This window comes from Bombina bombina, chromosome 6 (assembly GCF_027579735.1).
Source record: "Bombina bombina isolate aBomBom1 chromosome 6, aBomBom1.pri, whole genome shotgun sequence".
NCBI classification, from domain to species: Eukaryota; Metazoa; Chordata; class Amphibia; order Anura; family Bombinatoridae; genus Bombina; species Bombina bombina.
Genome location: NC_069504.1, coordinates 587,432,267 through 587,576,445, shown reverse-complemented (window position 1 = coordinate 587,576,445; position 144,179 = coordinate 587,432,267). Strand labels below are relative to the sequence as shown.

Genomic DNA, 144,179 nt, shown 5'->3' with positions numbered 1-144,179 from the left:
ACCTTCATAGGTACTTAGGAGCTGGCTATAGGTTTCTATAAGGCTTGGATATATTCCAAACTAGAAATAGTTTCCAAACTGATACCGCTCCTGAGGATTAAGGATCAGGCTTTTGTTCCTTGTTGTGAGAAAAGGAACGAAAATGATTATTTACCCTGGAAAGAAAGGGAAAGCAAAGTTGACTTAGAAGACATGTCAGCATTCCAAGTTTAATCCATAAAGCTTTTCTAGCTAAAATAGCTAGAGACATATACCTGACATCAACTCTTAATGATATCAAAAGATGGTATCACCAATAAAATTATTAGCATGATATAGAATAATAATAATGCTATAAAATTATGATCTGTTACTTGTTGCGCTAAAGCGTCTAACCAAAAAGTTGAAGCTGCAGCAACATCCGCTAAAAATATAGCAGGTCTAAGAAGATTACCTGAACATAAGTAAGCTTTTCTTAGAAAGGATTCAATTTTCCTATCTAAAGGATCCTTAAATGAAGTACTATCTGCCGTAGGAATAGTAGCACATTAGCAGGAGTAGAGACAGCCCCATAACCTTAGGGATTTTTGTCCCAAAAAACTCTAATCTGTCAGATGGCACAGGATATAATTTGCTTAAACGTCTAGAAGGAGTAAATAAATTACCCAAATTATTCCATTCCCTGGAAATTACTTCAGAAATAGCATCAGGGAGATAAAATACTTCTGGAATAACTACAGGAGATTTAAAAACCTTATTTAAACGTTTACATTTAGTATCAAGAGGACCAGAATCCTCTATTTCTAATGCAAATAACAATTCTTTAAGTAAAGAACGAATAAATTCCATCTTAAACAAATACAAAGATTTATCAGCATCAACCTCTGAGACAGAAACCTCTGAACCAGAAGAACCATTATCAGTATCAGAATGATGATGTTCATTTAAAAATTCATCTGAAAAAAAGAGAAGTTTTAAAAGACTTTTATGTATACTAGAAGGAGAAATAACAGACATAGCCTTCTTAATGGATTTTAAAAAATAAAATCTCTTATGTTATCAGGAACACTCTGAAAATTAGATGTTGACGGAACAGCAACAGGTAATGTAACAGTACTAAAGGAAATTTTATCTGCATTAATAAGTTTGACATGACATGCAATACAAACAACAGCTGGAGAAACAGATACCAAAAGTTTATAGCAGATACACTTAGCTTGGTAGCTCCAGCACTGGGTAGTGATTTTCCTGAAGTATCTTCTGACTCAGTTGTAACGTGAGACATCTTGCAATATGTAAAAGAAAAAAAAAACAACATATAAAGCAAAATTGATCAAATTCCTTAAATGACAGTTTCAGGAATGGGAAAAAAATGCCAGTGAACAAGCTTCTAGCAACCAGAAGCAATAAATAATGAGACTTAAATAATGTGGAGACAAAAATGACGCCCATATTTTTTAGCGCCAAAAAAGACGCCCACATTATTTGGCGCCTAAATGCTTTTGGCGCAAAAAATGACGCCACATCCGGAACGCCGACATTTTTGACGCAAAAAAAACGTCAAAAAATGACGCAACTTCCGGCGACACGTATGATGCCGGAAACAGAAAAAAAATTTTGCGCCAAAAAAGTCCGCGCCAAGAATGACGCAATAAAATGAAGCATTTTCTGCCCCCGCGAGCCTAACAGCCCACAGGGAAAAAGTCAAAAAAAATTTAAGGTAAGAAAAAATGATTGAAACAAATGCATTTATCCCAAATATGAAACTGACTGTCTGAAAAATAAGGAATGTTGAACATTCTGAGTCAAGGCAAATAAATGTTTGAATACATATATTTAGAACTTTATAAATAAAGTGCCCAACCATAGCTTAGAGTGTCACAGAAAATAAGATTTACTTACCCCAGGACACTCATCTACATGTTTGTAGAAAGCCAAACCAGTACTGAAACGAGAATCAGCAGAGGTAATGGTATATATAAGAGTATATCGTCGATCTGAAAAGGGAGGTAAGAGATGAATCTCTACGACCGATAACAGAGAACCTATGAAATAGACCCCGTAGAAGGAGATCACTGCATTCAAATAGGCAATACTCTCCTCACATCCCTCTGACATTCACTGCACGCTGAGAGGAAAACCGGGCTCCAACTTGCTGCGGAGCGCATATCAACGTAGAATCTAGCACAAACTTACTTCACCACCTCCATCGGAGGCAAAGTTTGTAAAACTGAATTGTGGGTGTGGTGAGGGGTGTATTTATAGGCATTTTAAGGTTTGGGAAACTTTGCCCCTCCTGGTAGGAATGTATATCCCATACGTCACTAGCTCATGGACTCTTGCTAATTACATGAAAGAAAGAATTACACCTAATCTAATAGCCCCATCAAAATAAAAAAGCCCCCCTAAAAAAGCCATAATGCTGCTTTTTAACTCATAACCCCAAACTCATAATCTAGCTGACAGATTGATTTATTGGTAGAGCAAAGTTTCATAATAGTGATTAGACAAAGCTTCCGATTTCTTTGACAGGTCCACATAGATAGAATTTATAATTACTCAATGAGCTTTTTTGCAAGAATTTCTTATAGATTGTTAGGCTATTGCGGAGTAGCATTAGATAATCTCTCACTCTCTCACTCTCACTCTCTCAGTCTCTCTCTCGTGTTTTCGTGCATTCAGAGTGACACTGTAAAGAAATGTACAAATATGTGGGCTATATTTATATTGAAAAGAAATGTGACTTTTAAACGCATCTGTTAAAATATTATAAGTAGTATCATGTTTAGTATGAAAATACTCAGGTTAAATAGTATTGAATAATCCCATACATATTGAACATATCATTTATTAATGCTGGAAATTATAGGTATATTTCATGAACATATTAAAGAATATCTGTATTTTCTGTAGCACTTTGATAATGAAAATGCATTTCTAGTTGTCTGCTGACCTCTGGTGGTTAATGTGAGAATTACAGCCAAATAGGTTGTAGTATCAAATAACCATATGCCTTCCCAGTAAGCCAATGAGATGTTCAGCTCCGAAGGGCCTATCAAAAGACAAGAGCATATCCAAAAGGTTCACCAATGATTAGAATAAGAAAAATGTGGGATTTATCACGTGATATATTCTCTTGCACTGGAATAGAAAAGGGTCTTTTGCTGGAATTTTTACTGAAATTTTTACTGACTGATAACTGCTGTCTTTCAAACACAATCTTTATAAAGCAAAACTGGACCTAATTTCTTTTTCCATAAGTGCAAAAACCTCTTATTTATGACGGTGAACTGGATTAATCTGAAAAATCTGAAACTTTCAAATTGGTTTATTTGATGATGTATACGGTTGCTCTATATTTTTAATGTTTTAAATTAAGATATTCTAAAACTATAGTTATTTCGTAGTGTGATTTAAAAGGAGATTTATTCTTATATTTAATATTAATTAGACCAAGGGTAGTAAGTATATTGGTATTAAATATTAATGTTTAGAAATAATTTTTTGTATTTTAATATCATAAGTAAATTAGTTATTGCTATATATATATTTTAGAATTGGTCTTATTGTGGCTGAATAAGAGGTTATTCCAGGCCAGACAGCCTCTGATGAAGCAGGAGGAGTCCCGCAAAATGCCTAAGGTCACGCCCACACACACGTACTGTGACGCTAAACCTCTTCCGGTCTGTGAGAAACCGTTGCCGGCAATACAGGTTTGCCATTCTGGATGAGGGACCTGCTCTGGGATAATAGATCTCACCCATATATCTCTCTACGTGTCATCGGACAGTTACTTCTGCAGACAGGAAGGTCTGGGGATATAAGGAGTGCTCCAGTACAGAGTAGGAGTCACTTGTACCAATGCTCAATACATACCTCACATTGTTTGAGTTCGCACTTGTGAGTTTGTTTTTTCGTGTATACAATAAAGTTATCTGTTTTATTTGGATATACTGCATTTTTTCTTTTTTCCAGACATATTGCTTATAACTTGGCTGTTGCATTAATAATATATACAATACCTGGTGTTTAAATTTAAGTTATATAAAACCATTTGTGGGCTAAATAGCTTAATTATACTTCCCTGAAAATTATTTCAGATTTATTGAGACTTAGTAAGATTTGTGTGAAGTATCTTGTTATATTGTTTAACTAAGCACTGTTAAATTAGCGGTCCATATTCTGGCGCTTTTATTGGGATATTTGAATGTGATTCATTGTGAGTAAGGTTAATCTTAGATATATATGTTTATGATTTGTTGTATAGAATATTGTAACGGAATAAGTGTGCATAATTGATTCATAATCTAGTTTGTACATAAATATAATTCAAGGTATCTATAAAGCTAACTAATCTAGAATTAAGGAATAAATATTGATTTTAATAAATATATTGTTACATATATACATTTTATTGGTTGGCAACTGCTAAGATAAATTCTCCAAAATTTTACTGGAGATTACTGCTGATATAATAATAAATGATATTGTAAACCTAGTATATACCAACATATTATCTGGAGGAACAGCTAATGATTATTATCTTTATCACATTGATATAATATATTTGTAGTAAATAGAAATTATTATCTAAAAAAAATAAAAAAAATCTTCTTTGTAATATTTCAAAATTATTACTTTTTTTTTGTTGGTCAAAATTGTATTCTCGTTTAAATTTAACCAAATACTAAGCCAAAATAATAATGTCTGTTACTAGAAGTGAATCCATTGAATCTGTACTCAGTGTTGAAATATGTTCCCCAAAATTACCCCTCACTAAGGGCGACGTCCTTAAAATGGACATTATAGGCCACATTAAAAATAGGTGTAACATTGCAGGTGATTTAAATGATTATATTGATTAAAAGAATTTATGAGAAATGAACTGCAGAGTATCAGGGAAGAATTTAAACAAAGGACCCCTATTGGGTCAGAGGTAAACTTCCCTCATAGACAGTCACCTCATGTTTTAAATTCAGGGGACTACTACACTTCAGAGGGAGAGGGGAGTGATAATAGTGAGTCAGGGGGCGGAGCCAGCTACCCAGATAGCCCATATATTTCTAATGTACGTAAGGGGTCTCCCCATAGTAAAAGTAGGGCAGATAGGGGGCGCTCCAGCCCCAAAAATAAGGTCCCTAGGAAGGCCAAAGATACATCTAATAAGGTATATGAAACCCCTAAAATAATTACTTTCCTAAGTGGTGCAGTGCCTAAATTTTCCAACAAGGGAACCAATTCTATAATTGACCACTTAGAGGCCTATGAAAATGCTTTATCCATAATGAATGTTACTAGTGAGCAGTCAAAAATTGAATTTCTGCCCTGGGTATTTGAGGGTAAACATCACAAGTTCTTTGCTTCACTAACGGATATGAATATTCATTCCTGGAGTGAAAAAAACTAGGGTGTCACCTAGCCCCCTCAATTTAGAGTCTAAAAAGAAAACTTATGCGGAAGTGGCCCGAGAAAACAGGCCTTCCCCACAAAGTTTTAACTCTGCCCCTTCCCCAACAAGGCCTGAGGTGCAGAGAGAATATACTCAAAATGGGGGGCATACCCAGATAAATAGTTATCCCTAAAGAGATGAACACCCACAAGGTAATCGATACCCCCGTAAAAATAAATACCAAAAGTGGCAAAAATACTCTCAGGGTAACCAGACACCCCAAGTAAATAGTGCTCCCCAAGATATTAATGCTGAACAAGTTGAACCCCAAAGACAACCACGTGAGAAAAGAAACAATAGCTATGATTCTGTGGGATCCCAAGGATCCTGTAATCAGTACCCTGGGATATCAAAAAATCGGTCCATGGGTAAAAAGAGCTTGTACAATCAAGTGGGCCAACTTAGTACGCAGTTAAATCAATTATGTACACTATTTACTAATATGAGTCAAGCTTTGACAGATCAGCACCCTAATAATCCTTTTTTAGAGGTACATCCAGTGGCCAGCAGTGGGTCACAGGGACAGTCATAAATACTGCGGTATTACCTGAGAGAGGGGAGAGATATACCAAATGAAATAATAAATGTCAATAATAGTACTTATCATGTTCTCTCCCTACAGCCCAGAAACAGACAATTTAGCTGTGATGACGAGCAAACTCTGCCTGGAAGCTCTAACAAACCTCTTCTTTTGCACTTGTCCCCTAACCTTATTCCCACAGATGCAGTACACAGGAACCCTGTCAGCCCTATTATAGAGAAAGTGATCGGTAAGAGTGAAAATTCTTCTGCATCAGGTAAAGTGGTTGATACAGGTAACTCGTGGCGAAGCCCACAGATGTGTAAACATGCAAATTTTATGTATGAAATGGTAGAAACTGCAGGTAGATATTATGTATTAGCTGAGCTCCAGTATTCAGTTACTAACCCTATAATGGGATTAATTGATACTGGATCTCAGGCAACTATTTTATCCCACAGGTACTGCACACAACTAAATGAGCTAATGCCCCACAAGCCTAAACTCAGGGAATTTGATGGTTCACTAATAGGTGTTGGGGGAGACTCTCTCAAAGTCCGGGGTACTGCATGGCTAAAGCTAAAGCTGGGGAACAGGGTATTAAGACCCTGTCATTATAGTGGATCTGCTAACTGATCGTTTAATAATTGGTAGTGATCTCCTGAAGCGATTAAGCACCATAATTGATTGCATGTAATGTAATTTGGTCACAAGCAAAAAGACCTATTAATTATGAGCATTCCGGCATATCTCGTACCAGACATAACTGTCACGTGGTGGAAGAGAAGCCAGATGCTGTGGAGATTCATTTCAGGAATAACTCTGTACCTGAAATCACTATCCTACAAATAGATGATCCAACTCCCCCAAGCAGCTCTGATGGTAATACTGTTAAAATTTCGCCTTGGAAGATTAACCATATCTCTCCACAAGGGGGACATCACTCTCAATTCCTCGCAGAAATTGAGAAAGTTAAAGATGATCTATTTATCCCTATGCAAGTGCATGACCTTGGAAAAACCAAGTATGCCAAATTGAACATAAAACAGGAACAGCTATATAAGCGAAGGCTTATTGGCGCAAATAGCTGAACCTAAAGTGATTAAATACCTTTCTCCCCAAGACCACTGGGTCTATGATCTAGATGACAAATCTGAAAGCTATAATGTCACAGCTAAATGTTTATCTCTATAAGTAATAAATCAGCAAAGCACCTGTTTTTAGTTTTAAATAATCCCCATAATCAAATATACATTGGCAACTATCTCTTACATAGATATGCCATACAAATAGATTTGATTAACCTTTGCCTCTGGAGCAGGTTAAAATCAAACCAGCAAATTACATATGCTGTGAATATGCAGGTGTCTAACGATGTTGTAATCCCTGAGGGGGCTTATAAATTCCTCTTATCCTTACAGGTAAAAAGAGGTCAGAAATTAAAAACTTCTGAAACATTAATATGCATATCACATAGAATGAAAAATCTGGGTATAACAATGACCCATACTCCTATGGTAAATATTGGAACTATTCCAATACATGTTATTGTACATAACATGACCCCACAGGATATCACCTTGTTCAAGGGAACTACCATAGGATATGCTATAGAATCCAGTTACTACACTTTTGGATTCCAGAATAATATAATTGGACTAATACCTGAAGGATACTTAACTGAAGAACAGTTAATAAAACAATCTTTTGCATCTATGCCAGAGGGAGTGCTTACAATTCAGTCTATTTATCCCTTCAGCTCAGAGGAAGGCATCTGTAAAATTGAAGAAGCCTCCCTGGTATTCTATCAGCCAATCAAAGAGCAATAATACCCCAATACCCAGAATTATGGGGGCAATGTAAATAATAATCAAGGGGAACTTCTAGGTTGGAAGAAGCCTATGAGATAGGACAGCTGGAAATCTTTCCAGGATTTCAGCAAATAGTCGAAGAGCAAATCTCCTTAGCTAATGGCTGTTCCAGTGAAGATGAACGCCAACAGCTATGAGAACTCCTGATGGAGTAGGATATTTTTGCTGGGGATTCTTATGACTGTGGGACTACTTATCTCCACATTGCAAAAATCCAAACAGATCCCAATGCACCACCTGTCTTTGTTAAACAATACAGACTTCCTTTAGCCTAATATGATTCTCTTGCAGAAATCATAAGGAACCTGGAAGAAAGGGGCATCATCAGACAGGCACACAGCTCTTATAACAACCCTATTCTAGGTGTTCTTAAGCCCAATAGACAATGGCGTTTGTGTGCTGACTTAAGACAGCTAAACAAACGAGTGTACATGTCTGGCTGGCCTGTGCCATATATTGACCGGTACCTAGCGCAGATGCAGGGATAAAAAATATTCACTGCCATTGATTGTGCACAGGGATATTGGACCATAAAGGTACATGAGGAGGACCAGTATAAACTTGCATTCTCCTTCCAAAAGGTCCAGTATGCATTGCAAAGGCTTCCGTTTGGATACATAATTTCAGGACATGAATTTGCTGTATTCATGCATAAGGCTATGCCTGATGCACTGGAAAGGTGGACATTATCCTATGTTTATGATGTTTTGATAAAAAACACAGACTTTGAAAAACACATCACAGAACTTAAACACGTCCTCAGCCAACTTAAAAGGGCAGGTCCGCAATCGTGTAAACTTCTTGGGACATGAAGTTACTTCTGAAGGGCTAAATCCTCAGAAGAAAAAGGTGGAAGCTATAATAAATTCTAAGAACCCAACTAACTTAAAGGAATTGAGATCATTCCTGGGTATGACAAATAATTCTCGCAAATGTATTGATAATTATGCAGAATTAACTAAACCACTGCTACTTCTTCTAAAGAAGGATGTGAAATGGCACTGGAGTGAGGCTCAAGAAACAGCCATCAGAGAGCTGAAGAGAAAACTCACTCAAGCACCTTGCTTAACGTACCCTGAAGGGGGTAAACCTTTCTTCTAAGAGACAGGTTACACAGATATAAGCATGAGTGTTGTTTTATACCAAAAGCATGATAATTTAAGCAAAGTCATTGCTTATACGAGGAAAACTTTATCCCCAGTAGAAATAAAATTTAGTGATTGCGAAAAAGCCCTCTTATCTACTGTATGAGCTCTACAAAATTTCCGCAGCTATATACAGGGCGAGAAAATTTATTGTAGAAACGGCCCACCAGCCTTTGCTATATCTGCAAAGTGAGAGAATAAGAGATGGGAACCTGTCCAATAGCCGCATAACTGCTTGGACTCTTTAATTACAAGGCTGGCCGTTAGAAATTCGCTATAAGCAAAACAAAAAGAATCCAGTCGCACAGGGGCTTGCCGAGCTCCTTGGCTGTACTGCTAAGGATCATGGAGAAGAGTTATTAGAAGATGATTTCCTGGAGGAACAATTGCTTTCCTCATATAAAATATATAGTGAGGACCAGTGTCAATTATTACCTTGGGTATATATTGATGGTTGTTCCTACCATGCCACTATTGATAATGAGCACAGATTAGTCGCCGGCATTGGTATAACTTGGGCAAATAGATTCCCAAATTTTTCTGTAGGTTTCAACATCACCAAGATTCAGTCAAGTTGCAGAACTAACTGCTTTTCTAAAAACCATTGAGATGGTTATTGAACAAAGTATTTATGAATTTGTGATCATTAATGACAAATTATGTGCGTCACAGTTTTGTTGAATACCTGCCAACTTGGGAAAGAAATGGCATGCAGAAAACTAACAACAAACCGGTCAAACATGGCAAGTTGTTCTGCAAAATTGATAAATTAGTGGTATCCATTGGTTTAACCCCTTAACGACTAAGGACCTACGAGGTACGTCCTGCAAAAACTGTCAGTTAGTGACAATGGACGCACCTGGTACGTCCTTGGTCTAAGTGAGTGCTGGAAGCTATCACAATCGCTTCCAGCAGCTCTCAGGGTATTGCAGTGATGCCTTGATATGGAGGCATCCTGCAATACGCTTTTTTCAAGCATCTGATGCAGAGAGAGGCACTCTGTGGCCCTCTCTGCACCGGTAGCGATGGTGACGATCATTGGTGGGTGGGAGCTAAGCAGAGAGGTGGGTGGGTGGCCCATCGCTATCCATTATCCGGTTCCTGTTTGTGCAATGTGCACCCCGGGTGCCGGGAGTGTGCAGGGGGGCCTGTGGGGGTGCGCGTGTGCGCAGCAACTACTGACACCAATAAATGTTCCTGAAGTGGATGGAGGGAGAGGGAGGGAGGGGAGTAAAAAATAAAGTTAAAAGGATCTGGGAGTGGGAGGGGCGTATTGAGGGGCGGCAGCTACACTACAGAAAAATGTATATTTTATAAAAAAAAAACTTTTTTGGGGGGGCAAACTGGGTACTGGCACAAAGCTGCCAGTACCCAAGATGGCAGCAAATAGGTAGCGGGGGAGGTTTAGTGAACTGTTTAGGGGGTATCAGGGAGGTTGGGGGCTAAGGGGGGTCCATCACAGCTGAATAGATATTTTTTTTAAAAAAAGCCTTTAATTTTAGTACTGGCAACTCCCTAATGAACCCCTTCACTGCTGGGCATAATACATGTGGTGCGCAGTGGTATTTAGTGGCCTTCTAATTACCAAAAAGCAATGCCAAAGCCATATACGTCTGCTATTTCTGAACAAAGGGGATCCCAGAGAAGCATTTACAACCATTTGTGCCATAATTGCACAAGCTGTTTGTAAATAATTTCAGTGAGAAACCTAAAGTTTGTGAAAAAAATTGGGAAAAAGTGAACAATTTATTTTATTTGATCGCATTTAACGGTGAAATGGTGGGTGGCATGAAATATACCAAAATGGGCCTAGATCAGTACTTTGGGTTAAATAAAAAGAGAGAAGCGCTCAACCTGGGAACGAACAATAACATAATAGCTATTACTTTGGGTTGTCTATTAAAATAAAATATATACATGTCAAGGGATATTCAGGGATTCCAGACAGATGTCAGTGTTCCAACTATCGCAAATTTTGAAAAAAAAGTGGTTTGGAAATAGCAAAGTGCTACTTGTATTTATTGCCCTATAACTTGCAAAAAAGCAAAGAACATGTAAACATTGGGTATTTCTAAACTCAGGACAACATTTAGAAACTATTTATCATTGGTGTTTTTTGGTGGTTGTAGATGTGTAAGAGATTTTGGGGGTCAAAGTTAGAAAAAGTGTGTTTTTTTCCATTTTTTTATTATATTTTATACTTTTTTTAATAGTAGATTATAAGATATGATGAAAATAATGGTATCTTTAGAAAATCCATTTAATGGCGAGAAAAATGGTATATAATATGTGTGGGTACAGTAAATGAGTAAGAGGAAAATTACAGCTAAACATAAACACTGCAGAAATGTAAATATAGCCTTGGTCCCAAACGGTCAGAAAATGGAAAAGTGCTGTGGTCCTTAAGGGGTTAATCATACACTGGAAGAAGACCAAGAGGCCTATTTATTATTGTGCGAGCGGACATGATCCGATATTGCGGATCATGTCTGCTGCACATCGATAAATGTCGACAGCATACGTTGTCAGCATTTATCATTACACCAGCAGTTCTAGTGAACTGCTGGTGCAACTCAGCCCCCTGCAGATTTGTGGCCGCTAGCAGGGGGTGTCAATAAACCCATTCGTATTGGATTGGGTGTATTTTAGGCGATGTTTGTCCGCCGCCTCAGCTCGCCAAAAACATGGGGCTTCAAGCTCCATAAGGAGCTTGATAAATATGCCCCCAAGGGTCATTCCAGGATTCTAGGTCCTGATAAGGAAAGCAATGATCTTACAGATTCATTAGTCAAACAAGGAGCCATAACTGGAGAACTCCTTAATATCGACCACTTAATTGGTGCAATTCAGTTAGAAGCCATTACCAGATACCAGGCTAAACAACAAAATGAGCCTAACCTGGTACAATGATATTGAAAAAAAGAGAAATGTTTTGGATTAGAAAGCTAGATACCTTGCATCCAAAAGGGCTAAACAAAGATTTTGATTGGTCACTGTTCCTTTAAAATATACCTTAGAAAATTATTCATGAAATTTCATTGTTTGTTTAGGTGTGTTTTAACTATATATACTGAAAAATGTACATGAGATAACCTTTTTTAAAATATATAGAGAAATTGACTTTTGTATGTTCATTGAATTATAATGTTTTTATTTTGTACATATGTATATTGATAAATATCCACAAGATGGCAGTGTTCTATAGCCTGATAATTATTTAAACAGGTATAAAAGGCAGACCTATGCATTCATTCATTGCTGTATTATGGACCCTGTATAAATAAAGGTTTTTTATTCATTATTTGGAGGCTGGAATTTTTTTTTAATTTGACCCTCGTACAATGGAGTCAGGATTCTCCTAGTGAGGACCTGATCATTAGTAAAAAAGAAGACCTCATTATAGGTATCTTCTATAAACACATAGAAGATTCTGAAAACAACCCCACCTCAAAAGAGGACAGTATTGGTAAGGAAGATCTTAGAATCTTAATAAAGTCTGAATCACAATTTAAGTTACAGGATGGTTTGTTAATTAGAACCTCCAAAACTGGCATCCAACAATGGGTGGTACCTACAAAGTTCAGAGGTCTCATGCTTCAACATGCCCATGATGCTCCCACATCTGGCCATCGTGGTTCCAAATTGACGTATTAAATATTGCATGATTACGCCTTTTGGTCGCAAATGTTGAAGGATGTTCAAATCTACTGTCAAGGTTGTTTAATCTGTCCACAGTTCCAACCCACTGCGCTAACGCATAGAGCGCCATTGCAGAAAAGGGGGATGGTAATGCCATGGTCAGATATACAAATTGATTTTATTGGTTCAGTAACTAGGTCATCAAGAGGTAACAGATACATGTTGACAGTAACATGCCTGTTCACTAAATGGGTAGAGTGCATCAGTGCACCTAACAAAAGTGCTGAAACATGCTCAGCGTTGCTCATCAACCACGTGTTTCAGCGGCGTCACTAGGTGTCACCACCCCCAAAGGAATTTAAAATATAATATATATAGCGTATATATAAATATATATATTTACGTAAATATGTATACATATAGGGCTTTTATATATATATATATATATATATATATATATTTACATACACACACAAATTTATATATATATATATATATATATATATATATATATATATATATATATATATATATATATATACAGGTATGTTTACACATACATATATTTTCACTGACACAAACACACACTCACACAAACACACACATATGCACATACTCACACAAACACAAACATGTACATATGCACATATACATTAGCACACACACACACACACATACATATGCACATACTCACACAGACACACATATAAATATGCACGCTCACACCCACATACATATGCACATACAAACACATACATATGCACATACTCACACAATCACAAACACACACATATGCACCCACTCCGACACACATGCGCACTCCCACATACATATACGCATACTAACACAAACACATACTCACAAAAACACATACATATGCACATTCTCACACAAACACACATACACACTCACACAAACACACATACATATAAACACTCACACATACAAATGCACACACATATACACATACATATGCACACACTCACACAAACACACAAACACATAATACACACACTCACACAAACACATATATATGCATATACTCACACAAACACACACATACATATGCACACACTCACACTATGTCTTTTAAAATTTTACTTTATTATAACAAATTAACACATTATTTAATTAATTCAGAGATGCTGCCAAGCTTTGTATTTTCATCCTCGTAGCACAGGGAATATAAAATAAAATGTGAGCCATTTTTGCCATTAAACTTCTGGACCACTGTAGAGTATTACTTCCCTGTATATACTACACTGTAGAGTATAACTTCGCTGTACAAACTACACTGTAGAGTGCAAGCTGTGCCGGTCAGGACAATACCTTTAACAGCGTAGGCTGTGTAAATATACTGCTGGGTGATCGCTGCTTCTAATTCTAGGCATCAGGCCAACAGTCTGCTCTGCCCTGGCCCTGACACACTATGTTTAACCCCAGCACAGGCGCTAATAATCAAGACGGCCATCCAATGCTGCATGCGGCGCATTACACTTAATCTTCCCTATTAAAGGCACACACTGTGCACATGTGGGAGCGGAGGACACTGCAGCACGGTCACAAATCACACTGCTAAACACAGGCCGTCTCTTGTATGCTTGTGCGCACATGTATCTTCCTCACATAACCCTGTCCCACCATTGTTACCTTATAGAGGTGAGGTCACGAAAGGTGTTGCTAGAGCTCCATCAACTCAGTTACCCGCTGCTAAAATATACCATGCACAGTAAAGCCCTCCACCAGCAGGTAAAGCAATACCCTTCCCTAGTGTAGCGTCCAACAGCGTCACACTACAGCGGCCTCTCAAACTCACCTAAAGCTGAGAGCGTCTACTACAGCTCTGTGTTCAGCGACAGAATTGACTCCGTCCACTGTCTTTTAGCCAACCGGCTGTTGAATTCACTCTGTTACGTCAAGTAATAAAAAGAACACAATACTCACTTTAGTCTAATGTTAATGTGGTGGTGACTGTGGTGTCAACCCTTGGAGGATGTCACCCGGGTGCGGTCCGCACCCCCCTAGTGACGCCACTGTCTTCTAGCGGATTGGGCTTGCGAAGATGATCTAAAAATACATAAAGTAGAGCACCTCATGTTGCAGTTATCCCAGTGATAGATGAAATATATTAATGTGGACTGCTGCTAAATGCTTACTCACAAAAGGATGTGCACTATGAATGAGTGCAAAAAATGCAGGCTGGGCTTTGCCGTCTCCAGCTGACTGATATGAACACTGTCTTTCTTCAGTGTGAGGGAATGTTGAATTCTGGGTGAAGTGACCTTATATACAATATACAAAAGACAGAAGGCTTCCCATAGTGGTGACTCAAATGTTATATATAGAAATGAGTACTCACATTTGAGTTTGCACAGTGGGTTCATGCAAAAAAAAGCAGGCTGGATATAATAGACACCAGCTGTCTAATATGATCGGTCTCCCTGGAAAGGTATTCCAAACGATAAGGAGAAATAAAATATGTGCTGCGCTCCCACAAAGTGTAAAAGTAGTACAAACTAAAGGACTACTTAAAGGGATAGTATACTATAAAATAGTTTTCCCTTAATGTGTTTCCAATTACATTTTTTACCAGCTGCAGAGTATAAAATGTATGAGATTTGCTTTTTTAAGGCTTATTTGTGGATATGAATTAGCTGATTTTGTGTTTTGAAGCCACAACCTAATAAAATGGGTTGAGCTTGTAGGTATAATCAGATCGTATTACTTTATCACATTGTGTACCTGCTTCTTTATATTATATCTGTCCATAAACCAATCACCAATACTTAGAGAAAACAAATAAAAAATTGCATTTTATTACCTTATCTCTTCTATAACCCACTGGGAGTGTAATTTATTCTACTGGATGTGTTAACACAGCTTAGCCTTGAGGCCAAAAACTTTCAGGATGGGTGGGGATACCACAGGCTAAATAAATTAATTCAAATGCCAATGTAAGGGTAATGGAAATACTTGTAAATAATTTAATACACTCCAGCAGATAAAGTAGATCATTGGGAACAAATTAAAGGGGAGAAATGTTTTGAGTAAACTGTCCCTTTAAAATCACAAATTTAATAATTTAAAAGCAAATAAAAAGCATGCCATGCATTTCTCAGCTGGCTAGCTGTTTCTTCAGGCATGTAAAATTTGATATGGGGGGCGCTTTTTATACACATCATCAGATTGGTAACCATGGAGATGGATGCTAACAATTGACATATTCGTCATAGATACAATTGATAATATACGTTTTCATGGAAAATCAAACAAGTGAATGTCTATATATACATATAGCTAACAAAGTGATAGTGTAAGTAATGCTGTAAAATTCACAGATGACACTTGTATAAGAAACTGACAGTAATGATTGTTTATATAGACAAGCTCCGTTTTTTTAGGGACCATCATTGGTTTACAGTGGTCACGTGATCACTCAAAAAAGCAAATGTATTGGTTGGCCTTTCTTATAGCATATCTAAGGATGTTTTATGAATAGTGTAGCCCTGTCTTCTCAGGGTGGTCCACTCGGTAGCCAATAAGGTTTAAATAATAGCATTAGCTGACTAAGAAAGTGTTTGTAAACAATAATGTGACAGTTTGATAGGCATATGAATGTAGTTAATTTAGCGAAAGCCAATCAGTACCTTGAAATAACAGAACCCTAGTGTGTAAGTAACTACCAAAAACTTAAAAATTAATACTTATAAAGATTGGAAAAATATGAAACCTAGATTTCAATGTTTTAGTCAGTAAAAGGGTATGTGTACGTGTACATTATAACATACACATACACAAATAAGTATTACAAAAGTGATAAAACTAATAAGAAAATAAAATTATAATATTATAAGTGAAATGAGATAAAGTCCTGGAGTCAGCTCTTCTTCTAGAGGATTGGGCTTTTGAAGATGATCTACAAAAGACATAAAGTAGAGCACCTCATGGTGCAGTTATCCCAGTGATAGATGAAATAATGCCCCGGAGCAGTGCCTACGTGAGGAGGGGCTAATGACCTCACGCTAGGCATTACGGGCGTGGTCACGTGAGCCGTCGCTCACTTGTTTTGTAGCCGAGCAGGAGCGAAGACCTGTGAAGAGAAGCCGGAGAATCTCTACTTACCATGTCGGAGTTGCAGAAGATTCTCTCGATGGTCCAGGAGCTGTTGTCGTCGAAGGGTGAAGACTGGGTCCGGAGGCGGTTGGCGATTGAAGAGGAAGCAGGAACCGGAGGAGTCGTCACGGCGGTCGGTGTACCATCCAGGCCGACAAGGAGATCCCGTCCGCCAGAAAGGCTAAGTCCATCATCCGGAAGACGTCAGGAGTCCGGGAGTCGTAGAGGAAAAGCGGCGAGAGCTTCAGCGGGTCAGCGGTCGTCATCGGTGAGAAGGAGAGGAGCTGCAGGACATCGGTCAGGACCGGGAGACATCAGCAGAACGGACGCAACACGGTTTCCCCAGGGAGAAGCTGCACCAGGTAATTCTTCTTCTTTTTCAGGAGCTGTTTTCGTCCGATGGGATGAAGAGGTGTCGGAAGAAGCGGAGATGGCGGCAGGTGAGGAGGAACCTTGCGAGACGGAGGACGTAAGTATTTTGGCGCCAAAACAGGGGATAACGGCTCCAGGCCCAAGGTGCGCGGCATATCAGGAAAAATGTACGGCTTTTAAGCCTGGGGGTATTATCAATGAAAATAATGCTGGACAACATGGGGGCTCTGTTGTAATACAGCATCAGGACATTAGTACGGCACTTAGGCCTTTAGGCAGAGGAGGACCAGGTAACGTTGGTCATTTTGAAACATGTGCAGCAGTTAGGCCTGAGGTAATTACAGGCTGTGATAAAGAAGCTAGTCAAGGTGTTAGGGATAAAACATCACAGTTGATTTATGAGGAAGCGTTAAGCGTCAGGGGCCAGGATTTGTTTACGGCTAATGAGCCTTTTTTAATGCAGCAGCAATTTGGTGAAGAACATTTTAGTCAGGTAGGCAGGCATGGTAAAACGGCTAGTGAGCCTAGAGCAGCGAATACAGACTCTTCAAACAAGAATAGCTCAAGGAATACTGCATTGAATAAGCCAGTTACTGTCGGAGCTTCTGCTTCAACAGGTAGAAAGGCTTTAGAAAAAAGAAAGCATTGTTTTACAGGTCCAGGAGAGAAAAACGCTGAGAGGGATGTTAGGCCTGAGAGTTTTAGAAATTGGGAATGTGCCATTTTAGATGATAATGCTAGAGAGATGTTTTTTAAGGAGCATAATGTTAGCAATAGAACTAGTAGGATCTTAAATAGTGAGGCTAATTCTAGGCAGGGTAACGTTTCTTTTTCTTCAGATCCTATTCATCCTGAGTTTATAACACCTGGCCGGAGCAGTGATACGTTTCCTTCTAAGATACAGGAGGAAGCAGACTCTTTATGGATTGACGAACAGTACAGTGATTTCGGAGAGGAGGAAGAACAATCAACTTTACCAGGACCAGCAGCGTCTGAGCAGGTAAACAGTTTAGACATTGTATCTCAGTTAATTAGAGCGTTAGTTCCAGGTAATGTTATTTCTGAGGGTAATAGGGCTAGTAATTTAGAGAAGGTTAACACTAGGGTCTGTAATGATAGTGATAGGGATTTCCTTAGGGGGGGCTCTGTTGATAGGGGTGTTAGTGTTTTTGATAGAAGGTTAGCTAACAGGGAATACGCATCCTCTCAGCCTCAGGTAGTCCACAGTGAAAGAAAGAGACAGGAGAAAAGTTCCAGGAGTTCAGTTTCACGGCGGCGGGAGAGATCCCGTTCGCCTATTACGTTCAGACAAAGCAAAGAATTAGGCGATTCGTCACTTTGGGGTTCATTGGATAAACAATCAAGGGAAAGAGGGAGACCCAGAAGGTCTAGGACTCCGGTTAGAAGGAGAGAAAATGAAAGAGATAAGCAGAGAAAAGGTAGTGAATCAACACGTCAGGAAGCAAGGAGGGAGACGGTCATTACAAGGGAGAATCCTGTAATGTCCAATACTGCAGGTGAGAGTTCAAGTGTTAATGTGAATGATTCGAATGCGTCTGATGTAAGGTGCGATATGATGTTAAAAGGTTTGAAAGATTTAATTGCTAGGATGGAGAGTAGTGGTCCGGTGAGTGCCGAGGGCACTTCAGGTCCGGTCGGTGTTTGGGTTCAGCAAATTGCGCCCTCAGGAGGTGGTCCTCCTGAGCAGGCTCCTTCGGTAATTTTAAGTAGTGCAAGTATGGTTGGGCTCCCTAAGGTATCTGATCAGGCTTTGAGACGACCTTGCTTATGTTCGGTCGGGCCTTTGGGCATTCATTTATCTTTAGAGATAAAAGAGAAGATTTGGCGGAGAGAGTTTATTGAAATTTTCTCATTGCTTCCGGTGGATCAAGTTTTTGACATCAAAGATGATGTAAGGAGCGAGTCTTCTAAAAAAGAAGAAGACGAGCGTAAAAAGAAATTTAGGAAGCTTCCTAAAACTTTATCTAATTGGTCGACTGCCTTTTGTATTTTGGCAAGCGTAGCTGGTGAAAAGAACCCCGAGCTCTGCTCTTCCCTCTTTTGTTACCTTAATGAAATAGCCAGTGCTTGTCGCACGTATGGCGGTCTTGCGTGGTGGAAATACGACGAACAGTTTCGTCAACGTCTTGCAGTTCGTCCTGAAATGAGATGGGACGATAGGGATATGGGGATATGGTTGGAGCTTATGACTCCTTTAAGGTCTCAGTCCTTTCGTGCTACGGGAGGAGGAAGTAATGCTTCCTCAGCATCATCATCAGCAGTGGCCCTCAGAAAAGGGCTTTGCTTCCAATTCAATGAAGGAACATGTAAATTTGGAACAGCTTGTAAATACAAGCACGAGTGCTCCTTTTGTGGAGGAGTCCACTCTAGCGCAAAATGCTTTAAGAAAGGTAAATCCCTCTCAAAAGGAGAAAGTACTATTCAAAGCCAAGACGCCAGTGAAAGTCGAAAGGATGGCGCCGTGGTTAGAATTGTACGGTAAGAAGAAAGCTAAAAGATCAGATGCGGACACTCTATTGAGGGGGTTTTCAGCTGGGTTTTATATCCCCTTTTTTGAGGGGATTGAATCAGTTTTTGCAGGTAACTTAAAATCAGCATCGGATTTTCCGGAAGTAGTGATGACTAAGATTCAGAAAGAAATTTCGCTGGGTAGGATGGCGGGTCCCTTTAGGGCCCCTCCTTTTAAGAATTTGCGTGTCTCTCCCTTAGGAGTGGTTCCCAAAAAAATGCCGAATCAATTCAGATTGATTCATCATTTGTCATTCCCGAAAGGTTTTTCTGTGAATGATGGGATTGATCCAGAATTATCTGCAGTCAGATATGCATCCTTTGATAAGGCTTTAGATTTGATTCGGGAGGCGGGTCCAAATGCCTTGTTGGCGAAAGTGGACATTGAATCAGCATTTAGGCTGTTACCAGTCCACCCATCTTGTCATCATCTGTTAGGCTGCTTTGTGGACGGTTCCTATTTTGTGGATCTATGCTTACCAATGGGCTGTTCTATTTCCTGTTCTTATTTTGAGAAGTTTAGTTGTTTTCTAGAATGGGTTGTAAAACAGATTTCTGGTTTGTCATCCGTTTCTCATTATCTGGATGATTTTTTGTTTGTGGGTCCGGAAGGTACCCAATCATGTCAATTCCTGATGGATTCTTTTATGCTGATAGCTAGGGATTTTGGGATCCCGGTTGCTGACGAAAAAACTGAGGGTCCTTCTCATGTGATTAATTTCCTCGGAATTTGTATTGACACTGTTTCTATGGAATGCAGACTTCCTAAGGACAAGATTAGTGATCTTGTGTCTTCCATTAACCTAGCTCTTGCGAGAAAGAAGCTTTCGTTGAGAGAGATTCAGTCCCTAGTGGGTAAACTGAATTTTGCATGTAAGATCATTCCCGTTGGTAGGATCTTTTGCAGAAGGTTATCTTTAGCCACGGTGGGAGTTAAAATTCCCCATTTCCGAATTCGATTATCTTATCAGGTAAAAGAAGATTTGAGAGTTTGGAAAGCCTTTTTAAAGGAATTTAATGGCAAATCTTTAATTCAGACGATGGAAATTTTAGATAGTGAACTTCATCTATTCACTGACGCTTCAGGGGCTCTTGGTTTAGGAGCCATATTTGGAAACAAATGGTGTGCTGGCGCGTGGCCTGAATATTGGACTGAGGTAGGTCTAACAAAAAATCTGGTTTTTCTGGAATTATTTCCATTAGTGGTAGCCTTAAAAATTTGGGGTGTCGAATTCGAGAATAGAAAGGTGGTATTTCATTCTGATAACATGGGGGTTGTTTTTGCAATCAATCGTCTGTCATCTAGTTCTAAACCAGTGATTGGATTGCTGAGGATGTTCGTTTTTGAATGTATGAAGCATAATGTCTTTTTTAGAGCTATTCATGTTCCTGGAAAGGAGAATGTTGGGGCTGATGCTCTTTCTCGTTTTCAGTGGCGGAGATTCCGGGAGGCTGTGCCAGAGGCGGAAGAAATCGGTTTTCCTTGCCCGGAAGAGATGTGGCGTTTGAACTTCCTAGATTGCTAAAATATGTGAGGGGAGCCTTAGCTCCTAGTACCTGGAAAGCCTACCTTCCTGTCTGGGTTCAGTGGTTGAACAAATTATCTGTTTTTGAAGGGGACAAAGAGGAATTCCTTTTATTAGACTGGATTGAAGAATGGAGAATGAAGGGTTCATCTAAATCGGTGGTGCAAAGGAATATGGCGGCTTTGTCTTTTTTGTTTAACCTGTTGGGCTGGGTCGATCTGTCCAAAAAATTTTCTGTGAGAATGGCTATTAGGAGTTTAATTAGGGGTAAAGTATCAGTGGATAATAGAAGACCTTTGGTCTTCGCTATTGTTGTCGAATTGATTAAAGTGTTGCCCTTTGTTTGTTTTTCCCAATTTGAAGTTTTGTTATTTAGGGTGGCCTTTTTGCTGGCATTCTTTGGTGCTTTTAGGATTTCAGAGTTGGTATCCGCTAACAGGTGGAACTGCGGGGGCTTGCGCTATAGGGATGTAGTTTTGAACCCGCATGAAGTTTTAATTTGGCTAAAGAAGTCTAAAACGGATCAAGTAGGTAAGGGTTGTTGGGTTTGTTTGAATGAGATTGGGGGTTTGTGCTGCCCAGTTACGGCAGTTAGGGAATTTTTTAAGGTTAGAAAAGTTATTGATGGCATTCCTTTATTGGTGCACGAGGACGGCACATTTTTATCTCGTTTTCAATTTGAATCAGTATTGAAAAAAGCGTTAGAAAGGATTGGTTTGAACAGTAGTGAATTTGGTTGTCATTCATTTCGAATTGGGGCAGCGACGGAAGCTAGTATTTCTGGTTTGAATGTTAATTCAGTTAAAAAGATTGGGAGATGGAAGTCTGAATGTTTCAAGTTATATGTGAGACCGGAGCTTGTTGATAAGTTATAGCTATAGTTTTTTATTCCAGCAGGTCCCATTCATTGTTGGATCGTGGGGCATTCTTACATATACTGGGCAAGAAAAGAGGCTGCATTAAGAGATTCAGGGCTGCAGCTTAACTGTTCATCTGAAAAAGTATTGATTAAGTGGTTTGGGATTAGGGGTATGAAATGGGACCAGTTACTATTTAAAGTGATTAGTTGGGCTAGATTGTTTCACCCACCTGAGATTTTAATTATTCATGTTGGGGGTAATGATTTGGGGTTTATGGCACAAAAAGACTTTATTGATATGATCAAAAGAGATATTGGTAGGTTAAAAGAATTGTTACCTGAGATAATGATTATTTGGTCCGACATTGAGTGCAGATTAGCGTGGAGATCTGCTTGGGATGTGAAAAGATTGGACTCTTCCCGAAAAAAGATTAATAGAACTATCACAAGCTTTGTGGCAAAATTGGGTGGCTTCGGTTTAAGGCATGTGGAGTTTGAAGGTGAGTCTGGAAGCTGCTTCTTCTTAAAAGATGGTGTTCACCTTAACAAAATTGGCCTGCATCTCTTTAATTTTAACTTGAGCGAAGGGGTAAAGAAGGCCTTAGCCCTGTGGGTTGGTGCTCGAAGGTCTTTTCGAGCAGTGGCGGGGTGCTAGCCGCTAAGTTATATTTAATTATTATGGGTACCTCCTCAGGTATGGGGAGAGGTTAAGTATGTGGGCGTGCCTGGCCGAGCGCCAGTGGAAGGCACGTGATTTTATGGTACAAGCACCTTTTAAATGTTATTGTGGTTTAATAAAGTTTATCTATTATTTAAATAATAAACGCGGGCTGCGGCCTTTTTCCCCCAAAGTTTTGTCTTGTGTTTTCATTTATGTTAATATTGCCTAGATGTGTGGTCAATATATAAATGTGGACTGCTGCCAAATGCTTACTCACAAAAGGATGTGCACTATGAATGAGTGCAAAAAATGCAGACTGGGCTTTGCCGTCTCCAGCTGACTGATATGGACAATGTCTCTCTTCAGTGTGAGGGAATGTTGAATTCTGGGTGTGGTGACCTTTTAATATACAAAAGATACAAGGCTTCCCTTAGTGATGACTAATCTGTCTAATCTTATCGGTTTCCCTGAAAAGGTGTTCCAAACTATGACAAGGAGAAATAAAAGATGTTGCACGCTCCCAGAAATTGTAAAAGTAGTACAAGCTAAAGGACTACTTAAAATCACAAATTTTATATTATAAAAGCAAAAAAAAAAAAGCTGGCTAGCTGTTTCTTCAGGCATGTAAAAGTTGATATGTGGGGCGCTTTTAATACACATCATCAGATTGGTAACCATTGAGATGGATGCTAACAATTAACATTTGTCATAGATACAGTTGATAATATACATTTTCATGGAAAATCAAACAAGTGAATGTCTATATATACATATAGCTAACAAAGTGATAGTGTAAAAGTCCCAGATGACACTTGTATACAAAACTGACAGTAACGATCTGTTTATATAGGGAAGTTCCATTTTTTAGGGACCATCATTGGTTTACAGTAGGTCACGTGATCGCTCAGAAAAAACAAATATATTGGTTGGCCATTCGTATAGGATATCTATATTATGAATAGTGTAGCCCTGTCTTCCCAGGGCGGGCCATTCGGTAGCCAATAAGGTTTATATAATAGCATAATCAGGTTTAGGGGCACCGCACACTTTTTTGGCCGTAAGGCAATGTAATTACCGCAGCTTTCAAAAAGTGCTTTTTCAATAGGACTTCCGTTACGCCGGTATTACGAGTCTGCCTGGGAGGCCAAAAAGTGAGCGGTACAGCCTAAAACTTCAAGATCCATACCGTAAACTGAAAGTCAGTAGTTATCAGTTTTACGCTACAAAGCTGTAACATAAAACTCATAACTAAAGTGCTAAAAAGTACACTAACACCCATAAACTACCTATTAACCCCTAAACTGAGGCCCTCCCGCATTGCAAATACTATACTAAATTTATTAACCCCTAAACCTAAGTCTAACCCTAACACCCCCTAACTTAAATATAATTAAAATAAATCTAAATAAAACCTACTATCATTACCTAAATAATTCCTATTTAGAAACTAAATACTTACCTGTAAAATAAACCCTAAGCTAGCTACAATATAACTAATAGTTACATTGTAGCTAGCTTAGGGTTTATTTTTATTTTACAGGCAAGTTTGTATTATTTTAACTATGTCAAATAGTTACTAAATAGTTATTAACTATTTACTAACTACCTAGCTAAAATAAATACAAATTTACCTGTAAAATAAAACCTAACCTGCCTTACACTAACACATAACCTTATACTACAATTAAATCAATTACATAAATTAAATACAATTACCTAAATTACAAAAAAAAAACACACTAAATTATACAAAATAAAAAAAGAAATTATCATTAGTTTATTAGCTTATTGCTCACTTCAAGGGGATTATGTACGTAAGTGCCTATAAGTGTGTGCACAAACTGCTATTCTAATACTAATTCCTTATGTGTCTATAGCTAAATTATCTATTAAAGGTAAAAACTCCAAGAGGGTGAATCTCTAATTGTGTGTGAGCTTATTGCTCACTTCGAGGGGATTATGTACATAAGTGCTTATAAGTGTGTGCACAAACTGCTGAATGTGTGTGCACAAACTGCTATTATAATACAAAATCCATATGTATCTATACATAAATTATCTATTGGAAGTGGCAAAATTCCATGGAGGTAGATCTCTTATCATGAGTGAACTTATTTAAAACTAATTATATACGTCTGTAAGTGTGTGCACAAACTACTATATATGTGTGCACAAACTGCAATTAACAATTCTAGTTATAATTCTGTATGTGTCTTTACCTGAATTATCTATTAGCGGTGAGAACTTTAGGGAGGTAGATCTCTAATCGTGTGTGAGCTTATTGCTCACTTGATGGTAATAATGTATGTAAGTGCCTATAGATGTGTGCACAAACTGCTATATGTGTGTGCAATAACTGCTATTCACAATTCTAGTTCCATGTGTGTCTTTTGAAGTGGATCTCTGATTGTGTGTGAGCTTATTGCTTATGAAATGTAAAAAATTGTATATGATGATATACGTTATCATATGTATTTATATGCACATGGCAATCAAAAAGCAACTGAATCAATAACTTCATTTAACCCTGTGGGAAAGAGAGACTGAAACCGAAAGATCCAATAGGTTTCTCTCTGACGTAGCCTGGTGTACCTATTATATTGTTGGCCAAGGGGCATTACTTCGAAAGGGTGTAATGGAAAAGCTACAGGTACCCTTATAGTGTTCTAATGCGTTATGTCTGGATATACTGTGTTTAAGGGAGCCTTTTTATATGTTACGAAGATGTTAACTCCATCTGGTTCTGATCTTCCTAAAGGTGCGCCCCAAATACTGTACACCACATACACATGTTAAGACATAAACCACAAATGTAGCATCACAAGTGATGTTTTGTTTGATAGTGAACGTCTCCCCAGTTGTAAATAAAGTAATTTCTGTCTTCCCATGTGTAATATGTGTACACATCAGACATCTCACCTTTCTGCATCTAAATGTACCTGGCTTATGATTATTGGTGAGGTGACTAGGAATTGTTTTTGAGGAAGACATTCTATTAGGTGACCACTTGTGTCTTTTGGAAATCACTACCTTACTGGGTGCCAACTTTTGTTTCAGTGTAGGTTCTCTCCTATATTGCATTTTCAGATTTTTAGACAATTAATTTTTCAAATACTAATCTTTAAGCAGAATCGACCAATGTCTATGTATGACTTGCCTTATTTCCCTATAATAGGAATTGAATTGTGTAGTGAATAATGGGGTTAATGTAACACTGGTATTCATCTGTGAATCATCCCAATGTCCTTGACTTGTAGTATGCTGACCCTATTCAAATTTTTGGCTCTCTCATAGCCGTCCATAATCAAACTTGTGGGGTATTCCTTGTCCTTGAAACAATCTATTAAAATATTAGATTGGGAGGGTGGAGCTAACTGCCTAGCTGAACAGTCGCAGCAAGTGAGAGCTCCTGAGAAAACAGCTTAATCTAAGTAATATTTGTACACTAAGAGACTCAAAACTAAAGCTATCAAACTCAGCATTGGGTTTCTAAACTACTAGGAGTAATAACCCAAGACAGAATCTCTACAAGAAGAATTTATTGGGGGCACAGTATACAGCAACTCTGATCCGTTGTGAAATTGGCTAAGTCTCTTACCTTCTGTCAACCACACCTGCTTAGAGTTAGCTCCAGAGGGTTGGGGCTCCACTCCTGAGCAGTAGCTAACAAAGAGAGAAGAGGTGGTTCCAGATACAGGGAGCGGAACTCTGGTGTCACCCCCTGTCATTATCTTTACTGACACCAGGGATTACCTGCGAGCAGACCAGAGACTGCTGTGATCATCAAAGACGACTGGCCTACTTGAGCTCCGCCGGAGCTAAGTGCTGAGGTAGGTCTGGCTCAGAGGTTGTCTCATCGTGTGGAGTGACTGTGTTGCAGAGAAGAGGCCAGACGGAGCTACAAACGAAAGGGCGTGAAACCTCGCCATCTTGCCGTCTTCCCCATAAGCTCCATCAGTCGGCCTAAATTGAACTGAAAGGCCCCAGCCCATCGCAGTGCAAATTTGTCTCCCCTCGGCAGGCTTCAGAGAAACGGATCGGATCAGAAACCCACCTGTTTTACTGGAGTTGTGATCCATCCGAGGTGACTACATCATTTGGAGCAGGTCCCGGTTGTGGCTTGTGACTCCGGTCGCGGGCCCGAGATTTGGGAGTGCAGCAATTGCCAGGTGAACACAGGAAGAAGCGATATACTGGTGATTGGGGTAAGATCACTACACACCCAGGTTCCATAGCAAGATCCATTGACATTTAATCTACACATCCGAAAGAGGGCTTGCTAGGCCTAGGGGGGAGGGCAGGAGTAAACGGCTGTGCTCACTGACCCATTTACGATAACCACTCTAGTTGTTCTGGTCTTAGAAATCAAAGGTTACTTTAAGTCTTACTTACACCTATTAACTGCCGATTCCCTGCACTACAACAAGCGGACACAATTAACAGAAAGCAGCACCTGGGTGTGACAGCAATAAGCCTACTAGACCTCAGCAGTTCATATGCTGCACATTGAGAGGGGCATTACTCCCACTTTTTCATACCAAGATCCTATTACTCTGAAGCTTTGAACTTTTTGAGATCCCCCCCCTGCTCATTTCTGGGTCACTGTACTCAATAAGTAAGAGCCTCTCTCCTGCCATTTCCCTCTGGGGTGTTCCCAGTGGGTCATATCCACTCTCCCCGTTCCCACATCGTCATTAGATGACACCTTCCCCTGGGAGAGAGGCCTTAAATACCAGTCTCTAGATGTTCTCCTGCTGACTATGATATGCTACACGATGGCCTAGGGATGAGGAAGGGGGCCAGTGGGAGGTGAGAATTTGAAAGATACATATTTACATTACTAATCTCCATACAAAGAGCTAAGAACATAGGGCATCCTAAGTTAAAGTAGTCCAATCCCCACTATGTCACAATCTCATAAGTAAAAGCCTAAGCAGGTAAATCAACCCAGAAGAGCCGTTGTTAAACATTTTAAAACTACCCCTAGGGGAGAAAGGAGCTCCTCTCCTGAACATACCCACTCCTTAGACATCCTGGACACTGAAACCATGTCTAAAACGCATCCCACCCAGACCCCGCCCCTTGATAATATGGCGACCACCATAGTGGACACTCTTTCAAAACGTATGAACACTCTACAAGACACCTTCACTAAGGCCATTAAGGGGTCTGCGGCAGAACTGCATAGAGATATGGCGGTGATTGGAGAAAGGACGGATGCCTTGGAATGAAAACATGAGGACCTAGCAGTGAATCATGAAAACCTATTGTCATAATCTCAAAGTCTTGCTATCCAAGTCTCAGACCTGGAACTCAAACTCTCAGATTTGGAGGACAGATCCAGAAGAAATAATCTGAGATTTTGAGGAGTGTCAGAAGATATCCTAACTGGTGATCTGGAAAACTTCATCAAAGAATTTTGTGTCCTATTCCTAGCTGATCTCGACACCCCAAGCTTCCTCATAGATAGGGTCCATCGCACCCCTAGACCCCGCAACATCTTGGCAGATAAACCCAGAGATGTGTTAGCCAGAATACACTTTTTCACCCATAAAGAGAGGATTCTAAGAGAACTGGCAAACAACATCATTACCGGAGAAGTTCCAAGCTATTCAGGTCTTCCCAGATCTATCACAATTCACACTCCAGAGACGTAGATCTTTTACTCCTTTCACACAAGTGCTAAGACAACACAATGTCAAGTATAGATGGGGTTACCCAACAAAGCTAATTTTCAACAGAAACGGTGCTCTTTACACGGTCTCTACCATCAATGAGGGGATGGATCTCCTTAAAAAGTGGGACCTCCAGAGACTGTCATCTAAGCCCAAAGAGTTACATTCCTCGTCCTCACCACTTCAAGCTACAGCACAAGAATGGGCCCCTCTTCCTCAGAGGCCTTCCCTGAGGAGAAACTCTGGGGACACTCCAATCCCACCTCAGGACCATATCCTTGATGAAACTACCTGATTGGACTAGTCAAGGTCCAAGACTGGACTAACTAGACACCACATCAACAAAAGGAGTTAATGTGAAGTTATCACACTGGGTTCTAGGACCATGGTGTGCGATCTGTTCAATGTTATGTATTCTCTTCTCTTTGTTTACTATGACTTAGGCCATCTAACCGTCTTAGTTCTCTCTTTCAGGTTATCAGCTCAGTTCCTTTTGTTTAAGAATGTGTTTAGTCTCCCACTGTCCCTAATACAATAGTCACCCAACTTGTATTGGGTATAGTAATTACTCGAGTAGAAGAGACAAGGCCCTTTCTAGCACACCATAAGAATGTACACCTTGAATAATGATCAGTAAACTTGATTTTGCTTTCCTTTGGGCTCTATTGTACCTCACCAGATTAATTATGAGCCTATATATTTCTCAGACACCTATCAGTAGTCATTTAGCTTACATCAGTCACAGTATCTACCCTAGAAATAGTAATAGGGCCCGTACTAGCTTCTTATAAAAATCCACACCATGAATAAAGATATGTGAACTGGACAGCGCCCTACGTTAAGCTATACTTGATATTCATAGGTGTATGAAAAGCCTACGTAGACCCCTGATACCTTTACAGCTTTTTAGTTTAATTAGCCTATTTTATTTAGAAGAGAAAGTTCAATGAGGTTTGCATACTATGTTGATGTAATTGTTCACTCCTAGTCGCAATGTTGATGTGCTATTATGCATAATGTCCTTTGTTCTTGTTTTACCAATATCTATCTTGGTTATTAGTTAATACTTAGACAGTACTTCCCTTCACAACCAGATGTTGTAAGTTGATAAAGTCAATACTTAAATAAGTGAAGGGAATATACTCATTTTAGTTATCTAAGTAAAGAGTCTCCTGACTCTATAGTCATTCTCACCAAACACAACCCGCAGCCTCCTCTAACCCTCCAGACAGTAGAGTATCTGTTATTTGGACGTAAGATCTAGTTCAGATCCTCTTCCCCCCCCCCCCCCCCACTAAGTAATTTCTCATCCTGATGAGATCAAGGAATTAGCATACCCATTGGGTTTATTAGTATTTTCCTTGTTAGGCGGTGAATAGTGCCGCAAATTTCCCCTAATACCGATTATATCTCGTTTTTAATCTAGACTAGTAGTCCTTACTATTGGTGCCATCTATTACCCCTCTAACACTTATAATCTATTTTCTTCAGACTAGGTGATAAACCATTTGATGAAATCCTTTCTAAGTCTAGTCTCCGAGCTAATAAAGTATTAGATATCCTGCAGTTTGCTTCACAACGAGTAGCGGATACAGCATGAAATCCCACGCTTCGCAGCTACTGCATTGAGGAGCCGCATCGCAGGTAGGTGGAGTGGAGTTTGCTCTCGCTTTCCTTCTTGTCCTTTTCTCTTGTCTAACTTTCCTGCCTTGTTCTAACCCACCCCTCTTTTCTACTTCCCTCAAGATGAGGAGTACTCCAGCTAATATAACTTTTGCATCCCTCAATTGCAAGGGACTAAATTTCTCTACTAAGTGTAGTCTCTTGGGTAACTACATGAAAATTAACAGTGCTAAGATAGTATTTGCCCAGGAGACTCACTGGGTAAAAATTCAAAATTTTACCAATTATGAGGTGGCATCCCACTCTGACAAGACCAGGGGAGTAGCAATCCTTATCCATCGCCTAGTTAGCTATGAAAAAATTTACCTTGAAACCGACCCTGAAGGTAAGTACCTTATCCTAATCTGTAAACTAGACGGCCAAGTCTATACGTTAGTTAACGTATATGCTACTAACCAGAACCAGCCTAAGTTTCTTAAGACCATACTACAAAATATCTGCACAATAAAGACGGGGAGACTTTTGTTAGGTGGGGATTTCAACATGATTTGGGACCCTTCCCTAGATAAAAATGTTAGTCAGGGCAAAAATGTAAAATCATATTCACTTTCCACAGCCAAATAATTCAGAGATCTAATTTCCCAATACAATCTGTTTGATGTTTGGAGGTCCTACCATCCAACTACCAAAGATTTTACATATTTCTCCAGACCTCATAACTCATATTCAAGGCTAGATTACTTCTTCGCAGATACATGGACGCTAAATGTCATTAAGGATTCTGGGATCAAGCCTTGCACATGGTCTGATCATGATGCCCTTTTGGTGTCAGTGGACTCTGGTTTGAGCTCCTCTCCCATCCCGAGTTGGAAACTCCCAGACTCATTGTGGTCTGATCCTGAGTTTCAACCTTTGATTCGAAACTCTATACAGGAATACTTGAACCACAACCAAAATTCTGTTTCCTCCTACCAAACACTTTGGGCAGCTCTCAAAGCTTACATCAGAGGAGTTTGTATACACAAACAAACCTCTATCAGAAAGTTAAAGGGTGCACCGTTCGGTCTTGTGGTGGCTTCTCTTAGGACCAAAGAGCACCTTAACAAAACTAGTCCCTCCCCTGAGTTGACGGTAGAAATAGACGCCCTCTGTAACCAACTCAAAGAGTTGGAATTAAATAGGATTAGGGAGGCAGTAGGTAGATTTAAACACCTTTTCTACTACCAAGGTATTAAAACCTCCTCTATGTTAGCAAATAAGCTGAGGGGTAGGATGGCATCGTCCCGCATCCTGTCCATAAACAAAGGGAATACTCAAGTGACCTCCCCCAGAGATATTGGGGAGGCTTTTGCGACGTTCTATTCTAACCCATACAACCTACATCGAACTGAAGGGGAGAATACCCCCCCTGAGGACCAAATTAGAATATTTCTGGAGGGCCTGAATTTGCCCACTCTGTCCCAGAGAGAGGTAGATCTATTGCAATCTCCCTTCTCAAACTCTGAACTGAAAGTAGCGATTACTCAACTCCAAAATAGAAAAGCTCCGGGTCCTGATGGCTTCCCAGCTATGCTATATAAGACCTTCCGTCTTGATATCTCACCTCTGCTACTTCAGATGTTTTCGGAGGCCAGAGAGAAAGGCTCATTCAGAAGCGAATTACTAGAAGCAACGGTTCTTACTATTCCAAAACCCAATAAAGATCCTTCCCAGTATGGGAGCTACCGTCCTATCTCCCTCATTAATATAGATGTAAAGCTTTACTCTAAGTTGTGGGCTAACAGGTTGCGCCTTATCACCCCCAACCTCCTGCATCCAGATAAGGTGGGGTTCACTATGGGTAGAGAGGCGCCTGATAACACCAGGCGCATCCTAAACATCTTTTCGGAGGCACACAGACTGAGGGTCCCTGTCACTCGATACTGAAAAAGCGTTTGACAGGGTCAGATGGGAGTACCTTTGGGAGGTTCTCTTCAAATTTGGGTTCCCCAGGGAAATTGTTCTGGGAATTCAGGCCCTTTATAGCTCACCTAGTGCCAAAGTCAGAGGCTTTTGGCTTTTGTTCATCGAGTTTTCCCATAACCAACGGAACGAGGCAGGGCTGTCCACTCTCGCCCATTGTGTTTGCTTTGGCGATTGAACCGTTATCTCAGGATATTAGGAACTCACCTTTGATTAGAGGGGTCCCTTTAAGTCATCGAGTAGAGGAGATGGGAGGAGGGGGAGAAAAGATAGCGTTGTTTGCGGATGACGTTACCCTCTTCCTGACCAACCCCTTGGGATCTCTTCCGGCACTTTTCGAGATTCTATCTCGATTCAGCTCCCTAAGTTTTTATAAACTTAATCTCACCAAAACTGAAGCTCTTGCGATCCATATTCCGCAATTTGAACAAGAGATCCTTCGGGAGTCCTATCAATTCAATTTGGCATCGGACACTATCACTCACTTGGGAGTCCAATTAGGCCCGAACATTGAGCTGGTTAGGACAAAAAATTGTGACAAACTCCTATCAGAAATCATAGGGATGCTTGGCTCTTGGTCCTTCCGAGAAGTTTTTTGGATGGGGCGCATAGCCTCAGTCAAAATGACCATTCTACCTAAGATACTATATTATTTTCGTTGTCTTCCACTTAACCTCCCCCGTTCTCTTTTGGAAAAGTTTAATGCTCTAATCGCCAGATACATTTGGCAAGAGAAGAGGCCAAGGATTTCTAGAAAGACACCACAGAGGCCTTACCACAAGAGAGGGGTATCTCTCCCTAACATCACCATCTACTATGAGGCAGCTAGACTGACTCACATTTCCTATTGGGAGATGAGTGACATGACACAATGTTGGAAGAGGGTTGAGCAGTTCTCCCTTCCACCATGGATTACTCTCAGGGATCTGCCCTGGATCCCGGACTACAAAACTGATAGTTCTGTTATCCTAAATCCAATAGTTAAACAAGCCCTTGAATGCTGGAAACTATCAGACACTATACAGAAGTAGCTCCACATCCTTCCCCAGTCCATTCGATTCCGGGTTTGTTGAGAGGTCTTCCAGACTCACATGGTTCCCAGTGGAGGCAGTGGGATTTACTAAGAATTTCTGATCTATATCATCAGAATACCCTACAGCCAGAGGATCTGAAGCACCAAGGGGATGACATTCATATCCCTCCATGGTTCCAATTTGAAAGTTTCCGACTGCACAAATTCTTGACTAGTTGGGGATTCCCATCGTTAGGCCTTAGGGACTTAACCTTATGGGAACAGAAATGCAAATCAGGTTCACCCCTGTCGAGACCCCTATCCATTCACTACTCGCTAATAATGAAAGACGTATGTGCTGGGGAGGTTTGGCAATTGAGAGCTTGGGAAAAGGAACTGAGAATACAAGTCCCCGAAAAGATCTGGGCACAAGCATTTTTACTCACTAAAAAGACACTTTATTGTGCTAATTCAATGGAGCTATATGTTAATGTTTGCCTTAGATGACATTATACCCCGCAGAGATTGGCTCAGATGGCTCAGATGGCTCCATCACATTTGTCCAAGTGCTGGAGAGGATGTGGTCAGGTAGGCTCGGATCTTCATTGGTGGTCATGTCCAGTTCTGGAACAGCTGTGGAACGTTTTTCCATTATGCGATTCAATCGGGATCTCTATCCCGAAAGTTCCTAAAGTTGCTCTTTTGAATATCTTTCCACGAAAAATATCCAAAATTCTGAAACAACTGGCCATCTTTATCTTTGCTGCCGCTAAAACATCGATAGCTAGAATGTGGAGACAGGCAGGACCACCTTCCCTGATTGGGGTTCAACAGATCATGGAAACTTATGCCTTGATGGAAAAGTGATTCTACCTTCACCTGAAAAAATTGAGTCATACTGGAAAATTTGGGATCTTTGGGTTCATAGACCCACCAGGCGACCAATAAAATGTCCCATGCACATGTAGGGCCACCTGATTTATGAGTTATTGGCTGTGAGTCCTCCCATGTGTGAGGCTCTCCTCTCTCCCCTTCCCCTTATCTGGCTATTCCCTGTTTCCCTCTTTCTGGCCTCACCTACCTCCAAACCCCCCCTCAACCCCCCCCCTTTCATTTTTTTTCTCTCTTTTTTCACCTCTGCTCCACCTACCTGGACATAAAGCGGAAGTATGGGTAGGGATGGATAAAGTAAAACTTGTCAACTCCCTCCCTCCCCCAGTAAAGCCCGGCCCCTCTCGTTGATATATAATATAATTTTGTTGCCATTCATTTAGAGTTTACCTAATTTATTACTGCAGATCCCACACTTCGCGTATACCTTCTAATTTTTCAGAGGAGATTCCCATATTATGAGACATGACCTGGATGGGGTAGAAGGGGCTGTGTAGTAGTCAGGTTTGATTTGATAACTCTTGACACGGGTTCCTTGAGATACAACTAGTTTTTTTGATTATAGATAAGACAGGTTTAGGGATCCTAACTTTTAGGAAAATACTATTGAGGTATGTGCTGGTAACAGACAAAATTGCTGTTAGTAGTTTATTTGATTGTTGTCCATATTCCAGCCTGTAATTCATTCCTGTACAGAGGATACTTATTGTATATTTTTAAGTGTCTCTGAGTAATGTTGCAACTTAAAGAGACACAATGTTTTGATATGCCTGTACTCAGTTCAATTTACCTCAATAAAAGTAAAAAATATAAACAAAAACAAAAAAAATATTAGATTGTTCACTATATTTATCAAGAGTACTACAATTGCTGCATATTCACCTAAACTGACTATAGGGAATGTTGGTTTTCCATGATTGCTGGGAAAATGTAAAAAGTTGTTACTTTCTACATCTTTGAAAAAAGTAGAAGACGCAACATTCCCACTCTCATCCCATTCGAGAATTAATTATACAATATAATAAAGGATGTATCAGATATTTAACTAATTACACCTAATTATAATTTGCATATCTTACCCAAAATTCTCTTGTGCATTGGTAACATTGTATATGGAGTATTTCTGGGAAAAATCAAGCGGGGAATCTTGCCTAGATGTGCTAATTTCCTATGCAAATATTTACATTGATTTAATTTTGAGACATGGAGGATTGTAATCTCAGTTTTTTATCTCCACCATAATTTTAATGAATTTTGATTTAACCCTGAAAGTAGGTTTACCAATGCAGCAACCCGAAATCTATCTCCTACTGATGAGTTCCAAAAAGAACGAAACAGACTGTCTAGTGAGTGATTTCTGTATTGCTGCAATAATCCTGTTAAAAGGATCGCTGTGTTAAAACAGTATTTGAAGCAAAAAAACTGAGAATTTGCATATCTAATTTGTATATCTTACCCAGAATTCTCTTGTGCATTGGTAACATTGTATATGGAGTATTTCTGGGAAAAAGCAAGCGGGAATCTTGCCTAGATGTGCTAATTTCCTATGCAAATATTTACATTGATTTTATATATATATATGTGTGTGTGTGTGTGTGTGTGTGTGTATATACACATATAAACACAAAAATATATATCTATATAATCATATACATATATATTTATAGAGAACACACAGTTCCTCATAGACCGCAATGTAAAGGCACTTGCCGTTTTTGTTTCGAACACCCCACACCTGAAACTTTTAACCCCTAAAAACTGCTTTGTGCCGTGTGGCTTACATCATGGAATGCTTAATATGGTTTATAAAATCTAGATTATTGTCTCTTTCCTTTCAAAGATAGAGATCCCTACTATTACTAAAAATAAAGGAGAGAAAGTGAAGAAGAAGAGGCACTAAAAAATATAGCACTAGAGGTTAAAAAACCAGGAGGGATAGATATTATATGTGGCAACAAGTGTCTTCTAAAATGCGCCTAAGGGGGATGAATATTAAATGTGGCAACAGATATCTGCTTAACTGTTCCTAATAACAAATAACATTCAATAATACTAGCACCTAAATATTGAAACAGAGGAAAATATGTTCAACAATTTAATATGCACAAGGTCCACAATAAAAATGCACAATGAGAATGCACAATGCGATGTACTTCTTCATAAAAATAAAAACATAAGATAGATAAAACTAAGTGTTGCAACACTAATAATAATTCCTAAATAGACATAAAAAATGTATCAATATATTTCACAAAAGCTCCTAACATCAATGTGCATATCGGATTAAATATACTTTAATTTAGGAGATTATTAATTAGCGTGGTAATGTCCAGGTTTGAACTATTATCTTGCAGTAGTTGTGATAATCACTTTCTCCTTTTAATTTGGTGGAAGTGTCTCTTTAGCTGCAATAATGATAATAACCTCTAAAGCAGAGCTTTCCAAACTTTTCATGTTGGTGACACACTTTGAAGACCTACATCATTTTGCGACACAGTAATTCAGTAGAAATAGCAAACAGGAGGTTAAACTAACTTGTTTTAATAGATAGGGACACATACATAAATTATATAATAACGAAATGTATTTACAAGTAACAGTAAGTATGTGCAAGAATTAAAATAGTTTAATAACACCAATAGCTACGTACTATTTTAATGGGTTGTATGAGGTTGATGGGATGAACACAGTTTCAGAATATTTAGTGTAATATTAGATAAAGACAATCGCATTTCATCATCAAGCATTTTTAAGCTTCCACTTCCTATCCATATATCAAAAGCAGGAGCAGCAATGCAGTACTGGGAGCTAGCTGCAAAAAAACCCCCACTGACTTCTGACTTCAGCTCAGCATTTAAGCTGCTACCCTCAGAGCTCTGTGAGTCCGACTGACTACTGTCCGCACTGCAAACACACTGCTGTCCCACTCACTGGCTACACTTGCAGTCACGAGCCAATTAAGGAGACTACACGTGCAGTCAGAAGCCAATGTGCCGCCAAATCCGCCAATGGAAATAGTTTCAGTTCCCACTGAGCTGTGCCAATTGGTTAAGATTATCTGTGACCCACTAGGTATCAATCACGTGTCAACCATGTGATATGCGTAGCAGGCAGGTGGAAAGTCAGAAACCAAAAACAATTAAAAAAAATAATAATAATTTAAAAAAAATTGTGCTGAAACAGGGACACACCTACACACTGCTGCCGACACACTAGTGTGTCCCGACACACAGTTTGGAAAGCACTGCTCTAAAGGGATATATAGCAATGTCTTTTTTGGCTTTTGCAATGCTTTGCTTTTTTGTTTGATAATTATCAATGGTAACAATATGACAGATGTCAGATAGCAACAATGCATCAGGTACGGGTTAATATGTTTATAAACAGGCAAATAATAGCTCAAATCAAGCCAGTATTATAACATGTTCATCCAAGTAGGGATATGCAATCCAGACCGTGTCTAACAGGTATTCTTACCCTTAGGTTAAAGACTGCTGTGTCCGATCTTTCTGAGCGTTCTCTTAAAACTCCCAATCATTTTTACCACATCCTTCTCTGGTTGTGATATGTTCCTGGGGGAAAAAAGGTTAACCTCTACCTTGTACCTCCTTCTGACTCCTAACGGCCGTCGGCAAAGAGGGTGAGTGTTAATGACGTCACACTTCTTACTTGTATTTTCTTCGTAACTTGTGCAAGTTATTTCCAGTAGTCGTTGTTTGCGGTTAATACCTGCAGTTCAGTACTAAACGTACGCAGGCAACTGGCACCTCAGTAGATCTTTTTAGAGAGGAGCGTTTCTCAGTAAAGGCAAACAATTTTTTTCTGATGTTTAAACAGGTCACACTCTCATCAACATGTTTCACCAGGTGTTCTGGCTTTATCAAGAAACATCTTTTTCTTAAGCATAATTTAAGTTTTTCTTCATAAATGGAAAGAGTCCACAGCTGCATTCATTACTTTTTGGGAAAACAATACCCAAGCTATAGATGACACTGAATGCAAAAACTGGAGGGTACAAGAGGTGGCCCATTCTGGAGGCACCTGGCCTGAAAACCCCTACCCAACAAAATACAGCTTCTTCCAAAGCCAAGAATAACTTTGAAAAAAAGAAAAAGGCCCAAGGACACTGACCCGCAAGAGACCGCAAGTACTAGACTCGACTGAGTCAACAGCCTCCAAGAGACACCGCCCCCCACAGTCGGCCTCCAAACAACACACCCCTTACTAAAGAAAGGGAACAAAGTACCGTATTCTTCTACAAAGCTGATTGCTTGTGGAGTTCTTAATATGAGTCGGGATGGTTTTGCAGAAAGACTCTCCCTGCATCTCGGGACTCTAACTTTCACCCATGCTCTCACTGAGAGGCTGACAGGACTACTTAAAACTCCAGTCTCATGCCGAAGAGTACTACCCTCCATAAGAGACTATTAAAAACTTCTGACACTTCTCTGCCAACCTCCTGGGATGAAAGGCAAAGAGTGACTGGGAATGAGGGAAGTGGGAGGAGTATTTAAGCCTTTGGCTGGGGTGTCTTTGCCTCCTCCTGGTGGCCAGGTTCTAAATTCCCAAAAGTAATGAATGCAGCTGTGGACTCTTTCCATTTATGAAGAAAATGGGAATAATTATTCCAGTTCAATGCAAGAACAGGGAATGGGATTTTAATCAAATCTTACAGTTTATGAGGTTTATTTTTCTGGGAAAAAAGTATTAGTTTGTTGCTCTTCCACTATAATATAGCTACAACTCCAGCCTACCGCCACACTGCCCAGAATGCACTTGATCCCGTTTGTTCAATTTCACATGAGACCTGTTCAGCTTTTATGCTGAGTCAATGACACAAAGTTTATACCCAGCTATCTGAAAAGATATTTTAGATTTTAAAACAACCAATCTCTGACTTGATGGATGAATCATCAATTTATTATTCAGGAGGCTTCTTACTCATTCTACCTGATCTTTGATTACTACAGACACAAATATTCAGGTTGGAGAGCTGTTTGGGGGTCACTGACAGCACAGGGTTTAGGATCCTCAGAGGCGAGGCTGCCAATCAATATTATACAACTCTGTGCAATTCTCAGGACCCTTGAAGCTTGGCCTCTGTCTGGAAATGGAGATAAGACTCCCTTATTAAGAGACAATGTCACAACAGTAAACTCTGTCAACCATCAAGGTGGAACTCACAGTTCTCTAACCTTGATGGAGGTGTCTCAGATTCCCTCTTGGGCAGAAGTCAATTCTTGCCTAAATCTTATGATTCACATCTCAAGAGTGAACAATAGGTGGCAGACTTTCTCATTAATTAGTCTCTACATCCAGGGGAGTGGTTTATTCATTAAGATGTGTTCTATCTGATTGTGAATTTTGAAGGCCTACCAGAAATAGATCTAAGGGCGTCTCGTTTGAACATCAAACTTCTCAGGTACTTTCCGAATTCCAGGCATCCTCTAGCAGAGGTAGTGGATGCTCTAGTAGTGTCAGGTATCACATAACCAATATACCTTTAAGACCCAGTGCAGTCTCACTCCTTTCCCTATTTAAGGCTCCTCCTCATGATATCTCATTGCTTAGTATTGCAGTAATCTTTCCTAGATCCTCTGTGAACCTATGCCATCCTGTGAACGCTGTTCACAAACCTCTGAACTCCTGAGAAACTTAACATTGAAACTCCTATCTCTGTTGTCTTGTATTATTTTAAGGCAACTTATCGTTTTTCCTGTGTTCTATATTTAAAGTTGAGAGGACTCTGCTTTATCTCTCTGCCGCACTCCGGTTCCAGCTACCGCTCTCCTTGCCTGTCAGCTCACAGCAGTGTTCTACGGGAACGCGGTGACGTCATCCGCCAGCTTCACATTACCGCTGATAGCAGCAGCTCCTATTCTCTGCTCACTTCCTCAGCTTGTGGCGAGTTTTGCTTCGCGCTCCTGCTTGGTAAGCACTGCTCTAGTTTGATCCTCTGAGCTACCGCAGAACATTGTATCTTTGCCTTACTCTCCAAAAAAGAAATCTAAACTTATATGAGTGCCAATATTATTTGTATTTGTTCTGATCCTCTCACTTCCATAAGTTTTTCTCAGTGTGTGGCAGCCATATTTTGTTTTCTCTTGCAAGAGTCTGAATATTATAAACTTTAAACTGCATACAACTCTTATATCAGGATTGTTTTCAACTACCCCTGCTGCTTTATTTTTTCCTTCCACAGTGTCAACCCTGACACATGTGGCAGCCATAGGGGATAAGTGGGAAACTGCACCTGTATATTAAATTGTATTGTGTGATTACTGAGTAATACATTGTTGCGCAGGATCACCATGTGTATCCCATACTATTCACTAATACAATACACCCTATTTAATAGTGTCATATCCTAGCAGTTGTGGTTCTAAAGCACCTGATGTTACATTCTTATTCAAGCTCTTTAAATTTCAGTTCCCTTGACATACTCTTGACATTATACTAAGCCAACTAACATGGACCCAGCTGGGATGAATACACATATTCAGAACCTCACTCAGAGGGTTGATCTGCTTACAGAGGCCTTGAATACCCTCAAAGTGGAGAATGATACTATGAAAACTTACATCCGGGATGTTGTGGATAAAAGGGTCCCCTTACTGGAGCCCCAGGTTAGTACTCCAGAGAAATTTAATGGTGATCGCTCTCAATATAGGGATTTTAAGAATGCCTGTTTGCTCATGTTTTCTTTGAAACCACATACCTATCCAAATGATAGAGCTAGAGTATTAACTGTTATTTCCTATTTGAGGGGTGAGCCACGCACCTGGGCTAACTCCTATTTTGAAAGTAACGATGAGATTCTTAATTCATTAGAAAATTTCTTTACTGCCATGGGTACCCTATACGAAGATCCATACAAACAGCTCACCGCAGAAAACGCTATGAGAAACTTAAAACAGAAGAAAAGAATAGTCGAAGACTATATTACAGACTTTAAAAAATGGGCCAAAGACTCACAGTGGAACAACCTGTCTCTGAGAAATCAGTTTAGGTTGGGCCTATCAGATGGCATAAAAGATGAGCTATCTCGCACTGACTTACCCCAAACCCTAGAAGAATTGATGTCTCTCAGTATTACCATCGACAGGCGTCTTAGAGAGAGACAACAGGAACGCTCCTACCATGATAGCTATCCTAAAAAACAAAACATACCTGCTGTGAGTAAATCTTCTTCCGAACCTATGGATATAGGTTTCATTAAAGGCCCCCTTTCCTCCGAGGAGAAGATCAGGCGTAGGGCTAACAACTTATGTTTATATTGTGCCTGCGACAGTCACACTGTTAGAGATTGCCCATCCTTGCAGAAACAGAACAAGGGTAAGACTATCATTCAACCTTTTTGTTGTACCACTCAGCTCTTACCTGATCCATACTTACACTTGTCTCTTCTCTTGCAGTGGGACTCCCATCGGGTCAACGCTACCGCGATCATTGATTCGGGAGCAACAGCTTCCTATATTGATAGTGTATTTACTCAAAAAAATAAAATACCTGTAGTCAAAAAGAAGTCTCCTGTCTTATTAAGAGGTATTGACGGTACTCCTATCCCCACTGGTCCCGTCGAATATCAGACTATCCCTTTACTTATCACCTCCACCAGCCATCATAGGGAATATTTTACTTTTGATATCATTCCCTCTCCTATTGCTCCTATTGTTTTAGGTATAAATTGGCTTTGTACTCATAACCCCCAAATAGATTGGAACTCACTTACCCTTGATTTCAATTCAAAGTTTTGTCTGTCTACTTGTTTCCCTGCAACTGTTCTTCATACATCTGCACTTCCTGAGGATCCTCAGATCCCTGCAGTTTACCAGGACTTTGCAGATGTTTTCAGTAAGGCAGAGTCTGAAAATTTACCACCCCATAGAAAATATGATTGCCCTATAGAGATCATTCCAGGGTCTGAAATCCCTACAGGGCATATCTATCCTCTATCCAATCCAGAACTCTTACATTTAAAGACTTACCTAGACGAAAACCTTAAAAAGGGTTTTATTCGCCCCTCTACCTCTCCAGCTAGTGCAGGAATTTTCTTCGTGAAAAATAAGGATGGTACTCTTAGACCCATTATCGATTATCGTCAACTTAACAAGGTTACTATAAAAAACCGTTACCCCTTACCCCTTATTCCTGAGTTAATAGAGAGGTTAGAGGGCGCAAAATTCTTTACCAAACTGGATTTGAGGGGTGCCTATAACCTCATCCGTATAAGAGCTGGCGATGAGTGGCTGACGGCATTTCGAACCCGATACGGTTTGTTCGAATATGTCGTCATGCCTTTTGGGCTCTGTAACGCGCCCGCAACTTTTCAGCACCTCATCAATGATATCTTTAGAGATATTTTAGATATTTTCATTGTTATATATCTTGACGATATTTTAATTTACTCCAAAACATTTGAAGAACATATCTCTCATGTTAGACAAGTACTTTCTAGACTAAGAGGTAACCACTTATATGCCAAGGCAGAAAAATGCCTTTTCAATACACAGTCTATATCCTTTCTCGGTTATGAGATTTCTCCCAAAGGTATCTGTATGGAAAACAAAAAGGTTGAAGCAGTCTTAAACTGGCCCATACCAAAAAGCGTACGTCAGGTTCAATCTTTTATGGGTTTTGCGAATTTTTATCGCAAGTTTATCAAAAACTTCTCTAAGATATCTCTACCTCTCACTACGCTGACAAAAGCTAATACATCGTTTAAGTGGACCCCACAAGCACAACAAGCTTTTGATTTACTTAAACAGATGTTCACTTCAGCTCCCATACTCCGTTTTCCTGATCCTAATTTACAGTTTGTACTGGAGGTAGACGCTTCCAACCATGCTATTGGAGCTGTTCTCTCACAGAGAGAGAGTTTGAAAAAACCCCTTCATCCTGTCGCCTTTTATTCTAGAACTCTAAACTCTGCAGAACAAAATTACCCTATTGGTGATAAAGAACTTTTAGCTATAAAACTGTCTTTAGAACATTGGCGACACCTTCTTGAAGGCACTCCAGTGCCAACACTCATTTATACGGATCACAGAAACCTCCAGTATTTAAAATCCACTAGAACACTCTCGGCCAGACAGGTTCGCTGGAATCTTTTTTTTTCACGCTTCAACTTTCTGATAACCTACAGACCAGCAACAAAAAACCAAAAGGCCGATGCCCTTTCGAGAATTGGAGGCCATCCCAGTTCTCCATCAACCCTTCGTTCAGTGATTCCAGAAAACAATTTCATCTCTTTTACAACAGATATCACACCCTTACTTAAAAAGGAACAAACTTTGGATTCCACAAAACCATCACAACTTCTACAAAAGAACTCTCAAGGTCTGTATACTCATGACACAAAATTGTATGTCCCTCCTACTCTCAGACCTTCATTTCTCCGATCTATTCATGACAGCTTTTTAGCTGGTCATCCAGGTTTGCGCAAAACGCAGGAATTGGCAAATAGGACCCACTGGTGGCCAACCATCTCTGCCGATGTCAGAAATTATGTAAGCTCTTGTGCAACCTGTTCTGTTTCCAAGAGGGATAAACATTCCCCTTATGGTCTCCTTTTACCTTTACCAACTCCAAAGAAACCTTGGGCTGAAATTGCCTTAGATTTCATCGTCGATTTACCTCTATCATCAAAAAACAATACTATATTAGTGGTTGTCGATCTATTCACGAAGATGTCTCATTTTATTGCTTTCCCCAAACTTCCTACTGCTCTAGAGACAGTTCACTTACTCATTGAACATGTTATTAAACTACATGGCTTACCCATATCTATACTCAGTGACAGAGGAACTCAATTCTCTAGTAAACTTTGGCACCAATTCTGCAAGACTTTCTCAGTTGAAAGGAAACTGACAACTGCCTATCACCCCCAATGCAATGGACAGACCGAGAGATGTAATCAATGGTTAGAACAATTCCTAAGATTATATTGTTCCAACAACCAAAATTCTTGGTCTGATTACCTCCCCTATGCGGAGTTTTGTTACAACAATACTATCCATTCCACCACTGGTATCACACCATTTTTTGCAAATTACGGCTTTCACCCAAACTTCCATTTATTTCAAAACTCTGCCACATCATCCCCCACTATATATGAATTGTCTGACAACATATCAGCTAACTTCAAAACTATTGAATCTGCTATAAACAGCGCAAAAGAAGTATACAAACGGTATTATGACCGCCGTAGACGTCCTCCTCCTCAGTATAAGGAAGGTGACCTGGTTTGGCTCTCCACCAAACATTTACGTCTCAATACTCCTTCAAAAAAGATGTCTCCTCTATACATCGGTCCATACCCAGTATTACGTACCATAAATGCTAACGCAATACGTCTCAAATTACCATCTACCCTCAAAATTCATCCTACTTTCCACGTCTCGCTTCTCAAGCCCTACAGAGAAGTTAGAGACCCCATTACTTCGGTAGTGCAACCACCAGTTACTATAGACCCTACTGTGGAGTACGAGGTACACACTATTTTGGATTCACGAATTAGACGTGGTCACCTAGAATACCTCATTCATTGGAAAGGATACTCGCACGATGAGGATTCCTGGGAACCAGCTTGCAACATTTCGGCTCCACGTTTAATTACACTTTTCCATCAGCGACATCCAGATCGCCCGAAGCTTTGAGCCCCAGAGTGGCTCCTTGAAGGGGGGATTCTGTCAGGTATCACATAACCAATATACCTTTAAGACCCAGTGCAGTCTCACTCCTTTCCCTATTTAAGGCTCCTCCTCATGATATCTCATTGCTTAGTATTGCAGTAATCTTTCCTAGATCCTCTGTGAACCTATGCCATCCTGTGAACGCTGTTCACAAACCTCTGAACTCCTGAGAAACTTAACATTGAAACTCCTATCTCTGTTGTCTTGTATTATTTTAAGGCAACTTATCGTTTTTCCTGTGTTCTATATTTAAAGTTGAGAGGACTCTGCTTTATCTCTCTGCCGCACTCCGGTTCCAGCTACCGCTCTCCTTGCCTGTCAGCTCACAGCAGTGTTCTACGGGAACGCGGTGACGTCATCCGCCAGCTTCACATTACCGCTGATAGCAGCAGCTCCTATTCTCTGCTCACTTCCTCAGCTTGTGGCGAGTTTTGCTTCGCGCTCCTGCTTGGTAAGCACTGCTCTAGTTTGATCCTCTGAGCTACCGCAGAACATTGTATCTTTGCCAAAAAAGAAATCTAAACTTATATGAGTGCCAATATTATTTGTATTTGTTCTGATCCTCTCACTTCCATAAGTTTTTCTCAGTGTGTGGCAGCCATATTTTGTTTTCTCTTGCAAGAGTCTGAATATTATAAACTTTAAACTGCATACAACTCTTATATCAGGATTGTTTTCAACTACCCCTGCTGCTTTATTTTTTCCTTCCACAGTGTCAACCCTGACACATGTGGCAGCCATAGGGGATAAGTGGGAAACTGCACCTGTATATTAAATTGTATTGTGTGATTACTGAGTAATACATTGTTGCGCAGGATCACCATGTGTATCCCATACTATTCACTAATACAATACACCCTATTTAATAGTGTCATATCCTAGCAGTTGTGGTTCTAAAGCACCTGATGTTACATTCTTATTCAAGCTCTTTAAATTTCAGTTCCCTTGACATACTCTTGACAAGTAGTTCCTTGGTCATTTCAACCTGCTTATCTGTTTTCTTCTCTAGAGTGATCCAGAGTGATTTTCAAGATGAGACTAGGAAAGTCATTTGTAATCCTGATTGCCCCACGTTGCCTTACAGGATTTGGCATGCGGATCTGGTTCTAAGTGTCCCATGATGGCTTAGTGTTACACTTTGCTGGCTTATAAGCTGAAGGTTGAGAGTTCAATTCCAGCTATGGCTACGTGTTCTTTCCTTCCAAAAAGTTTCCATAATCAGCTTTTTTTTTTTAAAAGTCCATGTACCCGCCTTGACCTCTTCCTCTGTGGTCAGAACTTTTGTCTGAAGTTCCTTTTTTTCATCTAGATCTGAAGTCTCTAAAACTTCATGGCATGGAAATTGAATGCTTGGCTGTGAGACATATAGGTTTCTCAGAAAACTTTTTCTAGGAAAATTTATCACAAGTTTGGAAAACTTACAAAAATGTATATATCTTAATTTTTCTGACATTCTTTTAGAATCTCATGGATTTTTCATTTTTTTCAGGACGGCTTAGACAAAGAATTATCTGCCAATTACCTGACAGAGCAGATATCTGCTCTTTCTTTTTATTTCTCAGAAGATAACTAGTCTTCCTGATAATGCTTGTTTTGTTCAGGCCCTGGTCAGAATTAAACTTGTTGTCAAGCCTATTTCTTCTTCTAGAAGTCTTAACCTAGTGTTAAAGTACCATAAAACATGTTGAGATCTGAGTAAGTATATCCTAAAAGGTATAATTAAGTAAAAAAACTATGCATAAAAAAAATGTTTAAAGATTGCTGGCAAGTATTTTAAAATAATTTTCAAAAATAAGCAAAAATACTTAAATAGCCATGCTGCCTGGAGCAGTCTGCTCCACCTCCCTTATCAGTGTTTAGACACATGCATTGTATTTAAACTGAGTTCACAGCTTCGAGGCATGCTCCAGCAGATAACCCCTATGCACTTTTGCATTTTACCAAAGCAACAATAGATATAGATACAGCCATAGAAGGAAATTTGTGGGGGGAGTTAGAGCTTTACAATTCAGAAACTTAAAAGAAAGTGTCAATGGCGAGGCACTGCAGTATAAATTGTGGTACCCACACTTTTTTGTGTTTGATCTACTTTTCAAATGACAAGCTAAACGAGATCTACCCACTAAAAATGGTCCGGCTCCTAAGCTTACATTCCTGCTTTTTCAAATAAAGACACCAAGAGAATGAAGAAACATTGATAATAGAAGTAAATTAGAAAGTTGTTTAAAATTGTATGTTCTATATCTGAATCATGAAAAAAAATTAAATGTGCGTTTCATATCCCTTTTAAGGTTGCAAGATTTAGAAACACATGGATGTGCAAAAGCATAAAGATACAACAGATGAATCCTGACGACAAAAGTAGCACTGACTTGAATTCGGGTTAACAGGAGCAACCGCTTGTGACATATTACAAAACACTGCATTCAAATTACTGCCACTGACCCCCTTTACTTTGCGCCACGGGCTTGGCCTGATATGACCCAGTGAGGCTTACACAAATAAATTTCAATAGCGCGATATGCAGACCATTTCTTACCGGGTCAACACGTTCATTTGCCAGACATCAATCAGACTTGTTCCTATTGCATAGCACAGCTGCCTCCGTCTTTACTTTTTCTATTGACGCTTACCCTACTAACTATACTATACCGCCATATCCATTGAGAGAGTACTTACTCTACCATGCTTTTGATAAGCCAATTGTATTGTCAAAAATCTTCTACATTGATTGGTTGAAATTGATGTCCCTTAAGATCCAGTCGTGTAGCACTCTTCGTGTCCGACCATCAGACTGTTGAATGACCTGCCCCTTCACACACTACGGTAGATAAAGCGGTATCCCTAGCAACCATACTTTACTCACGCCCCAATGTTGAGATCGCGTAACTTGACCACATCATTTTGATCACATCGACCGTGATCTACCAGCAGTGCCTTCGGGATCTACTGATAGATCCTGATCTTCTTATTGGGCACTCATGATTTAAAGGGTTTTGCAGGCTCTTCCTTTTGAGCCTATACATGTATTAGACATTAGACTACTTTCTTGGAAAATGTTGTCTCTCTTAACCTTCTCTTCTACTAGAAGAGTTTTTTTGTATTCTCTGCTCTCTCTTGTGAGTGTCTCCTTATCTGATATTCCATCAGAATAAGGCTGTTTTGCGGACTACATTTATTTTTTTACCTAAAGTTGTTTCCTTACACAATATTACTAGGAGATTGTTATTGCCTCTTTGTGTCCTGATCTTAATAATGCTTCTGAAAGATCTTTGCATTTTGTGGATGTTGTTAGAGCATTTAAATATTATGTTAATGCTAAAAAAGGTTTTTAGACAAACTTATAGTCTGTTTGTTCCTTTTTTCTGGCCCTCGGAAAGGTCAGAAGGCCTCTGCTATTTCTTTAGCCTCTTGGTTGAATTAGCAGATTATGAGGCCAATTTATCAAAGGTCTTGCGGACCTGAACCGACAGTGCGGATCAGGTCCGCAAGACCTCGCTGAATGCGGAGAGCAATACACATTATTGAATAGGATTTTTTCTACCTTAATTCTGATTGGCTGATAGAATTCTATCAGCCAATCGAAATATAAGGGACGCCATCTTGGATGACGTCACTTAAAGAGATATTCATTACGAAGAAGCCGTCATTTGAAGAGGATGCTCCGCGTCGGATGTCTTGAATATGGACCCGCTCCGCGCCGGAAGGATGAAGATAGAAGATGCCATCTGGATGAAGACTTCTGCCCGTCTGGAGGAACACTTTGGCCCGTCTGGAGGACCACTTCTGCCGGCTTCGTTGAGGACATCTTGCCGCTTGGATGAAGACTTCTCCCGGTAAGTGAATCTTCGGGGGTTAGTGTTAGGATTTTTTAAGGGTGTATTAGGTGGGTTTATTTTTTAGGTTAGGGCTTTGGGACTGCAAAAGAGCTAAATGCCATTTTAAGGGCAATGACCATCCAAATGCCCTTTTCAGGGCAATGGGGAGCTTAGGTTTTTTTAGTTAGGCTTTTATTTGGGGGGGTTTGGTTGTGTGGGTGGTGGGTTTTACTGTTGGGGGGGTTGTTTGTATTATTTTTACAGGTAAAAGAGCTGATTACTTTGGGGCAATGCCCTGCAAAAGGCCCTTTTAAGGGCTATTGATAGTTTAGTTTAGTTTAGGCTAGGGTTTTTTTTTTTATTTTGGGGGGGCTTTTTTATTTTGATAGGGCTATTAGATTAGGTGTAATTAGTTTAAAGGGACGCTCAGGTCAAATTAAATTTTCATGATTCAGATACAGCATGTAATTTTAAACAATTTTTCCAATTTACTTCCATTAAAAAAATTGTGCACAGTCTTTTATATTTACACTTTTTGAGTCACCAGCTCCTACTGAGCATGTGCAAGAATTCACAGACTATATGTATATGCATTTGTGATTGGCTGATTGCTATCACATGGTACAAGGGGAGTGGAAATATACATAACTTGAAATTTGTTAGAAAAAAATCTACTACTCATTTACAATTCAGTAAATGCTATTGTGTTGTCTTGTTATCTTGCATTTGTTGATTATGCAAATCTACTGTGTTTACAGGTCCTTTAAAGATCTGTAATTTGTTTTTTATTTTCTGTAATTTAGTGGGGGTTTTTTGTGATTTAGCTAATTTAATTTATTTAATTGTATTTAATTTAGTTAATTTATTTAATTGTATTTAATTTAGTTAATTTATTTAATTGTAGTGTAGTGTTAGGTGTTATTGTAACTTAGGTTAGGTTTTATTTTACAGGTCAATTTGTATTTATTTTAGCTAGGTAGTTATTAAATAGTTAATAACTATTCAATAACTATTGTACCTAGTTAAAATAAATACAAACTTGCCTGTATAATAAAAATAACCCCTAAGCTAGATACAATGTAACTATTAGTTATATTGTAGCTAGCTTATGGTTTATTTTATTGGTAAGTATTTAGTTTTAAATAGGAATAATTTAGTTAATTATAGTAATTTTCTTTAGATTTATTTAAATTATATTTAAGTTAGGGGGTGTTAGACTTTGATTTAGGGGTTAATACATTTAATATAGTGGCAGCCACATTGGGGACGGCAGATTAGGGGTTAATAAGTATAATGTAGGTGGTGGCGATGTTAGGGACGGCAGATTAGGGGTTAATAATATTTAACTAGTGTTTGCGAGGCGGGAGTGCGGCGGTTTAGGGGTTAATATGTTTATTATAGTGGCAGCGATGTCCGGAGCGGCAGATTAGGGGTTAATATTTTTATTTTAGTGTTTGCGATGCGGGATGGCCTCGGTTTAAGGGTTAATAGGTAGTTTATGGGTGTTAGTGTACTTTTTAGCACTTTAGTTATGAGTTTTATGCTACGGTGTAGTGTAAAACTCATAACTACTGACTTTAGAATGCGTTAGGAATCTTGGAGGTAGAGGGTGTACCGCTCACTTTTTGGCCTCCCAGGACAGATTCGTAATACCGGCGCTATGGAAGTCCCATAGAAAAAAGGGTTTACAAAGTTTACGTAAGTCGGTTTGCGGTAAGGCCAAACAAGGGTGCGGTGCCCCTAAACCTGCAAGACTCGTAATAGCAGCGGTAGTGAAAAAGCAGCGTTAGGACCTGTTAACGCTGCTTTTTCAGCTAAATGCAAAACTCGCAATCTAGCCGAATGTTTCTTAATACAGTACAATGTTGCATCTTGAACAAACTGCATAGAGAGCTTCTAAAATGAAAACAGCACTGTCCTTAGGGCAATCTCTTTTCTATTAACCCTTGCAATGCCATCAGTTATAAACTATTAACCCCATTTTCCTATTAAACCTTGCAATGTCATCAATTAACTATTTACCCCATTTTCCTATGAACCCTTGCAATACTAATATTAATCTCCCCATAAATATATTAACCACTCTTTCATCTCTTACCCTTCACTATAAATTCATACCATACATTAACCATTTCCTTACAGCAAATTACTAATCATATTTCTCCTGTCTCGTATCTAATTGAATCCTATTCTGTGCAGTCACCCTTTATGCTCTTCACTGTGCAGTCAATGTAAAAATGTATCTCCAACCCCCTCCCCATTCTTACCTATCATAAAACAAATTCTATCCTTCCTCCTTCTCCTCAGATTCAGCTTCTCACTTTCCACCTTCAACCCTGTAAACATTAGAATCACCCTTGCCATATAACCTTTTTTAACCCTATCCTGTCTATTCACATGTGCATTTTTTTCATTATTTGGTTCTTCAGAACTGAATCACATAAAACAGTTAAATTAATTTAAAGGGACACTGATCCCAATTTTTTTTCTTTCGGGATTCCGATAGAGCATGCAATTTTAAGCAATTTTAAGCAATTTTCTAATTTACTCCTATTATCAAATTTTCTTCATTCGGTTGCTATCTTTGGCCTAGATTTAGAGTTTGGCGGTAGCCGTCAAAACCAGCGTTAGAGGCTCCTAACGCTGTTTTTTACCGCCCGCTGGTATTTGGAGTCAGTCAGGAAAGGGTCTAACGCTCACTTTGCAGCCGCGACTTTTCCATACCGCAGATCCCCCTACGCCATTTGCGTATCCTATCTTTTCAATGGGATCTTCCTAACGCTGGTATTTAGAGTCTTGGCTGAAGTGAGCGTTAGAAATCTAACGACAAAACTCCAGCCGCAGAGAAAAGTCAGGAGTTAAGAGCTTTCTGGGCTAACGCCGGTTTATAAAGCTCTTAACTACTGTGCTCTAAAGTACACTAACACCCATAAACTACCTATGTACCCCTAAACCGAGGCCCACCCACATCACCGCCACTCTATTAAAATTTTTTAACCCCTAATCTGCCGCTCCGTACACCGCCGCCACCTATGTTATCCCTATGTACCCCTAATCTGCTGCCCCTAATACCGCCGACCCCTATATTATATTTATTAACCCCTAATCTGCCACCCCCAACGTCGCCGCCACCTACCTACACTTATTAACCCCTAATCTGCCGACCGGACCGCACCACTACTATAATAAATGTATTAACCCCTAATCCGCCTCACTCCCGCCTCAATAACCCTATAATAAATAGTATTAACCCCTAATCTGCCCTCCCTAACATCGCCAACACCTAACTTCAAGCATTAACCCCTAATCTGCTGACCGGAGCTCACCGCTACTCTAATAAATTTTTTAACCCCTAAAGCTAATTCTAACCCTAACCCTATCACCCCCCTAAGTTAAATATAATTTAAATCTAACAAAATAAATTAACTCTTATTAAATAAATTATTCCTATTTAAAGCTAAATACTTACCTGTAAAATAAACCCTAATATAGCTACAATATAAATTATAATTATATTGTAGCTATTTTAGGATTAATATTTATTTTACAGGCAACTTTGTAATTATTTTAACTAGGTACAATAGCTATTAAATAGTTAAGAACTATTTAATAGCTACCTAGTTAAAATAATTACAAAATTACCTGTAAAATAAATCCTAACCTAAGTTACAAATAAACCTAACACTACACTATCAATAAATTAATTAAATACAATACCTACAAATAAATACAATTAAATAAACTAACTAAAGTACAAAAAATAAAAAAGAACTAAGTTACAAAAAATAAAAAAATATTTACAAACATTAGAAAAATATTACAACAATGTTAAACTAATTACACCTACTCTAAGCCCCCTAATAAAATAAGAAAGACTCCCAAAATAAAAAAATGCCCTACCCTATTCTAAAATTAAAATAGAAAAGCTCTTTTACCTTACCAGCCCTGAAAAGGGCCCTTTGCGGGGCATGCCCCAAAGAATTCAGCTCTTTTGCCTGTAAAAAAAAACATACAATACCCCCCCCAACATTACAACCCACCACCCACATACCCCTAATCTAACCCAAACCCCCCTTAAATAAACCTAACACTAAGCCCCTGAAGATCTTCCTACCTTATCTTCACCACGCCGGGTTCACCGATCGATCCAGAAGAGCTCCTTCGATGTCTTGATCCAAGCCCAAGCGGGGGACTGAAGATGTCCATGATCCGACTGAAGTCTTCATCCAAGCGGGAGCTGAAGAGGTCCATGATCTGGCTGAAGTCTTCTATCAAGCGGCATCTTCAATCTTCTTTCTTCCGGATCCATGTTCATCCCGCCGACGCGGAACATCCATCTTCACCGACGACTTCCCGACGAATGACGGTTCCTTTAAGGGACGTCATCCAAGATGGCGTCCCTCGAATTCCAATTGGCTGATAGGATTCTATCAGCCAATCGGAATTAAAGTAAGAAAATTCTGATTGGCTGATGGAATCAGCCAATCAGAATCAAGTTCAATCCGATTGGCTGATCCGATCAGCCAATCAAATTGAGCTTGCATACTATTGGCTGATCGGAACAGATTAGGGGTTAATAATAATATGCAGGGGTCAGCGATAGCGGGGGCGGCAGATTAGGGGTTAATAAGTGTAAGGTTAGGGGTGTTTAGACTCGGGGTTCATGTTAGGGTGTAAGGTGCAGACTTAGGAAGTGTTTCCCCATAGGATACAATGGGGCTGCGTTAGGAGCTGAACGCTGCTTTTTTGCAGGTGTTAGGGTTTTTTTCAGCTCAAACAGCCCCATTGTTTTCTATGGGGGAATCGTGCACGAGCACGTTTTTGAAGCTGGCCGCGTCCGTAAGCAACGCTGGTATTTAGAGTTGCAGTGGCGGTAAATATGCTCTACGCTCCCTTTTTTGGAGCCTAACGCAGCCCTTCTTTGAACTCTAAATACCAGCGGTATTTAAAAAGTGCAGTGGAAAAAAAGCAAGCGTAGCTAACGCACCCCTTTGGCCGCAGAACTCTAAATCTAGCCGTTAATTTGACAAAGAAGGCATCTAAGCTTTTTTTGGTTCAGTACTCTGGACAGCACTTTTTATTAGTGGATAAATTTATTGTCAGGGTTTTTTCCCTGGTTTGTTTGCCATGCAGCCATTTTACTCACCTTTCTTGCTGAATCCGGTTCAGAGTGTGTGATGCTGCTCATTTCCTGCACGCCCTCTTATGGTCAGACTGTTGTACATCATCCGTGTGAGACAGGTTGCAGTCTCAGAATTGTGATGTCATCACTTATTATTTAAAGGGCCTCTGTTCAGTATGCTTTGCCCTTGCGTTGTCTCAGACCTGTTTGTGAGTTCCTGTGTATTACCTGGCTGTCTGACTTCTCTTCTGGTTCCTGATCCCTGGATTGTTCCTGACTTTGCTGTTCTCCTAATTGCTGATTCCTGCTCATCTGACTACTCGCTTTGGTTCCTGACTCGGCTCGTCTGACTACCAGCTCTGGTTTTGACTCCTGGCTTGTTATTTGACTTATGGACTTTTTATTATTTTTGTTATTAATAAAGGCGTGATTATTTTTGCACTTCTTGTCTCTGTCTGATTCCTGGCACCCTGACATTACACAAGGGCCATGAATCCTGATGGTGCTAATAATCCACCTTTACCTACAATCATTTCCAGGATTGAGGAACAGGATCACCGCTTGGATCAATTTGCACTAGCCATGCAAACCCTGCTAACTTGCACTGCACATTTGGACCAGAGTGTCCCACAAGTCATGGTTGCTCCTGTTTTCCGCTGCTGCACCTAGTCCTACCAGGAGCATGTCCGGCTCTGCACCTCTACCTCAGCGTTATGGAGGCGATCCTAATCAGTGCAGAGGGTTTTTGAACCAGGTGGGCATTTACTTTGAGATGTTACCTCAGGCATTTCCATCTGACAGAGCTAAGGTGGGATTTCTCATCTCTTTACTCTCTGCCTGGGCTAATCCCTTGTGGCAGACTAATAAACCTGTGATTTCTAATTACCCTGAATTTGTGGCCTCCTTTCGAAGGGTATTTGATGTTCCGGCTCACTCCTCCTCTGCTGCCAAACGACTCATGTCCATTCAGCAAGGTATGAGATATGTTGCTCAGTATGCCATTGAGTTCCGTACGCTTTCCACAGAGGTTGGTTGGAACAATGAAGCCCTTGTTGCCGCCTTCTTTCATGGGCTTTCTGATGTGATTAAAGACAAAGTTGCTGCCAGAGATTTACCAGAGGATCTCGAGGCTTTGATGTCTTTTTTAATCCTAATTGACATCAGACTCAGAGAGAGGCCCTCTTTCAAGGAGCACTTGCGGAAGCCTCCTGTACCGTTTTCTCCTATGTTGTCGTTCTCACCCATGCCTCCCTCTCCTCTCATGTCTCCTGGTCCTGAGTCACCAGGTACTGCTATGCCGATGCAGTTGGGATTTACGTGTCTCTCTGTGGCAGAGAGGGCCTTTAAGAGGAGGGAGGGGCTCTGTCTCTATTGTGGGTTACAGGGCCACCTTTTAAAGTTTTGTCCTACACGGCCGGTTAAACGCTCGCACTTAGGGTCCTGTCGGGGGCAGACCTTGGGTAGTTTATACGTGTCCCCGGAACCGCTAAAGGAGAAACCTTTGGTCATGGTTGTCCTTTCCTGGGTGGAATCCTCCATAGTCACCCAGGCTCTTGTTGACTCCGGTGCTGCAGGCTATTTAATTGACAGTGCTTTTGTATCACAGCACTCCATTCCTGTATTGCCTCGGTCCGTTCCGCTTGCTATTGAGGCCATTGATGACAGGCCTCTTCAGCCTGCACTCGTCACTCACGAAACCACTCCGTTATCCATGGCTGTTGGGGCTCTCCATTTTGAAACCCTCCAGTTTCAGGTGATTAACTTTCCGCATTTTCTGGTTGTTCTGGGTTATCCCTGGCTCCAAAAGCACAATCCCAGTCTCGACTGGCATAGGTCTGAAATTTTGTTGTGGTCTCCGCAATGTATTTCCACTTGTCTTCGGAAACCAGTCAAAGTCCTGTGCACTTCTTCAGCATCTCAATTGCCTGAGGAGTACCGAGAGTTCCAAGACGTTTTTGACAAGGTGCATGCCGGTACGTTGGCTCCTCACCGGTCTTACGATTGTGCCATAGACCTGCAATCTGGAGCCATTCCTCCTTGGGGCCGGGTTTACCCTCTCGGTTGCAGAGAATTGTGCTATGGAGGAGTATGTTGCCGATGCTCTGTCATGGGGGATCATCCGCAAATCTTGCTCTCCTCTAGGGGCTGGCTTCTTCTTTGTGAAGAAAAAGGGTGGCGAGTTAAGACCATGCATTGATTATAGGGGTCTTAATCGTCTTACCATTAAGAATGCTTACCCTATTCCCCTCATTACGGAACTCTTTGACCGCCTCAAGGGAGCTACGGTCTTTTCTAAACTTGATTTGAGAGGTGTATACAATCTTGTTAGGATTAAGGAGGGCAACGAATGGAAAACAGCATTTAGCACTAGGGGCGGGCATTATGAGTATCTTGTAATGACATTTGGCCTATGTAATGCTCCAGCTGTTTTCCAGGAATGTATTAATGATGTTCTACGAAAGCTGTTGCAAAAGTGTGTTGTGGTGTACTTAGATGATATCCTCATACACTCACCCACTCTTGAGGCTCATTGTTCTGATGTTACACGAGTACTTCAGAGACTACGTGAGAGTCCTGCAGTGGCCTCGCCCAGTTGGTCTTCGCTCTATTCAACGTTTTTTGGGCTTTGCCAATTACTATAGGGAATTTATTAAAAACTTTTCTTCCTTGGTGAAACCTATCACTGACATGACCCGTAAGGAGAATGATCCACTCCATTGGTCACCTACTGCCAAAAAGTCTTTTTAGAGTCTTAAGACTGCCGTTGCTGCTGCTCCAGTTCTGGCTCATCCTAACACTGTCCTGCCTTTTGTTCTTGAGGTTGATGCATCTGAGACTGGGAGTAGGTGCCCTCTTGTCTCAACGTCCTACACCTGACGGTTCCTTGCATCTGTGCGGTTTCTTCTCTAAGAAATTGTCTCCGGCGGAGTGCAATTATGAAATTGGTGACAGGGAATTACTGGCCATAATTTTGGCACTCAAGGAATGGAGGAGTCTTCTCGAGGGTACTAGCGTACCAGTGCTCATTCTTACTGACCACAAGAATTTGTCTTATCTATTAGAAGCAAAACGTTTGTTGCCCCAACAGGCCAGATGGGCGCTATTTTTGCCTCGGTTTAATTATGTGGTTTCCTACCTTCCTGGTAGTAAGAATGTTAGGGCTGATGCCCCCTCTCGTCAATTTTCACCTCTGTCCAAGGAGGAGTCTGTCCCTATTCCAGTTATAACTCCTGACCATATTTTGGCCACCATACGTACTAATTTGACTTCTCCCTTAGGGGAGGAGATCCTGGCTGCACAAACCAATGCACCTCCTGAGAAACCTAGTGGTAAGTACTTTGTACCTGAGAATCTTCAAACTAAACTATTGCACACTTACCACTATCCTAAAGCCGCAGGTCACCCGGGCAAGAACCAAATGATTTGGTCTGTCACTCGACAATTCTGGTGGTCAGGTCTTTGCTCTGATGTTTCTGCGTATGTTGCATCCTGCTCAGTCTGTGCACAGAATAAGACTCCTCAACGTCTACCTGTGGGTTTTCTTCAACTTATTGCTAATGGTGAGCGTCCTTGGACACATATTTCCATGGACTTCATTGTCGAGCTCCCTGTTTCCCCTGGCAATACTGTTATCCTAATGGTAATTGACCGTTTTTCTAAAATATCACATTGCATTCCCTTGAAGAAGTTGCCTACTGCTAAGGAGCTTGCTTCAATTTTTGCCCGGGAGGTCTTCCGTTTACATGGGTTACCCAAGGAGATAGTCTCGGATCGGGGTAGCCAGTTTGTCTCCAGATTTTGGTGTTCCTTTTGTGCTCAAATGGGGATCCAACTTTCCTTTTCCTCGGCATATCACCTTTAATCCAATGGGGCTGCGGAACGGTCTAATCAAGCTCTGGAACAGTTCCTCCATTGCTATGTCTCAGATCACCACAATAATTGGTCTGAACTGTTACCTTGGGCAGAGTTTGCTTGTAAAAGTGCTATTAATGCTTCCTCCCAGTTATACCCGTTTATGGCGAATTATGGGTTTCATCCATCTTTGTTGCCCGATTCATTCATGTCTCAGGGAATTCCGACTTTGGAGGAGCATCTCCAGCAACTCCCTTCCACGTGGGTGCAGATTCAGGATTGCCTTTGTCGTTCTATGTAGCGCCAAAAGTTCCAGGCTGATCGTAGGCATCTGCCCGCGCCTTCCTACCAGGTTCGTGAGAGGGTTTGGCTGTCCTCCCACAACTTGAACCTTTGTGTGCCTTTCAAAAAACTGGCTCCCCGTTATGTTGGTCCTTTTTGGATTATCCGACGGGTCAATCCTGTGGCCTACGCTCTTGACCTTCCTCCTGCAATGCGCATCTCCAATGTTTTTCATGTCTTCCTCTGGAAACCATTGGTTTGTAATCGGTTTACCACTGTGCTGCCTCATCCCCATCCTATCTTTGTTGACAACCATGAAGAATATGAGGTTAGCAGCATTATTGACTCATATGTCCAAGGGTCGCGTACGGTATTTGGTTCACTGGAGGGGTTATGGTCCGGAGGAGCGTTCATGGGTTCCCTCCTCTGATGTTCATGCTCCCGTCCTCCTCCGTGCCTTCCATGCCCATTTCCCCAGGTCATGTGAGATTTACGTGAATAAACAGGCACACCAGAGAGGGTCTCAGGCACTTTACAGCGGGACAAGAGCTCACTGGAGTTAGCTTTATCTGGGTGGAGGCACTCTAGGTACAACTGAGTTTACCATTCAATCCTATGAAGTATTTTAGCATATTTAAAGTGATGGTAAATTCATACCAACTGCTCAACATATTTTAAAAGCTCTTACCTTAACTAGCATATCGATGTGCTTTTATAATAATAAAAACATCAGTTTACTGAAAAACTTCAATTTTATTGTTGTAACGTTACACTTTTATATTTAGCCTCTCTTTTAAATTTTCTAAGATACTGCTTTGATTGACATACGTTTTAGCCAATCATCGGCTCACCATGCGCCCCATGTTTAAAAATACCTGTACGCTCCCATGCTCTGAACTCACTAATTGCGATGCAATGCGCATGCACAACTCTTACACTACTTGCGCAAGTGAAAAAGAGAATGCGTCATATGCCAGTTTTTATTCACTTAGATCCATCTGTGAAATGATTACAGCAGCACGTGTATTATCTTTAATATAGAGTGTCCAAATATAATAAATTACACATTTACCACAAATAAATTAAACATAAAGTAGAAAATTGATTATAATTATTTTCATTTGAAAATAAAGCGTTGTCATTTTGTTGATGTTATTTTTTATTATTTAATTACTATTTTGCTCGTTTGGTCAACACAGAGAAAAATACTTGCTGCTGTCACAAATGACAGTAAACAGTGAATCAGTACGAAAGGAATGATTTACTGATAACTTACATAAGAAGCAATTTTTAACATGGGGCGCATGGTGAGCCGATGATTGGCTAAAACGTATGTCAATCAAAGCAGTACCTTAGAAAATTTAAGATAGAGGCTAAATATAAGTGTAACGTTACAACAATAAAATTTAAGTTATTCAGTAAACTGATGTTTTATTATTAAAAAGGCACATCAATTTGCTAGTTAGGATAAGAGCTTTTAAAATATGTTGAGCAGTTGGTATGAATTTACCATCACTTTAATTATTGTAGGTAAAATGGACTTAAGTGAGGAAACATAGGCACACCTGATAGGGTCTCATGCACTTTACAGTGGGACAAAAGCTCACTGGAGTTAACTTTGTTTGGGTGGAGGCACTCTAGGTATAACTAAGTTGATCATTTATTCAAATGCAGTATTTTAGCTTATTTAATTATTGTAGGTCAGTGAGATTTAAAGGGACATTAAACCCATTTTTTTCTTTCATGATTGAGATAGAAAAAACAATTGAAACAACATTCCAATTTACTTCTATTATCTAATTTGCTTCATTCTTTAGATATCCTGTGTTGAAGAAATAGCAATGCACATGGGTGAGCCAATCATGAGGCATTTATGTGTAACCACCAATCAGCAGCTACTGAGCCTATCTAGATATGCTTTTCAGCAAAGAATATCAACAGAATGAAGCACATTAAATAATAGAAGTAAATTATAAAGTTGTTTAAAATTACATGTTCTTTCTAAATGATGAAAGAAAAAATGTGGGTTTCATGTCCCTTTAAAGGGACAGTCTACCATCGAATTGTTATTGTTTTAAAAGATAGATAATCCCTTTATTACCCATTCCCCAGTTTTGCATAACCAACACAGTTATATTAATAAACTTTTTACCTTTGTGATTACCTTGTATCTAGGAACCTTCTTCCAGCCCCCGATCACATGACTGTGACTGTTTATTATCTATTGTCTTGCATTTAGCATTGTTTCGTGCTAGATCTTAAATAACCCCCTGTGCCTGAACACAGTGTTATCTATATGACCCATGTGTACTTTCTGTCTCTTTGTGTTGAAAAGAGATTTAAAAAGCATGAGATAAGAGGCAGCCCTCAAAGTCTTAGAAATTAGCATATGAGCCTACCTATGTTTAGTTTAAACTAAGAATACCAAGAGAAAAAAAGCAAATTTGATTATAAAAGTAAATTGAAAAGTTGATTAAAATTAAAAGTCCTATCTGAATAATGAAAGTTTAATTAATACTAGACTGTCCCTTTAAGTGAAGAAACAGGCACACCAGATAGGGTCTCAGACACTGTACGGCAGGACCAGAGTTCACTGGAGTGAGTTTTGACTGGGTGGAGGCACTATAGGTACAACAGAGTTTACCCTTTAATCCTATTAAGAATTTTAGTGCATTTAATTATTGTAGGTCAGTTAGAATTAAGTGAGCAAACATAGGCACACCTGAGAGGGTCTCAGAGACTTTATTACGGGACATGGGCACACTGACTGACTTCTGACTGGGTGGAGGCACTCCTGGCACAGCTGAGTTTACCATTCAATCCTATGAAGTATTTTAGCGTATTTAATTGTTGTAGGTAAGTGAGACTTAAGTGAAGAAACAGGCACACCAGAGAAGGTTTCACACACACACATAGGTGTGCCTATGTGTCCTCAAGGAACTACAATAATTAAGGAGAGCCTCCACCCAGACAGAACTCACTCCAGTGTGCCCATGTCCCTCCGTACTGTGTCTGAGATCTTGTCAGGTGTACCTATGTGTCCTCACTGAAGTCTCACAGACCCACAATAATTAAAGTGAATGTCAAGTTAAAGTGATTACCTAAACTGAAACGATAGCAGTTAAAAAATGAATGAGAGTTTCATTCATGAAATCTTTAGTATTTACTTATCTTCAGAGATATTTCACTTTAAACCCTATACGGATAAGAGCTGAAGCTCTGGTCGCCTTTTTCAGCAATTGATTGACCGATGACTCAACGATTAGTCGATTGCAGATGAGTCATCTGTCAATCAATTGCTAAAAATGGCGACCGGAGAATCAGCTCTTATCTGTATAGGGTTTATAGTGAAATATCTCTGAAGATAAGAATATACCATTACCCAGTTTTGCATAACCAACAGTGTTACAGAAATATACTTTATACCTCTATAATTACCTTCTATCTAAGCTTGCAATCAGCCAATCACAAATGCATATACGTATAGTCTGTGAATTCTTGCACATGCTCAGTAGGATCTGGTGACTCAAAAAGTGTAAATATAAAAGACTGTGCACATTTTTTTTCATGGAAGTAAATTGGAAAGTTGTTTAAAATTACATGCTGTATCTGAATCATGAAAATTTAATTTAACCTGAGTGTCCCTTTAAGTATTTGAGAGTATTTAATTATTGTAGGCAAGTGAGACTTAAGTGAGGAAAGATAGGCACATCTGAGAGGGTCTCAGACACTGTACGGAGGGACATGGGCACATTGGATTGAGTACTGACTGGGTGGAGGCACTCCAGACTATCAAGTATTCATTCATTCATATAAAGTACTTTAAAATATTTAATTATTGTGGGAAAGTGAGACTTAAGTGAGGACACATAGGCACACTCGAGAGAGTCTCAGACACTGTATGGAGGAACACGGGCACACTGGATTGAATACTAACTGGGTGGAGGCACAACTGAATTTACTATTCATTCATATGAAGTATTTTAGAATATTTAATGATTGTAGTTGAAACTTAAAGGGACAGTCAACACTACAATTTTTGTTGTTTTAAAAGATAGATAATCCCTTAATTACCAATTCCCCAGTTTTGCATAACCAACACAGTTATAATTATACACATTTTACCTCTGTAATTACCTTGTATCTAAGCCTCAGCAGACTGTCCCCTTATTTCAGTTCTTTTGACAGACTTGCATTTTAGCCAATCAGAGCTGTCTCCATGGTAAATTCACGTGCATGAGCTCAGTTATCTATATGAAACACGTGAACTAATGCCCTCTAGTGGTGAAAAACTATCAAAATGCATTTAGATTAGAGGCGGCCTTCAAGGTCTAAGAAATTAACATATGAACCTCCTAGGTTTAGCTTTCAACTAAGAATACCAAGAGAACAAAGCAAAATTGGTGATAAAAGTAAATTGGAAACTTGTTGAAAATTACATGCCCTATTTGAAACATGAAAGTTTTTTTTGGACTTGACTGCCCCTTTAAGTGAGGAAAGATAGGCACACCTGAGAGGGTCTCAATCACTGTGCGAAGGGACATGGGCACATTGGATTGAGTACTAACTGGGTGGAGGCACTCCAGACACAACTGAATTTACCATTCATTCCTATGAAGTATTTTAGAGTATTTAATAATTATTATAATTCAGTGAGACATAAGTGAGGACACATAGGCACACCTGACAAGTTCTCAGACACTGTACAGTGGGACATGGGCACATTGGAGTGAGTTCTGACTGGGTGGAGGCACAACTGAGTTAACCATTGATTCCTATGAAGTATTTTAGAGTATTTAATTATTGTAGTTCAGTGAGATTTAAGTGAGGACACATAGGCACATCTTATAGGGTCTATGACACTATACAGAGGCACACAGGCACATTGGAGTGAGTTCTGACTGGGTGGAGGAGGCACACCTGGCACATCTGAGTTTATCATTTGTTACAATTAAGTATTTTAGAGTAATTATTGTAGGTCAGTGAGCCTTCAGAGAGAAAACATAGGCACATCTTATAGGGTCTCAGACACTGTACGGAGGGACATGGGCCCACTGGAGTGAGTTCTAACTGGGTGGAGGCACTCCAGTCTGTGTATATGTTTGAATGTAAGGGTATATGATTGTGCATATGAGTGTGTGCATATGTGGGTAAATGTCGTTGTATAGAAGTGTGTGAATGTATGGGTAAAGGACTGTGTGTAGGAACATGTAAATATATGCATGCCTTATTGTGTGTTGGGGGGCTCATGCTCAAATTCTGCCTAAGGCCTTTAAAAGTATAAAGCAGCCTCTGCCCCCCAAAAAAACAAATAAAACAGACCCTAAAATAATACACACATTGCACGCTGTAGCCCCTATAGTAGCAGAGAAAGAGTTAATAAAAGCAAAGTACACAGCGTTATTCAAGGTAATTTAGACTGTTGGTGCAATGGGTAGGGAAAAAAAAAGAAGTAAAATTAGTGTAAGACAAATAACTTTTGTATGTAAGCTAAACTTTAGGCAATAAAGGGTTCATTTTACATTACATAATACTAGTTACTGTAGGCAATAAAGGGTTAATTTTACAGTGCGTAATAGTAGTTACTGTAGGCAATAAAGGGTTAATTTTACAGGGGATAATACTAGTTACTGTAGGAAATAAAGGGTTAATTTTACAGTGTATGATACTAGTTACTTTAGCCAATAAAGGGTTAATATTAGTACAGTGCATAATAGTAGTTACTGTAGGCAATAAAGGGTTAATTTACAGCGCATTATACTAGTTACTGTAGGCAATAAAGGGTTAATTTTACAGCGCATGATGCTAGTTACTCTAGGCAATAAAGGGTTCATTTTACGGTGCATAATACTAGTTACTTTAGGCAATAAAGGGTTCATTTTACGGTGCATAATACTAGTTACTTTAGGCAATAAAGGGTTAATTTTACAGCGCATGATGCTAGTTACTTTAGGCAATAAAGGGTTCATTTTACGGTGCATAATACTAGTTACTTTAGGCAATAAAGGGTTAATTTTACAGTGCATAATACTAGTTACTTTAGGCAATAAAGGGTTAATTTTACAGTGCATAATACTAGTTACTTTAGGCAATAAAGGGTTAATTTTACAGTGCATAATACTAGTTACTTTAGGCAATAAAGGGTTAATTTTACAGTGCATAATACTAGTTACTCTAGACAATAAAGGGTTAATTTTACAGTGCATAATACTAGTTAAAACTGAAACTGAAGGCATGAAATGGTTGGCTTCACAGTTTTTCATGCAGTCTGATTACTTGCAACATTGTATAAACGTGTTATTAGTGAGAGCACTGAGAATAAAATACAGTAAAATACTAAACTGGGCAGATGCTCCTAATTAAATACGCTGGATGTCTGCCAATGTTAAAGTGGATGTAAATATTTTACATATTGAACTTCCAAATTTGTTCTTAAGCACTCTTTTATCAATACCGCATACTTTTGTAATTTATATAACGAACAAATAAACTTATATTTACGTTAGTAAGTTTGCTCCGTTTTCAGGCTGAGCTCCTCCCATCCATAACTTCCTTCATTTTAAGCGCATAACGTCTAGAGCGGTCCCACCCGCTCTATGACGTACTACCCTTGCGCGTTCTCGATGGGTCCCTTTTGTGCGCATGCGCTTCTAATTTAGTTATTATTGCTGGATTTGCATTACTAATCAGTCAGGCACTTCCAAACCGCTCTTTCAATACTCGAAATATATTGTTACAATTTCAAACAGTTTGCGGAGCAGCATAGATACTTACTTGCAGTTCCTGGGAAATACACGAAGTTTGGAGAAGCGGCCTTTATATGCGCATGCTTAGAGCGTGTGCGCGCAGCACTTCCAAAGCCAGCACAAGTGGTTTTACGCATGCGCATATAAAAGACGCATGCGCAAAAATATAAAATGACGTTACGAAAAAGGGGCTGGACGCCACGGGGTACGCCACATTATTTGTTTAGGGAAATGTCAATCAATGTAAGGAAAGCGGAACAAAATGGCGGGCGGAGGGAGAAACTGAGACTTTTATAGTTATAGAGGTATATACATCGTTTATATATTATGTTTTAACAAAATTCATGAATTAAACTTATGTTATTTTTTGATGATAAAGCAGTTGTGATTGTCGAGTAGCAGTGAGTTTACATCCACTTTAAGAGGCATATATGTGCAGCCACCAATTATCATCTAGCTTCCAGTAGTGCTTTGCTGCTCCTAAGCATACCTAGATATACTTTTAAAAAAGGATACCAAGAGAACAAAACTAATTAGATTATAGAAGTTTAGTGGTAAATTGTTTAAAATAATATGCTCTAACTAAATCACAAAATAAACTTTTTGGGTTTCTTTTTAAATATTTTTAAAAATCGACGGCTCCGCAACATGCCATTGGTGATTAACCAATCTCCTGATGACGCTTTATTCTAGTACTTTCAGAACGTATGCATCACAAATGTCTTCAATCCCTCCCCTTTGAGGTGCACGGTGCCAATCATCGCTTCAACACTACCCGAAAATGAAATTATTCGCCAATGTATTTATCGACGCCCACTGCATTTTTTAGATGAGCACAACATAAACAAGAAATACACAGAATCCAGGAACAATTTTATTTATATATTGTGTGTAACTTGACGCTTCGCCCCATGTAAATAAAAAACAATTCAGAAATTAGCTATCACAGCACCTATACTAGTCAGTACAGAACGTCACTGTCACTGAGCTCAGAGCTTGCGCGAACGCAATAAATCGTACATGCGCAGTATAATGGTTGCCCTGAACCGTCGCGAGATGTAGTCAGATGAAACGGGATAGCGTTGTATCTAGTTACTACTGCGCATGTTTTCAGTCTATGGTTTGTTGATAGGAAGTCTGAATAACTCGGTTCATCGATACGATATTGTAAGGAAACTGTGGCAAGTATGAATATATTGTATTTATATTAAACGGTTTAGCTGCATTTTAATTATCACCAATGGTCTATACGAGTATCTTCTAATTCGACCTCAGAATAATCGAGGTCTTTGATTATCTCATTGTATAGTTGGTGAAACAAATATGTTGACAACTCTGTGTGTCACTCTATAGTTCGTTCACTGGGTGATATTATCAAGAGCCGTAGATGAGAGTTTGCACTGTAGTAGGGCTAGGCCTCCTTGTAACATTTTATATAGTGTGTTTTTGGCCGTGTTACTGATTAAGAATGATATCATTGGGTAGCAGAGTATGTATAGATTTATTTGTCTGCGGTACCATCCATAGACCCAGCATTATCATTTAATTGCATTCTGTAGTTTACTAGTTTCTAATGGGTTAGCCAGTGCCACAACCAGATACAAGTTTGAAGTGTGTATAAATGTCAGCTACTGATGTCAGGGAACGTATTTAAAAACAAATATGCATTTAAAGGCATAAACAGGTCAAACAAAATTTGCAAGGGTGCTCTTCAATTTGAAATATAAACATTTTTGCAACATACTTCCATTAGCCAAAATCCTTTTAGTAAAAGTTATTACTGTTTTAATGGAGCATATTACCATATACTGTGAGGGCCCATGCACCCCTATTCAAACACTACCCCTTAGAGCAGTGCTTTCCAAACTGTGTGTCGGCAGCAATGTGTAGGTGTGTCCCTGCTTCAGCACAAATTTTTGTAATTTTTTTTTTTTCTGACTTTCCGCCTGCCTGCTACGTGACACGTGATTGATACCTAGGGGGTCACAGATCATCTTAACCTATTGGCGCAGCTCAGTGGGAACTGAAACTATTCCCATTGGTAGCACATTGGCTCCTGACTGCATGTGCAGTCTCCTTAATCGGCTTGTGAGTGGGACAGCAGTGTGTTTGTAGTGCAGGTATAGTTGTCATTCGGACTCACCGAGCTCTGACGGCGGCAGCTTAAATGCTGAGCTGAAGTCAGTGGCGTTTTTTTTTGCAGCTAGCTCCCAGTAGTGCATTGCTGCTCCTGCTCTTGATATATGGATAGGAAGTGAAAGCTTAAAAATGCTTGATGATGAAATGCGAGTATCTTTATCTAATATTCCACCAAATATTCAGAAACTGTGTTCATCCCATCAACCTCATACATCCCAATAAAATAGTAGCTATTGGTGATATTAAACTTTTTTTTAATTCTTGCACATACATACTGTTACTTGTAAATACATTTAGTTAATATATCATTTATGTATGTGTCCGTATCTCTTAAAACAAGTTAGTTTAACCTCCTGTTTGCTAGTACAACTGAATTACTGTGTCGCGAAATTATGTAGGTCTAAAAAGTGTGTCACCAACATGAAAAGTTTGGAAAGCTCTGCCTTAGAGAGTCAGCAGAGGCATGTATGACACAAATGATGTATTCAGAAGCAATACACATCACTGTCATCATTAATTCGTGGTGTTTGACTACTGGTGCATGGGACTTCACAGCATATGTGTGTATGCCGCTGAAAAACAGTAATAATTTTTAATAGACACATTTTTGCTAAGGGAGTGTATTGCAAAAATGCTTTTATTTCATATTGAAATACACTGTGCACATTTCAATTTTGGCATTTCTATCCCTTTTTTCCCCCAAAATTTGTTTTCTTATGTTTCGGGGATTTTACTATTAAATTACAGTGGTTCAAATGAGTAGTTAAACACACATCAAACATTAAGCTAGGGAGCTGCAACGTTGCAACTCTTGAGAAGGCCAGTGATTAGCAGCTACCTACATATGCCACTCCTAAGTAACAGCAATGTGTTGCTTGCTATGCATTTACATGTTGTTATGAGCATGCATTTTGGTATTAGAATGAAATTAAAGGACCATATTTGTAAAAAAAATAATTTAAGCCTATTGACCCTACACTTCTGTGTTTAATCCTTGAAAAAGGGTTCATCACACAGTAGAAGTGCTATTTGGGACCCGCTCAACATTGCCGGTCCACAGTGGAGCCTACCACTGATCCAATCGGCAGCGATAGTCACACAATTCAAATGTGCAAATAGCGCTGCTGATTTGATCAGAGGAGGTTACCAGTTGGGGTCTGTAGTGCTCAGAGGGTCCAGAGCTACACTTCGACTGTGTGTCTAACCCCTTTGCGGGGGTTAAACACAATGGGCTCCATGTATGAAGCAGCGTAAGCTAAGCTGCTCCGTAGCCCTTGAAGGGCAGGTTCGCTCATGAAAGCCTGCTTCCCACAATGTAAGAAGGAGCGGTCATTAGACTGCTGCTTCTTAAAGTCTTCGTCACTGCTGAGGTGGCGAAGAGAAATCACACAGAGCTCTCTTGCACGATTGGTCAGGCATTACATGCTCATCAGTGTGTAATGATGCATACGGGCCAGTGGACAATCAGATCCGCTGCCCATATGCAGCAAAGGTGCGCGGACAACTTCTCACGTTGAGAAGCCTGTCCGCACACCATTTAATACGTGGGCACAAAGTAGTGTAGGGTCGATAGTCTGAAAATTACATGCTCTAATTAGTTTGAGCATGCAATTTTAAGACTATTATGTCTCTTTTACTGGTAATTATCATATTCATTGCTTAGAAGTAGCCTTCCAACAGACCAGGTTAATCATTATTTTTCAGAGAAAAAGTGTTAGCATGTATCCTAGATTATCAAGCACTTGTGTTGATAAATGAAAACAAGGATGAGTTTGGATTCAGTGGGGAAAAAAAATGTTAATGCCAAATATATCCCTCACAGCCATGTAGCAAAAGATGTTGCTGTCTAGCTCTGCACCTCTATTACAAGGTACATATTCAGGGCACTTTTGGGGAGCATCCTGATATTTCTGGCTGTTAGATTTTGAACAGTTTAGATCGTCATATTGACGCTCACAAATTGCTGGCTTGATAAGAACAGATTTGTTAAGCCCTGATTTAATACATATCTAAAGTAAATCTGTTTGCATTGCTATTTATATCTAACAATTGAACTGTTAAATGCATTATAACATACCTGTTTCTTTTGTAGTTACTAAATTAAAGGAATACTAAACCCAATTTTTTTTCTTTAAAGTGACTGTAAAGGTTCAGAATAATGTTATATAATTCTGCACACAGTGCAGAATTATATAACATTATTTAAGCGGTAACTTCAAAAATGTAAAAGTATTTTCAGAATTTTCATTGAACGTTGGACTCTGCTCCAGGATCTACTGAGCGGGTCTTGAATATCCAAAGCGCTTCATGGGCTTGCTGGTTAGTCACAGCATGCCCGGTCGCGCTATTGGAATAAATGTAGCTCGCTCCCGCTCTGGTCTAGTAGCGGGAGCGAGCTACATTTATTCCAATAGCGCGACCGGGCGTGCTGTGATTAACCAGCAAGCCTGTGAAGCGCTTTGGATATTCAAGACCCGCTCAGTAGATCCTGGAGTGGAGTCTAACGTTCACTGAAAATTCTGAAAATACTTTTACATTTTTGAAGTTACCGCTTAAATAATGTTATATAATTCTGCACTGTGTGCAGAATTATATAACATTATTCTGAACCTTTTCTGTCCCTTTAATGATTCAGCTAGAACATGCAATTTTAAGCAACGTTCTAATTTATTCATACTATCAATTTTTCTTTGTTCTCTTGCTATCTTTATTTAAAAAGCAGGAATTTTAAGCTTAGGAGCCAGCCCATTTTAGGTTCAGCACTCTGGATAGCGCTTGCTTATTGGTGTCTACATTTAGCAAACCAATAAGCAAGCATAACCCAGGTTCTCAACCCAAAATGGGCTGGCTCTTAAGCTTTACATTCCTGTTTTTTAAATAAAGATAGCAAGAGAACAAAGAAGAAATGATAATAGGAGTAAATTAGAAAGTTTCTTAAAATTGCATACTCTATCTGAATCATTAAAGGGACAGTTCACCCAAAAATGTTCTCCCATTTAAATTGTTCTCAATGATCCCTTTTACCTGCTGGAGTGTATTAAATTGTTTACAAGTAGCTCCTTTACCCCTATTTTGGCCTTTTGAGATAGCCGATTTAGCTTGTGGTTTCCCAACCTATACTGAAAGTTTTGATACTGGAGTCTTGGCTATTGAATAGCCTAAGTAAACACAGCCAGCAGAATAAGTTAAACTCACAGTGGGTTGCAGGATAGTTAAGTAATGATAATTTTCCATTGTTTTCTCTATATATTGAGCTTTCGTTTTTCCAGGCAAATATAAGATAAGTAAGCAAGTCTGTGTACACAAAGTGATAACATAATGAGATATATTACCTGAAGCTCAACACATTGTAATAGGCTGTGGTTTAAAAGCACAAAACCAGTTACTTCATATACACAAACCTGAAAATGCAATTTCTCATATGTTTTATACTCTGCAGCTGGTATAACAAGTCATTAAAAATACATTTAATATAAAAACAATTTTACAGTGTACTGTCCCTTTAAAGAAAACATTTGGGTTTAGTGTCTCTTTAACTGCTATTATATATGTTTTATTAAACCTAGTTTTGCTTGTCGGTAACAGGAAAGTGGATGGTCATTAGAGTTCTTACTCTTTAAATCATGGCTTACCAACTGTACAGGAATACCACATTGGGCAATAGTCTTCAGGAGAGCCTTGATGAGTTAATACAGGTAAGTCATTTGTGCACACACAAACATAAAACATTTACACTGCTGGTTTTATGCAACATGTTCATCAGATCGTAAAATATGCCAGTACATATTCAACATTTTATGACCTAATTTACTTCACCAGTAAATGATTATGAATGCAATTACTGAGCCAACTTGACACACAGTTTCCAAGTGTTGTCCTTTAAATTTGGCGCACTGGGTAGTGTTGCATTATTGGCTCATAGCCACTACTTTTTTTTTTCACAGACTTAAAGAGACATAATACTCATATGCTAAATCACTTCAAAGTGATGCAACATGACTGCAAAAAACTGATAAAGTGGATTATTAAGAACAAATTAAAGGGGAGATTTTTTTTTGCGTAAACTGTCCCTTTAAATTAGTCTCTTTGTTTTTCTCTACTCTCATATATTATGAACAAATTTATCAGGCCCTTTACCTGTAAAACATTGGTATGTTTTCTAAGATAATAACCGTGGCTAACTTTTCCTGCTCCAGTAATAAGTCTTCACTGGCTCCTCCAAATAACGCAAGTAAAAGGTGTTTACTGTTCCTTTAAGGCAGTTTTTTTTTTTTTTATTTTAAATGGTGTGCCCTGTATGTCGCTGGTCGTTGAGGGTTTGTCTGGCTGTAATATCGGTGGTCTTGCCGCAAACAGCAAGACCACACTATTAGACCCTCCCTCCTGCTGGCTTGTTAAAATAGCAAACACCCCCCCTCCCCCCCATAAAAAGACCAGCAATGTACAGAGTACATCTGAATATATAATAATAATAATAATAATATATTGAAGTGATCACAGCGTTCAAAACTACTTACAGCTTAGGTGGTTTAAAGGGACAGTATCCACCAATTTTCATTTAACTGCATGTAATAGACACTACTATAAAGAATAATATGCTCAGATACTGATAATCAAATCCAGTATAAAACCTTTTAAAACTTACTTAGAAGTTTTCAGTTTAGCACTGTTGATGAGATTAGTCTGGAATTCTCACTGAAAGGGGCTGAGAACAGACCCTACCTTGCGTATGAATAGACCCATTATTCAAACAGAAGCAATGTGAGGTTTGTATACCTCAGTATACATATAAATCTTTGGGACTTGGTTAGGAATCTGAAAATCAGCACAATGTTATTTAAAAATAAGCAAAACTATATATTTTTACAAAAACACCTCCAGATGGGCTATATAAATGGATCATCTACAACACATTTTATACAAAGAAAAATCTAGTGTGCAATGTCTGTTTAATGAATTTCTTTTCTGCAAGAATCTTATATGCCTTTCTGTTTATAGTCTCAACAGATAAATCCACAACTTGCTCTTCAAGTACTTCTGCAATTTGACAAAGCTATTAATTCAGCATTGGCACAGAGAGTGAGGAACCGAGTAAACTTCAGGGTAAGACTTGTTTTACAAACACCTTAAAAACAAGGAGAGTGCAATAGAGACATGATTTAAGAGAGAGTGTGTAAATATTGGTGGTGAATAAATGTGTAAAATTTTAGATTCAGATGAGGGAGAGCATCATACATTAGGTGTAGGATGAGAGAATATAGATTAAAATGTTGGCATACTTAGCTAGTGATTGTAATCTTTATAATGACTTATTGGGGATTTAAAATGGTAGGCAGACCCAAGCACTGCAGTATGTCATATGCACACAATTTTGTTATACTGAATTACACTGTAAATATGTTTTCTTTGTTTTTATCATTCTGTTAGCTACTTTTATCTCAGCTCGTGAAGTTTAGTTCTGATGACCAAGTATTTGTCTTTAGTTTTTATCTTGTTTTGATAGCTGCAGTATTTAATTTTGCATTACAGTGCTCAGTTCATGCCACAAGATCACTGGTTTTCAAACCTGTCCATGAGGCTCCCCAACAGGCCAGGTTTTCTAGATAACCTTGGATGAGAGAAGGTAAAATAACCATGTTTACTAAGCAGCTGATTATTCTACCTGTGCTCTAGTTCAGATAGCCTCAAAATGTGGCCTGTTAGGGAGGCCTGATGATAGGTTTAAAAACCAATGCACTAGATGGTGAAGCTGATTAACTTAATACTATATTGTGCATTTTTCAGTGTATAATATGAAAATATTCTATTTATGCAGGTTTTACTCTCTATGGTAATTTGGGTGACAAATGCCTCACTGCATAACTGCTGTATTTTGAGTAGGAAAGTTCAGTGCAGTTATAGGATGCAATGACTAACATCTCAATCCTGTTGCAGAAGAGGAGCGATCATATAATACCCCTTGTTTATCAAGCACTGTTTTTTGTTTTTTTTCCTGTTGTTAAATTGTTTTATCATTAACCAACAAATTCAGTTTATTTTTTTCAGAGATTCATTCATTGTCCATTTTTAGTTTGAATACAACCTTTCCTTTTCATACAGAGCAAACTTAGTTGCTGATTGAGAATATAGGTTCTAGATTCCAATATTACATAAATAATGAAATATGGTGTAAAGGATATGTCCATAAACGTTGTCTCATAAAAAGATGATTGCGTAATCTAAAAAATCCTCAAAAAATAAATAAAAATATAATAGTGTAATTCCGGAGGGGAAGGAGAGACAGAGGGAGGTAGAGACAGAGGGAGGGAGACACACACAGAGGGAGGGGGGGAAGGGAGACACACAGAGACTTATAACAGACCTTAGCAGTAGCATATATACTGACCCCTCATTGTTATAAGCCTTTTCAAAGATGACCTCTAAATAAACAGAAAAAAGCCAAGTATTTAAACTTTCCCCTAAGCTGCACCTGGTATTTCTCTATAGCCCAGTAGCACAACATTTTTTTTTTCCAATTCATGAGCAAGCACTTCCACAGATGAACTTGGACATTAAGCAGGAGTTATCAAAGTACATTGGAGGATGAGATATGAGATTCCTCCTACAGTATGCAAGCCTATTAGCTTTCACGATCATCAGGCGTAATGTGTGAGTAATGTCAAATAGACATCCAGAACAGCCCGTACCTTCCCTCCTAAAATATGCAAGCCTGGTAGCTTGCACGATCATCAGGAATTCTGTGTAATATGCGTGTAATGTCTAATAGCCATCCAGGAAGGTACGTGCCATTCCGAATGGCTATTAGACATTACACACACGTTACATATTATGCATGATGATCGAGTGTGTGTGTGTATGTATATATATATATGTATATATATATGTATATATATATGTATATATATATGTGTATATATATATATATATATATATATATATATATATATATATATATATATATATATATATATGAGAGAGAAGGCACTCGCTGGTCTTTATAAAATGTAGTAATTTATTTTCAAATTCTTAGCAGAAAGGCATAGCGTTTTGGTGTATCATTACACCTTTGTCAAATGTCACAGCAGGATCAAAAAAATGTATCCCCAAAAAAACACCTAACACAACATACTATCACCCACCTTATATACACATAAAAACAATTGGCTCCATCGCATCGGCCCATAGTGACGTCTTCATGCTACAGCGTAAGCGTGACGCGTCGCAGCCAATCGATTGGCCCTCTGTTACCATGGTAACCTATACACTGAAGCGTAATTGTGTATCCAGCTACACGGGGCATTGCTATATTACTAGCAGCGGAAGATGCCACTATTTCATCTGGTGACAAAAGGCACAATACGGTGCATAACTTTACGTGTTATTCTTATCCAAAAAATTACCATCATATTAGTCACCCATTATGCCAGTGTTAGCATCTGGTTCCATACCTAGAAGGATACTTACACTCGGTGTAAAAAATACATAATGAAAAATCACAAAAAAATTAAATTAAAAAATCAAACCATTATATACATCCTATTGCAGTAATATATAAGCACAGTTATAATCTCATTTGTAGAAAGCAACCCTATTAGAAAATCTTTTTTAAAAATATAGCCATCTATATAGAACTTTTTCCCTTCATATATCAATTACTACCCCCTTCATGACTCTGGGGGTATAGGTAGAAACCCGTGGGTGCCCACTAGAACGAACATTCATGTTGGTTCCCACCAGGTATTTTCATCTATTCAGCCAGCTGTTACAAAGGTCCACTAGTTGGTTATTTAGTGTAGAATGGCCCAAAATCCAGGAAGGTGTTTAATCCTCTTGGTATCAGAGTGTCCAAAGTATAGATCCATTTGTAGGAGCTTTTTGGCTCTGTTGCCCCCCTAGTGAGCAGAGGAACATGATCTATCAGCATTGTTTTCAAGCTAGAGACTCCATGATTACATCTCACGAAGTGGCGTGCCACTAGTTGATCCAAGTCCCCCTTTTTTAGGGCTTACGGATGGCACAGCGATGGTTGGCCATCCTGTCCCTGAAGCTTGTAATGGTCTTACCGATGTAGACCAAAGAACACGGGCAAATTAACATGCATATGTTGATTCCTGCAATGGTTGCTCCTTTGGTACCTCATTGTACACGAAATCAACCGATCGAAACTCCTTGTTAGAGGCGAGGAGCTTCTATCCCAGACACCAAAAAACGGGGATAGTCACATCACAGCTCACCAGAGTCATCCGCAACAATAGTGAGGTGCCCATTATGATGAAACAACTCACAGAGTTGGAACAGAAACTAGTAAGAAGAGGTTATGATGGTGAGATTATTGGAATCCACATTGGAAATTAAACATAAGAAACCTAATGAGGATGTGCAACAGTTGAATTTTGTGACCACATATACCCCCATGGGTGAGATGTTGAGGAAGTCAGTACATCAGCATTGGTCTCTTCTCGAAACAGATCCATCACTCCCATTTCAGAGGATGAAGCCTCCACGGATAGTGCATAGGAGGGCCGATAATCTGAGGGATTTACTGGTAAAAACCGACCCAGTTGGATGTTACCAAAAGGACACTTGGATGAAAACTTCGAGCAAAGGATGTTTTCCCTGTGGAAGCTGTACAACATGCAATAGCATGTTGAAGGGGAAAACTTTCCAACACCCCCACACCAACATGCATTACACAATTCGCCATAGGCTTACATGCACAAGCACACGTTATATACATGTTAATTTTCCCATGTTCTTTGGTCTACATCGGTAAGACCATTACAAGCTTCAGGGACAGGATGGCCAACCATCGCTGTGCCATCCGGGAAGCCCTAAAAAAGGGGGACTCGGATCAACGATTGGCACGCCACTTCGTGAGATGTAATCATGGAGTCTCTAGCTTGAAAACAATGCTGATAGATCATGTTCCTCCGCTCACTAGGGGGGGCAACAGAGCCAAAAAGCTCCTACAAATGGAAACTAAATGGATCTATACTTTGGACACTCTGATACCAAGAGAATTAAACACCTTCCTGGATTTTGGGCCATTCTACGCTAAATAACCAACTAGTGGACCTTTGAAACAGCTGGCTGAATAGACGAAAATACCTGGTGGGGACCAACATGAATGTTCGTTCTTGTGGGCACCCACAGGTTTCTACCTATACCCACAGAGTCATGAAGGGGGTAGTAATTGATATATGAAGGGAAATAGTTCTATATAGATGGCTATATTTAAAAAAAAGATTTTCTATTTAAAAAGATTTTCTAATAGGGTTGCTTTCTACAAATGAGATTATAACACTGTGCTTATATATTACTGCAATAGGATGTATATAATTGTTTGATTTTTTAATTTAATTTTTTTGTGATTTTTCGTTATGTATTTTTTTACATCGAGTGTAAGTATCCTTCTAGGTATGGGAACAGATGCTAACACTGGCCTAATGGGTGACAAATATGATGGTAATTTTTTGGATAAGAATACCACGTAAATTTATGCACCGTATTGTGCTTTTGTCACCAGATGAAATAGTGGCATCTTCCGCTGCTAGTAATATAGCAATGTCCTGTGTAGCTGGATACACGATTACGCTTCCGTGTATAGGTTACCATGGTAACAGAGGGCCAATCGATTGGCTGTGACGCGTCGCGCTTACGCTGTAGCGTGATGTCACTATGGGCCGATGCGATGGAGCAAATTGTTTTTATGTGTATATAAGGTGGGTGATGGTATGTTGTGGTAGGTGTTTTTTGGGGGATACGTTTTTTTGATCCTGCTTTGACATTTGACAAAGGTTTAATGATACACCGAAACGTTATGTCTTTCTGCTAAGAATTTGAAAATAAATTACTACATTTTATAAAGACCAGCGAGTGCCTTTTCTATGATGGGAGTCTCAATGTGTGTATAAAGTGCACCCTGGCAGCTGAGACACTTTCGTAAGATTCATTTTGGGGAATATATATATATATATATATATATATATATATATATATATATATATATATATATATATATATATATATATATATATATATATATATATATAATTATCCCTTTAAAACCTTTTGGTTACATAGTAATCTACTCATAGATCCAAAATATTTCTTTTTTCTAAAGCAATTTTTCTCTATCAGCACCATTACAACTTATGCAACCAAGGCATGGGTAACACCCTACATTTTTCTTGTTGATATGTCTTTACCTTTATACTTTTGGGACCTACATCGGATCTCACTAAATGGTCTCTTAAATTTTTTTTTTCTTTTCTCTTGTAAGGTGTATCCAGTCCACGGATCATCCATTACTTGTGGGACATTCTCCTTCCCAACAGGAAGCTGCAAGAGGATCACCCACAGCAGAGCTGTCTATATAGCTCCTCCCCTTAACTGCCACCTCCAGTCATTCTCTTGCAGCTCTCGACAAGGGAAGTAGCTAGAGAGATGTGGTGACTTAGTGTAGTTTATCTTCAATCAAAAGTTTGTTATTTTTAAATGGTACCGGCGTTGTACTGTTTTTACCTTAGGCAGAAAATAGACCAGGTTGTCAAAACTTCTAAATTCCTGCCGTGTTCTTTATTCTACTTCTCGTCCTTCAGTGGCTCAGTGTATGGAAATAATCGGCTTAATGGTAGCGGCAATGGACATAGTGCAGTTTGCCCGCCTACATCTCAGACCGCTGCAACTTTGCATGCTCAGTCAGGGGAATGGGGATTACACAGATTTGTCCCCTCTACTAAATCTGGATCAAGAGACTAGGGATTCTCTTCTCTGGTGGCTATCTTGGGTCCATCTGTCCAAAGGTATGACCTTCCGCAGGCCAGATTGGACAATATTAACAACAGATGCCAGCCTTCTGGGCTGGGGTGCAGTCTGGAACTCCCTGAAGGCTCAGGGATCGTGGACTCAGGAGGAGGCACTCCTTCCGATAAACATTCTGGAACTAAGAGCGATATTCAATGCTCTTCAGGCTTGGCCTCAGCTAGCTGCGGTCAGGTTTATCAGATTTCAGTCGGACAACATCACGACTGTAGCTTACATCAACCATCAAGGGGGAACAAGGAGTTCCCTAGCAATGTTGGAGGTTTCAAAGAAAATTCTATGGGCAGAGATTCACTCTTGCCATCTATCAGCTATCCATATCCCAGGAGTAGAGAACTGGGAGTCGACAGACTTTTCATCCGGGGGAGTGGGAGCTCCATCCGGAGGTATTTGCACAGTTGATTCAACTTTGGGGCAAACCAGAACTGGATCTCATGGCGTCTTGTCAGAACGCCAAGCTTCCTTGTTACGGATCCAGGTCCAGGGATCCCAAGGCAGCACTGATAGATGCTCTAGCAGTGCCTTGGTCCTTCAACCTGGCTTATGTGTTTCCACCGTTTCCTCTGCTCCCTCGTCTGATTGCCAAGATCAAGCAGGAGAGAGCTTCGGTAATTTTGATAGCACCTGCGTGGCCACGCAGGACTTGGTATGCAGATCTGGTGGACATGTCATCCTTTCCACCATGGACTCTGCCGCTGAGACAGGACCTTCTACTTCAGGGTCCTTTCAACCATCCAAATCTAATTTCTCTGCGTCTGACTGCTTGGAGATTGAACGCTTGATTTTATCAAAGCGTGGTTTCTCCGAGTCTGTCATTGATACCTTAAATACAGGCGCGAAAGCCTGTCACCAGGAAAATCTATCATAAGATATGGTGTAAGTATCTTCATTGGTGTGAATCCAAGGGTTACTCATGGAGTAAAGTCAGGATTCCTAGGATATTATCCTTTCTCCAAGAAGGATTGGAGAAGTGTTTGTCAGCTAGTTCCTTAAAGGGACAGATTTTGCTCTGTCTATTCTTTTGCACAAACGTCTGGCTGAGGTTCCAGATGTTCAGGCGTTTTGTCAGGCTCTGGTTAGAATCAAGCCTGTGTTTAAACCTGTTGCTCCGCCATGGAGTTTAAATTTAGTTCTCTTTTTAGTAGCTATCTCCTCGGCTCGAAGAGTTTCGGAGTTATCTGCTTACATTGTGATTCCCCTTATCTCATTTTCCATGCAGATAAGGTAGTGTTACGTACCAAACCTGGTTTTCTGCCTAAGGTGGTATCTAATAAAAATATCAATCAGGAGATTGTTGTTCCGTCACTGTGTCCTAATCCTTCTACAAAGAAGGAGCGTCTATTACACAATCTTGACGGGGTTCGTGCTTTAAAGTTTTATTTACAAGCTACTAAAGATTTTCGTCAAACATCTGCATTGTTTGTTGTCTACTCTGGACAGAGGAGAGGCTTCGGCAACTTCTCTATCTTTTTGGCTAAGAAGTATAATCCATTTAGCTTATGAGACTGCTGGCCAGCAGCCTCCTGAAAGAATTACAGCTCATTCTACTAGAGCGGTAGCTTCCACATGGGCTTTTAAGAATGAGGCTTCTGTTGAACAGATTTGTAAGGCGACGAATTGGTCTTCGCTTCATTTTTTTTTCTAAATTCTACAAATTTGATACTTTTGCTTCTTCGGAGGCTATTTTTGGGAGTAAGGTCTTACAGGCAGTGGTGCCTTCCGTTTAAGCGCCTGCCTTGTCCCTCCCTTCATCCGTGTCCCATAGCTTTGGTATTGGTATCCCACAAGTAATGGATGATCCGTGGACTGGATACACCACAAGAGAAATAAATTTATCAGGTAAGCATAATTTTTTTTTTTATTATTTTTTTAAAACAGTCAAACAAAACATCTCACACAGTCTTTACAAAGATGAAAATAATCTCCTTAATAACTTTGGATACGCTGAGCACTCTTGTACTTAATCACTAGTGTACTTCTAACTCTATTTCCAACCTTTTACTCCGAGGGGGATGGAGAACCACTTATTAACTTTTCCCAGATATCCTTTGCTTCCTTAGGGATCTCATATCTATTATTGTGCAAAAAAAAAATATTCTTCGTTCAGCAAGTTTTCATTAACTTTTTTAATCCATTCTTCTTTTGTGGGAACTATTGCTGTTTTCCATTTTATCAAAATTAAGCTCTCTGCACTATTAAGCATGATTTGATATAAATATCTTCTGGGTTTATCTCCCTTAAAGTCTAGATTATTTAATATAGCTGTGAGAAAGTTATTCAATTTCTTCCTATCCTCCCTGCTATCTATTACATATAATATGTTCCCCCAAAAAGACCTTATTTTTGGGCAGAACCACATAATATGTGATAGTGATCCTTTATCCCCACACTTTCTCCAGCAACTGTCTTGGGTATGGGGGTAACATTTTTTTAATTCTAGTAGGTGTAAGGTACCACCTTGTTAGGATCTTTAAGTTTTGTTCCAACATTCTAGCTGATATAGAAGATTTAGCTGTATGGTGAAATATATTTAACCATGTCTTGGGGTCTATATCCTGTTCTAATTCCCTTTGCCAATTCTTAATATAAGGGGGAAGGGGTTCTGTACTCTCCTGTAATATACTGTATGCCTTAGAGAGGGTATGTTTTGTATATTTACTTTAGAATTACATAAGTTCTCCAATTTTGTTAATGCTCTGCATATCTTATCCTTTTCCTTACTTGTTAATACATAATGGTGTACTTGCGAGTAAATGAACCAATCCGTTATTTCATTAAGACCCTTCGCCTGTAGGTCTTTCTGTGACTTTACTTTCCCCCTGTCTATTAGGTCTATTATTCGGTAATTATTATCTTTTACATCTCCTTTAAATTATTCTCCACTAATGCTAATAGTGGGGATGGAATTGATGATATATCCCCTTTTTTCCTAATAAACTTATCCCAGATCTTAAAGTTTTCTTTCAAGATGCTATTATTATCTATATTTATAGATCTGTCTTTTGGATTTAACCAACATTGATTGTTTATCGCCTTCCTAGCTATAAGATCTCCTTCCAATTTCACCCAAATTTTCGCTTCCTTTTTAGCATGTCACTCTATTACCCTTTGAATCATGGATGCCTGTCTATATTTAGCAAAATTAGGGAGCCCCAATCCTCCTGCCTGCCTTTTCCTATACATAGTCTCTATTCCTATTTTTGGGTGCACTTTACCCCATACATAATTATTAATTTATTCTTTATTTATTCTCATCTTATTTGCATAAGTTCTCCAATCTATTTCTTCTCTGGTTTGAGATTCTGTTATATAGAGATTTATAGAATTTTTCAAATTGCATACTAATTTCCTGTTGGTTTTTACAGATTTTTTTATTATCGTTCTTTAATTTATATATACCATTACTTATTTCTTTTTTCTTAATAGCTCTTGCCAGAAGTCTTCCATTTTTATCCCCTTCCGTATAATACTTACGTTTTAGCCAAATTGCTTTCCTTTTATTTAAGCTAGACCAGTATTCCTGTATAGACTTCCTTTCCTTCCCTAAATCTTCTAAAATATTTTTATTATCTGGGTCTTGTTTGTGACTCTTTTCTAGCATATAAATCCTATTCATTATCTCCAGGAAAGATTTTTCCCTTAACCTTTTTTGTACCGCCCTTAGTTTAATAAATTAACTCTCCCCTCATGACGCATTATGTGCCTCCCAGAGGACTGCTGCTGAGATGTCATCTGTATTGTTAATATAAAAAAAATCTTCTATTATTCCTGCTATCTTGTCCCTATCTTCTATTTTCCTTAGAATGGAGTCATCCAGTCTCCAATTGAACTGTTTCTTCTCGTGTATCCCCCATTTTAATTTCAGCCTTACCGGGGCATGGTCTGACCATGTCATTGGCAATATCTGAACCTCCTGTAATATTGTTAACCCTTTTAAGTCTATACAGAAATAGTCCAGTCTCGAATAGGACATATGTGGGTGCGAATAAAAGGTATAATCTCTTTGATCCGGGTATAACAATCTCCAAGTGTCATACATAGCTATCTGTCTTAAACTATTATTAACTTGATTTACAATATATTTAGGTGTAGTAGATTTTTTTTTTTTTTAATTATCTAATTTTGGTTCCAATGTCACGTTAAAATCTCCACCCATTATAGTAACCCCTCTTGGAAATCCAGGATGGGATTGATTATTTTCTTAAAGAAAACATTCTGCTTCGTATTAGGGCCATACACATTAAATATTTTCACAGGTTCCCCCTGGAGAATACCTTTTTTATACCTAGGTATCTCCCCTCCTTGTCTTTTACTTGGTCCCATAATTGGAAGTTCACATTTTTGTGGATTAGTATACAGACCCCATTCCTCCTGCCTCTATCCAAAGCCATATAACATGTTTTATATTTCTCGTTTGTAAAACTAGGTTCTTTATTCCTTCTAAAGTGGGTCTCTTGAAATAATAATACATCCCCTTTTAGTTTCTCGATCTCCCTCAGAGCCATGGATCTCTTCTGGGGAGTATTTAGCCCTTTGGCATTTATAGATATAATATGAATATCATTCATTGAAATTTGTAACTCCCCCGAAGAGCATCCATAGATAATACACTGTACCCATACATAACTGAAAAACTGTGAGCTTTATTCCATGGGTGATTCTTATAATCAATAACATAAACATTCTGTCTGCATGCATAACTACTAAACAAAAAACATAAAAACGATGAGACCCAGGGGGTAGTACTTCCTCCCTGACGGAATTATTCCTCTTCTCTTGCAGAGAGGGAGAAAAAAAAAAAGTCCCTTATACGTGCTGTAGGGAAGGAGGTACCCCGAATATTGCGGGACTTCTGTGATAAAGAAAAAGTCACTTGTACGTGCTATAAGAAAGGAAGAGCCCAAAAAGTTGGGCAACTTCTATGGTGGAAAAAACAAACAAAAAAAAACCATGTGATTCATAGTATCGGTGTTGTATAAAAGACAGAGTGTCTAAATCTCAGAGTATTCAAGGTGCTCGGTATTACCGTGAAGGGGAAAAAAAATAATAATATATTTTTCTTCTTTTTCTCTTAAAACCGTTCCTGCACACCCTTAAGGGGCTTTAGCCTAAAATATAATAAAGATGCATTAGTCCTTTTCTGCTTCTCTTCTTCCTCAATGTTCCTCTGCTTTATATGTGATTTGTTGCTGGAATGGGTTATCTTGGGTGAGTACTTTTTTTTTTTTTTTTTTTTCCCCTGACTTCTTCCCAGTAGTTTTTTTTTTTTTTTTTTTTCCTTTCTCATAAGACCTTTGCCATATCTCAGCTTGTTCTTCTCTCTCAAAATCCTCAGGTATTTCTAGCTGCAGTTGTAGTTTGGATTTTATTTGCCATATGTCTTCCTTCCTTTTATAATATATTGTATTCCCATTGTAGGAAATTATTAGGCCAAAGGGGTATGTCCACTTATACCTGATCCCTTTTTCTTGCAAGGATCTAGTTAAAAATCTAAGGTCTCTCCTTTTTTTCATTGTCGCCATACTTAGATCTGCAAAAATCTGAATATCCCATTGTTGGTATTTGAGGATATGTTCTTTTTTAGCTATTCTTAATATTTGTTCTTTTAGATCAAATTCTTGTAGGTTTAATATCACATCCCTTGCTCTCCCTTGAATCCCTTGGTTTGCTGTTCTATGTATTCTTACAATATTTATCTCTCCTTCTTGTAGATTTGGAATAAGTGAGCTAAGGAATTTTTGTGTAAAAGATCTTAGTTCCTCTATTTTAATCTCTTCAGGGATACCTTTTATCCTTAGGTTCCCCCTTCTAGACCTGTCTTCCAAGTCTGCTAGTTTATTTTGTATTTCATTTATTATGCATGTTTGAGCATATATAATTTCATTAGCCTGGTTAAGACTTTTATCCATTTCCTCCTGTTAACCCTTTGGCCTATTTCTTTCAGTTCTTTTTTCATTTCTGAAAGTTCAGCTACTATGCATTCTTTTATTGATATAATGTCCTCCTTAGTAGCCAGTTTCCTTATCTCTTCCATATTTATCTGGATATCCGTATTTACTAGGTTATCTGTTGGCTTTACCCCTGTATTTTTGTGACTAGTGTGGGTCTCCATGCTCAGATTTTGAAAGAATGGATTAGCTTTCATGCTTGGAGATTTGTTATTTTTATTGATTTTGTCCAGTTTGGCTGCTTTTTTTGCAGCCATTTTCCCCTTATGTTCTTCTGTCTTTCTCTGTTAGCTCTGTCTTTTACTCCTTTTGATTGACTCTGTTACTTCAGACCCTATTGAATGTTAATGTGAGTTGAAAGAGAGCCTTTTTCTATCTTTCTTTCCTTTTGTGTTTAACCCCTACTCCTGCCTTATAAACCCTGTGAGTATAAGCAAAGTTTACCTCTTTGGGAGCTTTATATCTCTCGCTCCTATGTCTGTTCCCTCTTGATAAAAGCACCGGCGCAGCTATGCAATTTCACAAGGTTGATATTGGGGACTGTCCGGGGTTCAGTTGTAATCCAATCACAATTTTTCTCTCTCCCAGTGTCTCCCTTAGATTACTTTTTTGTCTGTAGCAGTCTTTGAGGTGTATACCCCTCTTCCTTCAGGACCGTTTATGGCTCACCCCACTTCCTCAGCAGTACCGGCTTTCGCTCAACATCCAAGATCTATCTCCTTTGCGGCTATAATATCGCCTATGTTTCATTTGGGCGGGTTCGTCTCAGCTCATCCAGTAATGTCCGGTCCTGTGGCACTGTTACTTACTCCGTCTCTTCTATGCGATCTAATTTCTTCTCTGGGGGGTATACTCTCTGTGTTGCACCCACATCGGACACCGCTTGTTCACTTCACAGGTCTCCCATCTCCTGAGCACCTTTACATCTCTCTTTCTCTCCGGGTCCGGTTGCTGCGGATATCCCCTCCTCAGTGAGTGTCCTTCTTTCAGCTTCTCGCCCTCAGTGATTCACCTGATTTGTAGCTGTACGTCTCTCGCAGTTTGTATCAGTCCTGAGGCTCTCCTGCTCACTCCATCCAGTCTGGGCGTTCCGATACAGAGCCCTCTTGCACCACCGCTCACCTCTGTCTCCACCTGAACAGGCGTGCGTCACTCCCCTCACTCCGCTTCAGGTGTGTTTAGGTGTGATGGTATACTGGGTTTTACCGCTCCTCTTTCATCTTATGAATGTTACCTTCTTTCATTTTATATATATGAATATCTTCGCAGAATATCGCCTTTATTATATCTGCATTAGTTTAACCTAGCATTCCGTCAGGGAGAACTTGGAGCTTCAACTCTCTGCTGCCATCCTCTCGCACGCAGCAGGCTCCTCCCCAATGATGGTCTCTTAAATTTTTAACTCTCTTATGAGTCATAAGGGGAGGGTTTTTAAATAATTCCACATTCCTATTGCAGTCTCTCAAGACATGCCAATGTCCACGAATGATTTTAGATATTTTTTTCACTGTGGGGACTGAACTGTGATACAAAGACCATCCTATAACTTTTATCCTTTGGTGAATACTTTTTTTAAATTACCTAAATGTCTTTTTATTAATGGACTAGGATAGCCTCTTTTCACAATTTTTTTTTTATTCCATCTAATCTTTTTTTTCAAATTTGCTTTCTCACCTATCCTTTTTACTTTAAGTAATTAGGCTTTTTGGAAAAGAATCTAAAAATTTATGATAGTGGAAACTATTGTATGTTAAGAGTATTTTTATCATTGTCTTTAGTGTACAGATCAAACTGGAGAGTTCTGTCTGTCTTGTAAGCCAGAGTGTCTCTAAAATAAAAAATAAAAACTTTTCTCACTACATGTCAATGAGAACTCTAGCACCTTACCTCAGAGTTGCGTATCTCCACAAAATCTGTCAGGGATCCTTTGTCGCTCTACCACATGCCGAAGATGTCATCAATAAAGTGCCGCAATGTGGCGCCATACCGTCTGAATAATACATTCTCATAGACAAACCGTTCCGTGTTGCAATTCATAAATAAATTGGTGTATGCTGGGATGACGTTGGACCCCATAGCTGTACCCTTGACTTGGATGTACCAGTTGTCCTGAAAGGAAATAAATCCAATATAGGACCAATCTTAACAATTCTTCAACAAAATTGCTCTGTGCTTCTGAATAGTTTTTGTCAATAAGGTCTTGATGTATAATCTGTATACAAGTTTCATGCTTAATGGATGTAAACAAGCTATTGATATCCATAGTAAAGAGCAAACTGTTAAAGATGGAAAATCCAATTCCTTAACTTTTTTATAAAGTCCCAAGTGTCTCTAATGTAGTAAAATGTAGTAGTAAATGTAGACAAAATAGAAATATAGGTATACACAGAGTCTACACTGGAAACAATAGGCTTTCCAGTCGGGGTCACAGAGTTTTTGTGTACCTTAGGGACAGTATAAAAATTGGGAGTGCAGGTATTTTTGTTACACAATCCCTTAATATGTTGTCAATAATGCCAATATTTACAGCTTTGGATAACTGCATCAATCTCTTTTTGAATTTTGAAAAAAGTATTATAAGCCACTTTTTTGTGCACGTTTCCTTATCTTGTAACTTATATACTTTTTCTTGAATATAATAATCCCCATTCAATACAATAGTGGCCCTCTCTTGTCTGCCCCTTTAAGAATGATCTCTTTGCACTTATTTTTTTTTAAACTTTCTAATGCAATGTATTGATCATAGGTCAGATTGTGCTTATTAAACACACCTTTCTTTATCTTTTTTCTTTATATTGTTGCACATATCAAAATTGACTAAATGCATTAACAATGTTATTTATTATTAGGCAGAAAGAGTTTTTCTTCTTAAAGAGACAGTATACACTCATTTCTCCAACATAGGTGTGTCCGGTCCACGGCGTCATCCTTACTTGTGGGATATTCTCTTCCCCAACAGGAAATGGCAAAGAGCCCAGCAAAGCTGGTCACATGATCCCTCCTAGGCTCCGCCTACCCCAGTCATTCTCTTTGCCGTTGTACAGGCAACATCTCCACGGAGATGGCTTAGAGTTTTTTAGTGTTTAACTGTAGTTTTTATTATTCAATCAAGAGTTTGTTATTTTAAAATAGTGCTGGTATGTACTATTTACTCAGAAACAGAAAAGAGATGAAGATTTCTGTTTGTATGAGGAAAATGATTTTAGCAACCGTCACTAAAATCCATGGCTGTTCCACACAGGACTGTTGAGAGCAATTAACTTCAGTTGGGGGAACAGTGAGCAGTCTCTTGCTGCTTGAGGTATGACACATTCTAACAAGACGATGTAATGCTGGAAGCTGTCATTTTCCCTATGGGATCCGGTAAGCCATGTTTATAAAGATCGTAAATAAGGGCTTCACAAGGGCTTATTAAGACTGTAGACTTTTTCTGGGCTAAATCGATTCATTATTAACACATATTTAGCCTTGAGGAATCATTTTATCTGGGTATTTTGATATAATAATATCGGCAGGCACTGTTTTAGACTCCTTATTATTTAGGGGCTTTCCCAAATCATAGGCAGAGCCTCATTTTCGCGCCGGTGTTGCGCACTTGTTTTTGAGAGGCATGACATGCAGTCGCATGTGAGAGGAGCTCTGATACTTAGAAAAGACTTTCTGAAGGCGTCATTTGGTATCGTATTCCCCTTTGGGCTTGGTTGGGTCTCAGCAAAGCAGATACCAGGGACTGTAAAGGGGTTAAAGTTAAAAACGGCTCCGGTTCCGTTATTTTAAGGGTTAAAGCTTCCAAATTTGGTGTGCAATACTTTTAAGGCTTTAAGACACTGTGGTGAAAATTTGGTGAATTTTGAACAATTCCTTCATGTTTTTTCGCAATTGCAGTAATAAAGTGTGTTCAGTTTAAAATTTAAAGTGACAGTAACGGTTTTATTTTAAAACGTTTTTTGTACTTTGTTATCAAGTTTATGCCTGTTTAACATGTCTGAACTACCAGATAGACTGTGTTCTGAATGTGGGGAAGCCAGAATTCCTATTCATTTAAATAAATGTGATTTATGTGACAATGACAATGATGCCCAAGATGATTCCTCAAGTGAGGGGAGTAAGCATGGTACTGCATCATTCCCTCCTTCGTCTACACGAGTCTTGCCCACTCAGGAGGCCCCTAGTACATCTAGCGCGCCAATACTCCTTACTATGCAACAATTAACGGCTGTAATGGATAATTCTGTCAAAAACATTTTAGCCAAAATGAACACTTACCAGCGTAAGCGTGACTGCTCTGTTTTAGATACTGAAGAGCATGACGACGCTGATAATAATGGTTCTGAAGGGCCCCTAACCCAGTCTGATGGGGCCAGGGAGGTTTTGTCTGAGGGAGAAATTACTGATTCAGGGAACATTTCTCAACAAGCTGAACCTGTTGTGATTACGTTTAAATTTAAGTTGGAACATCTCCGCATTCTGCTCAAGGAGGTATTATCCACTCTGGATGATTGTGACAAGTTGGTCATCCCAGAGAAACTATGTAAAATGGACAAGTTCCTAGAGGTCCCGGGACTCCCAGAAGCTTTTCCTATACCCAAGCGGGTGGCGGACATTGTTAATAAAGAATGGGAAAGGCCCGGTATTCCTTTCGTCCCTCCCCCCATATTTAAAAAATTGTTTCCTATGGTCGACCCCAGAAAGGACTTATGGCAGACAGTCCCCAAGGTCGAGGGAGCGGTTTCCACTTTAAACAAACGCACCACTATACCCATAGAGGATAGTTGTGCTTTCAAAGATCCTATGGATAAAAAATTAGAAGGTTTACTTAAAAAGATGTTTGTTCAGCAGGGTTACCTTCTACAACCTATTTCATGTATTGTCCCTGTAGCTACAGCCGCATGTTTCTGGTTCGATGAGCTGATAAAGGCGGTCGATAGTGATTCTCCCCCTTATGAGGAGATTATGGACAGAATCAATGCTCTCAAATTGGCTAATTCTTTCACCCTAGACGCCACTTTGCAATTGGCTAGGTTAGCGGCTAAGAATTCAGGGTTTGCTATTGTGGCGCGCAGAGCGCTTTGGTTGAAATCTTGGTCAGCTGATGCGTCTTCCAAGAACAAGCTACTTAACATTCCTTTCAAGGGGAAAACGCTGTTTGGCCCTGACTTGAAAGAGATTATCTCTGATATCACTGGGGGTAAGGGCCACGCCCTTCCTCAGGATCGGCCTTTCAAGGCAAAAAATAAACCTAATTTTCGTCCCTTTCGTAGAAACGGACCAGCCCAAAGTGCTACGTCCTCTAAGCAAGAGGGTAATACTTCTCAAGCCAAGCCAGCTTGGAGACCAATGCAAGGCTGGAACAAGGGAAAGCAGGCCAAGAAACCTGCCACTGCTACCAAGACAGCATGAAATGTTGGCCCCCGATCCGGGACCGGATCTGGTGGGGGGCAGACTCTCTCTCTTCGCTCAGGCTTGGGCAAGAGATGTTCTGGATCCTTGGGCGCTAGAAATAGTCTCCCAAGGTTATCTTCTGGAATTCAAGGGGCTTCCCCCAAGGGGGAGGTTCCACAGGTCTCAGTTGTCTTCAGACCACATAAAAAGACAGGCATTCTTACATTGTGTAGAAGACCTGTTAAAAATGGGAGTGATTCATCCTGTTCCATTAAGAGAACAAGGGATGGGGTTCTACTCCAATCTGTTCATAGTTCCCAAAAAAGAGGGAACGTTCAGACCAATCTTAGATCTCAAGATCTTAAACAAGTTTCTCAAGGTTCCATCGTTCAAGATGGAAACCATTCGAACTATTCTTCCTTCCATCCAGGAAGGTCAATTCATGACCACGGTGGATTTAAAGGATGCGTATCTACATATTCCTATCCACAAGGAACATCATCGGTTCCTAAGGTTCGCATTCCTGGACAAGCATTACCAGTTCGTGGCGCTTCCTTTCGGATTAGCCACTGCTCCAAGGATTTTCACAAAGGTACTAGGGTCCCTTCTAGCTGTGCTAAGACCAAGGGGCATTGCTGTAGTACCTTACTTGGACGACATTCTGATTCAAGCGTCGTCCCTTCCTCAAGCAAAGGCTCACACGGACATTGTCCTGGCCTTTCTCAGATCTCACGGATGGAAAGTGAACGTGGAAAAGAGTTCTCTATCTCCGTCAACAAGGGTTCCCTTCTTGGGAACAATAATAGACTCCTTAGAAATGAGGATTTTTCTGACAGAGGCCAGAAAAACAAAACTTCTAGACTCTTGTCGGATACTTCATTTCGTTCCTCTTCCTTCCATAGCGCAGTGCATGGAAGTGATCGGTTTGATGGTAGCGGCAATGGACATAGTTCCTTTTGCGCGCATTCATCTAAGACCATTACAACTGTGCATGCTCAGTCAGTGGAATGGGGACTATACAGACTTGTCTCCGAAGATACAAGTAAATCAGAGGACCAGAGACTCACTCCGTTGGTGGCTGTCCCTGGACAACCTGTCACAAGGGATGACATTCCGCAGACCGGAGTGGGTCATCGTCACGACCGACGCCAGTCTGATGGGCTGGGGCGCGGTCTGGGGATCCCTGAAAGCTCAGGGTCTTTGGTCTCGGGAAGAATCTCTTCTACCGATAAATATTCTGGAACTGAGAGCGATATTCAATGCTCTCAAGGCTTGGCCTCAGCTAGCGAGGGCCAAGTTCATACGGTTTCAATCAGACAACATGACAACTGTTGCGTACATCAACCATCAGGGGGGAACAAGGAGTTCCCTAGCGATGGAAGAAGTGACCAAAATCATTCTATGGGCGGAGTCTCACTCCTGCCACCTGTCTGCTATCCACATCCCAGGAGTGGAAAATTGGGAAGCGGATTTTCTGAGTCGTCAGACATTGCATCCGGGGGAGTGGGAACTCCATCCGGAAATCTTTGCCCAAGTCACTCAGCTGTGGGGCATTCCAGACATGGATCTGATGGCCTCTCGTCAGAACTTCAAAGTTCCTTGCTACGGGTCCAGATCCAGGGATCCCAAGGCGGCTCTAGTGGATGCACTAGTAGCACCTTGGACCTTCAAACTAGCTTATGTGTTCCCGCCGTTTCCTCTCATCCCCAGGCTGGTAGCCAGGATCAATCAGGAGAGGGCGTCGGTGATCTTGATAGCTCCTGCGTGGCCACGCAGGACTTGGTATGCAGATCTGGTGAATATGTCATCGGCTCCACCTTGGAAGCTACCTTTGAGACGAGACCTTCTTGTTCAGGGTCCGTTCGAACATCCGAATCTGGTTTCACTCCAGCTGACTGCTTGGAGATTGAACGCTTGATCTTATCGAAGCGAGGGTTCTCAGATTCTGTTATCGATACTCTTGTTCAGGCCAGAAAGCCTGTAACTAGAAAGATTTCCCACAAAATTTGGAAAAAATATATCTGTTGGTGTGAATCTAAAGGATTCCCTTGGGACAAGGTTAAGATTCCTAAGATTCTATCCTTCCTTCAAGAAGGATTGGAAAAAGGATTATCTGCTAGTTCCCTGAAGGGACAGATTTCTGCCTTGTCTGTGTTACTTCACAAAAAGCTGGCAGCTGTGCCAGATGTTCAAGCCTTTGTTCAGGCTCTGGTTAGAATTAAGCCTGTTTACAAACCTTTGACTCCTCCTTGGAGTCTCAACTTAGTTCTTTCAGTTCTTCAGGGGGTTCCGTTTGAACCCTTACATTCCGTTGATATTAAGTTATTATCTTGGAAAGTTTTGTTTTTAGTTGCGATTTCTTCTGCTAGAAGAGTTTCAGAATTATCTGCTCTGCAGTGTTCTCCTCCTTATCTGGTGTTCCATGCAGATAAGGTGGTTTTACGTACTAAACCTGGTTTTCTTCCAAAAGTTGTTTCTAACAAAAACATTAACCAGGAGATTATCGTACCTTCTCTGTGTCCGAAACCAGTGTCAAAGAAGGAACGTTTGTTGCACAATCTGGATGTTGTTCGCGCTCTAAAATTCTATTTAGATGCTACAAAGGATTTTAGACAAACATCTTCCTTGTTTGTTGTTTATTCCGGTAAAAGGAGAGGTCAAAAAGCAACTTCTACCTCTCTCTCTTTTTGGATTAAAAGCATCATCAGATTGGCTTACGAGACTGCCGGACGGCAGCCTCCCGAAAGAATCACGGCTCATTCCACTAGGGCTGTGGCTTCCACATGGGCCTTCAAGAACGAGGCTTCTGTTGATCAGATATGTAGGGCAGCGACTTGGTCTTCACTGCACACTTTTACCAAATTTTACAAGTTTGATACTTTTGCTTCTTCTGAGGCTATTTTTGGGAGAAAGGTTTTGCAAGCCGTGGTGCCTTCCATTTAGGTGACCTGATTTGCTCCCTCCCTTCATCCGTGTCCTAAAGCTTTGGTATTGGTTCCCACAAGTAAGGATGACGCCGTGGACCGGACACACCGATGTTGGAGAAAACAGAATTTATGTTTACCTGATAAATTACTTTCTCCAACGGTGTGTCCGGTCCACGGCCCGCCCTGGTTTTTTTAATCAGGTCTGATAATTTATCTTCTTTAACTACAGTCACCACGGTACCATATGGTTTCTCCTATGCAAATATTCCTCCTTAACATCGGTCGAATGACTGGGGTAGGCGGAGCCTAGGAGGGATCATGTGACCAGCTTTGCTGGGCTCTTTGCCATTTCCTGTTGGGGAAGAGAATATCCCACAAGTAAGGATGACGCCGTGGACCGGACACACCGTTGGAGAAAGTAATTTATCAGGTAAACATAAATTCTGTTTTTCATATAACTGCATGTAATAGACACTACTATAAAGAATAAGATGCACAGATACTGATATAAAAATCCGGTATAAAATGGTTTAAAAACGTACTTAGAAGCTTTCAGTTTAGCTCTGTTGAAAAGGTAGTTGGAAAGCCCACTGCAAGTGGGAAATAAGACACTCCCCCCTCCCCCTTCTTTTGAATATGAAAAGACCCTTTACACAAACAGGAGCAAGCTGGAGAAGGTAGCTGACAGTATTCAAATAAAACTTTGGGGCTTGGTTAGGAGTCTGAAAATCAGAGCAATGTTATTTAAAAATAAGCAAAATTATACATTTAAAAAAAAAAAAACAACTTTATGAGCTTTATAAATAGATCATCTACAAAACATTTATGCAAAGAAAAAATGTGTATAATGGCCCTTTAAGTCCCAATTGATTCTTCATCAGGATCTGAACGTGGACTTAAGCGCTATTAGTCTTTTAACAGCCGGATTGATTTTGTGTTGAGATCTGTGCAAATCCAGATCTTAATGTGCTGATCTTGCACCAGAATCAATTAATCCAGCTCCAAATAGAGCCAATAGCAGTTACTTCCACATTCGGATCCTAACGAAGGCTGCATGTTTCTGTCCTTTCTTCTACTTCAGTTTCTGCCATTTTGGAAATTTTAAGGCTTCTGTTAATTAAATGTGCTATCCAGTTAACTGGTCTTTTTATCTTTGTTTTGATGATTTTTTTTTTTCTCTTCCTTTGTCAGAAAAGTCCTACAGGCTAGTGTGTCTTGCAAATAGATGTCTGCCTTATTTTTTTCTCAATACTATTTACTCGTGTACACCACAGCTTGGGTATTAGATCCCAAGATTAATGGCTCATGGACTCTTGCCACCTTATCAATGAAAACCAAATTTATACTTACCTGATAAATTTCTTTCTTTCATGGTGACCCGCCCACATTTATATTTTCAGTTGGCAGCAGTTATAGTTTGCACCCCATTTACCCTGCTTTGTCCTTTCCTACTTCTCTGTTTTTCTCCTTTCTCAGCTATACTCTAGGATACCCGAGAGTTGGGAAGGATTAAAAGGTATTGGGATGTTGGGTATCTTTACCGCCTCCTAGTGGTTATGAGTTTAATCCCAGGAATAATGGCTCATGGTCTCTCACCACCATGTAAGAAATTAATTTATTAGATAAGCATAAATTTTGTTTTTGCTTGTTGAGACCGCTGCCTATGCTTAAAATATAACTACTAATATTCAGTGTAGAAAAGATATTTAACAGGGGGGAACAGGAGAAATTAACCTCCCAATGGGGTGGGGGAGAGTGATTTTTGAAACTAAAAAAGGTGGCTTAGCGCTTTGCTCAAACCCCCTGATACTATGTGGCCTCTGTTGAACAGTTATGGAAGCTGCTTTGTAGTCTGCAAGCATTCACTAGGACTGTCTGTTTCTTTGGTGGCTGTTTTTGGTAGTAAAGTATTGCACACTTTTTTTCCCTAGACGTAGATACGCAGTTTCTCATATATTGCCTCATTTATTTGATTTTGGCCTTCTCTTGTCTCCACTACCTTCCCCCCCCCCCCCCGAATTCTCCACCGCTTAGCTTTCTCCTATATATGTTTTTTTCACATTTTGTCCCCCTTCTTCCGTTTCACTCACAATTTTGCTTTCTCCCTTACTCTTTTCACCCTCCCACAGCTTCACATCTCTCACTCCTCTGCTATCTGAACTTAGCGGTTTCACTTTCCTTCTATTGATATTTAAGAAGTACTTTATTTAAAAAAGGTTGAATGTATCATACTGTAAGTTAATTCTACCTGTGTTCATTATTTACTATGATTATGGCCCTTTCTTTAAAACTCATAAATTGTTAAATGTTCTTATTGTCTCTGTTATTTCAATTTATTAAATAACTTTATAAGCATATAACTGTTGCGTTCTTTCAATTTAAAAAAAAAAAAATGCTTTTATCCCTTTTAGGGTTCATTAAACACGTATCGATTTTGTGATAATGTCTGGACCTTTGTGCTGAATGATGTAGAGTTCAGAGAAGTGACTGACTTGGTTAAGGTGGATAAAGTAAAAATTGTGGCATGTGATGGCAAAAGTAAGACACTTTTTCTATTTTAAATTTTTTCTTTTATATTTGGTTTGTACATATTTTCTATTTTCAGTACTTTGTTGGAAATAGGCAATAAAAGCATAAAATATGGTGAGTATTTCAATTCCTAAATACTTTACAGGGAGAATAACTTTCCCTTTTTGGTATCTCTGTGACAGAAACATGCACTATTACCTTTCTTTTGGATATCCAATCATTTCTTTGAACAATGACCCCGGAAATAAACTGTCTGGTCTGTTACCATTCACTAATTTGGAAATGTTAGTATGATTTATCTTATTCTAGTCTACTAGAATATACTGTTAAGTGCATTATGCTTAGTGGTCCTTGGGGTTTTTGTTCCATTATCTTATATTAGAGCATTTTTTGCCCCATGCTCATACTTACTATGCATTTGTTTACATAATTTCTTTTGTTCAGTGAGATGTTCAAATTCATCTCATCTTCCTTCCGAGTATTGGTGCACCAATACTTTAAAAAAAAAAAAAAAAAAGCTTTGAATGAATGGGGTAATGCTAAAATAATTAATCCAGATGCTGTCTAAAGCTTTGACCTAACACAATTATATTTTTTAAAAGCTGATGCTGTCTAAATTGCCCATTAACAACTATCAAGTCTTGTAACAGATTTATACTATAATACAGTGCAAAATAAACATTTAGGATGTAAACGTGTTGAAACTATGCTTTAGTGAAGTGCATTTTAATACTGTGTAATAGTATTAAAACAACAAGAAAAAATTGGGAAAATCTTTATATAATTCTTAGAAATTCAAGAATGCTACAAAGTACAAAATCTAAGTACTGATAAAGAGAGGTAATGCATTAGTCTTGTTTTTTTAATTATGCAAACATGGTTTGTTCAAATTTTTTTTTTTTTTTTTTTTAAGTGGATACTTATCCACACAAACTCTCCAACACAAGTGCATAAACACACACAAAGCCATACAGTACATAAAATGGACACTTTCAAGTGATATGTTATATATCAATATTAAAGAATTAATCCAGAACTGCAACACCCTGCTGCTCTTAGATTTCCACCAGAGAGCAAGTGGAACATGTCTAGGCAGGTGAACCATGTGGATCTATGCTGTCTGCAAAAACTTGAACATATAGCAGTGTTTGATGCAACAGAACAGTGTGTATCAGTGATATATGAGGTATACAATTACTAAAATGAACCTTCTGTGACCATTTATACCAATAATTTCACCAAACTTAAAGGGATAGTCTAGTCCAAAAAAAACTTTCATGATTCAGATAGGGCATGTAATTTTAAACAATTTACTTTTATCACCAATTTTTCTTTGTTCCTTTGGTATTCTTAGTTGAAAGCTTAACCTAGGAGGTTCATATGCTAATTTCTTAGACCTTGAAGGCCGCCTCTTAAGAATGCATTTTAACAGGTTTTTCACCACTAGAGCGTGTTAGTTCATGTTTTTCATATAGATAACACTGTGCTTGTGCACGTGAAGTTACCTGGGAGCCATCACTGATTGGCTAAACTGCAAGTCTGTCAAATAACTGAAATAAAGGGGCAGTCTGCAGAGGCTTAGATACAAGATAATCACAGAGGTAAAAAATATATAAATATAACTGTGTTGGTTATGCAAAACTAGGGAATGGGTAAAAAAAGGTATTATCTTTTAAAACAATAACAATTCTGGTGTAGACTGTCCCTTTAACATATATATATATATATATATATATATATATATATATATATATATATATATATATATATATATATATATATATATATATATATATATATATATATATATATATATATATATATATATATATATATATATATATATACACACACACAACAGACTGGATTTGCATTCGCCTTTCAGCGTGCCAGAAGCAGAGGAGATATATCGGTAATGAAGAATCCGTACTCACTGCACTTGAACAAAGTGAATTATTTATTCAAAGTGTGACATTTCATGGATCAAACAGTCCCCTCCTTCAGACAAATGTGCTTATCAACAAAACAAGCTGCTTATAAAGAAAAAAAAGACCCCACCCCCAGGAAATGACACCATTCAGGTTGCTATGACAATGTCAAACACTTGTCAATTAGCCACCATCTTATCGGTCAGTATAAACAGCGTGTGCGCACAGTAATTAAATACACCTGCATGTTAAATTGTGAACCCCATTCAAGTGTGTGTAAATGCCATACACTGTTTTGAAGAATGTTACGATTTACTCTGTTTAGATAGATACATCACCCACGTACCATTTGACAGGTTGATGATGTATCATCCCGCCCACAGGGGGCGTGTGGAAATGCTAAGCCAATACAAACAGAGAGCTAAGATAAACCGAGCTAAGCTCATAGCTGCTGTTCAGATGTACGTCTTTAATATAAGAGGTGTATAATTCACAGAACTCTTCCTCCCTAACCAGCAGAGGCTCAATGTGTAGCTGCAGTACGTCAAAAAGACCATTACTCCCAATTAGGGGCAAACCATCCACATAGATGCTGTGTGGGAAGACCCTACCACTCTGTGTAGTAGCTCTGTTCACATTAGCCACACTGTTTTTTAAGTCTTATGATGATATGCACAGCACTGATCCTTTTTTTTATTTATTGAGCTGATAATACATTTGTTTATAAGATTGTTTGACATTGTCATTGCAACCTGAATGGTGTCGTTTCCTGGGGTTGTGGTCTATTTTCCTTTTATACGCTTGTTTTGTTGATTAGCCCCAATTCCCCTTTGTGAAGAACATTGGAATGTAAAATATTAACTCTACTATTTACTCTACATATACAGTTACACATTACATACTAGTTGATAAGCCTGCCCAGAGGGCAGTCTATGTGTTAAAAATGTAACCCCCCAAGCTACAAAAAATAAAGTAAAAATACAGAAAAAAATAAACAAAGCTATCCAAAATAATAAAATTAAACCTAAACTAATACCCCTATAAAAAATCTCCACCCCCCAAAATAAAAACACCCCCTAATCTAATACTTGACTACCAAAAACACTTAAGGGCAGTGAAAAAGAGCTGAATGCCCATACAAATGCCCCAATCTGCAATGGGTAGTTTAGGTTTATTAGTGTTAGGTTTTTTATTTTGGGAGATTTGGTGGGTGGGGGGTTTTGCTGTTAGGGGGGACTTTGTTTATTTTAGATGTAAAAGAGCTGATTTCTTTATGGCAATGCCCTACAAAAAGCCTTTTTAAGGGCTATTGTTAGTTTATTCTTAGATTAGGGGGTGTTTTTATTTTTGGGGGGCTTTTTATTTTCATTGGGATTAGGTTTAATTATTTTTTTTGGATAGAGTTTATTATTTCTCCTACATTGGTGTGTCCGGTCCACGGCTTCATCCTTACTTGTGGGATATTCTCTTCCCCTACAGGAAATGGCAAAGAGAGCACACAGCAAGAGCTGTCCATATAGTCCCCCTCTGGCTCCGCCCCCTAGTCATTCTTTTTGCCTGCTCTGAACAAGTAGCATCTCCACGGGGATGGTAAAGAGTATGTGGTGTTAGTTGTAGTTTTATTTCTTCTATCAAGAGTTTGTTATTAGTGCCGGTTTGTCCTATTTACTCTACAACAGAAAGTGATGAAGAGTTCTGTTAAAAGAGGAGTATGATTTTAGCAACAGTAACTAAAATCCATTGCTGTTCCCACGCAGGACTGTTGAAACCAGAGAACTTCAGTTGGGGGGAACAGTTTGCAGACTTTTCTGCTCCAGGTATGACTAGTCTTTTCTAACAAGACATAGTAATGCTAGAAGACTGTCATTTTCCCTTATGGGATCGGTAAGCCATTTTCTTAGACTCATAACAGAATGAAGGCTTATAAATGGGCTCTATACTGGTTGACAATATTGTGGGCTAAATCGATTGATTTATATATTATTTATATGACTTTTGGAGTGTTTTGTGACTTTGAAACACCTTTGGGAACGTTTTTATTAAGCCTGGCAGTTGTTTAGACACCTAATCTAGTCAGGAAGGCCCCTTCACTCTTGTATGCAGAGGGAGGAGGCCTCATTTTCATTTTTTTTTTACTTTTGGAAGCAGTGCATGCAGCTTCATGTGAGAGGGTCCTGTGGCCATAAAAACGATTTCAAGAAGGCTTATTTCTGTGGTGAATAACCCCCAAGGAAGGTAAAAGCTGCAGCAAAGGCTGTGGCAGGGACTGTAGTGGGTTTAAACTGGTAAATTGAACAATTAGCTCCGGTTTGCTCATTTAAGGGGTTAGAGACTTGAAATTTGGGTGCAAATTTTGTAAAGATCGGATATTTCCTTCATAGTTTTTCAAACATTCATAAATAAAGTGTGCTCTGTTTATTATTTAAAGAGACAGTAACGGTTTTGTTTAAAAACGGTTTTATTGCATTAATAGCCTGCCAAAGTCTGTCTAACATGTCTATACCTTCAGATAGCATATGTTCTGTGTGTATGGAGGCCAAGGTGGTTCCCCCTTTAAATGTATGTTCAAATTGTGCCATGGCGTCCAAACAAAGTAAGGACAGTACTGTCACATTTAAATTAATAAGGTTGCCCAAGATGATTCTTCAAATGAAGGTAGTGGGGATAGTTCATCATCCTCTCCTTCTGTGTCAACACCAGTTTTGCCTGCTCAGGCGACACCTAGTACATCTAGCGCGCCAATGCTTGTTACTATGCAGCAATTAACTGCAGTAATGGATAATTCTATAGCAAATCTTTTATCCAAACTGCCAGCATTTCCCAGAAAGCGTGATTGCTCAGTTTTAAATACAGAGGATGAGCAAGTGGGCGCTGACGATAATTTATCTGTTATACCCTCACACCAGTCTGAATTGGCAGTGAGGGAGGGTCTGTCTGAGGGAGAAATTTCTGATTCAGGAAAAGTTTCTCAGCAGGCAGAACCTGATATTGTGGCATTTAAATTTAAGTTAGAACATCTCCGCGCCCTGCCTAAGGAGGTGCTAACTACTCTTGATGATTGTGACTCTTTGGTGATTCCATAGAAATTGTGCAAAATGGACAAATTCCTAGTGGTCCCTGTGCACGCTGATGCCTTTCCGATACCCAAGAGGGTGGCGGACATAGTGACCAAGGAGTGGGAGAAGCCAGGTATACCTTTTGTCCCACCTCCTATATTTAAGAAAATGTTCCCCATTGTCGACCCCAGAAGGGACGCATGGCAAACAGTCCCTAAGGTTGAGGGGGGCAGTTTCTACGTTGGCCAAGCGCACAACTATTCCCATTGAGGACAGTTGTGTTTTCAAAGATCCTATGGATAAAAAATTTAAAGGATTGCTTAAAAAGATATTTGTTCAGCAAGGTTTCCTTCTCCAACCAATTTCGTGCATTATTCCTGTCACCACAGCGGCATCTTTTTGGTTCCAGGAACTAGAAAATTCGCTCCATAAGGAGACTCCATATGAGGAAGTCATGGACAGAATTCACGCACTAAAGTTGGCTAATTCCTTTATTTTAGATGCCGCTTTTCAATTGGCTAAATTAGCGGCGAAAAATCCAGGTTTTGCTATAGTGGCGCGCAGAGCGCTTTGGCTAAAATCTTGGTCGGCGGATGTGTCGTCCAAGACAAAACTGCTTAATATTCCTTTCAAGGGTAAGACCCTTTTTGGGCCAGAATTGAAGGAGATTATTTCAGACATCACTGGGGGAAAGGGCCATGCCCTCCCACAGGATAGGCTTTTCAAAGCTAAGAACAATTCTAATTTTCGTTCCTTTCGCAATTTCAGAAACGGACCGTCTCCTAACTCTGCAGCCTCTAGACAAGAGGGTAACGCTTCCCAGCCTAAACCAGCATGGAAACCAATGCAAGGCTGGAACAAGGGTAAACAGGCCAAGAAGCCTGCTGCTGCTACCAAGACAGCATGAAGGGGTAGCCCCCGATCCGGGATCAGATCTAGTAGGGGGCAGACTTTCTCTCTTTGCTCAGGCTTGGGCAAGAGATGTTCTGGATCCCTCTCAGGGGTATCTTCTAGAGTTCAAGGAACTTCCTCCAAGGGGAAGGTTCCACATGTCTCGCTTATCTTCAGACCAGATAAAGAGACAGGCATTCTTACATTGCGTAGGAGACCTATTAAAGATGGGAGTGATACACCCAGTTCCAACAGCGGAACAAGGTCTGGGGTTTTACTCAAACCTGTTCGTAGTTCCCAAAAAAGAGGGAACTTTCAGGCCAATTCTGGATTTAAAAATTCTAAACAAATTCCTCAGAGTTCCATCATTCAAAATGGAAACCATTCGAACGATTTTACCAACAATCCAGGAGGGTCAATACATGACTACCGTGGACTTAAAGGATGCGTACCTACATATTCCTATCCACAAAGATCATCATCAGTTCCTATGGTTCGCCTTTCTGGACAAACATTACCAGTTCATGGCTCTTCCGTTCGGTTTAGTCACTGCTCCCAGAATTTTCACAAAGGTGCTAGGGTCCCTACTAGCGGTTCTAAGACCGAGGGGCATTGCGGTGGCACCTTACTTAGACGAGATCCTAATCCAAGCGTCGTCCCTTTCCAGATCAAGGGCTCATACAGACATTGTATTAGCTTTTCTCAGGTCCCACGGGTGGAAGGTGAACGTAGAAAAGAGTTCCCTGTCCCCGTCTACAAGGGTTCCCTTTCTGGGAACAATAATAGATTCTGTAGAAATGAAAATTTTTCTGACAGAGGTCAGAAAATTAAAACTTCTAAACGCTTCAATCTATTCCTCAGCCTTCCATAGCTCAGTGCATGGAGGTAATAGGACTAATGGTTGCAGCAATGGACGTGGTTCCTTTTGCTCAAATTCATCTAAGACCATTGCAACTGTGCATGCTCAAACAGTGGAATGGGGATTATGCAGACTTGTCTCCCCAGATTCAAGTAGACTAGGTAACCAGAGACTCACTCCGCTGGTGGTTGACTCAGGATCACCTGACTCAGGATCACCTGTCTCAGGGAATGAGTTTCCGCAGACCAGAGTGGGTCATCGTCATGACCGACGCCAGTCTCTTAGGCTGGGGTGCGGTCTGGGACTCCCTGAAAGCTCAGGGTCTATGGTCTCGTGAAGCGTCCCTTCTTCCGTTAAACATTTTGGAACTGAGAGCGATATTCAATGCGCTCCTGGCCTGGCCTCACCTAGCGAAGGCCAGATTCATAAGATTTCAGTCGGACAACATGACGACTGTAGCGTACATCAATCATCAGGGGGGAACAAAGAGTTCCTTGGCGATGACAGAGGTATCCAAGATCATCAAATGGGCGGAGGATCACTCCTGCCACCTATCTGCAATCCACATCCCAGGGGTAGACAACTGGGAGGCGGATTATTTGAGTCGTCAGACTTTCCATCCGGGGGAGTGGGAACTCCACCCGGAGGTCTTTGCCCAGTTAACTCAATTATGGGGCATTCCAGACATGGATCTGATGGCGTCTAGTCAGAACTTCAAAGTTCCTCGATACGGGTCCAGATCCAGGGATCCCAGGGCGACACTGGTGGATGCATTAGTGGCGCCTCGGTCGTTCAATCTAGCTTATGTGTTTCCACCGTTCCCTCTCCTTCCCAGGCTGGTAGCCAGGATCAAACAGGAGAAGGCCTCGGTGATCCTAATAGCTCCTGCGTGGCCACGCAGGACTTGGTATGTAGACCTGGTGAATATGTCATCGGCTCCACCATGGAAGCTACCTTTGAGACAGGATCTTCTAGTACAAGGTCCATTCGAACATCCAAATCTAGTCTCTCTGCAACTGACTGCTTGGAAATTGAACGCTTGATTCTATCTAAGCGTGGGTTTTCAGATTCAGTTATAGATACTCTGGTTCAAGCCAGAAAGCCTGTGACTAGGAAGATTTACCATAAGATATGGCACAAATATATCCGTTGATGCGAATCCAAGGGTTTTTCTTGGAGTAAAATCAAAATCCCTAGGATTCTTTCCTTTCTCCAAGAGGGTTTGGAGAAAGGTCTGTCAGCTAGTTCTCTAAAGGGACAGATATCTGCTCTGTCTGTCTTGTTGCACAAACGTCTGGCAGCCGTGCCAGATGTACAAGCGTTTGTACAGGCGTTAGAATCAAGCCTGTTTACAGACCTATGACTCCTCCATGGAGTCTAAACTTAGTTCTTTCAGTTCTTCAAGGGGTTCCGTTTGAACCTTTGCATTCCATAGATATTAAGTTACTATCTTGGAAAGTTCTGTTTTTAGTTGCTATTTCTTCTGCTAGAAGAGTTTCTGAATTATCTGCTTTGCAGTGTACTTCTCCCTATCTGGTATTTCATGCAGATAAGGTAGTTTTACGTACCAAACCTGGTTTTCTTCCAAAAGTAGTTTCCAACAGGAATATTAACCAGGAAATAGTTGTTCCTTCCCTATGTCCAAATCCAGTTTCAAAGAAGGAACGTTTGTTACACAACCTAGATGTGGTCCGTGCTTTAAAATTCTATTTAGAAGCAACAAAGGATTTCAGACAAACATCATCTTTGTTTGTCGTTTATTCTGGTAAGAGGAGAGGGCAGAAAGCTACTGCTACCTCTCTTTCCTTTTGGCTGAAAAGCATCATCCGATTGGCTTATGAGACTGCCGGACGGCAGCCTCCTGAACGAATTACAGCTCACTCTACTAGAGCTGTGGCTTCCACATGGGCCTTCAAGAACAAGGCTTCTGTTGATCAGATCTGTAAGGCAGCGACTTGGTCTTCTCTGCATACTTTTGCCAAATTTTACAAATTCGATACTTATGCTTCTTCGGAGGCTGTTTTTGGGAGAAAGGTTTTGCAAGCCGTGGTGCCTTCCGTTTAGGTAACCTGACTTGCTTCCTCCCTTCATCCGTGTCCTTAAGCTTTGGTATTGGTTCCCACAAGTAAGGATGAAGCCGTGGACCGGACACACCAATGTAGGAGAAAACAGAATTTATGCTTACCTGATAAATTTCTTTCTCCTACGGTGTGTCCGGTCCACGGCCCGCCCTGGCTTTTAGTCAGGTTTGAAATTTTTTTATTCCACACACTACAGTCACCACGGCACCCTATAGTTTCTCCTTTTTCTCCTAACCGTCGGTCTGACTGGGGGGCGGAGCCAGAGGGGGGACTATATGGACAGCTCTTGCTGTGTGCTCTCTTTGCCATTTTCTGTAGGGGAAGAGAATATCCCACAAGTAAGGATGAAGCCGTGGACCGGGGACACCGTAGGAGAAAGAAATTTATCAGGTAAACATAAATTCTGTTTTTTTGCAATGTTAGCTTTTTTATTTTCTGTAATTTTAGATTAATGTAATGTAATTTTTTTTTTATTTTAATTGTAATTATGTAGTAATTTTTTTTATGTAATTAAGGGGTTAATTTAGGGGGTGTTAGGTTAGGGGGCTAAGTCATTAAATTAGTTTTTTGCGTTGGCGGTTTAGGAGTTAATAGGTAAATTAGGTTTAATGTGTTGTGGGGGGTTGGCGGATTAGGGGTCAATAGATGTATTGTGTAGTTTGCGATGTTTTGGCTGGTGGATTTAGAGATTAATATATTTTTTTTCTTAATACTTTGTGCGGGGGGGGGGGTCGTTTTTTTTTTTTAAAAAATACTTATTGTGTGCGGTTAGGTGTTTTTGTTTTTTTTGTTCTTTAATACTTAATTGCGGGCGGTTATTTTTTTTATTTTTTTTGTATTGCTCCGTTTGTCTTCGCTGAATCTCGGTGGATTCCGAAAATGGCAGGGTGGTGAAAGAATCCACCTGTTGGCTGCCTCTCACTGCCAACATTCCTTTGAGGATGTGTGCGCAACTGCCGACGGCGACAGACGCGTTACAAACGCGATTATAGTATAGATGAATATTGCATAAATATATTTCATGTTTTCAACTACTTGATCTGCAAAGGGCTCCAATGCACTTAGTCATGCAGAAAAAAAAGAAAGTAGACCCTCTTTGAATTCTATGGTTTTACGTATCAGGACATAATAAAAATCATCTGGTCCTTAGAAGGTCTTAAAAATATGTAAATACAACCTCAAATGAACAACAAAACATAACATATTACACTGTGTCATTAATTATTTAACAAAAACAAAGCCAAAATGGAGAAACCATTTGTGAAAAACAATGTGAGCCTCTTAATTCCAATGGAAGCAGTAAGGGTAAGTAGCAGCCAGGTGCTGCTAATCAAATGCCCTTGATTAATTGATCATCAGCAAGTGTGACCATCTCTATAAAAGCTGTGGTTTTAGCAGTTTGCTTGTCCTGATCATTCAGGTGAGTGGTAACACAATGCCATGGAAAGACATCAGCAATGATCTTAGAGAAGCAATTGTTGCTGCCTATCAATCTGGGAAGGGTTATAAGGCAATTTCCAAACAATTTAAAGTCCATCATTCTATAGTGAGAAAGATTATTCAAGACAGTTGCCAATCTTCCCAGGAGTGGACATCCCAGCAAATTCACCCCCAAGGTCAGATTGTGCAATGCTCAGAGAAATTGCAAAAAACCCAAGCGTTACATCTCATACTCATACAGCAGATCTTTCCAAACTTTTCATGTTGGTGACACACTTTTTAGACCTACATCATTTCGCGACACAGTAATTTAGTTGTACTAGCAAAAAGGAGGTTAAACTGTTTTAAGAGATACGGACACATACATAAATGATATAATAATGAAATGTGTTTACATGTAACAGTATGTATGTGCAAGAATTAAAAAAAAAGTTTAATAACACCAATAGCTACTTACTATTTTAATGGGATGTATGAGGTTGATGGGATGAACACAATTTCGGAATATTTGGTGGAATATTAGATAAAGACACTCGCATTTCATCATTATGCATTTTTAAGCTTCCACTTCCTATCCATATATCAAGAGCAGGAGCAGCAATGCACTACTGGGAGCTAGGTGCAAACCCCCCCCCCCCACTGACTTAAGCTCAGCGTTTAAGCTGCCGCCCTCAGAGCTCGGTGAGTCCGATAGACTACTGCCCACGCTGCATACACACTGCTGTTCCACTCACTGACTATACATGCAGTCACGAGCCAATTAATTAGACTACACGTGCAGTGAGGAGTCAATGTGACGCCAATGGGAATAGTTTCAGTTCCCACTGAGCTGCGCCAATAGGTTAAGATGATCTGTGTCCCCCTAGGTATCAATCACGTGTCAACCATGTGATATGCGTAGCAGGCAGGCGGAAAGTCAGAAACCAAAAAGAAATTTAAAAAGAAATTTGTGCTGAAGCAGGGACACACCTACACACTGCTGCCGACACAGTTTGGAAAGCACTGCTCTACAGGCTAAGTTGGCATGTTAAAGTTCATGACAGTACAATTAGAAAAAGACTGAATAAGTATGGTTTGTATGGAACGGTTGCCAGGGGAAAGCCTCTTCTCTCTAAAAGGAACATGGCAACATTGCTTAGGTTTGCAAAGTTGCATCTGAACAGACCACAAGACTTCTGGAACAAACCTAAAGACTTCTCTAACAATGTCCTTTGGATAGACAGAAACAAAGTAGAGATGTTTTGCCATAATGCACAGCATCATGTTTAGCGAAAACCAAACACAGCATATCCGCACAAAAACCTTGTACCAACTGTCAAGCACATTGGTGGAGGGGTGATGATTTGGGCTTGTTTTGCAGCCACAGGACCTGGCCAACTTGCAGTCATTGAGTCAACATGAACTCCTCTGTATACCAAAGTATTCTAGAGTCAAATGTGAGGCCATCTGTCTGACAGCTTAAGCTTGGCTGAAATTGCGTCATGCAACAGGACAATGATCCCAAGCACACCAGCAAATCTACAACAGAATGGCTGAAAAAATCAAGGTGTTTGCAATGGCCCAGTCAAAGACCAGACCTCAAACCGATTGAAATGCTATGGCGGGACCTTAAGATAACTGTGCATAAACGAATGCCTGCAAACCTCAATGAACTGAAGCAACGTTGTAAAGAAGAGTGGGACAAAATTCCTCCACAATGATGTGAGAGACTGATTAAGTTATACAGAAAATGATTGCTTCAAGTTATTGCTGCTAAAGGTGATTCTACAAGCTATTGAATCATAAGGTGTACTTATTTTTTCCCACTTGGCTTCTCCATTTTGGCTTTATTTTTGTTAAATAAATCATGACACAGTGTAATATGTTGGCCATCTGAGGTTGTATTTACCTATTTTTAAGACCTGCTAAGGACCAGATTTTTATTATGTCCTGATACGTAAAAACATAGAATTCAGAGGGTATACTTTATATATATATATATATATATATATATATATATATATATCTACTATTTTGAATGACCAATACATTTTTAAGTTTTTTTATCTTTGGATCCGGGACTCCTCTTTTTGTTCTTTGCAGTTAAAGGGACAGTATACACCAATTTTCATTTAACTGCATGTAATAGACACTACTATAAAGAATATGCATAGATACTAATCTAATAAAAACTTACTTAGAAGCTCCCAGTTTAGCACTGTTAAAAATGTTAGCTGGAACACCCACTGAAAATGGTTCTATAGCAAACCCCCCCCCCCCCCCCCCCTTACTCTGCATATGAAAAGACTCTACACAAACAGAAGCAAGCTGGAGTAAGTATTCATCAGTATTCTCCTAAAACTTTGGGGCTTGGTTAGGAGTCTTAAAATTATCGCAATGATATTTAAAAAGAAGCAAAACTATACATTTAAAAAAAAAAAAGCTGTATAGGCTTTATAAATGGATCATCTATAAAACATTTATGCAAAGCAAAATCTAGTGTATAATGTCCCTTTAAGCAGAGCTCTGAAGTTGCACTATCACGTTGCACATTAAATTGCACTCGAGTGAACTTGTTCACTTTCAACTTGTAATATGCAGACACCCGCGATAAACCCCTTTTCGCTTGCACGCTACAGCTAGCACGCCACTCGTAATCTAGCCCTATGTCAGCAAGTTTTTGATCATAGTGCCCTTGGTGAGAAGAAATTGGATTTAACAGTGAATATAATTTTAGTTCACATTTCTTCAGATTTTTTTGTTTTCATTATTGCTGTCTTAGACAATATCAACATTTTGCAGTATATTGTATTCATGTATTTATTAATTTTTTATGTTCTTTTTTTAAAGATGTTGATAGATGAGGCTTTAACTTCATGTCAGCTGTAGCTAGGAAGAAATGTTAAAGGGATTTTTTCTTTCATGATTCAGATAAAGCAGGCAATTTTAAGCAACTTTTAATTTATTCCTATTATCAATTTTTCTTCGTTCTCTCAGTATACTTTGTTGAATGAGCAGCAATGCACTACTGGTTGCTGACTGAACACATGGGTGAGCCAATGACAATCGTTTTGTTATATAAGTAGCCACCAATCGGCAGTTAGAACCTAGGTTCTTTGCTGTTCCTGAGCTTTCATAGATGAACCTTTCAGGATAACAAGAGAAGAAAGAAAATACATTAAAAGAAGTAAATTGGAAAGTTGCTTAAAACTGTATTCTCTATCTGAATCATGAAATAAATGTTTTGGGTTTCATGTCCTTTTAAGCCTTGTAAAGTTGAAAATACAAGTCAGTTTATTCATGTTCAAAATATAAAGCCCAATACAGACACAATCTGTTGCTTCGTCTTTCTCACTGAATCACCTTTATCTTTCTAAATTGATTATTGCTTAGCTATTAATGAACTGAACACTTCAAGGGGGATAGTTTATAAATAGAAGAGTAGGCAGCAAGGGTATTGGGTAGTTTCTGCCTACCGCAGTGACAAGAAGATAAACATAATTTTACAACTCAAATATAAATTAAATGTATTTATGTATTTTGTTTTCTTTAAGTTTTGGGTTAATTTTTTTTTCCTTTTCTTTAGATACTGGTTCAAACACTGCAGAGTGAAAAAATATTTTCTAATCTTTCCTGCTGATCTGTGGCCTTTTCAGGAAACCCATGGGCAAGACTGTTTATTTATTTCTTCAATGGAGATTAAAAGATTCTGCATTGATTCAAGATTTCATTTTTTTTTTCTGTAGTTTCCCTACTCACCTTCTGGTACATGAAGATTACTATATAAACATTTTTTAATACAAATATGAAGTTGCCTTTTTGTTTTTGAAGTACACTGAATAAAGTTTTATTTAATAAAAATGTCATAATGATAATTCTTTTTATTGTGATTTTATAATAAACATACGCAACAGATATGTATAGTGAAAGGGACATTCTGATTACAAAAATTAAATGCTGTAATTTTATAGAGCCTTTCTTCCCACAAGATTAGATAATGTACAGTGCACAGGAGAATACGAGAGCAGGAGGGGTTTATGGTACAATGGTAGGCTAAATTGCAATTACAAACCAAACACCAGTGAAGCAATTAGGCAGAAAGAAATAGGTTGCTGTTGACCCCCGCTTGTTCTTCAAATGCTTGTTTTTTTTGGCTAAATGTCTTCAACTTTTCTTCCAACTTTTTCATAAAGAAATCAATACAGATAAATTATTTTTATTAATGTCAATGGACACCTGAGCTATGTGTGTATGTATTATTTATATATATATATATATATATATATATATATATATATATATATATATATATATATATATATATATATATATATATATATATATATATATATATATATATAGGTAGCCCTCAGTTTACGCCGGGGTTAGGTTCCAGAAGGAATGGTTGTAAATTGAAACCCAGTTTATAATGTAAGTCTATGGGAAGTGAGGGAGTTAGGTTCCAGGCCCCTCTCAAAATTGTCATAAGTAACACCTAATACATTATTTTTAAAGCTTTGAAATGAAGACTTTAAATGCTAAACAGCATTATAAACCTAATAAAATAATCACCCAACACAGAATATATAATTAAGCTAAGTTAAATGAACAAAAACATTTGCTAAACAGCATTATAAACCTAATAAAATAATCACACAACGCAGATTTCACTTGCATTTTTCTGCAAACAGTTCTTTCTATGCGTTGCAATCTGGACTGATTTATAGACAGGAAGATCTTGTTCCTTTGAAATCTGCTTGATAGCTCAGGTCTGGTTAAACTGATTTCAGCTTGCTTGGCTTTTCTGCAACACAAGTGGACAGCTCCACCTACTGGCTATTTTAATAAATGCACTGCTTCTCAATGCTTTTCAATAGCAGTCACATGACTGGAAAAAAAGGTTGTTATTCTGAAACGGTGTAAATTGAACCGTTGTAAAACGAGGGCTACCTGTATATATATATGTGTGTGTGTGTGTGTATATATATATATATATATATATATATATATATATATATATATATATATATATATATATATATATATATATATAGTGGTTGTGTGAGTGAGTCTTTGTATATGTATGAGTGATTGTGTTGTGTAGGTGTATGTATATGAGTTAGTGAATGAGTGATAGTGTATGTGTGTGTGTGACTCATACACTTACTCATTATCATGTTCCAGGAACCATCCCATAGTGATGCAGGCTTTGTGTATTGGTGCATTATTCTGCTGGAAGTAAACATCTGCCTGAGGATAAACTGTCAACATAGACGGATGCACTTGATCAGCAACAATGTTTACGTACGCTATTGCAATCAGACGTGAATCTAGGGGTATCAATGGACCCTATGTGTGCCAGGAAAACATTCCCCACACCATAACACCACCCCCACCACCTTGCACAGTTTTTATCAGACATGACGGGTCCATGGATTCATGCTGTTTTCGCTAAATTTAGAGCCTTCCATCAACATTACGCACTAGGAACTTCGACTCGTCAGACCAAGCAACCTTTTTCCAGTCTTTGATGATCCAGTGCTGGTGTTGTGCTCTATTGTTTTTTGGTAACAACGGCACCAAACGTGGCAGCCTGCTGTTGTAGCCTATTCGTGACAAGGTGTGCCTAGTTTGAAGTGATTCACAAAATTGTGTCCTGTCTTTGCTTGCGCAGGTCAAGCCATTCTCTGGCCACTCTCATCAACAATAATTTTTCTTCCACAGGACTGCCGGTGTCTGGAAGCTTTTTGTTTATTGCACCATTCTCGATACACCCTTGAAACTGTGGTACATAAAAAGTTCAGGAGTACTGACATTTAAGATATGCTTCGTCCAGCACTTCTTGCACCTACTATCATGCCACATTCAAAGTCAATTAGATCACCGCTCTTTCCCATTCTTGCTGTAGTTTGTATGCTTAACTGATAGTAGGAAGGTTGTTCTGCTGTGTTTATACGAATACTATAGCCACCTGACGTGCAGTGTAGTGAAACGAACCATTTCTGTGCACAGCAGGGCTGTACCTAATGTACCTAGTGTTTGTATGTGTATGCGTATGTATATTTATATGTGTGTGTATATGTGTGTGTGTATATATATATATATATATATATATATACACACACACACACACTTTCTTGAAGCGATATCTGTGTAGGTGTACATGACAGGAAATAGTGCTTTCTTTCATGTAATTGGCAAGAGTCCATGAGCTAGTGACGTATGGGATATGCAATCCTACCAGGAGGGGCAAAGTTTCCCAAACCTCAAAATGCCTATAAATACACCCCTCACCACACCCACAATTCAGTTTTACAAACTTTGCCTCCTATGGAGGTGGTGAAGTAAGTTTGTGCTAAGATTTCTACGTTGATATGCGCTTCTCAGATTTTTTGAAGCCCGTTTTCCTCTCAGAGTACAGTGAATGTCAGAGGTATATGAAGGGAGTATCACCTATTGAATGCAATGGTTTTCCTCACGGGAGATCTATTTCATAGGTTCTCTGTTATCGGTTGTAGAGATTCATCTCCTACCTCCCTTTTCAGATCGACGATATACTCTCATATTCCATTACCTCTACTGATAACTGTTTCAGTACTGGTTGGGCTATCTGCTATATGTGGATGGGTGTCTTTTGGTAAGTATGCTTTCATTACTTAAGATACTCTCGGCTATGGTTTGGCACTTTATGTATTTATATAAAGTTTTTAATATATGTATTGTACTTATATTTGCCATAATTCAGTTTTTTCAGTATATTTCCTTGTGCAGACTGTCAGTTTCATATCTGGGAAATGCTTTTTTATGAAAATGTATTTACCTGGGGTATAGTCTCATTTTCGCGAGGGCGCAAAATGCCAACGTTTATTGCGTCATTCTTGGCGCTAGATTTTTTGGCGCGAAGTTACGTTCATTGACGCAAATTCGTCATTTCCGGCGTCTTAGTTGACGCCGAGTCCTTCACAAGGTTGCGTCATCTATGACGCGAGTGTGACTTTTTTGCGCCAACAAATATTTTTATGTTTGTTGCGCGTCATACTTGGCGCCAAATATTTTCATTATTTAAGACCCCATTTTTATTTGCCTCTTGCCTTTTTCTATGTCAAAGGGCTATGCTGGTTGCATTTTTTCCCATTCCTGAAACTGTCCTATAAGGAAATTGATAATTTTGCTTTATATGTTTTTTTTCTCTTACATTTGCAAGATGTCTCAATCTGATCCTGTCTCAGAATTCACTGTTGCATCCCAGATTCCTGATAACAGTTCTACCAAAGCTAAGTGCATTTGTTGTAAACTTGTGGAGATTATACCTCCAGCTGTGGTTTGTAATAGTTGTCATGATAAACTTTTACATGCAGAAAATGTATCCATCAGTAGTAGTTCATTACCTGTTGCTGTTCCCTCAACATCTAATGTACAAGATATACCTGTAAATTTAAAAGAATTTATTTCTTATTCTATTCAGATGGCTTTGTCTGCCATCCCGCCTTCTAATAAACTTAAAAGGTCTTTTAAAACTTCTCATAGAGTTGATGAAATTTCAAATGACCGGCAACATACTGATTTATCCTTCTCTGATGAGGCTCTATCTGATTCAGAAGATCCTGCCTCCGATATTGACACTGACAAATCCTCTTATTTATTTAAAATGGAGTATATTCGTTCTTTGCTAAAAGTGTTGATAACATTGGATATGAAGGAAACTAGTCCTCTTGATATTAAAACTAGTAAACATTTAAATTCTGTTTATAAACCTCCTGTGGTTATTCCAGAGGTTTTTCCAGTTCCTGATGCTATTTCCGATATGATTTCTAAAGTATGGAATAGGCCTGGTGTTACTTTTATTCCTTCTTCAAGGTTTAAAAAATTGTATCCTTTGCCAGCAGTTAGATTGGAGTTTTGGGAAAAGATCCCCAAAGTTGATGTGGCTATCTCCACTCTTGCTAAACGTACTACTATTCCTACAGAAGATAGTACTTATTTTAAAGATCCTTTAGATAGGAAACTTGAATCTTATCTAAGGAAGGCTTATTTATATTCAGGTCATCTTCTTAGGCCTGCAATTTCTTTGGCTGATGTTGCAGCTGCTTCAACTTTTTGGTTGGAAACTTTAGCGCAACAAGTATCAGATCATGATTTGTCTAGCATTGTTAAGTTGATTCAACATGCTAATAATTTCATTTGTGATGCCATTTTTGATATCATCAAAATTGATGTTGGATTTATGTATTTAGCTATTTTAGCTAGAAGAGCTTTGTGGCTCAAATCTTGGAATGCTTATATGACTTCTAGATCCAGATTGCTTTCTCTTTCTTTCCAAGGTAATAAATTATTTGGTTCTCAGTTGGATTCAATAATTTCAACTGTCACTGGGGGGAAGGGAGTTTTTTTGCCTCAGGATATAAAACCTAAAGGTAAATCTAAAGCTTTTAACCGTTTTCGTTCCTTTCGACATAAGGAACATAAATCTAATCCTTCCCCAAAGGAATCTGTTTCCAATTGGAAGCCTTCCTCAAATTGGAATAAATCCAAGTCTTTTAAGAGATCAAAGCCAGCCCCCCAAGTCTGCATGAAGGTGCGGCCCTCATTCCAGCTCAGCTGGTAGGGGGCAGATTAAAATTCTTCAAAGATGTTTGGATCAGTTCGGTCCAAAATCATTGGATTCAGAGTATTGTCTCTCGGATACAGAATAGGATTCAGAGTAAGACCACCTGTGAAGATTTTTTTCTCTCACGCATTCCAGTGAACCCAGTAAAGGCTCAGGCTTTTCTGAAGTGTGTTTCAGACCTGGAGTTATCAGGGGTAATCATGCCAGTTTTGTTTCAGGAACAGGGCCTGTGGTTTTATTCAAATATATCCATTGTCCCAAAGAAAGAAAATTCATTCAGACCAGTTTTTGATCTAAAGATTTTGAATCGATATGTAAGAGTACCAACTTTCAAGATGGTGACTATAAGGACTATTCTGCCTTTTGTTCAGCAAGGGCATTATATGTCCACAATAGACTTACAGGATGCATATCTTCATATTCCGATTCATCCGGATCACTATCAGTTCCTGAGATTCTCTTTTCTAGACATGCATTACCAATTTGTTGCTCGTCCTTTTGGCCTAGCAACAGATCCAAGAATCTTTTCAAAGGTTCTTGGTGCCCTACTCTCTGTAATCAGAGAGCGGGGTATTGCGGTGTTTCCTTATTTGGACATTATCTTGGTACTCGCTCAGTCTTTACGTTCTGCAGAATCTCACGTGAATCAACTAGTGTTGTTTCTTCAAAGACATGGTTGGAGGATCAATTTACCAAATAGTTCTTTGATTCCTCAGACAAAGGTAACCTTTTTAGGTTTCCAGATAGATTCAGTGTCCATGACTTTGTCTCTAACAGACAAGAGACGTTTGAAATTGGTTGCAGCCTGTCGGAACCTTCAGTCTCAGTCATTCCCTTCAGTAGCTATGTGCATGGAATTTTTAGGTCTCATGACTGCAGCATCGGACGCGATCCCCTTTGCTCGTTTTCATATGAGACCACTCCAGCTTTGTATGCTGAACCAATGGTGCAGGGATTATACAACAATATCACAATTAATATCCTTAAATCCCAATGTTCGACTTGCTCTGACTTGGTGGTTAGATCACCATCGTATAATTTTAGGGGCCTCTTTCGTTCGTCCAACCTGGACTGTGATCACAACAGATGCAATTCTTTCAGGTTGGGGGCGGTTTGGGGATCTCTGACAGCACAAGGGGTTTGGAAATCTCAAGAGGCGAGATTACCAATCAATATTTTGTAACTCCGTGCAATTCTCAGGGCTCTTCAGTTTTGGCCTCTATTGAAGAGAGAACCGTTCATTTGTTTTTAGACAGACAATATCACAACTGTGGCATATGTCAATCATCAGGGTGGGACTCACAGTCTTAAAGCTATGAAATAAGTATCTCGGATACTTGTTTGGGCGGAATCCAGCTCCTGTCTAATTTCTGCAGTTCATATCCCAGGTATAGACAATTGGGAAGCGGATTATCTCAGTCGTCAGACTTTACATCCGGGAGAATGGTCTCTTCACCCAGATGTGTTTTCTCAAATTGTTCAGATGTGGTGGCTTCCAGAAATAGATCTGATGGCTTCTCATCTAAACTAGAAACTTCCCAGGTACCTGTCCAGGTCCAGGGATCCTCAGGCGGAAGCAGTGGATGCGTTGACACTTCCTTGGTGTTATCGACCTGCTTATGTTTTCCCGCCTCTAGTTCTTCTTCCAAGAGTGCTCTCCAAAATCATCATGGAGCAATCATTTGTGCTGCTGGTGGCTCCAGCATGGCCTCACAGGTTTTGGTATGCGGATCTTGTTCGGATGTCCAGTTGCCAATCTTGGCCATTTCCATTAAAGTACCAGTCAATACAGTAGATTTGCATAATCAACAAATGCATGATAAGAAGGCAATGCAATAGCACTTAGTCTGAATTGCAAATGAGTAATAGATTTTTTTTAAATAAATTGCAAAGTTATGTCTATTTCCACTCCCCCTGTATCATGTGACAGCCATCAGCCAATCACAAATGCATATACGTAAATGCTGTAAACTCTTGCACATGCTCAGTAGGATCTGGTGACTCAAAAAGTGTAAATATTAAAAGACTGTGCACATTTTGTTAATGGAAGTAAATTGGAAAGTTGTTTAAAATTGGATGCTGTATCTGAATAATGAAGTTTTAATTTGACTTGAGTGTCCCTTTAAGGCCAGACCTATCTCAAGGTCCGTTTTTCCATCAGGATCTCAAATCAAATTAAATTTGAAGGTATGGAAATTGAACGCTTAGTCATAGAGGTTTCTCTGACTCAGTGATTAATACTATGTTGCAGGCTCGTAAATCTGTTTCTAGAAAGATTTATTATCAAGTTTGGAAGACTTATATTTCATTGTGGTCTTCTCATAAATTCTCCTGGCATTCTTTTAGAATTCCTAGAATTTTACAGTTTCTTCAAGATGGTTTGGATAAAGGTTTGTCTGTAAGTTCCTTGAAAGGACAAATCTCTGCTCTTTCTGTTTTATTTCACAGGAAAATTGCTAAACTTCCTGATATTCATTGTTTTGTACAGGCTTTGGTTCGTATCAAGCCTGTCATTAAATCAATCTCTCCTCCTTGGAGTCTTAATTTGTTTTTGAAGGCTTTGCAGGCTCCTCCATTTGAGCCTATGCATTCTTTGGACATTAAACTACTTTCCTGGAAAGTGTTGTTCCTTTTGGCCATCTCTTCTGCTAGAAGAGTTTCTGAATTATCCGCTCTCTCTTGTGAATCTCATTTTCTGATTTTTCATCAGGATAAGGCAGTTTTGTGGACTTCATTTAAATTCTTACCTAAGGTTGTGAATTCTAACAACATTAATAGAGAAATTGTTGTCCCTTCTTTGTGTCCTAATCCTAAGAATTCTTTGGAGAGATCTTTACATTCTTTGGATGTGGTGAGAGCTCTGAAATATTATGTTGAAGCCACTAAAGATTTCAGGAAGACTTCTAGTCTTTGTTTTCTTTTCTGGTTCCAGGAAAGGTCAGAAGGCTTCTGCTGTTTCTTTGGCATCGTGGTTAAAGCTTTTGATTCATCAAGCTTATTTGGAGTTGGGTAAAGCCCCGCCTCAGAGAATTACAGCTCATTCTACTAGATCAGTTTCCACTTCTTGGGCTTTTAAGAATGAAGCTACGGTTGATCAGAATTGCAAAGCAGCATCTTGGTTTTCTTTGCATACATTTACTAAATTCTACCATTTTGATGTGTTTGCTTCTTCGGAAGCAGTTTTTGGTAGGAAGGTTCTTCGGGCAGCTGTTTCAGTTTGATTCTTCTTATGATTTAAGTTTTTATTTTTTGAGAATAAACTTATATTTGGGTTGTGGATTTATTTTTTTCAGCGAAATTGCTGTTTTTATTTTGTCCCTCCCTCTCTAGTGACTCTTGCGTTGAGTTCCACATCTTGGGTATTGCTATCCCATACGTCACTAGCTCATGGACTCTTGCCAATTACATGAAAGAAAACAAAACATAGTTTATGTAAGAACTTAACTGATAAATTAATTTCTTTCATATTGGCAAGAGTCCATGAGGCCCACCCTTTTTAATGGTGGTTATGATTTTTTTGTATAAAGCACAATTATTTCCAAATTCCTTTGTTGATGCTCTTCCTTTTGGTCTAGTCACAGTTTCACTCATCTTTACAAAGATGTTGGGAGCATTATTAACGGTAATCAGAGCACAGGGCATATCAGTTTCCCTATATCTGGATGACATTCAAGTTCACACTCCTCTGCCGCTAGTGATTGCTGATACTCAAAAACTCTTGTCATTCTTTCAGGATCACGGTTATTGGATCAATATTCCAAAGAACTCTATCTCCAGCTACAAAGGTGTCTTTTCTGGTAGCCAACATAGATTCTTTTGACAGATTCTCACAGAATTAAACTGCAGAAGGCATGTCATTTTCTTCAATGTTCTCCTTCTCCAACTGTAGTCCAATGCATGGAGGTAATGGGCCTTATGGTAGCGGCTTCAGATGCAGTTCCATATGCCCACCTTCATTTACGGCCTCTCCAACTGTCTGTGCTCAAGCAAAGGACAAAGAATCATCTGCAGTTGGAACAACAGATTGTTCTGGATTCCTTAGTCAAACTATCTAACATGGTGGATGGAAAGTCCCTTTTTGACCCTTGGAGCATCTTTTCTTTGACCTTCATGGGCTATTGTAACCACAGGTGCCAGTCTTTTGGGTTGGGGCACAAAGAGTTTGGTCTCCTCTGAATGCGAGGTACCAAAAAACATCTTCAAACTCTGAGTGATTCTACAAGCACTTCAGTCCTGGCCCTTTCTCAAGAAGGAAAAGTACATGTGTTTTCAGTCAGTCAATGTCACTGCTATGGCATATATAAATCAAGAGGGGACCAGCAGTCCTCTAGCTATGCTGTCCCAGATTGTATCATGGGCAGAAAGGAATAAATGCTCTCTGTTAGAGATTCACATCCCAGGAGTGAAAAACTGGGAGGCAGCTTATCTCGACAGTCAATCTTTTCACACAGGAGAATGGTCTCTTCACTAGTGATGTCGTGAACCGTGGACTCGAACTTCTGGTATTGTTCGCGAATGCGCGAACCGCCATTGAATTCAATAGGCAGGCGAACTTTAAAACCTACAAGGACTCTTTCTGGCCACAATAGTGATGGAAAAGTTGTTTCAAGGGTACTAACACCTGGACTGTTGCATGCTGGAGGGGGGTCCCTGGCAAAACTCCCATGGAAAATTACATAGTTGATGCAGAGTCTGCTTTTAAGCCATAATGGGTCTAAATCAACTAACATTCCCAAAGTGGCTGTCTCAAAACATCCCGGACAGAAGATAGATTGATAGTGATAGATAGATATACATAGATTGATAGTTAGATAGAATCGATAGAAGAGAAATAGATAGATTTGTTAGATATATAATTACCCTAATAAATTCTAATAATCAAACATGCGTTCTTGGACCCAACTAGCTTGTGTCAATTAGTACTTTTCTTAGCACTTTAATCCCTGTTCCCCCCCCCTATCGGGGGAGTTCTATATGGCCTGCCAGATTACCCTGAAAAATTATAATAATAAGACATGTGGTCTGCTACCTATTTTAACGAGGTTGTGTTTTAAGTACTACCATTCTTAGCACTTTAATCTCTGTAACTCCCCCTATTTGGTGAGGTCTATACGGCCTGGATGATTACCCATACAAAATATAATAATAAGACATCTGCTCTTGGTCTGCGACCCATGGTAACTATGTTGTGTTAATTAGTAATGTCCTTCGCATTTTAATAGCTGTTACTCATACTCACCCTATTGGTGGAGGTCTATATGGCCTGCATGATTACCCTTACAAAATATAACAACCAAACATATGCTCTGGGACCCATGGTAAGTAGGTTGTGTTAAGTAGTACTGTTCTTTGCAGTTTCATACCTGTTACAATACCAAATGGTGGCAGGTCTATCTGGCCTTCATGATTAGCTGCACCCAAACCCAAAAAAAAAGCCGAGTGATCTTAGACTAACACCCATGGCTAACTCTGTTGTTTCAATTAGTACTATTCTTAGCACTTTCATCCCTGTTACGGGCGGTCTACATGGCCATCATGATTAGCCGAACAAAATACTACAATCCAACCTTTGCTCAGTCTTCATAGGCCCTTCATTGTCTGTATTTTGATAGTACAGTTCTTATTATTTTTATAGCTGATACAACACTGAATGTTGTCAGCTCTATATGGCCTGCATGATTAGCTGCACCCAATACAAAAATAAATCCAAGCGGTCTTGGATTAACACCCATGGCTAACTCTGTTGTTTCAAGTAGTACTATTCTTAGCACTTTCATCTCATCATCCCTGTTACTTCCAGGACTCTCGGTGGTGGTGGTCTACATGGCCATCATGATTAGCCTAACCAAATACTACAATCCAACCTTGGCTCGGTCTTCCTAAGGCCCTTCATTGGCTGTATTTTGGTAGTACTGTTCTTATTACTACATGGTGGTCTACATGGCCATCATGATTAGCCTAACCAAATACAATGTTTTAAAAATTACAAATTGTTAATTTTTTGAAATATTACTAGTACTGTGGCAACAAATATGATTGTTTGGCACTATTTGGCAAATGAGCATGTCTGGCACACACGCTGGGAGAAAGGAAACTGCAATTCAATGGCACTAGGAGACTGAAGAATCACAGTCAAAACAGTTATGATTAACAAAAAATCCAATCCTGTTACAATAAATATGAGTGGTGGCACTAATTGGCTAGTTGGGACTGGCACACAGGCAGGCAGGAGGAAAATGCAATTCAAGGGCACTAGGAGACTGATTACTGAACAGTGATGATTGACAATTTTTGTAATACTGTTAACAGAAATATGATTGCTGACAACAATTGGCTAGGTGGGCCTGGCTCACAGCAGGCTGCAAGGCAGGAGGAAAGTGCTATTTAATGGCACCAGCAAACTGACGATTCAAATCACAGCAACTATTACCAAAAATTTAAATTTTTAATTATTAGAATACTGTCACAACAAATATGATTGGTGTAAATATTTTTTAAGTAGGCCTGGCACACAGGCTTGGAAGGCTGTAGAAAACTGAAATTCAAAAGCATGAGCAAACTGAGGATTAAGATCATCAACAATAAAGATTTTTTTAATTTTAATTAGTAACTATACTGTGACAAAAAATTTGGATTGGTGTAAATAGTTGGCAAGACGGCCTGGCACAAAAGGATGGCAGGCAGGAGGGAGATGCAATTCAAGGAAACTAGGAGACTGATTACTGACAGTCTAAACAGTGATGATTGACAATTTTTGAAATACTGTTAACAGAAATATGATTGCTGACAACAATTGGCTAGGTGGGCCTGGCTCACAGCAGGCTGCAAGGCAGGAGCAAAGTGCTATTCAATGGCACCAGCAAACTGAGGATTCAAATCACAGCCACTATTACCAAAAATTTTAATTTTTAATTATTAGAATTCTGTCACAACAAATATGATTGGTGTAAATATTTTTTAAGTAGGCCTGGCACACAGGCTTAGAAGGCTGTAGAAAAGTGCAATTCAAAGGCACGAGCAAACTGAGGGTTAAGATCATAAACAATAAAGATTTTTTTAATTTTAATTAGTAACTATACTGTGACAAAAAATTAGGATTGGTGTAAATAGTTGGCAAGACGGCCTGGCACAAAAGGATGGCAGGCAGGAGGGAGATGCAATTCAAGGACACTAGGAGACTGATTACTGACAGTCTAAATAGTGATGATTGACAATTTTTGCAATACTGTTAACAGAAATATGATTGCTGACAACAATTGGCTAGGTGGGCCTGGCTCACAGCAGGCTGCAAGGCAGGAGGAAAGTGCTATTTAATGGCACCAGCAAACTGAGGATTCAAATCACAGCAACTATTACCAAAAATTTAAATTTTTAATTATTAGAATACTGTCACAACAAATATGATTGGTGTAAATATTTTTTAAGTAGGCCTGGCACACAGGCTTGGAAGGCTGTAGAAAAGTGAAATTCAAAAGCACGAGCAAACTGAGGATTAAGATCATCAACAATAAAGATTTTTTTAATTTTAATTAGTAACTATACTGTGACAAAAAATTTGGATTGGTGTAAATAGTTGGCAAGACGGCCTGGCACAAAAGGATGGCAGGCAGGAGGGAGATGCAATTCAAGGAAACTAGGAGACTGATTACTGACAGTCTAAACAGTGATGATTGACAATTTTTGAAATACTGTTAACAGAAATATGATTGCTGACAACAATTGGCTAGGTGGGCCTGGCTCACAGCAGGCTGCAAGGCAGGAGGAAAGTGCTATTCAATGGCACCAGCAAACTGACGATTCAAATCACAGCCACTATTACCAAAAATTAAAATTTTTAATTATTAGAATACTGTCACAACAAATATGATTGGTGTAAATATTTTTTAAGTAGGCCTGGCACACAGGCTTAGAAGGCTGTAGAAAAGTGCAATTCAAAGGCACGAGCAAACTGAGGGTTAAGATCATAAACAATAAAGATTTTTTTAATTTTAATTAGTAACTATACTGTGACAAAAAATTTGGATTGGTGTAAATAGTTGGCAAGACGGCCTGGCACAAAAGGATGGCAGGCAGGAGGGAGATGCAATTCAAGGAAACTAGGAGACTGATTACTGACAGTCTAAACAGTGATGATTGACAATTTTTGAAATACTGTTAACAGAAATATGATTGCTGACAACAATTGGCTAGGTGGGCCTGGCTCACAGCAGGCTGCAAGGCAGGAGGAAAGTGCTATTCAATGGCACCAGCAAACTGACGATTCAAATCACAGCAACTATTACCAAAAATTAAATTTTTTAATTATTAGAATACTGTCACAACAAATATGATTGGTGTAAATATTTTTTAAGTAGGCCTGGCACACAGGCTTGGAAGACTGTAGAAAAGTGCAATTCAAAGGCATGAGCAAACTGAGGGTTAAGATCATCAACAATAAAGATTTTTTTAATTTTAATTAGTAACTATACTGTGACAAAAAATTAGGATTGGTGTAAATAGTTGGCAAGACGGCCTGGCACAAAAGGATGGCAGGCAGGAGGGAGATGCAATTCAAGGACACTAGGAGACTGATTACTGACAGTCTAAACAGTGATGATTGACAATTTTTGCAATACTGTTAACAGAAATATGATTGCTGACAACAATTGGCTAGGTGGGCCTGGCTCACAGCAGGCTGCAAGGCAGGAGGAAAGTGCTATTCAATGGCACCAGCAAACTGACGATTCAAATCACAGCAACTATTACCAAAAATTTAAATTTTTAATTATTAGAATACTGTCACAACAAATATGATTGGTGTAAATATTTTTTAAGTAGGCCTGGCACACAGGCTTGGAAGGCTGTAGAAAAGTGCAATTCAAAGGCACGAGCAAACTGAGGGTTAAGATCATAAACAATAAAGATTTTTTTAATTTTAATTAGTAACTATACTGTGACAAAAAATTAGGATTGGTGTAAATAGTTGGCAAGACGGCCTGGCACAAAAGGATGGCAGGCAGGAGGGAGATGCAATTCAAGGAAACTAGGAGACTGATTACTGACAGTCTAAACAGTGATGATTGACAATTTTTGCAATACTGTTAACAGAAATATGATTGCTGACAACAATTGGCTAGGTGGGCCTGGCTCACAGCAGGCTGCAAGGCAGGAGGAAAGTGCTATTCAATGGCACCAGCAAACTGACGATTCAAATCACAGCAACTATTACCAAAAATTTTAATTTTTAATTATTAGAATACTGTCACAACAAATATGATTGGTGTAAATATTTTTTAAGTAGGCCTGGCACACAGGCTTGGAAGGCTGTAGAAAAGTGCAATTCAAAGGCACGAGCAAACTGAGGGTTAAGATCATCAACAATAAAGATTTTTTTAATTTTAATTAGTAACTATACTGTGACAAAAAATTTGGATTGGTGTAAATAGTTGGCAAGACGGCCTGGCACAAAAGGATGGCAGGCAGGAGGGAGATGCAATTCAAGGAAACTAGGAGACTGATTACTGACAGTCTAAACAGTGATGATTGAAATTTTTTGAAATACTGTTAACAGAAATATGATTGCTGACAACAATTGGCTAGGTGGGCCTGGCTCACAGCAGGCTGCAAGGCAGGAGGAAAGTGCTATTCAATGGCACCAGCAAACTGAGGATTCAAATCACAGCCACTATTACCAAAAATTTTAATTTTTAATTATTAGAATACTGTCACAACAAATATGATTGGTGTAAATATTTTCTAAGTAGGCCTGGCACACAGGCTTGGAAGGCTGTAGAAAAGTGCAATTCAAAGGCATGAGCAAACTGAGGGTTAAGATCATCAACAATAAAGATTTTTTTTAATTTTAATTAGTAACTATACTGTGACAAAAAATTAGGATTGGTGTAAATAGTTGGCAAGACGGCCTGGCACAAAAGGATGGCAGGCAGGAGGGAGATGCAATTCAAGGACACTAGGAGACTGATTACTGACAGTCTAAACAGTGATGATTGACAATTTTTGCAATATTGTTAACAGAAATATGATTGCTGACAACAATTGGCTAGGTGGGCCTGGCTCACAGCAGGCTGCAAGGCAGGAGGAAAGTGCTATTCAATGGCACCAGCAAACTGACGATTCAAATCACAGCAACTATTACCAAAAATTTTAATTTTTAATTATTAGAATACTGTCACAACAAATATGATTGGTGTAAATATTTTTTAAGTAGGCCTGGCACACAGGCTTGGAAGGCTGTAGAAAAGTGCAATTCAAAGGCATGAGCAAACTGAGGGTTAAGATCATCAACAATAAAGATTTTTTTAATTTTAATTAGTAACTATACTGTGACAAAAAATTTGGATTGGTGTAAATAGTTGGCAAGACGGCCTGGCACAAAAGGATGGCAGGCAGGAGGGAGATGCAATTCAAGGAAACTAGGAGACTGATTACTGACAGTCTAAACAGTGATGATTGACAATTTTTGCAATACTGTTAACAGAAATATGATTGCTGACAACAATTGGCTAGGTGGGCCTGGCTCACAGCAGGCTGCAAGGCAGTAGGAAAGTGCTATTTAATGGCACCAGCAAACTGAGGATTCAAATCACAGCAACTATTACCAAAAATTTAAATTTTTAATTATTAGAATACTGTCACAACAAATATGATTGGTGTAAATATTTTTTAAGTAGGCCTGGCACACAGGCTTGGAAGGCTGTAGAAAAGTGAAATTCAAAAGCACGAGCAAACTGAGGATTAAGATCATCAACAATAAAGATTTTTTTAATTTTAATTAGTAACTATACTGTGACAAAAAATTTGGATTGGTGTAAAGAGTTGGCAAGACGGCCTGGCACAAAAGGATGGCAGGCAGGAGGGAGATGCAATTCAAGGAAACTAGGAGACTGATTACTGACAGTCTAAACAGTGATGATTGACAATTTTTGAAATACTGTTAACAGAAATATGATTGCTGACAACAATTGGCTAGGTGGGCCTGGCTCACAGCAGGCTGCAAGGCAGGAGGAAAGTGCTATTCAATGGCACCAGCAAACTGAGGATTCAAATCACAGCCACTATTACCAAAAATTTTAATTTTTAATTATTAGAATACTGTCACAACAAATATGATTGGTGTAAATATTTGTTAAGTAGGCCTGGCACACAGGCTTAGAAGGCTGTAGAAAAGTGCAATTCAAAGGCACGAGCAAACTGAGGGTTAAGATCATAAACAATAAAGATTTTTTTAATTTTAATTAGTAACTATACTGTGACAAAAAATTTGGATTGGTGTAAATAGTTGGCAAGACGGCCTGGCACAAAAGGATGGCAGGCAGGAGGGAGATGCAATTCAAGGCAACTAGGAGACTGATTACTGACAGTCTAAACAGTGATGATTGACAATTTTTGAAATACTGTTAACAGAAATATGATTGCTGACAACAATTGGCTAGGTGGGCCTGGCTCACAGCAGGCTGCAAGGCAGGAGGAAAGTGCTATTCAATGGCACCAGCAAACTGACGATTCAAATCACAGCAACTATTACCAAAAATTAAAATTTTTAATTATTAGAATACTGTCACAACAAATATGATTGGTGTAAATATTTTTTAAGTAGGCCTGGCACACAGGCTTGGAAGGCTGTAGAAAAGTGCAATTCAAAGGCATGAGCAAACTGAGGGTTAAGATCATCAACAATAAAGATTTTTTTAATTTTAATTAGTAACTATACTGTGACAAAAAATTAGGATTGGTGTAAATAGTTGGCAAGACGGCCTGGCACAAAAGGATGGCAGGCAGGAGGGAGATGCAATTCAAGGACACTAGGAGACTGATTACTGACAGTCTAAACAGTGATGATTGACAATTTTTGCAATACTGTTAACAGAAATATGATTGCTGACAACAATTGGCTAGGTGGGCCTGGCTCACAGCAGGCTGCAAGGCAGGAGGAAAGTGCTATTCAATGGCACCAGCAAACTGACGATTCAAATCACAGCAACTATTACCAAAAATTTTAATTTTTAATTATTAGAATACTGTCACAACAAATATGATTGGTGTAAATATTTTTTAAGTAGGCCTGGCACACAGGCTTGGAAGGCTGTAGAAAAGTGCAATTCAAAGGCACGAGCAAACTGAGGGTTAAGATCATAAACAATAAAGATTTTTTTAATTTTAATTAGTAACTATACTGTGACAAAAAATTTGGATTGGTGTAAATAGTTGGCAAGACGGCCTGGCACAAAAGGATGGCAGGCAGGAGGGAGATGCAATTCAAGGAAACTAGGAGACTGATTACTGACAGTCTAAACAGTGATGATTGACAATTTTTGAAATACTGTTAACAGAAATATGATTGCTGACAACAATTGGCTAGGTGGGCCTGGCTCACAGCAGGCTGCAAGGCAGGAGGAAAGTGCTATTCAATGGCACCAGCAAACTGACGATTCAAATCACAGCAACTATTACCAAACATTTTAATTTTTAATTATTAGAATACTGTCACAACAAATATGATTGGTGTAAATATTTTTTAAGTAGGCCTGGCACACAGGCTTTGGAAGGCTGTAGAAAAGTGCAATTCAAAGGCATGAGCAAACTGAGGGTTAAGATCATCAACAATAAAGATTTTTTTAATTTTAATTAGTAACTATACTGTGACAAAAAATTAGGATTGGTGTAAATAGTTGGCAAGACGGCCTGGCACAAAAGGATGGCAGGCAGGAGGGAGATGCAATTCAAGGACACTAGGAGACTGATTACTGACAGTCTAAACAGTGATGATTGACAATTTTTGCAATACTGTTAACAGAAATATGATTGCTGACAACAATTGGCTAGGTGGGCCTGGCTCACAGCAGGCTGCAAGGCAGGAGGAAAGTGCTATTCAATGGCACCAGCAAACTGACGATTCAAATCACAGCAACTATTACCAAAAATTTTAATTTTTAATTATTAGAATACTGTCACAACAAATATGATTGGTGTAAATATTTTTTAAGTAGGCCTGGCACACAGGCTTGGAAGGCTGTAGAAAAGTGCAATTCAAAGGCACGAGCAAACTGAGGATTAAGATCAACACTAAAAATTTTTTTTATTTAAATTAATAACTATACTGTCTTACTGTGACAACAATTATGATTGGTGTAAATAGTTGGCTAGACGACCTGGCACAAAAGGCTGGCAGTGGCAGGCAGGAGGTAAATGAAATTCAATGGCCCTAGGAGACTGAATATTTGCAGTCCAAAAAATTATGTTTTTTTTTTTTATTACTGTTACAAGAATTGTGATTGGGCCTGGCAGACAGGCTGGCAGATATGAGTCGTGGATGGTAGGTAGGGCAGCAATTATTAGCAGTATGCTGTGTAAGTGACAAAAACACAGGACTGATAGAAAATTAAGTTACAATACACTAGCAAAATATTTAAACATTTTTGATTTTAATATTAAAATTATGTTAAGAAGTGCAATGCACATATGACTCTATGAGTGGTCGCACTGGCTGGCTGCTACGTAGGGCAGCAATTATAACAACAGTATGCTGTGTAAGTCAGATAGACAGTTAGGCACAGGCCTGATAGAAAATACAATTAGATTACACTAGCATAATGATTTAAAGACTTTTTTTTGGAAATTTTAAGAAAAAGGTTAAGCACATACATATGAGTCGTGGCTGATAGCCTTGGAAGGGCAGCTATTAAAAACAGTAGGCTCTGTATGTCGGATACACACATGCCTGATAGAAAATACTATTAGATTACACTAGAAAAATGATTGAAATTATTTTTTGGTGGGGGAAATTAAAAAAAGGTTAAACACATATGATTCGTGGCTCATAGACTAGGGAGGGCAGCAAGTAAACACAGTAGGCTCTCTATGTCAGCAAAACACACAGGCCGGATAGAAAATTATATTAGATTACACTAGCAAACAAATTTAAACTTTTTTTTTTTTTATATTAAAATTAAGGTGAAAGAAAAATAGATATGAGTGCTGGGTGGCTGCCTGGCACAGACCAATTAACCAAAAGACTGAAAAAAAAAGAGGTATATTAATGCTGAGTGAGCCTGACAGACACAGGCATGATAGTAAATGTAATTAGATTACACTAGAAAAATATTTTTTTTGTGGTTTTTTTTTAAATTAAAAATAATGTTATAAACGGATATTAACACTGCTGGCTGGCACAGAGCAATGAACCAGAGTATATGCTGTGTGACACTGGCCTGATAGAAAATGAAAAAAAATTACACTAGAAAAATAATTATATTTTTGGGTTAGTTAAATTTAAACTAATGTTGTTAGGGAGATATCAGTGGTGGCAGTAGTCACAGCATATGCTGTGAGCCTTAAACACACAGCTGAAAGCCAGGCAAATGCTAATAAAAAAAGAAAAAAAAAAAAAAAACGGCACGAAATATAGCCCTAAAAAGGGCTTTTTGGGGTGCTGTGCTTGCAGCAGAGATGAGTGGAGTCCTTCTGGACTGTAAATACACTAGCCTAGCTATGTTTTTCCTATTGATGTCAGGAGCAAAAACACAACACGTCCTCTCATTAAAAAAGCAAGGTCGTTATGAGTCTAAAATGGCGGATTCCGAGTAGCTGGGAGTGTCTGTGAGGGAGTGTCTGATGTTGATTGGCTCTAATGTGTCAGGCGGCTGTGACATAAAGGGTCAAAGTTTCCACAATGATGACACATAGGGGCGGATCGAACATCGCCTCCGCCCCTATGTGTTCGCTGTGAACCGTTCGCGGGCGAACAGTTCGGGACATCACTACTCTTCACCAGCAGATCTCAGATCAACTACTATCTAAATGTGGTTTGCCTGATATAGATCTGATGGTTTCTCACTTGAATCACAAATTGCCAATTTATTGTACCAGATCCAGGGATCAGTTGATGGACGTTTTAGTGTAACTAAACTTTCGTCTAGCTTATCTGTTTCCTCCTTTTGTTCTTCAAATAATTATTCCCAAAATCAAACAGGAGCCTGTATCAGTCATCCTGATAGCTCCAGCCTGGCACCGCAGAACCTGGCATGTGGATTTGGTTCAGATGTCCAGTTTTTTGCTATGGTTTCTTCCTTAGAGACATCATCTGTTGTCTCAAGGGTTTCTTCCTCCTGGATCTCAACAGCATGGAGGTTGTCAGTTATTTTTCACACCAAAAAACTTAGCCAAACTTCCCAATGATCAGACTTTTAATCGGGCATTGGTGAGCATTAGGCCAGTTGTGAGGCCTATCTTTCCACCATGGAATTTGAACCTATGCAAAGCATAGATCTCAAACTGTTATATTGGAAAGTTATTTTTCTTCTAGCCATTTCCTCTTCTAGAAGTGTCTCTGAATTATCTGCATTGTCTTGTGTATGCTGCATTGTCTTGCGTATGCTGTCGGCATTGAGCGTTGTCTGTCACACGTTGCAGTTACTCGCACATCGTCTTTCTGGCGCGCTTTAGTCTTTTTAAAAGGTAGGGTGTTCTTGGCATGCACTGTCTGTTCTGCATAGTTTGGCAGAGCATGCTTAGTTTATAAGGGGGTATAGGTTTTCCTTTCCTCAAGAGCTCGCTTAAAGGGGGTATTTTTTTATATAGTACTTATTGCATTGCTTTTGCTTTTTGCTATTATGAAGCAGCAAAAATCTGTCCCTAAATTTACCCTAGAAACTGAGTCTTCTGTACACCTTTCTACCAGTATTAAGTGTGTTTATTGTAAAAACACTTGAAGTTCCTTCTTCAGCTCATATATGTGGCTCATGTTTTGATTTGTTGTCACATTCTGATGAATCTGATGTTTCTCATGTTAATAATGCACCTACTGTCTGTTCATTAAAGGAAGATGCCGATGGAGTACCTCCAGCTATGAAGATTTACCTTACTTCTGCCATTACGAAGGCACTAGCTGCTTTTCCACCTTTAAACAAGCGTAAAAAGGTCAGTTCAAGTTTTACCTTTTACTAGAAATGTATGTCCTTATACAGGGAATACTGTGGTATCTTCAGATGGTGAGATTTTCTTAGAGGGAGAATTCTTTATCTGGTATAGAATCTGATAATTCCTCTTTTTTGTTTAAAGTTGAACACATTCATTTTTATTTATTTTTTAAAAAAAAAGGGGTTGAAAATTATAAGAATTTTGATCACAAACCTTGCAATCATTTAAATTTAGTGTTTAGAACTGTTGGTAATTTCTCTGAGATTTTCCCTGTTTCTGATGCAGTTTCTGAGGAATGGTCTAAACCAGGTGTGTCTTTAAATCCTGCAAGGTTTAAAAAGCTATATCCTTTACCTACTGCTAATTTAGAGTTATAGGAAACTGTTCCTAAGGTGGATAGGCCATTTCCAGTCTAGCTAGACATACTACTGTTCCTTTGGAAAACAGTAGTTATTTTAAAGACCATTTAGACTGACAATTGGAATCTTTTCTAAGAAGGGCCTTTTTACATACTGATTATATTCTTAAGCCTGCTGTTCCTTTTGTTGCAGCCTCTACTTTCTAGTTATACAGTCTTGCTCAGAAGTTTTCTACTGACCCTGTTGGTTCTAATTTGTAAGTTTGCTTCAAAGTGTAAATTCTTTTATTTGTGATGCTGTGTTTGATATTCTGAAAATCAATGTGAAAAACATGTCTTGCCAGGAGGGCCTTGTGGCTTAAAGGGATAGGAAACCCTTTTTTTTTTCTCCACATTTCAAAACCTACTATCAAATACTTATATAGTGCAAATAACATAATTTATGCTTACCTGATAAATTTTTTTCTCTTGTAGTGTAGTCAGTCCACGGGTCATCCATTACTTATGGGATTATATCTCCTTCCCAACAGGAAGTTGCAAGAGGATCACCCAAGCAGAGTTGCTATATAGCTCCTCCCCTCACATGTCATATCCAGTCATTCGACCGAAACAAGACGAGAAAGGAGAAACCATAGGGTGCAGTGGTGACTGGAGTTTAATTAAAATTTAAACCTGCCTTAAAGACAGGGCGGGCCGTGGACTGACTATACTACAAGAGAAATAAATTTATCAGGTAAGCATAAATTATGTTTTCTCTTGTTAAGTGTAGTCAGTCCACGGGTCATCCATTACTTATGGGATACCAATACCAAAGCAAAAAGTACACGGATGATGGGAGGGACAAGGCAGGAACTTTTAAACGGAAGGAACCACTGCCTGAAGAACCTTTCTCCCAAAAATAGCCTCCGAAGAAGCAAAAGTGTCAAATTTGTAAAATTTCGAAAAAGTGTGAAGTGAAGACCAAGTTGCAGCCTTGCAAATCTGTTCAACAGAGGCCTCATTCTTAAAGGCCCAGGTGGAAGCCACAGCTCTAGTGGAATGAGCTGTAATTCTTTCAGGAGGCTGCTGTCCAGCAGTCTCATAGGCTAAACGTATGATGCTACGAAGCCAAAAGGAGAGAGAGGTAGCCGAAGCTTTTTGACCTCTCCTCTGTCCAGAGTAAACGACAAACAGAGAAGAAGTTTGACGAAAATCCTTAGTTGCCTGCAAATAGAACTTCAGGGCACGGACTACGTCCAGATTATGCAAAAGACGTTCCTTCTTTGAAGAAGGATTAGGACACAAAGATGGAACAACAATCTCTTGATTGATATTCCTGTTAGAAACTACCTTAGGTAAGAACCCAGGTTTAGTACGCAGAACTACCTTGTCTGAATGAAAAATTAGATAAGGAGAATCACAATGTAAGGCAGAAAACTCAGAGACTCTTCGAGCCGAGGAAATAGCCATCAAAAACAGAACTTTCCAAGATAACAGCTTGATATCAATGGAATGAAGGGGTTCAAATGGAACACCTTGCAAAACGTTAAGAACTAAGTTTAAGCTCCACGGCGGAGCAACAGTCTTAAACACAGGCTTAATCCTAGCCAAAGCCTGACAAAAAGCCTGAACATCTGGAACTTCTGCCAGACGTTTGTGTAGAAGAATAGACAGAGCCGAAATCTGTCCCTTTAACGAACTAGCAGATAAGCCCTTTTCTAAACCCTCTTGTAGAAAAGACAATATCCTAGGAATCCTAACCTTACTCCATGAGTAACTCTTGGATTCGCACCAATATAAATATTTACGCCATATCTTATGGTAAATTTTTCTGGTAACAGGTTTCTGAGCCTGTATTAATGTATCAATAACCGACTCCGAGAAGCCATGCTTTGATAGAATCAAGCGTTCAATCTCCATGCAGTCAGTCTCAGAGAAATTAGATTTGGATTGTTGAAAGGACCCTGAATTAGAAGGTCCTGCCTCAGAGGCAGAGACCATGGTGGACAGGACAACATGTCCACTAGGTCTGCATACCAGGTCCTGCGTGGCCACGCAGGCGCTACCAAAATCACTGATGCTCTCTCCTGTTTGATCTTGGCAATCAGTCGAGGCAGCATCGGGAATGGTGGAAACACATAAGCCATGTTGAAGACCCAAGGGGCTGTCAGAGCATCTATCAGCGCCGCTCCCGGGTCCCTGGATCTGGATCCGTAACAAGGAAGCTTGGCATTCTGGCGAGACGCCATGAGATCCAGATCTGGTTTGCCCCAACGATGAATCAGTTGAGCGAAGACCTCCGGATGAAGTTCCCACTCCCCCGGATGAAAAGTCTGGCGACTTAGAAAATCCTCCTCCCAATTCCCCACGCCTGGGATGTAGATCGCTGACAGGTGGCAAGAGTGAGACTCTGCCCAGCGAATTATCTTTGAGACTTCCAACATCGCTAGGGAACTCCTGGTTCCCCCTTGATGGTTGATGTAAGCCACAGTCGTGATGTTGTCCGACTGAAATCTGATGAACCTCAGAGTTGCTAACTGAGGCTAAGCTAGAAGAGCATTGAATATTGCTCTTAACTCCAGAATATTTATTGGGAGGAGTTTCTCCTCCTGAGTCCACGATCCCTGAGCCTTCAGGGAATTCCAGACTGCGCCCCAACCTAGAAGGCTGGCGTCTGTTGTTACAATCGTCCAATCTGGCCTTGCGAAAGGTCATCCCCTTGGACAGATGGGGCCGAGAAAGCCACCATAGAAGAGAATCTCTGGTCTCTTGATCCAGATTTAGTAGAGGGGACAAATCTGAGTAATCCCCATTCCACTGACTGAGCATGCACAATTGCAGTGGTCTGAGATGCAGGCGCGCAAATGGTACTATGTCCATTGCCGCAACCATTAAGCCGATTACTTCCATGCACTGAGCTACTGACGGGTGTGGAATGGAATGAAGGGCACGGCAATTATTTTGAAGCTTTAATAACCTGGTCTCCGTCAGGTAAATTTTCATCTCTATAGAATCTATAAGAGTCCCTAGGAAGGGAACCCTTGTGAGTGGTAATAGAGAACTCTTTTCCACGTTCACCTTCCACCCATGCGACCTCAGAAACGCCAGAACTATCTCTGTGTGAGACTTGGCAATTTGAAAACTTGACGCTTGTATCAGAATGTCGTCTAGGTACGGAGCCACCGCTATGCCTTGCGGTCTTAGTACCGCCAGAAGAGAGCCCAGAACCTTTGTAAAGATTCTCGGGGCTGTAGCTAACCCGAAGGGAAGAGCTACAAACTGGTAATGCCTGTCTAGAAATGCAAATCTTAGGTACCGATAATGATCTTTGTGAATCGGTATGTGAAGGTAGGCATCCTTTAAGTCCACTGTGGTCATGTATTGACCCTCCTGGATCATGGGTAGGATGGTTCGAATAGTTTCCATTTTGAATGATGGAACTCTTAGGAATTTGTTTAAGATCTTTAGGTCCAAGATTGGTCTGAAGGTTCCCTCTTTCTTGGGGACCACAAACAGATTTGAGTAAAATCCTTGCCCTTGTTCTGTCCGCGGAACTGGGTGGATCACCCCCATTAATAAGAGGTCTTGTACACAGCGTAGAAACGCCTCTTTCTTTATTTGGTTTGCTGATAACCTTGAAAGATGAAATCTCCCTTGTGGAGGAGAAGCTATGAAGTCCAGAAGGTATCCCTGAGATATGATCTCCAACGCCCAGGGATCCTGGACATCTCTTGCCCAAGCCTGGGCGAAGAGAGATAGTCTGCCCCCCACTAGATCCGTTTCCGGATAGGGGGCCCTCTCTTCATGCTGTCTTAGGGGCAGAAGCAGGTTTTCTGGCCTGCTTGCCCTTGTTCCAGGACTGGTTAGCTTTCCAGCCCTGTCTGTAACGAGCAACAGTTCCTTCCTGTTTTGGAGCGGAGGAAGTTGATGCTGCTCCTGCCTTGAAGTTACGAAAGGCACGAAAATTAGACTGTTTGGCCTTAGATTTGGCCTTGTCCTGAGGAAGAGTATGACCCTTACCCCCAGTAATGTCAGCAATAATTTCTTTCAAGCCGGGCCCGAACAAGGTCTGCCCTTTGAAAGGAATATTAAGCAATTTAGATTTAGAAGTCACGTCAGCTGACCATGATTTAAGCCATAGCGCTCTGCGCGCTTGGATGGCGAAACCAGAGTTCTTAGCCGTTAATTTGGTTAAATGTACAACAGCATCAGAAACAAATGTGTCATCCAATGGAGCTGTGCGAATGGCCTCTTCCAGAGACTCAAACCAGAATGCCGCAGCAGCAGTGACAGGCGAAATGCATGAAAGGGGCTGTAAGATAAAACCTTGTTGAACAAAAATTTTCTTAAGGTAACCTTCTAACTTTTTTATCCATTGGATCTGAAAAAGCACAACTATCCTCCACCGGGATAGTAGTACGCTTAGCCAAAGTAGAAACTGCTCCCTCCACCTTAGGGACCGTCTGCCATAAGTCTCGTGTGGTGGCGTCTATTGGAAACATTTTCCCAAATATAGGAGGGGGGGAAAAGGGCACACCGGGCCTATCCCACTCCTTGCTAATAATCTCTGTAAGCCTCTTAGGTATAGGAAAAACGTCTGTACACACCGGTACCGCATAGTATCTATCCAGCCTACATAATTTCTCTGGAATTGCAACCGTGTTACAATCATTCAGAGCTGCTAATACCTCCCCTAGCAGTACTCGGAGGTTTTCAATCTTAAATTTAAAATTAGAAATCTCTGAATCCAGTCTCCCTGGATCAGATCCGTCACCCACAGAATGAAGCTCTCCGTCCTCATGTTCTGCAAATTGTGACGCAGTATCAGACATGGCTCTCCCATCATCAGCGCGCTCTGTCCTTAACCCCGAGCAATCGCGCTTGCCTCTTAATTCTGGCAATTTAGATAATACCTCGGTCATAACAGTAGCCATGTCTTGCAAAGTGATTTGTATGGGCCTCTCTGATGTACTTGGCGCCACAATATCACGCACCTCTTGAGCAGGAGGCGAAGGTACTGACACGTGAGGAGAGTTAGTCGGCATAACTTCCCCCTCGTTGTCTGGTGATAATTTCTTTACATGTAAAGATTGACTTTTATTTAAAGTGACATCAATGCATTTAGTACACAAATTTCTATGGGGCTCCACATTGGCCTTCAAACATAGTGAACAAGCAGATTCCTCTGTGTCAGACATGTTTAAATAGACTAGCAATGAGACTAGCAAGCTTGGAAAATACTTTCAATAAATTTACAAGCAATATAGAAAAACGCTACTGCGCCTTTAAGAAGCACAAAAAGCTGTCACAGTTGAAATAACAATGAACCAAATCAGTTATAGCAACCAAAATTTCACAGTAAATGTATTAAATTAGCAAAGGATTGCACCCACCAGCAAATGGATGATTAACCCCTTAATACCCCAAAACGGATATCAATTTAACAAATAACGTTTTTATCACAGTCAAACACACTGTCACAGGTCTGCTGTGACTGATTACCTCCCTCAAAATGAATTTTGAAGACCCCTGAGCTCTCTAGGGACGTCCTGGATCATGGAGGATGAAGTAGGAAAACTGTGACTGAATTTTTACTGCGCTAAAATAGGCCCCTCCCACACATATTACAACAGTGGGAAATCTCAGTTAACTGTTTCTATGCAGAAATAAACGTTAGCCATGTGCAAAAATCATGCCCCAATAAGTTTTATCACCAAGTACCTCACAAAAAACGATTAACATGCCAGTAAACGTTTTGAACATTAAAGATTATGAAGTGTTATTAATAAGCCTGCTACCAGTCGCTTTTACTGCAGTTAAGGCTCAAACATTACTTCAGCATTAACAGTATTTTCTTAGACAAATTCCATTCCCTAGAAAAATACTTCAGTGCACGTACACTCATCAGCCTAATACCAGTCGCTACCACTGCATTCAAGGCTGTACTTACATTACATTGGTAACAGCAGTATTTTCTAGTCAATTCCATTCCTTAGAAAAATAATTTACTGCACATACCTCGTTTGCAGGGGGGCCCCGCATGCTATTCCCCTTTCTGAAGTTACCTCACTCCTCAGAATGTGCGAGAAACAGCCAGTGGATCTTAGTTACTTTTGCTAAGATCATAGAAAACGCAGGCAGATTCTTCTTCTAATACTGCCTGAGAACAAACAGCACACTCCGGTGCCATTTAAAATAACAAACTTTTGATTGAAGACATAAACTAAGTTTAAAAACACCACAGACCTCTCACAACGACCTATCTATGTTGAGTTGCAAGAGAATGACTGGGTATGACATGTGAGGGGAGGAGCTATATAGCAACTCTGCTTGGGTGATCCTCTTGCAACTTCCTGTTGGGAAGGAGATATAATCCCATAAGTAATGGATGACCCGTGGACTGACTACACTTAACAAGAGAAAACAAGTATAAATATTTTTTATAGTTTTACTTGTATTTTCCTGACAAAATTATTATTTCTGCCAAACCTTTTTTTGATCCTCATTATTAACAGCATATTAGCGTGTTCTACCTGAGTAGAACAATCAGTGCTCCATGCATTCGCATTTCTTATGAGCTGAGAGTAGCACACCAGAGTTCAGAAGAGTGGATGCAGTCATACTTGGAGGAGAACATGGAGCTGCCTCATATTTTCTAGGTAAGTATTTAGAAACTCCTAGGCTAACCAGCATATTTGATAATGTCATAATCAGAGTGATTATGAATTAAGGCTGTTTTTGCCCATGCGTTGGAGCAGAAAAATAAAAATGGCAAACGGGAGTTCAAATATACAATGCACATGCAATTGTCCTTAAATTATACAGCACATGCGATTTTGCAAAATGCATAACATTATGAATATTCAAATTAGAGGCGTGATAGTGCAGTGCGGTGGGATTGGAGGATGTGAGAGAATTAATTGAGAATTCCAGCCTTCTTTTATGGGTGGTCATTAGAGCCGTGTTTAGGAGAAATAATTTTTTTTCTCTCCAATGGCATGGAGAGTCCAGGATTCCATTCAATTACTGTTGGGAATACAGCTCCTGGCCACCAGGAGGAGGAAAAGGTACCCCAGCAAAGCTTTAAGTATCCTCTCACGTCCCATAATCCCCAGTCATTCTTTGCCTTCTGAGTGTGACGATAGTGCCCTGAAGAAATATTGAATAAATCCTTTAATGGGTAGTTTCCCTTTCAAGATAGGACTGGGGTTATGCTGTGTCCATGCAATTCTCTTGAGTAAGAGTATTGGTAGCTGTTAGCTGATGGAGGTCGTGGGGTAGTCCCTGTAATCCCTACAGCAATTTATGCTAACACCCCCACCAGGCAACCAGTGTTACGCTTACTCTGCTTTCCTTTCTACTCAGGTCCCTGTTAGAAGTCTGAATGAAGCTGACAGACCTGAAAGTGCTGTGACTACTCCACAGTAGAAGTCTATTTTCTTTATTAAGCCCCTTCCCTTGGCAGTTCCAGGACTGATTACATAGGGGAAGGGGGACGTTTTGGGTGACCAACTGGCACCTTTTAATCCTTCATTGAGGGACTGGAAACATTTGTTATATCCCCTACTGAGGATATCTTTTAATAAAGCAGCCTGGAGTTTTATTTATTTTTATTGATGGCTAAACATGGTTAAAAACAATGATACATAATATCATTTCTTTCATGTAATTAGCAAGAGTCCATGAGCTAGTGACGTATGGGATATACATTCCTACCAGGAGGGGCAAAGTTTCCCAAACCTCAAAATGCCTATAAATACACCCCTCACCACACCCACAAATCAATGTTTTACAAACTTTGCCTCCTATGGAGGTGGTGAAGTAAGTTTGTGCTAGATTCTACGTTGATATGCGCTCCGCAGCAGGTTGGAGCCCGGTTTTCCTCTCAGCGTGCAGTGAATGTCAGAGGGATGTGAGGAGAGTATTGCCTATTTGAATTCAATGATCTCCTTCTACGGGGTCTATTTCATAGGTTCTCTGTTATCGGTCGTAGAGATTCATCTCTTACCTCCCTTTTCAGATCGACGATATACTCTTATATATACCATTACCTCTACTGATTCTCGTTTCAGTACTGGTTTGGCTTTCTACTACATGTAGATGTGTGTCCTGGGGTAATTAAGTCTTATTTTCTGTGACAATCTAAGCTATGGTTGGGCACTTTTATATAAAGTTCTAAATATATGTATTCAAACATTTATTTGCCTTGACTCAGGATGTTCAACGTTCCTTATTTCAGACAGTCAGTTTCATATTTGGGATAATGCATATGAATAAATCAATTTTTTTCTTACCTTAAAATTTGACTTTTTTTCCCTGTGGGCTGTTAGGCTCGCGGGGGCTGAAAATGCTTCATTTTATTGCGTCATTTTTGGCGCAGACTTTTTTGGCGCAAATTTTTTTTTCTGTTTCCGGCGTCATACGTGTCGCCGGAAGTTGCGTCATTTTTTGACGTTTTTTTTGCTCCAAAAGTGTCGGCGTTCCGGATACAGCGTCATTTTTGGCGCCAAAAACATTTAGGCGCCAAATAATGTGGGCGTCTTTTTTTGGCGCTAAAAAATATGGGCGTCACTATTGTCTCCACATTATTTAAGTCTCATTATTTAATGCTTCTGGTTGCTAGAAGCTTGTTCACTGGCATTTTTTCCCATTCCTGAAACTGTCATTTAAGGAATTTGATCAATTTTGCTTTATATGTTGTTTTTTCTATTACATATTGCAAGATGTCCCAGATTGACACTGAGTCAGAAGAAACTTCTGGAAAAACGCTGCCTGGTGCTGGATCTACCAAAGTTAAGTGTATCTGCTGTAAACTTGTGGTATCTATTCCTCCAGCTGTTGTTTGTAATAAATGTCATGACAAACTTGTTAATGCAGATAATATTTCCTTTAGTAATGTTACATTACCTGTTGCTGTTCAATCAACATCTAATACTCAGAGTGTTCCTGTTAACATAAGAGATTTTGTTTCTAAATCCATTAAGAAGGCTATGTCTGTTATTCCTCCTTCTAGTAAACGTAAAAGGTCTTTTAAAACTTCTCATTTTTCAGATGAATTTTTAAATGAACATCATCATTCTGATTCTGATAATGGTTCCTCTGGTTCAGAGGATTCTGTCTCAGAGGTTGATGCTGATAAATCTTCATATTTATTCAAAATGGAATTTATTCGTTCTTTACTTAAAGAAGTCTTAATTGCATTAGAAATAGAGGATTCTGGTCCTCTTGATACTAAATCTAAACGTTTAAATAAGGTTTTTAAATCTCCTGTAGTTATTCCAGAAGTTTTTCCTGTCCCTGATGCTATTTCTGAAGTAATCTCCAGGGAATGGAATAATTTGGGTAATTCATTTACTCCTTCTAAACGTTTTAAGCAATTATATCCTGTGCCATCTGACAGATTAGAATTTTGGGACAAAATCCCTAAAGTTGATGGGGCTGTCTATACTCTTGCTAAACGTACTACTATTCCTACGGCAGATAGTACTTCCTTTAAGGATCCTTTAGATAGGAAGATTGAATCCTTTCTAAGAAAAGCTTACTTATGTTCAGGTAATCTTCTTAGACCTGCTATATCTTTAGCGGATGTTGCTGCAGCTTCATCTTTTTGGTTAGAAGCTTTAGCGCAACAAGTAACAGATCATAATTCTCATAGCATTGTTAATCTTCTTCAACATGCTAATAATTTTATTTGTGATGCTATCTTTGATATCATTAGGGTTGATGTCAGGTATATGTCTCTAGCTATTTTAGCTAGAAGAGCTTTATGGCTTAAAACTTGGAATGCTGATATGTCTTCTAAGTCAACTTTGCTTTCCCTTTCTTTCCAGGGTAATAAATGATTTGGTTCTCAGTTGGATTCTATTATCTCAACTGTTACTGGAGGGAAATAACTTTTTTACCACAGGATAAAAAATCTAAATGTAAATTTAGATCTAATAATCATTTTCGTTCCTTTCGTCACAATAAGGAACAAAAGCCTGATCCTTCACCCACAGGAGCGGTATCAGTTTGGAAACCATCTCCAGTCTGGAATAAATCCAAGCCTTTTAGAAAACCAAAGCCAGCTCCCAAGTCCACATGAAGGTGCAGCCCTCATTCCAGCCCAGCTGGTAGGGGGCAGATTACGATTTTTCAAAGAAATTTGGATCAATTCAATTCACAATCTTTGGATTCAAAACATTGTTTCAGAAGGGTACAGAATTGGCTTCAAGATAAGGCCTCCTGCAAAGAGATTTTTTTCTTTCCCGTGTCCCAGTAAATCCAGCGAAGGCTCAAGCATTTCTGAAATGTGTTTCAGATCTAGAGTTGGCTGGAGTAATTATGCCAGTTCCAGTTCTGGAACAGGGACTGGGGTTTTATTCAAATCTCTTCATTGTACCAAAGAAGGAGAATTCCTTCAGACCAGTTCTGGATCTAAAAATATTGAATCGTTATGTAAGGATACCAACATTCAAAATGGTAACTATAAGGACTATCCTTCCTTTTGTTCAGCAAGGGCATTATATGTCCACAATAGATTTACAGGATGCATATCTGCATATTCCGATTCATCCAGATCACTATCAGTTTCTGAGATTCTCTTTCCTAGACAAGCATTACCAGTTTGTGGCTCTGCCGTTTGGCCTAGCAACAGCTCCAAGAATTTTTACAAAGGTTCTCGTGCCCTTCTGTCTGTAATCAGAGAACAGGGTATTGTGGTATTTCCTTATTTGGACGATATCTTGGTACTTGCTCAGTCTTCACATTTAGCAGAATCTTATACGAATCGACTTGTGTTGTTTCTTCAAGATCATGGTTGGAGGATCAATTTACCGAAAAGTTCATTGATTCCTCAGACAAGGGTAACCTTTTTAGGTTTCCAGATAGATTCAGCGTCCATGACTCTGTCTCTGACAGACAAGAGACGTCTAAAATTGATTACAGCTTGTCGAAACCTTCAATCACAATCATTCCCTTCGGTAGCCTTATGCATGGAAATTCTAGGTCTTATGACTGCTGCATCGGACGCGATCCCCTTTGCTCGTTTTCACATGCGACCTCTTCAGCTCTGTATGCTGAACCAGTGGTGCAGGGATTACACAAAGATATCTCAAGTAATATCTTTAAAACCGATTGTACAACACTCTCTGACATGGTGGACAGATCACCATCGTTTAGTTCAGGGGGCTTCTTTTGTTCTTCCGACCTGGACTGTAATTTCAACAGATGCAAGTCTGACAGGTTGGGGAGCTGTTTGGGGGTCTCTGACAGCACAAGGGGTTTGGGAATCTCAGGAGGTGAGATTACCAATCAATATTTTGGAACTCCGTGCAATTTTTAGATCTCTTCAGTCATGGCCTCTTCTAAAGAGAGAATCGTTCATTTGTTTTCAGACAGACAATGTCACAACTGTGGCATACATCAATCATCAAGGAGGGACTTACAGTCCTCTGGCTATGAAAGAAGTATCTCGGATACTGGTATGGGCGGAATCCAGCTCCTGTCTAGTTTCTGCGGTTCATATCCCAGGTATAGACAATTGGGAAGCGGATTATCTCACTCGCCAAACGTTACATCCGAGCGAATGGTCTCTTCATCCAGAGGTATTTCTTCAGATTGTTCAAATGTGGGGACTTCCAGAAATAGATCTGATGGCTTCTCATCTAAACAAGAAACTTCCCAGGTATCTGTCCAGATCCAGGGATCCTCAAGCGGAAGCAGTGGATGCATTGTCACTTCGTTGGAAGTATCATCCTGCCTATATCTTTCCGCCTCTAGTTCTTCTTCCAAGAGTAATCTCCAAGATTCTGAAGGAATGCTCGTTTGTTCTACTGGTGGCTCCAGCATGGCCTCACAGGTTTTGGTATGCGGATCTTGTCCGGATGGCCTCTTGCCAACCGTGGACTCTTCCGTTAAGACCAGACCTTCTGTCGCAAGGTCCTTTTTTCCATCAGGATCTCAAATCCTTAAATTTAAAGGTATGGAGATTGAACGCTTGATTCTTAGTCAAAGAGGTTTCTCTGACTCTGTGATTAATACTATGTTACAGGCTCGTAAATCTGTATCTAGGAAGATATATTATAGAGTCTGGAAGACTTACATTTCTTGGTGTCTTTCTCATCATTTTTCCTGGCATTCTTTTAGAATTCAGAGAATTTTACAGTTTCTTCAGGATGGTTTGGATAAAGGTTTGTCTGCAAGTTCCTTGAAAGGACAAATCTCTGCTCTTTCTGTTCTTTTTCACAGAAAGATTGCTAATCTTCCTGATATTCATTGTTTTGTACAAGCTTTGGTTCGTATAAAACCTGTCATTAAGTCAATTTCTCCTCCTTGGAGTTTGAATTTGGTTCTGGGGGCTCTTCAAGCTCCTCCGTTTGAACCTATGCATTCATTGGACATTAAATTACTTTCTTGGAAAGTTTTGTTTCTTTTGGCCATCTCTTCTGCTAGAAGAGTTTCTGAATTATCTGCTCTTTCTTGTGAGTCTCCTTTTCTGATTTTTCATCAAGATAAGGCGGCGTTGCAAACTTCTTTTAAATTTTTACCTAAGGTTGTGAATTCTAACAACATTAGTAGAGAAATTGTGGTTCCTTCATTATGTCCTAATCCTAAGAATTCTAAGGAGAAATCATTGCATTCTTTGGATGTAGTTAGAGCTTTGAAATATTATGTTGAAGCTACTAAGAATTTCCGAAAGACTTCTAGTCTATTTGTTATCTTTTCCGGTTCTAGGAAAGGTCAGAAGGCCTCTGCCATTTCTTTGGCATCTTGGTTAAAATCTTTAATTCATCATGCCTATGTCGAGTTGGGTAAAACTCCACCTCAAAGGATTACAGCTCATTCTACTAGGTCAGTTTCTACTTCCTGGGCGTTTAGGAATGAAGCTTCGGTCGATCAGATTTGCAAAGCAGCAACTTGGTCTTCTTTGCATACTTTTACTAAATTCTACCATTTTGATGTGTTTTCTTCTTCTGAAGCAGTTTTTGGTAGAAAAGTACTTCAGGCAGCTGTTTCAGTTTGATTCTTCTGCTTATAATTTCAGTTTTTTTCATTATAAGATTTAAACTTTATTTTGGCTGTGGATTATTTTCAGCGGAATTGGCTGTCTTTATTTTATCCCTCCCTCTCTAGTGACTCTTGCGTGGAAGATCCACATCTTGGGTAGTCATTATCCCATACGTCACTAGCTCATGGACTCTTGCTAATTACATGAAAGAAAACATAATTTATGTAAGAACTTACCTGATAAATTCATTTCTTTCATATTAGCAAGAGTCCATGAGGCCCACCCTTTTTGTGGTGGTTATGATTTTTTTGTATAAAGCACAATTATTCCAATTCCTTATTTTTTATGCTTTCGCACTTTTTTCTTATCACCCCACTTCTTGGCTATGCGTTAAACTGATTTGTGGGTGTGGTGAGGGGTGTATTTATAGGCATTTTGAGGTTTGGGAAACTTTGCCCCTCCTGGTAGGAATGTATATCCCATACGTCACTAGCTCATGGACTCTTGCAGAAATGAATTTATCAGGTAAGTTCTTACATAAATTATGTTTTTTACTTGTTACATTTGTATTACAGTATTTAAGCATGGCTGAGTTTGCACATAAGTAACAATTCAATGTTTTTACAGTTTTCCAAAAGAGGTAAAGAGTGTATGTTATTAGGAATCTAATCTTTCTGCCTTTAAGACTAATTCCATAAATGCTTAGGTGATGTTGCTCCACTCTCCCAAGATTTGTAATTCTATAAAATGTGTGTTTTTAAAGGCCATGAGTATATCTCTTTGATTGGCTGCAGGCAGGGTTTTTATATATAGAGACCATTTTTCCAAAAAAACTTCTATTCTATTATTAATATCAATTAATGTGTCCATTTTCTCTATATTTCTCGGTAAATCGAAAAACATGATATTATTAAAGTCTAAATATACTTTTAACTTTGTAATTTTTGCAAGTAGAGAAGATACCTGGCACCAGAATTGACATATTTTTGGGCTACATTTCATGCATATTGGGTTTATGCTGTTATCCCATTTTGCCCTTCTAGTGGAAGTTTTATATAGTCAAGTTGAAGAAGTATCATATTAGATTCCCTTAATCCCATATCTAATGCTGTGTATCTTACATTTTTGATACTGCTAAGGATCATGTCTTCAGTTATTTGTATTAGTTGTTTATATAGTAGGGCTAATTTCTATTTCCCTTTCTGGCATTTTTCAATAATATTTAGCATTATATATTCTGAGTTTTGTTTGTCTATAATTAAGTTTTCTGATTGGATATAGTGTTTAATCTTTAAATATAGTAAGATTTGTCCTTGGAAAGTTTTGTACTGACTGGATAGATCCGTGTTTGATTTTAATTTCGCTTTTCCTATATCTAGTACGTCTTTTATATATTTTATTATTGGGTTTCCTTCTCGTAAGAGAAAAGAAAATTGATTTCCTGGCATAAAATTGGGATTGCCTTGTATAGGTATATAGAGCTTAAGTTCTGAACCTGATTTTAGATGTTTAATTACTTTTTTCAATGCCCGTATTGAGTCCTTTATAAGGACATTGTTTTTTGAGTTATAGTTAACTCCTTTTTAGGGCTGCAACTAACGATTATTTTCATATCGATTAGTTGGTCGATTATTTTTTCGATTAATCCATTAAAAACACACAAAAAAAAAAAATCCTATAAAAATATTATTAGAGAAGATGTGGACTGGTTTTTAAGTTCAACCTATCTGTCTGCTGCCGATTCCAGAAAACCAAAAACTAAAATTACTTATTTTTCTCAAAATTATTTTAAAAAATAGTTTAGGTTTACATGGGATGTCATCATTATTATGCTCCCAGTGGGGTTGTAACATAAGCAGAGAGGTACTAATATGTTCCTTTTTTTAATTTTCTCTACTCTAAGTATTGCTATCTGCAAGTAAACGGCGAGAAATAAAATAAGGACTCTCTTTGTCTGCTCTCTCTAAAAGCTAAGCACATTATATTAAGTTGTGGGTATAATTAGCAG

At 39.3% G+C, this 144,179-nt stretch overlaps 2 protein-coding genes across 4 annotated transcripts in view; both read left to right on the top strand.

Moving 5' to 3' along the window:
- The window catches only part of BNIP2 (BCL2 interacting protein 2), a 369,692-nt gene extending 366,102 nt beyond the window's left edge, over nt 1–3,590 (top strand). Inside the window, exon 11 of the mRNA XM_053717569.1 lies at nt 3,535–3,590. Coding sequence (XP_053573544.1) covers nt 3,535–3,559 — 25 coding nt within the window. The 3' untranslated portion in view covers nt 3,560–3,590. The remainder of the gene's footprint in view (nt 1–3,534) is intronic.
- Nucleotides 3,591–65,407: 61,817 nt separating this feature from the next.
- Nucleotides 65,408–108,198, top strand: GTF2A2 (general transcription factor IIA subunit 2). Of its 3 annotated transcripts, none has more exons than XM_053717564.1 (5): nt 65,408–65,507; nt 70,065–70,174; nt 71,478–71,582; nt 93,972–94,098; nt 107,910–108,198. In XM_053717564.1, the coding sequence occupies exons 2-5, from the start codon at nt 70,103–70,105 to the stop codon at nt 107,933–107,935; spliced, it is 330 nt and encodes a 109-aa protein (XP_053573539.1). In that variant the 5' UTR covers nt 65,408–65,507; nt 70,065–70,102; the 3' UTR covers nt 107,936–108,198. The 3 variants fall into 3 exon arrangements, with proteins under 3 accessions (XP_053573539.1, XP_053573540.1, XP_053573541.1); XM_053717565.1 differs by having other exon boundaries at nt 65,443–65,521; XM_053717566.1 differs by having other exon boundaries at nt 65,449–65,525.
- Nucleotides 108,199–144,179: the final 35,981 nt, after the last annotated feature.

Excerpts from the sequence above, each read along its gene's own strand:
- GTF2A2 (XM_053717564.1), top strand. The coding sequence starts at position 70,103 with ATGGCTTACCAACTGTACAGGAATACCACATTGGGCAATAGTCTTCAG. Across the intron at positions 71,583-93,971 it reads GGAACCGAGTAAACTTCAGG|GGTTCATTAAACACGTATCG; the intron begins GTAAGACTTGTT and ends TATCCCTTTTAG. Across the intron at positions 94,099-107,909 it reads TGTGGCATGTGATGGCAAAA|ATACTGGTTCAAACACTGCA; the intron begins GTAAGACACTTT and ends CCTTTTCTTTAG.